General features: G+C 45.7%; 4 protein-coding genes, 1 long non-coding RNA gene and 2 other non-coding genes across 15 annotated transcripts; 3 read left to right on the forward strand and 4 right to left on the reverse strand.

Moving 5' to 3' along the window:
- Window positions 1–2,022: 2,022 nt before the first annotated feature.
- PPIL1 (peptidylprolyl isomerase like 1) lies at window positions 2,023–22,379 on the reverse strand. The gene is made up of 4 exons (XM_002746482.6): window positions 22,296–22,379; window positions 19,162–19,316; window positions 3,758–3,826; window positions 2,023–3,214 (listed from the first exon to the last, which is right to left on the reverse strand). Exons 1-4 carry the CDS (start codon window positions 22,349–22,351, stop codon window positions 2,994–2,996), a joined length of 501 nt encoding a protein of 166 aa, XP_002746528.1. The 5' UTR covers window positions 22,352–22,379; the 3' UTR covers window positions 2,023–2,993.
- Window positions 19,854–19,994, reverse strand: LOC118153192 (U4 spliceosomal RNA). Its single transcript, XR_004742461.3, has one exon. It is a non-coding gene; the product is annotated as a U4 spliceosomal RNA (small nuclear RNA).
- A 6,122-nt stretch (window positions 22,380–28,501) lies between the features above and the next one.
- LOC118153241 (U6 spliceosomal RNA) lies at window positions 28,502–28,608 on the forward strand. Its single transcript, XR_004742498.1, has one exon. It is a non-coding gene; the product is annotated as a U6 spliceosomal RNA (small nuclear RNA).
- Window positions 28,609–31,898: 3,290 nt separating this feature from the next.
- C4H6orf89 (chromosome 4 C6orf89 homolog) lies at window positions 31,899–76,321 on the forward strand. Of its 3 annotated transcripts, XM_054253935.2 has the most exons (10): window positions 31,899–31,976; window positions 47,547–47,670; window positions 48,326–48,455; window positions 48,683–48,890; window positions 50,616–50,829; window positions 61,002–61,153; window positions 61,278–61,417; window positions 63,170–63,299; window positions 66,278–66,401; window positions 70,247–76,321. In XM_054253935.2, exons 4-10 carry the CDS (start codon window positions 48,702–48,704, stop codon window positions 70,339–70,341), a joined length of 1,044 nt encoding a protein of 347 aa, XP_054109910.1. In that variant the 5' UTR covers window positions 31,899–31,976; window positions 47,547–47,670; window positions 48,326–48,455; window positions 48,683–48,701; the 3' UTR covers window positions 70,342–76,321. The 3 variants fall into 3 exon arrangements, with proteins under 3 accessions (XP_054109910.1, XP_035151391.1, XP_035151389.1); XM_035295500.3 differs by lacking the exon at window positions 47,547–47,670; XM_035295498.3 differs by lacking the exons at window positions 47,547–47,670; window positions 48,326–48,455.
- On the reverse strand, window positions 59,627–63,296 carry LOC128931759 (uncharacterized). The gene is made up of 3 exons (XR_008480631.2): window positions 63,104–63,296; window positions 62,505–62,604; window positions 59,627–59,764 (listed from the first exon to the last, which is right to left on the reverse strand). It is a non-coding gene; the product is annotated as an uncharacterized LOC128931759 (long non-coding RNA).
- A 25,806-nt stretch (window positions 76,322–102,127) lies between the features above and the next one.
- On the forward strand, window positions 102,128–112,577 carry PI16 (peptidase inhibitor 16). Of its 5 annotated transcripts, XM_035295505.3 has the most exons (8): window positions 102,128–102,325; window positions 107,226–107,447; window positions 109,472–109,581; window positions 109,900–109,988; window positions 110,643–110,741; window positions 111,006–111,368; window positions 111,578–111,717; window positions 112,141–112,577. In XM_035295505.3, exons 1-7 carry the CDS (start codon window positions 102,152–102,154, stop codon window positions 111,697–111,699), a joined length of 1,179 nt encoding a protein of 392 aa, XP_035151396.3. In that variant the 5' UTR covers window positions 102,128–102,151; the 3' UTR covers window positions 111,700–111,717; window positions 112,141–112,577. The 5 variants fall into 5 exon arrangements, with proteins under 5 accessions (XP_035151396.3, XP_035151393.3, XP_035151394.3 ...); XM_035295502.3 differs by having other exon boundaries at window positions 110,643–111,368; XM_035295503.3 differs by having other exon boundaries at window positions 110,643–111,368; window positions 111,584–111,717.
- A 3,639-nt stretch (window positions 112,578–116,216) lies between these two features.
- On the reverse strand, window positions 116,217–133,686 carry MTCH1 (mitochondrial carrier 1). Of its 3 annotated transcripts, none has more exons than XM_002746493.5 (12): window positions 133,340–133,686; window positions 129,436–129,520; window positions 126,582–126,688; window positions 126,154–126,231; window positions 125,705–125,762; window positions 125,284–125,335; window positions 123,711–123,770; window positions 120,847–120,940; window positions 118,649–118,696; window positions 118,408–118,475; window positions 118,069–118,144; window positions 116,217–117,028 (listed from the first exon to the last, which is right to left on the reverse strand). In XM_002746493.5, exons 1-12 carry the CDS (start codon window positions 133,658–133,660, stop codon window positions 116,957–116,959), a joined length of 1,119 nt encoding a protein of 372 aa, XP_002746539.1. In that variant the 5' UTR covers window positions 133,661–133,686; the 3' UTR covers window positions 116,217–116,956. The 3 variants fall into 3 exon arrangements, 2 of the variants coding, with proteins under 2 accessions (XP_002746539.1, XP_002746538.1); XM_002746492.5 differs by having other exon boundaries at window positions 120,796–120,940; XR_013534197.1 differs by lacking the exons at window positions 116,217–117,028; window positions 118,069–118,144; window positions 118,408–118,475; window positions 118,649–118,696 and adding an exon at window positions 119,326–119,978 and having other exon boundaries at window positions 120,035–120,940.
- Between the last annotated feature and the right edge of the window lie 8,308 nt (window positions 133,687–141,994).

Genomic DNA, 141,994 nt, shown 5'->3' on the forward strand with positions numbered 1-141,994 from the left:
AGACCACCAGGAAGAGGTGGAGAGCACTGCTCCAGGAGGCAGATTAGCTGATGGTCCTGACTGCCCTTGCTCTTAGGAAAACCCCCTCCCCAGTTTCATGTTGGACAAATGTGACCTCTAGGACCTCACTACTCAAAGGGTGGTGTCTGGACCGGCAGTCACCGTCTCCTGGGAGCTGCTGAGAAATGCAGACGCTCTGGCTGAGTGCTGAGTCAGAAGCTGCTTCCTAACAGGCTCCCTCAGTGATTCCTGCGTGTTGTCAAGTGTGAGAAGCCCTGGGCTAGGGCCCTTGGGGCCATATACTTTATAGTCTGGGTGCCAAGCTTCTCTTACCCGTCATCCCAGGAGACCTGTTTGAAAGCCTTTTCTACTGGCTTATCTACTCCCAACTTTAAGCCTTCTCCAAACGTCTAGAATCTCTTTCCATGTGGGAAGCAGCAGAGCCTTATCTCTCCTGTGCCTTGATGAGCACCTCCATAGTCCCCCATGCCTACCCTCAATAATCCCCATCCAAGTTTTAAACTTACCCTTGCCTTCTGATAAGCCACCCTCACCTTGATCTAAGATATACATCCCACTTTTATGAGACTTGTCTCAATGGTACTAATCCTGACAGGATGTGGACACTCATATGACCAGAGTTAAGCAGGATTCCTTTTAGACAAGCTCTCCTTACAAGGAAACAGGCACTTCTACAACTCTAATTGGTAGGACGACAAATTGTGAAACAATTCAAGCTTCGCTCTTTGAGGTTATATCCTCTGTGAAAACTGACATATGCCCATGTGACTGCCTTGGCATGTATTTGGTGTCCCTTTCCAAAAACAAGGAACTGTGCCTGTGCGGCTCTCTTCCCAAGGCATGCAGAACCATCCTTGCTTCAGAGTAGCAGTGATATGTTTCCACCACCCCTATGCCCTGGATGAAAGTGGAGATTTTTCAGGATTATGATTCTGGGAGTTTAGTGGACAGGTGCTATTCCTTGCTCTCAGAGGCAGATCCCAAGTATCTCCACCCAGTTCAGGCTGAAATAAATGTATTTCTATTTTTCCAGAGTGTAGAACATTACTTTGCATATAAAAACCGTCTATGGGAATTTACAGAGTCATTTATATAGTTTGTCCTTGGGTTTTGCTTTTTGCTATTGAAAGAAAAGAGAAAGGTAGAGAAAGAGGTTGAACGTAGGGAAGTCTTGGGGAACAGAACCTTGTTTGACCATTCCATAAAGTAAATCACCATGTCCAAAATTTACTGAGTATTAAGAAATATTAAAGTTACAATCCCCTCTTCAAGGAGCTACCAGCTTAAGGAAGCAAACACCACAAGACATACTGCCGCTGGTCCCATGACAATGTGCAGGTGGGCCCTGTGCAAATTCCAGGGAAGGTGCAGGTCTCTCAGCACATCCACCTGGTTCACTTACAGGTGATCCCCCGACATGGTTTGGCTGTGTCCCCACCCAAATCTCATCTTGAATTGTAATTCTCTGTGTCAAGGGAGGGATCTGGTGGGATGTGACTGGATCATGGGGCAATTTCCCCCTGCATGCTGTTCTCATGATAGTGAGGGAGATCTCATGAGATCTGATGGTTTAAATATGGCGGTTTCCCCTGTGCTTGCTTTCTCTCCTGCAGCCCTGTGAAGAAGGTGGCTGCTTCTCTTTTGCCTTCCACCATTATTGTAAGTTTCCTGAGGTCTCCCTAGCCATGTGGAACTGTAAGTCAATTAAACCTCTCTTGTTTATAAAATACCCAGTCTAGGTAGTGTCTTGGCAGCAATGTGAAAATGGACTAATACACCCCTTATTCAGAAATGCCAATTCATATCACTTAACTTCTTTCTATGGTTCTGCCCTTTTTGAGTTAGAATTGCTCTTAAATAGGGGGAAGTCCACTGGAGATTCACAAGCCTTCAATGATGTGAAATCTTGAACATATGATCTCTGCACTACTACTTAAATGACTGGGATTAAAATGGTCACTGGAACCTCATACAATATTTAGAATCAGACCACAGCAGCAATTTCAACCATCAACGGCATTTTATTTTGGAAGTGTCTACACAGGTGTTAACTTCCTTCCTCTCCTACTCCTCCCCACAAAATCCAGGAAGTTATTTTTATACATAAAAAACTGAACATATAAAAATGTTGGACCTAATGTCACTAAAATCTTAGGTTAAAAGAACTTGAGTGGCACTTCTCCTTTCTGCGATGACTATTTCTTAAGAAAGATTCATAGTCTGTCCTTGTGCTCACCACAGATTTCTCCTCTTCTCTGAGAAAAAGATGGTCAATGCTTCTGCTTCCTTTTAATAAATTAATGTCTTGATTATTACACATTATTATTCCCCACTTGACACCTTCTTAGAAACTTGATAGTTGGAAGCATTTTTCATTTGGCAAAAATTCAATGTGGCTTTGCGTGGGATGTCTAAGTATCAGAAACAGCAGTGTGGATGTTCCTGTTTTGAGGGAAAATATATATAGAGATGCATACATTCCCTAGAACAAATGTAAGGCTGAAATAGGGTGTGCACAGAGTTAAGAGGGCTAATCGACACTACTTGGTTTGGAATTCTATGGCTGTCAGCCATCAAGGACTGCAGTGTAGGCCAGAATATAAATCTCCTTAGGGAAAAGTTTGGTTAGGCAAAACCACTGAGAAATGACAGTGTCTGCTACATTTTGTTTGAAGTGTATCAGAGCAGACATGCACAAGATGCAGAATTATGGGTCATCTGCAGTAAGTAGTAACCTATCGATACACAGGGGCATTTGTGCAAATGCTCTGTCAACCTAGGCACTGGGGGAAGAGAAAAGAAGCATCCTATTAAAATGTACTTCCATCTCTAACTCACCCAAGACCCCAGGCTTCCTGAGCTTCATGATTTGCAAAGTCGAAATGAAATTTGGCATTACACGTCATTCTGTGTCATCAGGAAGCTTGTCCACTGGGGCCATCTCAGAAGATCTGCTCAAGAGGGTAGCAAGTCTACCCAGAAGGGTATGCCTTAATGATCTTCACGTCATCCACAGGGCGGTCCTGGGAGTTTGTTTCTACCATTCCCACGCGATTCACCATTCCTATGCCCTGGCACACTCGGCCAAAAATGGTGTGTTTGCCATCAAGCCACTGGGTGGGGGCGAGGGTCACAAAGAATTGGCTGCCATTGGTGTCTGGCCCCGCATTGGCCATTGCGAGAATTCCAGCCCCTGGTGGGAAAAAGGAAGAAATGAAAGAGTATGAATAACCCTACAGGTCCAGTGTAGAGCTGCTGCCCTATTCTAGGGATGAAAAAGCAGGCAGGACTTTGTTCTGGCCTCTGTCCAGACCCAGGGCAGGCTTTCTGCCTGGTACAAAGGCCATCACTGCACTACTATGACGACTTCGTCTTTCTTGTCCTCACCTGTTCCCCAGCCTTGAGCCCTGATGTTCCTCGCTAACTGTGGACCATGTTCCGGACTGCCCTCAAAAACCTACCAAGGTTTCCTCTTTGAGGACACTTTTGATATCCTATGACGTTTAACAAGTAGTCAGAGTCTAGAACACCCCGACCAGCGCTCAGAATTGCTCAGAATTCTGTGAGAGGTGCCACTTTCTCTAATCCACCAGGGCACTTCGTGGTGCCATGGCTGAGCAGCTTCCTGGCACCATGCCACGGTGTCAGGCATTCACCTTAAATCATGGCCAAAAGAGTAAGCACTGGGCTTTTAAAATCTCCCTTCCCACCCAGTCCAGACAAATTATACACTTACCTGTGAATTTCAAGTCTGGATGAAGTTCGTCTTCAAACTGTTTGCCATAGATAGATGCACCACCTCGACCTGCTCGATTAGAAGATGATAAACGAATCAGCCAGTTACACAGTCTATCTCACGGCAAGAATGATGGCCCAGGGTCAGAGGACTTCTCAGAGTAGAGGAAAGGAAAAGGCAGTGAAACCACCCCGCTGCTAGGTACACTGCAACTACAGAAGCTAGCACTAATATCATATTCAAATCATTGGTTTCATTCCGATAACACTTTCCTTTTCAAAAGGATGCTATTTTTTCTACACATTAAAATAATACATGTTCACTATCAAAAAGGTAGAAAACATAGAACATTATCAAAAGAACATTAAAATCCCCTGTAACCTAACCATCTAGAGATAACCAACATTCATAATCTGATGTGTTAAGAGGTTTCTTGATTTTTAACATTTTTATGAGCATTTTTGAGTGCCCTAAGGCCTAACCCTGTGCCCATCACAGACATTGCTAATCAATCAGTATTCTTCCCTGCTGAGCTAGATTTGCCTCTGAATGTTACCAACCCAGAACTCAGGCAGCCATTATTAATTAATCGGAAATAGCCCAAGAGTTGAAACCTGGCCACCCTTAACCTAGGTGATGGAAAATAAAATTCATTTAATGTCAAAGCTATCCAGCTGAAGGAGAAATAGGGACAGTGGTATGTGGCAATGCTGAAGAAAGGGACATTACAGTAGGTAAAGTTGAGAAGTGAGGCAGTATGTCATAAAGAGAAAACAGGGCCAGTTGTGGTGGCTTGTATTTAAAATCTCAGCATTTTGGGAGGCTAAGGTGGGAGGACTGCTTGAGGCCAAGAGTTCGAGCTGGGCAACAGAGCAAGACCCTGACTCCACAACATTTTTTTTTTTTTTTTTTTTTTTGAGACAAGGTCTTTGAGACAATAATTGCATACTAGAGCCTCAACCTCCTGGGCTCTAGCAATCTTCCCACCTCAGCCTCCTGAGTAGCTGGGACCACAGGCATGCATCACTATGCCTGTTTCTTTGTTTTTTGTTTCTGTAAAGATGGGGTCTCACTATGTTGCCCAGTCTGATCTCAAACTCCTAGCATCAAGCAGTCCTCCTGCCTTGACCTCTCAAGTGCTGGGATTATAGGCATGAACCACTGCACCTGGCTCATGAAAAATTTTAAAATTCAGCCAGGTTTGGTGGCACGTGACTGTAGTCCCAGGTCCTCGGGAGGCTGAGGCAGGAGGATTGCTTGAGCCCAGGAGTTTGAGGTTACAGTGGGCTATGATCACGTCACTGTACTCCAGCCTAGGCCACAAGACCTTGAGCAAAACTTTGACTCTAAATAAATGAATACATACAGAGAAAATTAAGAAACATGGGATTGGGAATTATTTGCTAGCAGCATCACCACCAAATTTTATTTATATCATGTCTACAAGAGCATGGTGTTGTGCTGAATACCCTAAGCTCAGGCAGGTTTTGTTCCAAGAGCAAAAGGATATAAGTTAGGCCAGGTGTGGTGGCATATCCCAGCGCTTTGGGAGGCCAAGGCGGGTGGATCACGAGGTCAGGAGTTTAAGACCAGCCTGGCCAGCGTGGTGAAACCCCATTTCTACTAAAAATTAAAAAAAAAAAAAATTAGTCAGGTATGGTGGTGTGCGCCTATAGTCCCAGCTATTTGGGAGGCAGAGGCAGAAATGCTTGAACATGGCAGGCAGAGGTTGCAGTGAGCCATGATCGCGCCATTGCACTCCAGCCTGGGCAACAGAGCAAGACTCTGTCTCAAAAAAAAAGAAAAAAAATATATAAGTTAAAGATGGTTTTCTCACAGGAAAACATGTCCTAACAGGAGGCAACTTTCCTGACCAATTCTAATCAATTATGTAGTCGATCTATGCCTTACTGAACTACATTGGTTTCTCCAAGTTGATCAGTCATGACAAAGCAGTCTAGAACAAAGTAAACACTGGATTTATCAACGGGTACTTTGCTTGCCGGGAAGCCCAGTGCAGGGAGCTCACTTCCTTCTACCACCTGCTATAAAAGTAGCATTTTTTATTTTTTTGAAACAGAGTTTTGCTCTTGTTACACAGGCTGGAGTGCAATGGCGCGATCTCGATCTCGGCTCAGCTCACCGCAACCTCCACCTCCTGGGCTCAGGCAATTCTTCTGCCTCAGCCTCCTGAGTAGCTGGGACTACAGGCATGAGCCACCATGCCCAGCTAATTTTTTGTATTTTTAGTAGAGATGGGGTTTCACCATGTTGACCAGGATGGTCTCGATCTCTTGACCCCGTGATCCACCGGCCTCGGCCTCCCAAAGTGCTGGGATTACAGGCTTGAGCCACCGCTTCCGGCCAAAAGTAGCATGTTAAAGCACCAAGTCCACCCCCAGGGCCCCTGGGCATGGCTAAGGTGTTTCCATGGTAAAAATCCTTTGCTTTACCTTTTAGTCGGCTTCACCACAGGGAGCCTGTCACAGCCCCCGTTTTCCTTTTCGGAAGAAAACACTGTTCTCATGCAAAGAGGAATGGGGGTGAATCCTAACAGACTAGGGGAACCTCCCACTTGGCCCAGGCTACCTATGCTTCTGGAAAAATACTGAGCCATACCAAACTGTGTAAAACTCATTCCAAAAATTCCAACCTGTCAGGATACTTCCAAACAGCAATTATGTAACTAATACGTTCCCTCTGACTTGATCCTCCCTTTGCGTGGTCCCTTGGCAACCAATAGTCAAGGTTCCTGCCTGGGGTTACCAGACACTAGAGAGAGGGAGAGGGCTGTGGGGACAAACAGATGCCACACTGAAGCCAGGCCCTGCGTGTAAGACTTCAGTGAGCAAGCTAACGGTTCAGTTCAGCAGTGCACTGTCCATCTGTGGCCTGAGCTTTCAAAGTGTGATCCCTGCCACCTGAAGGCTGCCAGAAAAAAAACCCCAGGGCTCTGCCCTCTAGGAATGGAAAACCATCACAAAAACATCACCACAAACAAGAAGTGCATTAAGGAATAGGTGAGTCAAGAGTCACAGATGAAGTGGGGATTTTAAACAATCAGAGAAGACAAGAGTCAAGAGCATGGAGACCTCCTTTACTCAATAGGCATAGTTTTCGTACTATCTTACTCATAATATGTTATCTTTTTAACCCAATTCAACTCAGTAGGGTTTGCAGCAAAATGTCAGAAAGACAAATAATTCCAATTCAAACATTCCTCTAGGCATGTGGAATAGGCGAGAGGTGGCAGAGGGACAGAGGATGATTAAAGAGTTCTCCAGTGCAGAGCATGCTACACAGATGTCGATTATCAGTTAGAAAGCCAACGATTTGGAAGCTTTGCAGATTCTGTTCCTGGTCTAGTAAAGACACACTGAAGATAGACAAAGACCTGTTTTCTAATCTCTGGTTAGAGGTTAGAAAAGAACCTTCAAGATTCTTTTCTGGCCAGGTACAAGTGGCTCACACCTAAAATACCAACGCTTTCGGAGGCTGAGAGGGGTGGATCGCTTGAGCCCAGGAGTTGAGACCAGTCTGGGCAACATGGTGAAACCCATCTCTACAAAAACTAGGTGCATGCCTGTAGTCCCAGCCACCCAGAAGGCTAAGGTGGAAGGATCACCCAAGCCTAGGAGGTTGAAGCTACAGTGAGCTATGATTGTGCCGTTGGGCTCCCATCTGTCTCCAAAAACAATAACAACAAAGAGAGTCTTTTCGTCTTCTGTCTTCTTTTTGGATCATTTATTCAATGTATTTATTTCAGACACGCAAACATACGAAGAATAATATGACCAATGTCTAGGACCACCCCTGCCCCCAAGAAATAAAGTATTGGAAGTCCAGCTAAGACCCCACCACACACTCCACTGCATCTCTCCCCACCACTCATCTCCTAGGAGCTAACCGCTGATTCAAAGAATCACATTTTCCTCTCAGGTAACCACTATTCTAACAAGAATTTGGCATTTCCATGCATTTTCTTTTTTATTACACATATAAGTATCCCTATTAAAAAATATTGCTGTTCTGCATGTTTTTAAACTTACATAAGCAGTATTATACTTCATGCATTCTTCTGCAATTAGCTTTTTGCTCACCATTGTTTGAGAGACTTATCCACTTTGGTCCAGGCAGTTCTCTGTAGTGTTCGCCTCACTGTATGACCATAACGCTCTGTCTTATCTTTTCTGGTGTGGATATTAAGGATCTTTTCAATATTTTGGCTAATCAACCATGTTGTAAAAACTCTTCTTATACTGTCTCCAAAAACCAAGTGCAAGAGCTCGCAGGGGGCCAATACTTCACAGGGGATACTTAGGGTCATAGTTTGAGTATTTCATCATTGCTAGATTTTTCTAAATGGATGAACCAGCATGCACCCCTTCCCACAGCACTCTCTCTCTCACTGCTCTAGGTCTTTTTATCAGTCTGAGAAGTATGAGACCTCTTGTGGTGTTTTAAACTGCATTTCTCTGAAGTTTGGCATAATTTCGTGTTTACTGGCTTACTTAGCTTTTAACGGCCCTCTGTGAAAAGCCACACTTCTACTCAGTGGTATGACATTTTGGAATTGATACAGTTGTCCCTTGACGCAGGATCCTTTGCCACCAAAATCCCTGCATGCTCAAGTCCAGCTGTGGGCCCTGCAAAACCTGTATGAGCCCCATGGTTGAAATCCATGTTGGCCAAGGCTCAACTGTATATTACGGATACTAATCCTTTGTTGGTGAATGCTTTGCAAGTCACTTCTCCCATTTAACTTTTTTCACTCTTTTAATGGGATCTTCCAATGCACAGAACCTTTGTAGTTAAAATTCTTTAACTTTCTTCTTTATGATCTGTGTTGTTTCTTTTTACTTTTCTTTTTTAAGACAGAGTTTCGCTCTTGCTGCCCAGGCTGGAATGCAATGGCGTGATCTTGGCTCACCACAACCTCCGCCTCCCCGGTCCAAGCGATTCTCCTGCCTCAGCCTCCCAAGTAGCTGGGATTACAGGCATACACCACTATGCCCGGCTAATTTTGTATTTTTGGTAGTGACAGGGTTTCTCCATGTTGGTCAGGCTGGTCTTGAACTCCCAACCTCAGGTGATCCATCTGCCTTAGCCTCCCAAAGTGCTGCGATTATAGGCGTGGACCATCACGCCTGGCCTATGTGTGTGTGTGTTTTTTCTTGTTGTTTTTTGAGATGGAGTCTTGCTCTATCGCCAAGCTGGGTGCAGTGGCGCAATCTCAGCTCACTTCAACCTCCACTGCCCAGGTTCAAGCGATTCCCCTGCTTCAGCCTCCCGAGTAGGTGGGACTACAGGCACGTGCCACCATGCCTGGCTAATGTTTTGTATTTTAATAGAGACAGGGTTTCACCATGTTGGCCAGGATGGTCTCAAACTCCTGACCTCATGATCCGCCCGCCTTGGCCTCCCAAAGTGCTAAGATTACAGGTGTGAGCCACCGCGGCCCGGCCCCTGTGTTGTTTCTTAAAAACAAAACACAAAAAAACCCTTTTCTCATCCCTGTGACTCCTGTGATGTCCCTTTCTCCTCCTCCTTAGTCACTGTGGAAACCTGTCAAGATGATGTTCAAGGCATGGGACATGCAGTGTTTTACATGAGGCTGACCATACTTGCTGCTACTTGTTCCCGCCCCTCCAATGTCACAGTTGATGGGGATAATGGATTAATATCCAGCCCCACAGATGTGCAGTGGCCTAAAAGGAGATCCAGCGGGGCACTCGACACCAGAGGGCAACTGACCAATCAAAGCCTCTCTTCTTGCAAGACAGCCTCTAACATACACTGTCCATCAGTAGTCTCCTGAGCATCCCCAACCTCCTCCTCCACAGCCTGCCTCAACCTCAGAGACAAAAAAAGGCAGGTGCTGACAAATCCATTTTGCAGACAGGCATGGCCAGATGACCCAGTTCTGACTTACAGATATAAACAGAAGTCACTGAGTCAAACTTCTGAGAAAGCTACAGCTTTCTTGATAAAAAGGGACAAACACACTCTTCTGTCTTTCGTCTACAGCTCTTTCCTTATCTTCCTTCTTTGAAAGTAGGGTGATGCCAGAGCAGCAGCCATCTTGCAACCATAAGACTAACAAGTTCAAGACCAAAGGCGACACATGACAAATGGTGAAGTGGAAAGATACAGCAAGCCTAGATCACTGACAACTCTCCTAGGCAGGTGAAGAGATGACAATAATTGCTCACTTCCAGATGTTCTACTGTTTAAGAAAAAACAGCACCTGGAATTAGGTTTTCTGTTACTTATAGCCAAAAGCACTGCTACCTGACACAAATCACTGTTAATATACCAGATGGGAACAACGCCACAGTTCTCCAAGGGGCTTTGTGGTTCTAAAGACACAGTCTTCTCTTTCTCACTTGCCTTTGGAGTCAGAGATCTGCATTCCAGTTCTGACTCCACCACTTACTGTTTAACCTTAACTAAGACACTTTCTCTCCAAGCCTCAGTTCCCATCTGCAAAATGGGAGTAGCAGTAATATGTATGTCTCACAGGCTTGTTACAAGAATTAAATGAGATAGCATATGGAAGCCATCTAATGTATAACATGACTAATCTGCTACCACATACTCAATCCTGTTCACCTTTAAAGAACTCAGCAACTATAACCTCCCCCTCTAGTGGATCAATTTTTCTCTTTGTAATGGATCATTCCTGTAGGCATTTAAACCCGTTATTGATATTTCCTATTTTAAAAAACAAAACTCTATTTCCAAGTATCCTATTTCTCTATATCCCTTCACAGAAAAACTCCTGAAAAAGGCTGTCAACACTCAGTGTCTCTGCTTCTCCCCATTCTCGCCTGAACATGCTCCGTTCAGACTTTTGCCGCGCGCTGCTCCACTGAAACTGCTCGTCAAGGTTGCCAGTGACCTCCATGTGGCTACACCCAGTGGTCAATCCTCAGCACTCACTTTACTCAATCCACACTTGATGTCACTCTTCTGCTTGACCTACTGTCTTCCTTTGGTTTCCACGATTCCACAGTCTCCAGGTGTTCCTCACTGCTCACCGGCAGCTGCTCCTCCTCCGTCCCTTTGCTTTCACAGGTGTCACTCAGGCCTGCACTGCTGTGTGAAGACCTTCCCTTCCAACCCTGGCTCCCTGCCCCTTTATCCTTCACAGGTGTTGGCCCGATAAATCACTGTCTTGGTGTCTGCTTCCCAGAGGACCAGAACTAACACGACTGCTATCACCCTAGTTCAAACAACAACCATCTCCAGCTTGAATAGGAATAAAAGTTTCCCACTGGTCTCCTTGCTTCCAGCCTTGCCTCCCTGTTTCCCAACCCTCCATTCTTCTCATGGTGGCCAGAGGGATCCTTTTCAAACAATCGCAGCACTCCCCTGCTTGAAACCCTTTATCAACACCGCTTCACTCTTAGAACAAAATCCACAATCCTCACCAGGGCTTACAAGACTCCCCACGAGCAGAGCCATCTCCTGCCACTCTCTCAGGTGTTCCCGCTACGCTGGCCTTTGTGCCGTTTCCTGCCAGGCACACTCCGGTCTGAGGCCTCGGACTGCTGTTCTCTTTGGAGTGCCCTTGCTCCTGACAGTCTCGTGGCTCACTACTTCATTTTATTCAGAGCTCTGTGCAAATGCCACCTTGTCAGAGAGGTTTCCCTAATCACACTCTCCAAACCAGCACCTCCTTCACCTTCTAGCCTAGTGGTTCTCCATGGGAAGTGATTTTCACCCCTGGTGACAGTGGGCAATGCCTGGAAACAATTTTGGTTGTCACACTGAGTGGTTCTATTAGTACCAAGTGGGTAGAAGCCAGCATGCAGCTAACCATCCTTCAATGCACAGGACAGCCCCCACAACAAAGAATCATCCAGCCCTAAATGTCACCAGTGCCTAGTTGAGAAACCCTGCTCCATCCCAGCAGTACATTCCTTTTCCCATATCATCTGCCATCCCTGACAGCATATTATGTACTTTTTCATTCTCCGTCTCTCACCAGACCGAGAGGGCCACAAGGACTTTCTTATTCACTCTTGTATCCCCAGCTTTTACAACAGTGCCTGGACTACAGAAGGAGTCTAACAGATATTTGTTAAATGAATTAACAATCAAAATAAATAACAGTCACATTTGTTTGCACTCCCATTCTGTGTCAAACCCATGCTAACCACTTTACCAACATCAGCTCATTTACTACCCACTACCAGCCTAGGAGGTGCATGTAGCCACACTCCTGACAGGTAAGCCGGCTCAGCAAGGTAATGTAACTTACTTTAGTAAGTGTTCATGGGAAGCACGAGGCAAGCCCAAGCTCAGCCCTGCGCCACACTGTCTTGCCACAGTCCACAGCTGCACGAAATCTCCTCACATCTGTGAACCCCTCTGTCTGGAAGTCTCCATTAACTGGTCCCAAACTGCTCCTTATTGTCCCCTAAACACGCAGTTCAGAGGTCTGTAAATTTTATAGTGGCCATAGAATCACATTTGATGCATTTGTTCTGGGCATGGAGAGGTGGCTGGGTGATGTCACAAGAGCCAGTCCGGTGTGGAAGATGTGACACCCGGGGTAGTGGGGGTCCCTCCATGCCTCTGTCACTCCTGCCCTGTACTCACTCTTCTTTCTAAATCCAAAATGCCCTTCCCTCTACTTCCCAAGGGTTAACAGTCTACATTTCTCTCAAGACCCACCTCACATATGCCTCCTTCCCATCCTAATCTCATTCCATTGTTCTTTTTCCCTTATTATAAATTACTCCAACCTATATTATATAGATAATCCACACCATACTAACACACATTTGCATATTTATATTATACTGTTCTAGTTGTTTCTTACAATGAATCGATTCTTTCCTGGCAGGGCAGGCACCTGCGAGGAAAAAGAAAATGCCTTGGTTTTTAATGCGTAAGTGCTTCTCACAGGCCTTAGAATAGCACAGGATACCCAGCAGACTCTTGGCAAATACTCATCAAATGAATAAAATTAACAGAGCTTGCTGTTCTACACGTTAAATTTCAGGTGTTCCTGGGGCTACCAAGAGGAAAGATGAAATCAAAGTGAGAGTGACTCACAGGATAATCAGCATATAATTAATCACAGCAATCACAGCAGCTGGTGAGCACTGTGAGGCCGAGTGAGAGCAAGAAGAGCTAAACGAAGAACTTGACAGGATGTTATGTCTTACAGACAGGAGAGAAAGAGATTAGTAGAAACAGATAAGAGACACTCAGAGGGTGAAGGAAAGAGCCTCTATGGTTATTATAATATGGGAAAGCTGAAGGTAGGAAAATGGTTTAAAATGAAATGAAGCAGGAAGTCAAAGGGTATATGAACTGAAAAAGCATCTGGCAAATATGTATTATGAGAAAGCATGTGGAAAGAATGGTTCCACAGTAGTCAGACTGAGGCACAGCTGCGAATGGAAGTGGTGCATCAACTTGCTGAAGAGCCCAGGATGTCACTTGCTGCCCATCTGAGATGTTTAGCAAAAAACATATCACCCAATCAGCTAGAAAATATGAAGTAGTGACCCAGGAGGGCCTAACTCCTGTTTGCCTTCCACCACAGACCTACCAGCGGGCTGCTCAATCATCATTATACTTGAGGCTGGATGCAGTCATTTGACAATCTTTTGAGCGATTAAATTTCATTAAAATTACACCATGGAAATGTGACATTATGAAGGATCGTGAACCAACTACAGAAAAACAGAAAAGCTCTGGCATGAGCAACTCACACCTGAGTCACTTCCAATTCTTGTACCCTAATCATGGACTCTCAGTTCACTGGCATTAAGAATTAAAATTTATTTCATAACAACATAAGGGGGAGAGAGGAACAACACAGGAAAGAGGAACAACACAGGAAAGAGGTACATCGAAGTATCGACGGAACCCTTTCAGACAAAGCAGAATGAAGCAGGACTAGATGCTGCCTCCCTGTTGCGCCGAACCCCTATCGACCCCAATGGGGATGGCACCAGATTCAAGAGGCTGAAGAGACCTAGAGCCAGCAAACGAGACATGGGGTTTTATTGGGGGTTTACATACAGGGAAGAGATTCCAGTGATGGTGCACTGTACAGGAGAACCACCATCACTTGCAAAAAGATGCAGTTTACATAGCATTTCCACTTAGCACCTTGTCCCTAACAATCTTCACCTGGTGATCTTCATTCAACCCAAAACCCAGGACCTTAACCTGTGTGCAGCCCATGTGTCACAGGATGAGCCAGGGACTCAGATATCCCCTTACAGACAGGGAAGGAACCTCCTGGTTGGCTACTTCTGGATTCCCTAGCTCAGAACACACATTCAGATGCACCTGCCATACAGTGTCATTCTAAGGGCATGCTTCAGTTATTGCTCTCAGGTGCATTTACCACATGCTCCCAACACCCAATAAAGTGAACACACAAAAATTAAAAATTAAAAAGCCAAAAGTTCACCAGCATCAACCAAATAGGAAAAGGGAAACAAACATGCTAAACTTGTAAAAAGAGCCAAGGGGAAAAAATAGAAAATTCTTCTGCCTGTATTTCCTTAAAGTAGTAACCAGGAAAGACATGTCATACTGAGAATTCTCACAAATACCCTCCAATTCTGAGAAGCCAATAGGGGAGTGGGTGAGCAGCTCTGAAAAAGTCAAGTAAAGCCCTTGAGTGCAGAAGCCTACACATATCACAGGGGCTCGGGAATGGCAGGACAGGCAAGCAGGGCTGGCCACCTTCCAGGGTGCTGGGCCATAATTGGGGACTATCCAGAGCCTGGAGTGGTGACACACAGATACCACTGGCTGGTGGAGGAGCTCTGGGACAGGGCTTTAATGGAGTCTGGGAAGACAGAACAGAGGCTAGCCCTCCCACAGGGGGCTCGCTCAGCACAAGCTGAGACCCAGTTCTCTCCCACCCCTCTTCAGGCTAGAATAGAATAGAGAGAAAGCAACCTAACATTTGAAGTGGGGAAGACAACTAGTTCCACATAAATGGGGATAATGACAAGGAGACTCTACTTACACCATATCTGAGCAAGTAAAAGGTGAGGATAATGTAGGTGCTGACATCAAGCATGGATAAGATGAAAACAAATGGCATGGAAACTAGGCAAACATACCATAACCAACAGAAGGACAGAACGAAAGAGGGGAGGAAGGAAAAGGAAACCCAGGAACTCAGCCTGGGAGAAAGTGGCTTCTCCATGGCTATTTCAAGCTATGGATGATACAAGAGAAGTAAGAATCTAATATAACAAAAGCTCAAAGACAAGATAATACATTATAGAATAAGATGAAAAGATTGCAAAGCTAAGGAAACAAATTTAGATTCAAACAGCAACAGTAATGAACTAGTAAATAAACTAGAGCAGAACAGAACAGACATGACTGAAAATGGAGTAATGCATAGAGTATAGGTCTGAGATTATTTTAGTAAATGCAGGGAAAAAAGAAAAAAATACTATCACACAATCAAAAGAAATGTTAGATATGAAAGGCAAAGGTGATGAAACAAATAACTAATTTCCTGAAATAGAAAATCCAGTAAGTATAACAGAGATAATATTCAGAAATAGAAATAAAATTATTATCCCTGAATTGAAGAAAGGAGTAAATTCGGCCTCAGTATTCTCCAAAAGCATATTCAAAAACAGAAGGCAGCCAGGCATGATGGCTCATGCCTATAATCTCAACACTTTGGGAGGCCCAGGCAGGAGGATTGCTTGAGCCCAGGAGTTTGAGACCAGCCTCAGCAACACAGTGAGACCTTGACTCTACGAAAAATTTAAAAATTAGCCAGGCGTGGCGGTGAATGCCTGCAGTCCTAGCTACTCAGGAGGCTGAGGTGGGAGAAGTGCTTAAGCCCAGGGAGTCTGGATTGCAGTGAGCCATGATCGTACCACTGTACTTGAGCCTGGGCCTGGGTGGCAGAGCAAGACTCTGTCTCCAAAAAAACAAACAACAACAACAAACAACAACGAAAAACCAAACCAGAAGGCAATGGTCCAAATCGTCTAAAAACATCTCAGAACACTATAACCAGTTTTGATCTCTTTTTTCTTCCTTCTGAAAATTTTTATTTTAATTAATTAATTTATTTAGAGATAGGGTCTCACGTTTTTGCTCAGGCTGGAGTGCAGTGGGCATAATCACGGCTCACTGCAGTCTCAACCTCCCAGGTTCAAGTGATCTTCCCACCTCAGACTCCCAAGTAGCTGCAATTTTTAATTTTTAATTTTTTTGTAGAAATGGGGTCTCAGTATGTTGCCCAGGCTGGTCTTGAACTCCTGAACTCAAGTGACTCTCCTGCCTCAGCCTCCAAAGTGCTAGGATTACAGGTATGAGCCACTATGCCTGGCCTAAAAAAATTATTTTAAAAAAAGAATTTACCTCTTACATTTGTGGAGGCAGAGAAGTCCAAGTCAAGGGACCATATCTGGTGAGAGCCTTCTTGCTGGTGGGGACTCTGTGAAGTCCCAAGGTGGCACAGTGCATCACATAGTGAGGGGGCCGAGCATGACAACATGCTATCGCTTTTCAAGTATAAAGGTAACAGGCAGAAATTCTCAAATATGAATGAGCTTAAAAATATAACAATGTTCCAGCTCTTGTAATAAAAAAACCACTGGAAAACTGTGACCTTGAGCATTCTGGGAAAAAAAGCACAAAACCCACTAGACAAGAAACCCTGCCCTCTAACACTTGTGAGGGTAAGAGCCAAGCAAGCTGTGAGCACTAATCTGGCAAAACGTAGGACCCACACTGTAGCTGAACGAACGATGAGTGCAGAACAGATAATAATAAAAATAGCAACAAAAATTAAGGTCAGGGAAAGATAAGAATACGTAGAAATTTAAGTAATAACTGCCTCATCTTTCACTGCAGGAAGTCAAATATTCTGTTCTATGTATATAAAATTAAATGTAGTACTTTCTATTTTAAAAACAATAGCATACATAATATATCCTATTCTTTTGACATTGTTTCCATTTATCTTGTTATCCTTTAAATCAGACATCTGAAAGACATCTAGAATGATGGGCACCAAAAGTTAACACTGTTCATTTCTGAAAGGTGGGATATTGAGGGATTGGTTAATGATAGTTAGAAATCCTTAGGAGCTATGCTTGTGAATGATTTTTCCACTTTTCTCTGCTTTCTATATATTCTGTATTTTGAAATGCATCAAAAGCCAAAAAAAACCTGAATACTTCTGGCCATGGAGGATAAAACATGAGACAATTAACAATGACAAAAAGGCCAGATGTGGTGACTCACACCTGTAATCCCAGCACTTTGGGAGGCCAAGGCGGGAGGATTACCTGAGTTTGGGAGTTCAAGACCAGTCTGGCCAACATGTGAAACTCCATCTCTACTAAAAATACAAAAACTAGCCCGGTGTGGTAGTGCCTGCCTGTAATCCCAGCTACTACAGAGGCTGAGGCAGGAGAATTCCCTGCACCTGGGAGGTGGAGGTTGCAGTGAGCTGAGATCATACCACTGCATTCCAGCCTGGGCAACAAAGTGAGACTCCATCTTAAAAAAACAAACAAACAAAAATGACGAAAAAGAACAAGACTGAGAAAAGACTCCTCCACAGAGAGAACCAAACTTGTTTAAAGGCAAACGAGGCCGGTCACGGTGGCTCAAGCCTGTAATCCCAGCACTTTGGGAGGCCGAGGCGGGTGGATCACGAGAGATCGAGACCATCCTGGTCAACATGGTGAAACTCTGTCTCTACTAAAAATACAAAAAATTAGCTGGGCATGGTGGCGCGTGCCTGTAATCCCAGCTACTCAGGAGGCTGAGGCAGGAGAATTGCCTGAACCCAGGAGGCGGAGGTTGCGGTGAGCCGAGATCGCGCCATTGCATTCCAGCCTGGGTAACAAGAGCGAAACTCCGTCTCAAAAAAAATAAAAAATAAATAGATAAAATAAAGGCAAACGAGCAGAGATTAGCAGATATTAGCAGAGAAAAAGCAGACTGAGAAACAAGGGCCCTTGAAATGAGTAAATGTTCCACCAGTTCACTAATAAATCCCATCTAAATGCCAATAACTCCCAAATTAATAACTCCATACCAGGTCTTTCCCTGAACCCCATATTCCTATCCAACTACTTACTCATGAGCACAGTTGGCCCTCCCTACGTGTGGGTTCTAGATTCATGGATTCAGCTAACTGCAATTGAAAATGCCTGGGAAGAAAGCATCTGTACTGAATGTGTACAGAACTATTTTTCTTGTCATTACTCCCCAAACAATACAGTATAACAACTATTTACAGAGTGTTTACATCTTGTCCCTCTATTCTCTAAACAGCAGTTAAGAGTGATCCTTTTATTTATTTATATATTTTAGAGAGTGTCTCGATCTGTTGCCTAGGCTGGAGTGCAGTGGCGCGATCTTGGCTCACTGCAACCTCCATCTCCGGGGTTCAAGCAATTCTCCTGCCTCAGCCTCTCAAGTACCTGAGATTACAGGTGCCAGCCACCACACCTGGCTAATCTTTGTATTTTAGTAGAGACAATGTTTCACCATGTTGGTGAAGCTTGTCTTGAACTCCTGACCTCAAATGATCTGACTGCCTCAGCCTCCCAAAGTGCTGGGATTACAGGCGTGAGCCACCATGCCTGGCCAAAGAGTGATCCTTTCGAAGCATAGATCAGATCACATCATTCCTTTGTTTGAAACTCTCCAATGGCTCACATCTTACTCAAAATAAAACCCAGTCTCTACCTTGCCCTACAAGGTACCACGTACCTTATGATTTCCAGCACAGGCTCCTGCCTCAGGGCCTGTGTTTGCTCTTCCTCCATCCAGAATATTCTTCCCCCAGTTACAAGGTTCACTTTCTTACTTCATTCAGGTATCTGCTTCAATAATGTGAGAGGAGTTCCCTGACTTTTCTACTAAAATTGCATCCCCACACACTTTTCCTGCTTTATTGAGAGCAAGAATTCTGTCTTTCTTTATAGGTATCTCCCCAGAGCTTGGAAAAGTATCTGACACAAAGCAGATACTCAGTATTTGTTAAATGAAAGAATCTATAAAAGAACCCAGGATTTTATTATTCTTAAGATATTATGAAATCTTTTCTTCTTATTGATCAGACTGCTTGCATCACTATAATTCAGACAAATATTATTTTTTAGTGAGCAACACATGCAGTTATGAAAAACTCTACCAAGCCTAGGAGTAAAGGTTGGTTTCTGGCCCATTTCACATATGTGTGTTTGATGGAGGCAGGAGTTGTCACCAGAATCAACCAACACAGTCCTTAGTAAGTGGAAAAGAGATCTCTGGCTGCCTTATCACCTATTTATGATAGAGACTTCAGAAACTAATGTTGGCTTAGAAAAAAAGACAAAAAGAAAAAAAAAGGAAAAAGAAAACATAAACTAATGTTGGCTTAACTGTACCTGTCCCTGTTGGGTCACCCCCTTGAATCATGAAGTCCTTGATAATTCTGTGGAATTTTGTGCCATTGTAGTAACCTCGACGAGCCAACTCAGCAAAGTTCTTACAGGTCTTTGGAGCATGCTTCCAGTACAGCTCCAGCACAATGATTCCCATGCTGCAGAGAGAGAGGACAATACAGCTTCAGTAAAGAACAAGGTCAGGGCAGACAGGAATATTATGGGACTGCTCCAAGACTCTTGATTTTCAAGCTTGTAAGTCATGAAATTGTGATAACCACTGGATTTCATGCTTAGCAAAGGAAAACACCACAACTGCAAGTAACATAAACACTGATTATCTTTTTTGAGTAAAACATGCAGGTGTTCTGGGTACTTCTTTTCTGCAAAATAAAAAGCATGGATAACTCAAAATTCTAATGCCACATACATATATATCACTGATGATCTGAAACCAATATAACCAACCCCTAAATTAGGAAAAAAATTCTTATACTTAATTTTTAATTTTTTTTTAAAAAGGGACATTAAAACATCAGGAGTTCATATTTATTTATAAGTTTCTGGATGGGAGTAGGGACTGGGTAGATGGGGAATAGAAGATGTTTAATGAATACCTTTTAAAAATGTTTATGTTTTTGATCCATGTAAATATATATATATATATACACACACACATATATTTTTAAATTCAGTCTCCATAGAGACTGTCAAAAATTGCCAGTGCTGATTATATTTCAAGTCATCACAGCGGGGTATTGGGAAAAGTTTTCAATTAGCAATAATCACGCCTCGGATAAACCTCATTGGCTACAATACCACCACTGCACAAAGCTGATACATTATCTTTTCAACAAATTTTAATAGAATAAAAGGTACAGTTTATGTTTGTTTGGGAGGGAGTATAACAAAGGCAAAACCTGATAACTTTGAATATTTGTACCTACCCAACAGGATGAGTGCTTTTTCCTCCCCAGTACTACTAAAGGAAAAGGAAGGGGCAAGAGAAAGGATAGGTGCCTTCCCCTCTACTCCAGCACATGCCTAGACTTTAAGCTCCAAGCATGTGACTTTTTTTTTTTTTTTGAGAAAGGGTCTCCTCTGTCACCCAGGTTACAGTGCAGTAGCACAATCTCAGCTTATCATAACCTCTGCCTCCCAGGCTCAAGCCATCCTCCCATCTCAGCCTCCTGAGTAGTTGGGACCACAGACACATACCACCAACCTCAGCTAATTTTTTGTATTTTTTGTAGACGTGGGGTTTCGCCACGTTGCCCAGGCTTATCTTGAACTCCTGGACTCAAGCAATCCACCTGCTTAGGCCTCCCAAAGTGCTGGATTACAGGTGTGAGCCACAGCACCTGGCCAGTGAGAAATGAGTCAACTCTGTATAGTCTGGATATCCAGTGCCTTGCACAATGTGATACTGTATAAGTATATGTGGAATGTGCTAGAAAATAGCTTTCTAACAGCCTTTCTGCCTGCAATTCATCTTTGCAATTTATCACTGCTTACATTCAAAACAGATTAACAGTTACTCTGTGTATGCCACTATTTCAGGCACTGTTTCCCTCATGAAGCTTACATCCTGGTGGGTATTTTTTAAATACAGGAAGTAGGCTTTTGGAAAGACAATCAGGAAATACGTACACAATTCTGAAATGTGAGTATCTCAGCAATTTCAATTTCCAAGTATCCACTAGAAAAATTTGCAAAAGTGCCTAAGGATACAATATGTGCAAAGATGTTCATCCCAGTATTTGTCACTTAATGTCCTTGAAATAGGAAATGCCTAAAATATCAACTATCCATACTATGGGCAGCTATCTGAATTACTGAGTGAAAGAAAACCAAATTACAGAAAAAACACACATAGAGTGTGATCATATGATCCCATTGTTTTGTTAAAAAATAAAAACATAAAAGAGAGGTTTATATGTACATAGAAAAAGTCCTGGACAGTCATTCAACAAACTGTTGATAGTGCTTTAAGGGAGGAGGTGGCTTTCACTTCTTACTCTGTATGTCTACATTGCTTGAATTGTAACTTGAAAAAATACCAACAGGGGACTACAGAAATTACAGGATGAAGCCTGAAGATGCAGAATTTTGCCATATAAGAAGGTTGGAAAGATGGCCAGCAAGCATGAACAGCATGAACAAATATAGAGAGAACTGACAGAACTCTGCTTTGCTTGAAAGCAGCAGTGGGCAAGAACAGAAAGACAGTCCCAGAGGCCTTGGCTGGTCTCTGGCTGTTGAGCCGGGAATGGCAGGTGGACAAGGGCCTGATGAAAAAAATCACCTTGAATGTCAGATTAATAAGTTTTTACTTTATACTGTTTTAGAAACAAGACGTTATTAAAAGTTTTGGGGCAGGATCCTTTCCTTGTCCTACTTTGTAAAGATCACTTTGAGTTTTTTCCAAAGAGGCAATGGAGTGAATAGAGCTAAAGAACCTAGCAAAGTGAGACGGGTACACCAGGCTCCAAACGAGGTTCTTCCACTTGTCAAGGCTTTAATCTGTAAATTCTGGCGTTTCCTCCTGCTAATATTAAAAGAGAGAAAGTGAAATAATATCTTCATGATTTAAGTTGCTAGGATTAAACTAAATGAGATGACATACAACAGGGGCACGGCACTAGCAGGTTGGTTACCACATTACTCTTTGATAGTGGGGAAAATGTGCTGCTTCCTGTTTTTTCCTGTAATTTGTTTCTACAACTGTACTACTTATCACGCAATGTTTACATATCTGTCTCTTTCATTATACCATAAGCTCCTAAAGGCAGGGCTGTGTGTGTTTTATCTACCTCTGTATCCTCAGAACTCGTATCTTATGTGCCTGGCTTGTGGACTCATTACACGCTTGTTGAATGAATGAATGAATGAGCGGTCTGGAGGAAGGAGGACAATTAGGCAGCTGTCGCTGAGGCCTCAGTACCGGACAGAGCAGAGCTTGGACGCGGGCGATGGCGGTCCCCTCTCAGTCCTCAGGGGGCCGTCTCGGCCGCTGCTCCACGCCCCTTTCCACGTGGAGGCCGGCCACCCGGAGGAACGCCCCAGGAACGGAGACCCACGGCGAGGCCCGGGCTCCGCGTCTCCTCTTCCAGCCCCAGAGGCCCGAACCCCCTCACCTGGTCTCCAAGTAAACGTTGGGTGGCTGCCAGGAGTCAGGGGGAATTGCCGCCATAGCGAAGCCGGCGGAATGCTTCTCTAGCAATTGCTACTTCCGGCGTCAATTAGCTGGGGACGCGCAGCTGCTGCACACTTCCGGTCCCCGCCGTTCAACCCTTTCGATACCAGGATTTGGGTGGCCAGGACAAGGAAGAGGACGGCCCTGTCTTCAAATGCCGGGAAGCTGGGGTGTGAGACGTGAAGAAGCTGGACGCAAGAACAGAGGAAAAATGCAAACTTCATTTGCGGTGGTCTCCAAGTGGCGATACTGCGCCACTCTCTGGGCGATATAATTGGTTCGTTTAGGCATGGAAGGCGGGAACAACTAGAAAAGCTGCACTCGGGTTGGAGTTCTGTCCTAACATTGAATTCAAAGAATTTCTTAGTCTCACAATTGGGCGGGGACGGGGGACGGGAAGGGGAGGAAGAGAATAAAAGGGCATCGTTTAGAGATGCCAGTAAAGAATTTTTGTAAGGCGCTGTACGATGTACATAGTGCTTGCACTTTCTTATCTCCACAAAACGATTCTGTAAGTACATAGTACTATTCCCATTTTAAAGATATGAAAACTGAGACTCGGCAGTTAAATACTGGCTTTTCCACAGTCACAAAGCAAATCTGAGCCTGTAGAATCCGAAGACAAGGAGTCTGAGGAGAAAAGAAAGGGAAGGAGCAGGAAGAAAATGGGAGATAAGGAAAAGGGGAGACAAGAGAAAGCAGGTCAAAGAGATCAGAGCAAGAACAGGGCTTAACATGATTCCTGGGATAGATGGTTTGCACACCACTTAATAATGATGGTTGAATGTTTACCATGTGCCAGGCAGAGAGCTAAGCACTTTGTTGTGTATTTTCACGCTTAATCTTAAAAACAACAAGCTAGATATTACCATTCCCATTTTACTTTGAGGAAGCTGAGCCTTACAGATTAAGTGACTTGCTTCAAGTACCACAGCTGGTGAACTTGTGCTCTTAAGGACAGTTTAACTGTCCCCAATTGTCAACAAGGAATAATGAGGTATGAGGTTGTAAAGATAAACTAGACGGCTCCTTGAGAGAGGAGCTGGGCCTCCTTCATCTTTGTGCTGAGCTGGTGCTCAGCTTTTGTTGAATGAATAATGAACGGAACACTACATTTTAAACTGACAAATGCTAACGTAAAGTATACTTTTTATACCGTCTGCAGTCTCAAGTTCATGTTCACCTTGTGGCCCTTGAGCTAGATGGAAAAGTCTTAATCCCTGGTCTGTTTAGTCTTTTGTTATTTGAGTTGCCTTTCTCTGGACTCTGTGCAGTTCCTTACTGTATATCTTGGAAGGCATGTGCCACTCCCCAACTCCAATGTCTGAATATTCAAAAGCCACCCTCAAGGTCGCTTTCTTCCTAAATCTTTTACTGCAGCTCCTATCAGTCACTTGGCACTGAGGAGACAGAAATGAATCTCACACACACAGTGCCCTGCCCTAAAGAAACTCACATTCTAGGACAGGTGGACAACTAAATATGTAGCTATAGGATGGTAGAATGAGGACTGTAATAAGAAGCACACAATAGGTTGGGCACAGTGGCTCACGCCTGTAATATCAGCACTTTGGGAGCTGAGGCAGGCGGATTACCTGAGGTCAGGACAAACTAAATACGGCCTGAGAAGGGTTCCGTACTTCTGTATTTGAGTCCTTGTGGATGAACGGTAACTAGCTTAATAGAAAAATTTGAAAATCTAACTTACTAGTATATACGTGTAACAATAGCTGAATGTTGGCCAATCCCAGCAGCCATGCTTCAACAACTCATAGACTGCTGAATGTTCAATCAAATAAGGTAAACACTGAGATGTAACCAATCTCGCTGATTGCTGTACATCACTTTACTTTTTTTTGTCTATAAATGTTTTCTGACCACAAGTCACCCCTGGAGTCTCTGTGAATCTACTGTAAGGAACTTTACAAATAAGAAAACATAGCCAAATAGAAAAAATAGGTAGAAGATTTGAACACAAAAATATATCAAAAAGAGAATATCTAAATGACACACATATGGAAAAAGCATTGAACTTCATTAATCATTAGCTGTTAGTGAAATTACTACTGAGATATTGTTATAAAGGCTTCAGAATTCCTTAAATGGTGTCAGGATTGGGATCTGAAGTGGAGCTTCTAGCGACTCCCAGGAGCACTGAGTGAACACGCAAGGTACCTGCAGGACCCACTCGTGTCCATTAATCTCTCAGAGTAGCTGGGGAGCATGGGTAAGTGTCCTCTTGGATTTCGGAGCTCCATGGATTTGTGTTTTGAGCTCTCTGGGTTTCTTTAGGCAAATTTCTGATCCAAACTGGGTTTGGAGTCGTGACAGAAACTTGATGGGTCCAGGAAAGGATTTGATCTGGGAACTAACTAGTTTAGATCTAGTTAAAGGCTTCTTACATCTGACTGGGTCAGAAAGGAACTGGTGGTAAGCAGTAATATTGCAGGGGTTATAAAATTTGTCTTTTGAAATTTCACAGGGATATTTGTGTTCTACTTTTTTGTTTCACTTTTCTTGTGTGCTTAAGTAGGAGAGAAATCATTGACTAAGTTAATCAAGAGAACCCAAGAGTAAAGCCAATATTTTAGGTAAAAATGGGATCCTTAATGTATGGAAAACTGAGTTCCTTTTGGCTTATACATTAGGCCTGGGAGGCAGTGAAGTCTTACAGAAATGGCAAAATCTTACTAAAGATAACTTACAGTGGAATGTTCCAGATGAACAACAGTGCATTGAAGTACAGGGTGTCAACTGTTACTCTCTTTGGAATAATCTGACTTGCAGCCTTGCTGATGACTATGGGTGACAGGATTAGGCATATACAGGACTGTGGGACATGGGGAGCTTTTCCCTCGCCCAAAAGGGGACACTTGAGAGCCGATGGGACTGCTGAAAAAATCCCATTCATGACAGCAGCGTCAGGCACCTGAACTTTTCGGTGTGTCTGCAATGGGTGGGTCTTTCTCTGGCCTCCCTGAGCACTTCCCCTTCCTCACCCTGTCACAGGCAATGCTTTTCTCTCTCTCCTTTCCCTTTTTTGTCTTTTCTGTTACTTAGGGCAACTATCTTGCCCAGAAACCACATGTTGAAACTCCTAATCAGAAGTTGGATTAAAGATGATGGGGCCCATCTGAGGACACATTTAAGCCTTGCCAATTTGATATTGGGTGCTAAACAGAGTGACTAATGTCTATGTTTTATCTCATATATTTTGCTCTGGCCAGGACAAAAAAAAAATTTCCTTTATGATGAAGCTTTGCCCCCAGTGCAATGGTGCGGCAAGGTGGGTCACTGGAGCCGCTCAGGAAAAGGGAACCCGGAAGCCTGGCATGCTGACAAAAGGATAAGAATTTCTTACCAGTCAGATTTTTGGCTTCTCTCTCTGTGCAAATGGTTGAATGAATGGTAAAAATCAGTGTTTATTTATCTCTTCTGTAAAGTTTTGATTAATACAAAAAAAATCTGAGGCTAGTTTTAAACTGATGTATTTGTGCTATGAATTTGTTTTTCTGAGTTGAGGGGTATCTTAGGATAAAACATGGGCTTAGGACCCCATAAAGTTGCTGCTCAAGACGGCCCAGCAAGCTGGTCAATAGCAAACCTTCCTGCAGGTCACTGAAACAAACAAAAAAACTGAATGGGGTATCCATCTTGTTTTATGTCCTTGGGAGCTTGACCTTGTAATCATGTGGCAGTACTTTCTCTTGGTCTCTGCCTTCCAGTGAACAGGAATTTTAGGGTTTATGTCATAGTTAGCTCTAAAAATTATCTATCTTGAGTAGTTAAAAGCCTCTGCAAGCTCAAAGTTAACTACTATAGACTCCTTCTGGGAAGGGTAGTAGAGACTGCCCTGTGCTGTGGCTCACTGACCTTTCACATTGGCAGTCCCAGTTCCATTCCCTGATTAGGAAGTAAGTCCTTTCTGGTTTAATATTGCAAAACCTTATGTAGTCTCTTCTCCTCCACAGACTATCTTAAATTTTCCTTCCTTGAGCACTTGGGAGGTTACTTTTGATAAAGTTCAAAAGCCAGAAACACCAGCCATTTGGCCCAGGCAAAATCAGTAATAAGAAATTTTAAAAGGACTTTATTAAAGAGTGCTGTGGTTAAAAGTCAGGTTAATTAAAGGTGGATATTCACACTCTAACAGCCTGGAATCCAAGGGAAAAAGAGGAGGCACCAGAAACCCTTTTCCTGGCCCTGTTCATCCAAGGACTTCATCATAAACCAGTACCAATTAAGAAACTTAAAAACCAGCAAATGAAAACTCTTACAACTACTGTAGTAATCTTCTTATGTTTGTCTGTGTAATTATATAAGTGTTGTGTGTAATGTTTATATAAAAGAACTCTAATTAATTGGCTTAAACAAAAATAAGTGCCTAAATCAAATATTTTGAAAGCAAAATGAAAACTGTAATACCTTTTAGTTCATGTAACTTTAGTAATCTTTGGGAAATAAAAACAGCTTTAAAGATTATTGATAAAATAAAGACATTTTATCTAAATTATATAGGTCAGATATTAGGTTTGCTATATGCTTTAAGGTCATAAACTGCATTGACTTTTGAAAATTGTTCAATTTATTTTGGAGACATTACATTCTCAATAAGGCCTGGGGATATATGGAATTAGCCATGTCCCCTAGCTATGCAAAGGTTATAAAGAAAATAGATTTTATATCAGAAAGGATGTTGTATGGTAAATTCTTGTCCTAAAGTAAAATGACTGGTTGTTTAAAAAGAGGGATGTTTAGGGAAAGTTAGAAAGTCTAAACATGTCATACATAGTCTGTGTAAGTCGTGAAATAATTTATGAAAAGGAATTTATGTCAGAAATGTTGTACAATTTAAAGGTGATTAGGCCTCCTAAATGCTTCATAAAATGCCACTATACTCTTAAATGTACAGCCTGCCTGCTAATTTACAGCTAGGTAAGGCCTGGGATACCTAGAGTTAGATGTTGGAAAGAATCACACCTTATCTGCATTTCTGTCTGGGTCCTGGGCTCCACACATATTACATAATTAAAATCCCTTACTTACAAAGCTTTTCACCAAAAGTAAAAAGTTGCTAAGAGTTAACTTCATAATATGTAATCAAGACTACTGAAAAAAAAAGTTTACAGGCAAGGTGTGTAAGGAGAATGAAATGTGTTTTTTTTGTAAGAGATTATAAGAAAATACAGGAATGTAAATTTTTGCCTAAGTTAGAGGGTTAAAGGATTGTTTGAAATTAAATAAAAGTAAAGGTTTGAACAAGTTGTGGAAGGTTTATAAAAATTAGTTATAAGAGATTCTGTGTGTGAACATATTGGCTAAAGTTAAAATGACATTATTCACTTTTTTCTTATAAATTAGACGTTGGAATAAAAGCACAACAGAGTTTTCTTAGAAGATTGCTCTGCTCTGAGAAAAATAATAGTGAAGGGTTATAAAATGTTTATAAAACTCTTACCTTATGGTCAAACTAATTAAAAATAGGTTTATAAAATGTTATTAAAAACTAGCTTTAACATTAAAAATACACTAATGGAAACATAAAATTTGGTTTTCTCTTTTAAAAAGGATTTTTATTTAATATTAAAAGATAACAAAAGGTTTTTGTTTACCTTTTAAGTAAACTACAAAAAAAATGGTGGGGGAGGAAAGAAAGGAGACAGTCAGTTGGCCTCATGCCATCTTCAATATGTCTTGTTTAGAAAGCTGAATCTCCTCTCTATCCTTTTTCCTTTAAAAATTGTTAAGTTATCAGTTCGGCTACATGAATGACTTATGGTAACCTAAGATTCTATGTTGTAATATCCAATGTTAAACCTTTGGTAGTTGACAAACCTTTCAAAATTAAGCTCTAGATTATCATGCTAAATCAGCCAATATTAAAATTGTTTAAATATACAATTTGAATGGTCTAAGTCAAATTACATATGATAACCCATTAGTTATCAGTGTTATACACCTAAATTGGAGAAACAATTGGTATTCAAGAGGACATAAGTCCAACATTAAGCATGGACAGCCAGCTTGTCCTTCTTGAGTTCTTAAAACTTTTGTTATTAAAGGTTTTGGAAAAAATAAAATAATCCAAATTGAATATATTGATGTGGTAACTTATAAATTGTAGAAATAGTTTAAATCCAACGTTTGGTGCTCACTTCTGCAGCACATATACTACAATTGGAACAATACAGAGAAGATTAGCATGGCCCCTGCACAAGGATGACACGCAAATTCGTGAAGCCTTCATATTTAACACTGGCTTGGAGAGCAATAGTGCAACAGTGGAAGAGCCACCAACAGATCCCATACCAGAAGATGAGAAAAAAGGATAAATTTTGCCTTGTTTTATGTGTTCTAAATACTTTTTTTAAGTGAAAAAATGTTTTTTGGTTTAAAAAAAAAATCCAATGTTTGTTTTCATATTCCTGGAAAGAGAGTCGAAGCTTCAGATACATTTGGCTACCTGATGGGCCATTTATCTTTTTTTTTTTTTTTTTTTTTTAAGATGAGGTTTCACCATGATGGCCAGGCTGGTCTTGAACTCCTGACCTCAGGTGATCCACCCACCTGGGCCTCCCAAAGTGCTAGGATTACAGGCGTGAGCCACCGTGCCCAGCCCTGATGGGCCATTTAAACATTTATAAAGGGATTTCATTTTATTGTCATTTTCAATGCATGTTTTCTGGTTGTATAAAAGGTTTACTGTGAAACAGGGCTGATGTTATAATAGTAGATTATAGTATATTTTCACCAGGCAGAGAAAGCTTTTTAGATTCACGGAGGACAATCCCTTCACAATCTAGAAGCTGAAGACTGGATTTTCTGAGAACATTAGAGAAAAGAAATACTGTCCTTGCTATTCACACTACAGCAAACCTTTGGAGCCTTAAATCTTGGGTCCCTATCTCACAACTGAGAAGGGTCCCTCCTACACTCCTGGAACTGTACACCCACTGGAACCCTTAAGGTAAAACTAACCAAAAGGTTTCTCCCCAGAACAAGATGGCATCCTTGATGTGAACAGCTTTTCCCAAGATCACAAATCAAAACTGCTAATATCACAAGACTCTTTGAATATTTTTTCCTTGTTTATGCCTCTATTAACAATAGAAATTAAAAGGGGGTCTATTACGTGCACTTATAGGGTATACTTTTATTTGTGAAGGATTTTGCAGCTAGCCCTTTACATGAATAACCTTATCCTTCAATAGATAAAAGATGAAGGCCTAATGTAGGTGACAAAGTTTAGTGGTACCATATGTTGCCTCATAATCAGTCAAACCTCCTGTTAACCCACATCATGGATTAAAGAGAACATTGACAAGAGGTCTTCACTTTTCTAGAAAGACATCATTTGTTAGGTCCTTTTTCCATGGTTTAGAATAAAAGAGGCAATAATTTGAAATGTCTCCTTCATAATAGGCCCTACAGCAAATTCCACTTTAAAGGCTATTGTTCCGCAACAGGCTTTAAATTCTCTTATGAACATAATGCTAAATAATAGAATTGGCTAAACAGAAAAGTACCTGCGCAGCTGCTGCCACTGTGGCCCATGGAGAAATACATCAAATGTAAGTTATAAAAAATTCTGGCCAGGCACAATGGCTCACATGTGTAACTCCAGCGCTTTGGGAGGCAGAGGCAGGTGAATCCCCTGAGGTCAGGAGGTTGAGATTAACCTGGCCAATATGGCAAAATCCCATCTCTACTAAAAATACAAAAATTAGCCTGGAATGGTGGCAGGTTCCTATAATCTCAGCTACTCAGGAGCTGAGGCCAGAGAATCACTTGAACCCAGGAGATGGAGGTTGCAGTGAGATGAGATCCTGCCACTGTACTCTAGTCTGGGTGACAGAGCGAGACTGTGTTTCAAAAATAAGCAAATAAAATAAAAATAAAAATTCAGTTGTAAGGAATTAATGAAAAGACCACTTACGCAAGTAGACTCTTCAGCTAGCTCATTCTTTAATTAATTTTAGGTGGTTTGGCTTATTGGGACTCTGGTAAGGAACATACTTCAAACTCTTGCTGTTATCCTCCTGATAATCATAATAATACTCTCCCTGGTGTACTGTATTTTCTCAAAGATTTTAAATGCTTTCAAGCAGCCATCTCTAGAATGTCAAATGGTCTTGCTTCAACTGGAATTACAAAAACTGAAAGAAATGTGTGACCATGAGGGCACTATAACCTAACAATGACATGCTGAGACTGGAAACCCAAAATCATGGTAACTGAGACTGGTGCTAAGGCCCTAAGTTCTGGTCACACTGTCATCTAAGTAAGAACCTGGCCAAAAGGAGGTAATTCTTTTTTTAAACAAAATTATGGGAGGCCATTATTTTGGACTGAGCTCATGCACTGGGCCCCAACAAATCAAACTAAAATGGAGTCACTCATGCTAAATGTGACATAAGCTGAGGCTTAAAAAAAACACATACATGCTAGAACAGAACAGGTTTTGTTTTTCTCCCATAAACAGGATGTTCCAGCATAAAGAGGTACCCTCTACTCGGTCCTTATTATCTCCTTGCAAAACCCACTATTCTACTGTTTCCCAGTGGGTTTTAAAACCATAAAGATACATTTACAACAGTGATAGTGACATCAATGACTTAAGGTTTTCGTCAATCTCTCAAAATGGAGAAAATGACCAAAAGCGGGAAATTGTTAAGGCAAACTAAATATGGCCTGAGAAGGACTCTGTACTTCTATATTCGATTCATTGTAGATGGACTGTAACCTAGCTTAAAAGACAAAATTGAAAACCTAACTTAATAGTATACACCAGTAACAATAACTGAATGGTGGCCAATCCCAGTGGCTCTACTTCAACCACTCATAACCTGCTGAATGCTCAGACTGCTTCAAATAAGGCAAACACCGAGCTATGACCAATATCGCTGTTTCTGAACCTCACTTCCGATTCCTGTACCTCACTTTTCCTTTTTTGTGTGTAAATTTGTTCTGACCACCAGGTACACCTAGAGTCTGTGAATCTGCTGCGATTCTGGGAGTTGCCGGATTCGCGAATCATTCATTGCTCAGTTAAACTCCTTTAAACTTAATTCGGCTGCAGTTTTTCTTTTATCAACAGAGTAAGCTCTCAGTAATCAGTGGGCTGAGTGTAAACTGGAAGGATTTGTTTGTCTTTTACTCTAAGAGTAGAAGCTTCTGAGGCTGTTCTTCATTTACGTATCCCTTCTACTCCCATCCTTCATGCCTAACACACTGCCTGGCATGTATTAGGGACTCAGTAAATGCTTGTTTAATGAATCAGTTCAGCTATGTAATCTGTGTCAGTCAGTCCAGGTAAATAAGGGAGACAAGGATTTAGGACTGAGGCGAAAGAGCCGGAGCGGCAGAAGGACGCCAGGGGGAGCAAGAATATGCAGTCTTCAGATATCGCGATAGCTCCCGCGCTCTCCACAACACTGCTTGTTCTGTTTGGGGCGGAAGCGCTAGTCCAGAGGAGGAACTACTCTAGAGAGGCAAGGCCTTGCCCATGGCGTCCGAGTTGCTTCCGGGTCGCGCTCCCGGAAGCAGGAAGTTGCCCATCCTCCTCGCCCGGCGGCGGCTGTCCCCGAGGCGGGAGGAGCCCGAGGGGGCGCGGGCCCTGCATGTGAGTGACTGGGGCCCGAGGCTGGGTGGGGGGAGGCCGCCCTGTGACAGCCTCGCCGCCGCGCCCCTCTCTAACATCCTCGTACAGCTACCCCTTGCGGCTGCTACCACTCTCTGTCCCAACGCTGATCCATTTTCTGAGCCTCTCCAGTTTCGTAGGTTGACAGCATCCTCGGCAGCTCCCCCGGGGTCGACTCCCGTAAGATATCTGTCACTTTCCTTGACTCCGCCGGGGAGAGCAAAACGAGGTCGACCTTGCTTGAACTTGTTTCTCAGGCATCACAGCAGTGTCCAGAACTTGAGCGTTGCTAACGAAGTCCAGATTTCTGCCCTTTTGATGGAATTTTTGAGAAATTGAGACTAGGTTCCCCACCCCCTTCTGAAACATCTTTTTCTAATAATTGTTAGGGGGCAACAATATTTTTAAGCGTGTACTTGGTATGTGATAAACCTGGCATCCTGGATTTAAGAAAGAAATATTACTTGGTTTATTGACACATAAAATAATTGTTTGTAATCACTTCGTAGAAGGAAATTTACCTGCGTCTTGTTTTGTAGTACTTTAAGACTGTTAACCGTGCAGGCCACACTTTTTCTAGTCTCAGAGCCCTCATAGCCTTAGTATTTGCAAATACGTTTCTTTTGAAGTATTTAGTCATCAGTCACCTTATAATAGAAACTACTTCCAGATGCTTAGTATTCTGACTTTTCTGATTGCTCATTTGGTAGTTAGTGGAATCTTCTATAGACGTCTCTCCCTTAATAAATTCGTTTATTTGAATTTGAGTTGTCAAAATTTCCCTCTAGGGAACGATGTGCCTTTAAAATAATAACTAAATTCAATTCTGCTGCATTGAAGCTTTGACTAAAGGTTCACATAGCCCAACTGGCCTACCAGAAAGAGGTCATGATTCCCTGTCAGACCTTTTCTGCCTTGGACTGAAACATTTTTCAAGACCTGCTTTGAATACCCGTTCCTCCACAGCTACTCCACACACCAAAAACAATGTCCAAGTGCTAGATTCCTAACCTGCTCACATTAAACACTCATCACATTGATGCTTCCTCTGCATTTTAAAAAAAAGAATAAAAGAATAAAGCATAAAATGAATAAACCATGAGTTACATTCAATTAATTTGGAATGATAACTCTAAGTCCTTTCTATAAATTTGTTCAACATTAATCTGATTCCATGTCTGAGATGAATTCTCACGGCTGTTTTAGTTTTTCGTGTTTTCTCCATTTATCTCTGTTTTCAAGAAGCACTATTTAGGGTGGGAGATAGGAAAATTGATGTAATACAAAGCCATAGAGGTTCATAGGACAAAAACTGAGGTCAGAGTCTTAAAGAGTTCACTTATTGGACAAAGCACTAGGCTTTTTAGGCAAAGGTAATTATTTGTGTATTCAAAAGCAAAAATATGTGAAACAGTATGACTCTGTAGAATGTGAGGAAGGATTAATGGGAAATGAAACTGAACAGGTAGGCAGTGACCAGATCATAAAGGACCATGGTAAGTAATTTGGACTTTATCTTTAAAAAAAAAAAAAAAAGACAGGGTCTCACTCTATCACCCAGGTTGGAGTGCAATGGCACGATTATGGTTCACTGCAGCCTTGAACTCCTGAGCTCAAGCTACCCTCCCACCTCTGCCTTCCGAGTAGCTGGGACTACAGGGGTGCACTACATACTTGGCCAATTTTTATTTTTTATTTTTTTGTAGAGACAAAGTCTCACTATGTTGCCCAGGCTGGTCTTGACCTGGGCTCCAGCAGTCCTCCCACCTCAGCCTCCCACTGTTGGGATTACAGGCATGAACCACCATGCTTGACTTAGGACTTTATCTTAAAATGATTGTTATTAGGTATTTAATTTGTGTGGTTATTGGAATAAATGTGTTACATCATTTTATAATTCTCTTAAAAACATTGTGGGGTAGGCATAAATCATCCCCATTTTATACATGAAAACTCTAAGTCTTAGAGAGGCTAAGTAGTGTCATGGCCACACAGTAAGTGGGAAAAATCTAGAATTTGCATCCAGCTTTTTCCAACTCTAGTACCTGTGTTCTTAGTCACCATGCTAAAGTACTCCAGCAGAGGATGGGGAGTCTTGGAAGGTGCTTAACATGAACCAATTTGTGTTTAAAAAAAAAAAAATAGCTGGCCGAGTGTGGTGGCTCATGCCTGTAATACCAGCACTTTGGGAGGCTAAGGTGGACAGATCACCTCAGGTCAGGAGTTTGAAATCAGCCTGGCCAACATGGTGAAACCCAGTGTCTACCAAAAAATACAAAAATTAGCTGGGTGTGGTGGTGTGCACCTGTAGTCCCAGCTACTTGGGAAGCTGAGGCAGGAGTATCACTTGAAGTCGGGAGTATCACTTGAAGCAGTCAGCTGAGATCATGTCACTGCATTCCAGCCTGGGTGAAGAGTAAGACCCTGTCTCAAAAAATAACAAAAATAAGAAACTGGGCAAGGCAGAAGATGGACTGGGGAAGAAGAGAACTGGAAATATAGAGATTAACTACATCTTTGTGATGGTCCATAGGAGAGATGTTGAGAGCCTTAACTGTGCGTTACTGTAGAGGTAGAGAGGAGGGGATGAATGTGAGAATTACATAGGAGGCAGAATCAAGAGGACTTACTGGTAGTTTCATTGGTGAGAATGAGGTGGGAGGGGAATAGTTTTTAAATTTGGAGGATTAGTGTTTCCATTAAGAAAAGGAGTGCAGTAGGAGGAATGGATTGAAGGGGAAAAACAGTAAATTCGGTAATAGACACATTACAAACAGGGAGCTATGGGTGACTTGGATCGCCATGTCTGGTAGGCAGCTGGATAAATGAGTCTGGAACCCTGGAGAGAGTTCTGAACTGGAGAAGAGATTTAGGAATCACTAATAGCTGGTGGTCAAAGCGTTGGAGGGAATAAGAAGGTCAAGGACAACTGTGGTGGTTACCAGCACTTGGGAAGAGAACTAGAGAATTATGTTAAGGTTTGAGAATACTTCAGGGAGATAGATAATGGGGTGACAACAGCTGCTACAGAGAGGTCAGATAAGGTAATAACTGAAAAAAAAAATCCTTCAAACTTGGTGTTTAGAAAGCCATCTGTGGCCTCAGTGAAAGCAGTATCAGCGGAATGAGGGGGCAGAAATATGATTTCAACAGGCTAATAAATGAATGGAGACCTGAGAAACAAGAAAGTGAGTAACTTTCTCTCCTTTCTCTCCCCAACCCCCAAAGGAGCCTACCTCTGTAGGGAGGGAGGGAGAGAGTACCAGAAACTTAGAAAGGAAGGATTATGGCATTTTTCTAATAGTGAAAATGGAAGCAGAGGTCAGCTTAAAAATGTGGAGGTATCTGCTTCATATACGTCAATATCCTAAAAGGCAAAAAAAAAAAAAAAAAAAAAAAAAAAAAAGAAAAATGTTCTGGATTTAAGTAGATTAAAGAGAGTGACAGCCAAATTCAATGTGTGGTCATTGGTTGGATCCTGGATTTTTAAGTAGCTATATATACGGTCTTTTTTTTCTAATTTGATAGTTAAGGAAATTTGGCTATAGACTGAATATTAGGTAATACTGAGATAATTACTCATTTTAATGGATATGGTAACAATGGAAGTGGTTATATAGAATAAGTCGTTATGCTTAGGAGATGCATGTTGAAATATTTAGAAATGATTTCATAATGTGTTGGAAGTAACTTTCAAGTTGTTCTGTAAAAACAGAGAGAAAGAAAATATAGCCAAATGTAAACAACTGGTGAATCTAAGTGAAGGATACACTGATGTTCATTGTACTGTTTTTGTACAAAAAGCTGTATGTATTTAATGTATACAACTTGATGAATTTGGAGATAAGTATACCCCTGTGAAACCATCACCACAATCTGTGCTGTTAACCTACCCATCGCGTCAAAGTTTCCTCCTGCCTTCTTTTTATTATTATTAGCAGTAAGAACACTTAACATAAGACCTACCTTCTTAGCATATTGTTAATATACAATACAGTATTGTTAACTCTAGGCACTGTGTACAGTGGGTCTCTAGGAATTACTCATCTTGTATAATTGAAACTTTGTATTCTTTGCCCTGTTTCTTTCTGCCTGAAGCCTCCAGCAACCACCATTCTGTTCTTTGTTTCTATGCCTTTAGCTATTTTAGATTAATGGTACCAGAGGTATCACGTAGAAATGTCAGGTTGACTGAAAGGATGGAGAGGCAGATCCAGGGTCAGGTTTAGCAAGTTTATTTCAACCTGCCAGGCTGGCTGCCTCGCCACAGGCAGTGAAGGCAGCAGCCTGGCTTACAGACTATGGGGGTTATATAGGGGGTTTGCAGGTAGCCTGGTGCTAGTCTAAGAAAAAACACATTTTGGTTCTTAGGTGCTAACATTCTGCTTAATTGGGTCACCATCCTACATCCTAGAACCCAGGTGCCCTGTTTGCAAGGCTTGAGGCTGTTTTTGTTGTGAGCTTAGCTTAGCAGGGGAGAACGGGGATTCTATGGGTTTGCCTTGCTGTGACCCTAAGATTCCAGTATTTTGAGATATATGTGTGTGTGTGTGTGTGTGTGTGTGTGTGTGTGTGTGTGTGTGTATATATACATATAAAGAAAGGGAGAAGGGGCACACTTTTTCGTTTCTAACTGCTTCATGTTGACTAGGGACACTGGTTAGGGTGAGGCTGGCTTGCAACTTCGTAGTCCTAGAACACCATTATATTTTGTATTATGTCATGGGTAAAAGCTTGTAATTGATTCTGCAAAAACTGGGTGAAAAGATGTAAGAGGCAAGGGCCAAAGACCAAAAAGAGGAGGAGGATTATAGCAGGGCCGAGCAGGGGAAGCAGCCTAGGGGCCCAGGAGCTGAGAGACCAGCTGGGCCAGGAGGGCCAGGCAGGAGAATTGTTTCTTTTTTTTTTTAATGGGGGGTTTGGTCTTTGAGCCTTTTGATAGTATTTTGTACTAACCTAGATTTGCTGAGGTAGAAATAGCATTGTTTATTTAAAAAGAGGTACAGGCTTCCTTTTGTCAGCAGTGAGGAGGTCTAGGCCTCTGCAGTTTGTGTAGTGACTACTGCTAAAGAGTCTAGTTGGTTTTGGAGGTGAGTGAGTTTGCTATTTGTGTGTGTGTGTGTGACCATTGGAAGTTTTGGAAGAGTGACTGGAAATATGATGATGGAATGGAAATTAACCTGACACTAGTCATGACTCCAAGGGTTACTACTAAGAGAATGAACTGTATTGTTTTTGGGCGTGTAGTATAGCAGGGACAGGGAGTTTTTGGTTTGGAGGGACAAGGTTAATGTTGGGGGTAAGGTGGACTAGGGTGCAAGTACCTGTCCAGTCAGTAGGGAGACAAGTATGTTGTGGATCAGCAGAGGAAGAGGATGCCTGCGGTGTTCATGTAAACACCCTGCTATCCAAAGTCCTATGACCCTCCACACCACAAAACTTGGCCAAGCCCCCTTACGTGACAAGTGGATTGACAATAGGTGTTGGAGTGTGTAGGTTCCTTGTTTGGAGGGACTTGATCCAGCTTTAGTCACCTAGAGTGAGGAGGGGAGAGAGACCCCTTTGAGAGCTCCTGTCTGGGGAAGGGGTTTCCATGTTTGAGAAGCAGAAGAGGAGGTAATGCAGAAGGGCTGGGTGAAGAGGCGGTTAGCTTCAGGGGAAACTGAATAGTTTACTTGGAGTGAGATATGGGAAGAGGAATGGGAGATGGTTTGAGTTGAGCCACAGGTGGAGGGAGGGATGGTGCCTACGTGTGTGTGTGCATTGGAAGAGGTGACACGTAAGGGGGCTTGGCCAAGTTTTTTGGTGTGGAGGGTCATAGGACTTTGGATAGCAGGGTGAGGGAGTTTTGTGTGGTCGTAATTGGCAGTATATGCAGAGAGAAGTTTGGTAGCTCTGGTAGTGAAGGCAGTGGGATAGTTTCTAGTGAGGGCGAGGGATTTGTCTACAAAGGCAGAGCCCTTTTGGACGGTGTGTGAGAAGCGAATGGGAATGTGGTCACAGGGCTGAGAAATTGGGAAGCTGAGTAGGCAGTAGAGGAAAGGGAAAAACATGTTTAGCAACAGGACGCAAGTATAGAGCTGGGGCACAATAACAAGGAGTGAGAGAGACTGGGAGATTGTTCGAGTCTTGTGGAAGTGAGAAGGGACTGTGAGTGAGCAGAGGCAGTGGGGCTAAGAGAGTTAGGAACTTGAGGAAGAACTGGAGTCTGTATCTGGGGGAAGGAGATGGTAGGGGCTGTATGGAGAGGTGGCGTTTTTTAGAGGGTTCATGGGGTGGCCAATAGAGTCCTGTGGATCATTAAACTCTCTTGCAGATGAGCAAGGAAAAGGTGAGTTAAGATCTTCTGTCATGTGGCAACAAGGAGAGAGGAGAGAACTTTTAATATTTTGTGTGCTGTGGGGAGAGGCTGTTTTTTTTAGCTGATGTGTAGGGATAGGAGGAGAGCAGAGGGCCCCTTGAGAGGAAGTGACAGAGCATACACGACAACTTGAGGTTATGTTTTTTAGTGAGGTGAATAGGTGGAGGGAATAGAAGTAAGGGCAAAGGAGAAGCTACAGGGGCGTGCAGATACGGAAGGATTGCTGAAGAGTTGTTAGACTTCTTTTGGTTTGTTCTTGAGGGAAGCTTTTTTGGTGGGGGAATACTGGGGTTGAATTGTGGGGGTGACGAGGAGGAGAGGGGCAGGGGCAGAGGAAAAGGAGGCTTTTTTGTGCCTTCTTGGCCCTTCTGTTTACTTTTCAGATTTTATTTGCTCCTGTTTGGTGCTTTTGGTGGTGTATAACTCCTGCCTTAGCTGGGAGGTGTGCAGCTTGGAGGAGTTGGTAAATAAGCGGGCCATTGGTGATTCAGGTTCCTGCCTAGAACTGGGGGAGGATGGGAGGCACGATAAGGAAAGAGTGTGAGAAAATGGTAGTAAATAAGGAACAAGTAAGGGGTCTGGTGGCCTGTGGACGTGAGATGAGTCCGTCAGCCTCCACAGCTGAGACCTGTGAGGGACGAGTTGGTCCTGGTAATTGAGTAGGTGGCCTTGGTATTGATTAAAAAGAGATTGGCTTACCTGCTACTAACAGAGTTACCCTGGGCTCCGATACAGTGATGGTGGATGGGGCCGGGGGCCCTGGGCCCTGTCAGTTTTCAGCGGTTAAGCCAAGGAGCTGTGGGAGTGCAAGCAAATCTTCACCTTTTGTTTTGGTGATGGGGTTGCAGGTTGGAGGTACAGACTTTTCTTCTGCCCGTTGAGAGGACAGTCAGATTTCCAGTGGCCTGTCTGCTGGCAGATGGGGCAAGGGGTCTTTGGTGCCCATGGATTGGGACATGCCTGCACCTAATGGCTTTCCTTGTTGCACTTGAAACATGCCCTTGGAGGTATACTGCTATGGGGTCTTTTGTGCCCCTGGGTACCATAGCCAGGCTGTTTAGGTTGGTGAATGGCTGCTAGAAGCCAATACTTAGCACAATCTCTCTGGGCCTTGTCTCTTTTACTTTGTTCATCCCTTTTGTTGAAGACCTTGAAGGCCAGGTTAAGGAGGCCTTGTTGTGGGATTTGAGGGCCATCTTTAGCCTTTTTAAGTTTGTGCCGGATGTCTGGAGCAGACTGGGAGATAAAACGAGAGTTAAGAACTATGGTGCCTTTTCGGCTGGGCACAGTGGCTCATGCCTGTAATCCCAGCACTTTGGGAGGCCGAGGTGGACGGATCACGAGGTCAGGAGTTCGAGACCAGGCTGACCAACATGGTGAAACCCCATCTCTAAATAAATAAAAAAAGAACTATGGTGCCTTTTTGAGGGCAGGATTAGCACAGGTGTATTTTTTGGAAGGCCTCTGTAAGCAGAAAATAACTGGGCAGGATTTTTGTCTGCCTTTTGGGAAATTTTGAGTTTTAAACAAAGTTTACAGCTTTGTTAAGGCCTGCAATAAAGCAAGTAATTATATGGTAACAAGATGCCCGGCCAGGATCTGTAGGCTAATATTCCCAGGCCAGTTCCTCTCAGGGGCAGCAGCCACCCCTACGGGTTTAGTAGGGTCCTGTCGATGAAAGGCATCAGCATGTGCCTATGCTGCAAGCCACACTCTTTCCTTCTCTTTGGGGAGGAGAGTAGAGGAGAGGATAATATAGAGATTATGCCAGGAAGTTTATAAGACTGAGTAAGATATTTAAATCCTTTGATGTAAGTGTCTGGATTGGAGAAGAAGGACCCAAGGTGCTTTTTAATTTGGGAGAGATCAGATAGAGAGAAGGGGACATGAACATGGACTCTGCCTTCCATCCCCACCATTTCACGAAGGAGGAGTAAGGGAGCTGGCTGTGGGGGATGCTGGGAGTGGGTGTGGGGTGGAGATGGAGAGGAGTCGGAGTTGGAAGCTGAGGGTGGGGGATTGGGTTGAAGAGGGGAGGAGGGGACAAGGGAATAGCTGGAGCTGGGGTATAAGGTGGAGGTTCAGGGTGTCCTGATGGAGGCTTGGGCATTGGTGGAGAGAAGGGAAGTCAGCTGGGTTGAAAGAGAATGCATCATCCATCAGGGCCGTGGGAGGGGTTGAGGTGGGTTTTGAGCGGGTGAGGAGGATTTGGAAAGTGGAGCAGGACTGACAGAGGGAAGAGGGGTTGCAGAGGGTAAAGAAAGCCTGAACACAGGGAACCTCAGACCATTTACCATTGCAGTGGCAGAAATGGTCAAGGTCCCTCCCAGAGAATGTTGAAATTGAAAATACCATTATCTCTAATGACCAGTGATGATGAGCATTTTTTCATATGTTTGTTGGATGAACCTGGAAACCATCATTCTCAGTAAACTCACATAAGAACAGAAAATCAAACACCGAGTGTTCTCACTCGTAGGAAGGTGATGAACAATGAGAACACGTGGACACAGGGAGGGGAGCATCACACACTGGGGTCTGTAGGGGGGAACTAGGGGAGGGACGGCAGGGGGTGGGGAGTTGGGGAGGGATAACGTGGGGAGAAATGCAAGATGTAGGTGATGGGGAGGAAGGCAGCAAACCACATTGCCATGTATGTACCTATGCAACAATCTTGCATGTTCTTCACATGTACCCCAAAACCTAAAATGCAATAAAAAATATATTTTTTTTAAAAAAGGGAAAGAAAATACCATTATCAGCCTACCGAAAACCGTTGTGTAATTTATATTGGGGCCAGGCTGTATTGCAATAGAAAATTAGTTTTTTTGGCCTGACTTCAGACCAGAGGCCAAGGGTGTCTAGATTTTGGAGGAGGCATCCTAATTCAGCAGGGGGATAGTTTTAGATGGAACGGACTGTCTGGACCCCGTGTCGAAAGGCCGGAGGAGGAGGAGGCTGCCGAGGAGAAGGAAGACAGGAGAGAGTGTCCTTTGCCCTGTTTCCTTCACCTAAGACAGTGAATTTGGAATAGTAACTGTCGAATTAAGCATCCCAAGATTACAGGACACTGGCCCTTGGGGCCAGAAGGGTGTCTTCAGCTCAGCCCAGTACTGGGACTTTTGGACAGAAAACAACAGTTGAGGAACCCGGATGGGGGCAAATCTCTATTCAACTTACCGGCCGGGAGGTGATGATTTAGATGATAACTGCAGTTGGCAATGGAGGTCTGGAGTTTCCCTCCTGGGCCTGGAAAGGGGTTTGTGATGGGGGGCTAGCTGCGGGAACAGGAAAAGAGAGAGAGAAAGAGCAGCTAGCACCTACTCCTGTCCCAGGTTTTGGCACCAAAATGTGAGGTTGACCAAAAGGATGGAGAGGCAGACCCAGGATCAAGTTTATTTTATTTCAACCTGCCAAGCTGACTACCTTACCACAGTCAGTGAAGGCAGCAGCCTGGCTTACAGACTATTGGGGTTACATAGGGGGTTTGCAGGTAGCCTGGTGCTAGTCTAAGAAAAACCACATTTTGGTTCTTAGGTGCTAACATTCTGCTTAATCCTACATCCTGGAACCCAGGTGCCCTGTTTGCAAGGCTCGAGGCTGTTTTTGTTGTGAGCTTAGCTTAGCAGGGGAGAACGGGGAGGGGGGTCTATGGGCTTGCCTTGCTGTGACCCTAACAGTATCACGTAGTATTTATCCTTCTATGTCTGGCTTATTTCACCTAACATAATGTCTTCCAGTCCATCCTGTTGTTACAAATGACAGGATTTCTTTCTTTTTTAAGGCTGAATAATATTCCATTGTGTGTATATACTACATTTTTTTTCATTATTTTTTATTTTTTGAGACAGAGTCTCACTCTGTTGCCCAGACTGGAGTGCCATGGTGTGATCTCTGCTCATTGCAACCTCCACCTTCCAGGTTCAAGCGATTCTTGTGCCTCAGCCTCCCGAGTAGTTGGGATTACAGGTGTGTACCACCATGCCTGGCTAATTTTTGTGTTTTAATAGAGACGAGGTTTTGCCCTGTTGTCCAGGCTGATCTCAAACTCCTGGCCTCAAGTGATCCATGATCCACCCATCTCTGCCTCGAAAAGCACTGGGATTACAAGAGTTAGCCACTGTGCCCTCTCTGTACCTTGATTGTAAAGTTTCAGCATTCATTGTAGTTTTATATTACTCTTTTAAATCATATTTATTATTTTAATGTTTTATCAGTTATTTTTCCTTTTAATTGATGTTTGTTTCTTCATAATGGTTTTTATTATAATCTAAGGAACGCTTCTTTACTAGAACATATCTTCCATTAGTGGGAATCACTGGATAAAATAGAATGGAATATATTCATAACACTAAAGAATGGGTACTATACTACATAGGTAGTGTAACATTAAAGAAGCAAGTAAGGGAAAAAGAAACTGTAACTTGCTCTGGACATAGTTCCTAGTGTTGAAGATTGGGACATATCTAGATGGACTTTGGAGACTTACTTTTGAACTGTACTGTTTCCCCTTTTGTGCTTTAACTAGATGAATCAGTTTTCTATCTTAGAGTTGCCTCGCTGGCATAGCTCTTAGAAAACAGAACCTCCAGGGTAATGGCATATCAGTGTTCAGGACTTACTTATATCTATGAGGAGTTAGTTCTCTGTTAAACAGGGCAAAAGAGAAGTTTACATTTCTCTCACCCTGTTTTCGGCTTTAAACACATATTTGTATTGGTAAGTTCTATCAAAGTTTTTCTGTCAGATATGCCTCTACCCTGTTTCTTCATAGATTGAGGCCCGGAAGGAATCGTGGAGAACATCTCATGAGATCTCTCAGTTGTCTCCTCCTGTTTCTGAAGTACTCCAGAAGTGAAACAACTCCCTGGCTTACCTCCCAGAGGCCTCTCTTGGAAGCAAGCTTTCTTGACCTGGTTTTGAGGAGGGATGGGAGGAGGCTCTCCTGTGCATTGCAGGATATTTAGTCTTTGTCCACTAAATGCTAGTAATACTCCTCCAGTTTGTTGATTTTTAATTGTTTTTTAGAGAGATAGAGCCTCCTTATGTTGCCCAGGCTGGAATACAGTTGCTATTCGCAGGCGTGATCATAACTCACTGCAGCCTCTAACTGCTGGCCTCAAGTGATCCTCCTGCCTCAGCCTCCCAAGTAGCTGGGACTATAGGCATGTACCGCTATGCCCAACTCCTTTCCACATTCAGACATTGCCAGATGTCCCCTTTGGGGCAGGATTACCCTAATTGAGAACTATTGTTCTAAAGTAGTATCTCTTAATTGGGGAGTATGCCTTTAATCAGCAGAGAAGAGGCTTGAAAACTTCTGCACCTGGCCTCCACTCCTAACAATTCTGGCAACATAGTATATCTGAGGTGGTGCATGAAACTTTTATCTTTATTTATTTATTTATTTATTGGGAGATTGAGTCTTGCTCTGTCACTCAGGCTGGAGTGCAGTGGTGTGATTCCCCTGCTTTAGCCTCCCAAGTAGCTAGGACTATAGGCACACACTGCCATGCCCAGCTAATCTTTTGTGTTTTAGTAGAGATGGGGTTTCACTGTGTTGCCCAGGCTGGTCTTGAATTTCTGAGCTCAGGCAATCTACCCACTTTGGCCTCCCAAAGTGGTAGGATTACAGGTGTGAGCCACTGCACCCAGCAGTATTTGGATCTTTTTAACTTCACTAGTTATCTATCTGGCCTGTGCCCTTGCAGGTCTGTGCCACCATTAGAACCAAGCTCACTCTTCAGAACTTCCCTCTGTGGCAAAGCTTACTTCTGCCAGAGTTGGAACTACTTTCTGCAGGAAGATGGATTGCCATCAAGCCTCAGCTGGTTTCATCAATCCTCTCATGCTTGATGCATAGCAATGACCTTGTGTTTGATTTTTTTTTTAAGAGATGAGATATTTTGTTATTTAATTACCATCCCATCCAGCCAAATGCCAATAGTGTCCCTCTAGTGAGACAATATAAAATGTCTCCAGGCATCCCTGGGGGCAGAATCTTTTCCAGTTTAGGACTACTGATATAACCAAAGCCAAAAGGAGGGCTTATCCTCAAAATCCACAGGTGTTCTTAGAAACATCACCAAGTTGCTATTAATTGGGTTTCTGATAACTTGAGAAATGTGTCACAATCTCTGGGAAGAAGGATACATGGGTTGCAAAAATATATTCAGTGTTGTAATATCATTCTAATTGAATTACCCAACAAGAAAAGAAACCTATTTATTTTTTTGTGATACAAACTGAGAGTTTAATAAGATTTTTATGTGTATCGAAAGGGCTTACAGGCCAGGCCCAGTAGCTCATGCCTGTAATCTCAGCACTTTGGGAGGCCAAGGTGAGTGGATCGCTTGAGGACAGGTACAGAAGAGTAATGTATTTAAATAAATATTATTCCTACTAGCTTCCATAAATTTCCTGTTAATTTAAACAGGAAAATGCCATCTCAGAATCACTGGTCACAAAACCAAGATGTGAAAAATACTGTAATAAATTTCCACTTTATTCGCAGGAATCATTGTAGTCAGTCATTTTCCAGTTCTCAGCCGCTCAGCTGTGATCAAGGGACATGTGGTTTCCAAACTGCCAGCTCAGAATAGGAAAATACGTGGTAAGGGAGGCAGCATGAACCAACCCAACCCTGGCAAGTTACGAAGCCTTTCCAAGCCTTGAATGTCTATAAAATGGGATTGATCACAGCTACCTCATGGAATCACAGTGGTGATTACTGAGATAATGTTTTTAAGTGTTTAGCAAGGCACCTGGCATGTAGGGTGGGAACAGGAATAGGAATGCAATTGAACATGAGTCTTTAATTTCTGATGAATTGAATTTTTCTCTTTCCTGAAGTGTTCCTACATTCTTAGAATTTTAGAGCGAGATTCTAAAGACTTTGTGATCCATTCCTTTTATTTTTAGGATGCAGAAATAGACCAAGTAATTTAAGCAAAATTATGTCACTAGCAATTGGCAAAGCTTGTCTTCAAGTCCAATGCTGTTCCATTTTTCCAGTTGTAGTATTTGAATACAACTCTACGGAGAACCAAAACATCATGGCGTGGGAAATCATACTGTGCTTCTTCCCTGTGATGCCACAGTCATGCATTGCTGCCCATTTCTGTCTCATTTTGTGCCCGATGATGTTCCTTAGAAGTGACTGTAAGAATTTTGAGATTATGAAATTGATACAGGAAATCTTTGGGAAATACAAAAATCACAAAGAAAATAAAAATCAGCTGTGATCTCATCTTCCAGAGATCATCTACTTCTGACTTATTTTTAATTGGAAATGCTGCATCTTAATTTCTGAGGTTTTTTGGTGTTACTGTTAGTATGGCTCTTAATACTTTGTAATCCATCCTCCTGGCTGCTAATCAAAAATGGCTTAGTGAAACGAATGTGAGGTCCAGATGAGGCTCAGGTGACAACTGACTGGGTGGTCTCAGATAAGTCACTTCCCATCTGAAAACTTACTTTATATGTCTATAGACTTACCTATTCCTTGCAGGTTTATTAAAAAGGTATTAAAAAAAAGATTTGCCTATTTCTGACTTCTCACCTAAATGCAGTTATATCATCTGTAGTCTTTTGTGACTTCTTTCACTTAGCATACTGTTTTCAAGGGCTCATCCATGTTGTATCACATATCAGTACTGCATTCCTTTTTATCGTCCAGTAATTTTGCATTATTTGGATCTACCACATTGTGATTATCCTTTCATCAGTTCATGGACATTGGATTGCTTCCATTTTGGGACTGTTAATTAATAACATTTGTGCACAAGTTTTTGTGTGGACATAAGTTTTCAGTTCTCTTAGGTACGTACATAGGGGTGGAACTACTGGGTCATATGATAACTATGTTTAACTTTTTGAGGAACTGCCAAATTGTTTTCCACAGTGACTATACCATTTTATATTCCTACCAGCAGTCTACAAGAGTTTCAGTTCTTCCATGTCCTTGCCAACACTTTTTATTTGACTTCTTGATTGTAGCTATCCCAGTGGATGTGAAATGGTATCTTATTGTGATGTTGATCTGCATTTCTCTGATAGTTAATGATGTTGCATATCTTTTTTGTGTTTTTTGGTCATTTGTATCTTTTTTTTGAGATGGAGTCTCACTCTGTCACCCAGGAGTGTAATCTCGGCTCATTGCAACCTCTGCCTCCAAGGTTTAAGTGACTCCATCTCAAAAAAAAGAAAGGTCTAGCTTCATTCTTTCATGTGTGGATATCGAGTTGTCCTAGCCTCATGTATTGAAAATAATACATTTAAAAATATATAGTTGTCCTTTGGTATATGTGGGGTATTGGTTCCAGGATCTTCACATACACCCAAATCCTTGCAGATTCAAATTTCACAGTTGGTTCTGCAGAATATGTTTATACAAAAAGTCATACTTCTGTATATGTATATGAAGTTTTTGCATCCTGAAAATATTGTATTTTCGATCCTGGGTTGGTTGAAAAAAATCAGCTTTTAAGTGGACCCACACAGTTCAAACCCATGTTGTTCAAGTCTCAAATGTAGTTTGTACCATCCTTTTATCTGAATGTGGGGGGCATAGCGTGGTGGGTTCTTCTCTCCTTCCCCCAGTTCCTCCAAGTCTAGATTACATGCCGTTTAACCATTTGAAGTCTTCTGATTCTGATTTAATTGGTCTGAGTTGAGGCCCAGGTATGAGCATTTATTAAAGGCTCTTTAGGTGATTCTAATGGGCAAGCCACGTTAAGCCCTAATGAATTAAACACTTAATAGTCATAAAGAGGGCAAACAGGAGTGATTGGAAGGCACACTGCTGGAAGAGGAGATGTGCTGGTGTGTGCTGGGTTGTGTTGGAACAACATGACTGTGTCCTCCATCCTGCAGGTGGCAGCATCTCCTTACTGAGAGGATACACATGTACTATGTCAGTGCTTTTTTTTTTTTTTTTTTTTTTTTTTTTTTTTTTTTTTTCTGCCGCACTCTCTATGTCAGTGCTTTTTGAGGCTAGAAGCATTGTAGGAATGAAGTATGTGATATAAAAGGACCCTATGTATTTAAAAAAAAAAAAAAAGCCCAGTGGAAGAAAGCATAAACCCGAAGAAACACTTCTTCTTCCTGTAAGTGAAGAAAAATATTGTTTTATAACATAAACACTTTTTAAAATAACTATTTAATTATTTTATCTGATTTTATTTCTCTAGAAATGGGATCTCATTCTGTCTCCCAGGCTGGAGTGCAGTAGTGTGATCATAGCTCACTGCAGCTTTAAACTCCTGGGCTCAAGCAGTCCTCCTACCTCAGCCTCCCAAGTAGCTGGGACTACAGGTGTGTGCCACCAGACCAAGCTGATTTTTAAAATTTTTCTTTTCTTTTTTTTTGTAGATGCGAGGTCTCATTATATTGCCCAGCCTGGTCTTAAACTCCAGGTCTCAAGCAATCCTCCTGCCCTGGCCTTCTGAAGTGCTGGGATTACAGGCTACGCCCCGCCTTGGAACTTTTAAATTTTATTTTACAAATGGTGCAAAGAGAACTCTACTTTGCCCCATTACTTTTTACCTTTTATTCTATGGACACGATGAAACAATCTCGCTTTAAAATAACTATATAAGAACACAAATTGAATTTTAAAATTAGTTAAAAATCTTAGGTCTTTTGAATATATAAAATAAATATAATGTGCCCTTTATTTTCTAAAATTGTATTTGTAGAAAAGCATAAGGACTCTGGTTGCTCTAGAAGAATTTTTTTTTAAAAAGGGGAAAGAAAAGTATGAGGACTGCAAGCTGCATGCCATAGTTTTTGTGTTGTCTAAAATCTTTGCTCTGCCAAGAACAAAACTTATCAGCCCTTTGCTCTCAGTAAATCTCACCTTCAGTGATCAGCTCTTCCTCTCGTGTTGCTAAAAGCAAATGGTATAATTGAAAAGAAATAATTGATCAACAATACTGTTCATAATCCATTTTTTTTTTTTTAATTTTAGGAAATTACCAGTAGCAGCTCTCCTGGCATTGGTGTCAGAAATCTTTTTGGATGTCGTTAGTGCTTCAGGGTCCCATTAGGATATATTGTGCTCTAGACCAGTGCTCCTCAGTGCTTGGGAACTAGTGCAGGTCTGTACACTGTTCCTAGCCCACAGTTAACTAATCTTTTAAAACTTGTATGGCAGTTTGACGTTGTCTCAGTGTATTCATTGTGTTTTATAAAAGTATTGGTCTGCAGAGGATTGAGGAAAACACAAAACCGGTCCTTCTCTGTAGATGGTCATGTAGCTTTGAGAAGGAGGTCCCTAAAGAAACCACCTTTCTTTTTACATTTATTTTCTCTCCGTCTCTCTCAGGGATTTTCTGTTGGAAGACATGGATCTTGCTGCCAACGAGCTCAGCATTTATGACAAACTTGCAGAGACTGTTGATTTGGTGAGACAGACAGGCCATCAGTGTGGCATGTCAGAGAAGGCAATTGAAAAATTTATCAGACAGCTGCTGGAAAAGAATGAACCTCAGAGGGCACCCCCCCAGCATCCTCTCCTTATAGCCTTGTATAAGGTAAAAATGTGTCCTGAGTTGGTAATCGCTTCGACAGAGCACAAACTCTTCAACATTCTTCACAGATACTTCACAGTATCTTCACAGATACTATATTGTTATCTGATCCTATGGATCAGATAACAATAGTCAGTTAACTGATTATTTTTCCGTGAATAAATTGGCCTTCGCTCTTGTTACCGTGTGTTACTAGGAAATTTGACTGTGTTGTTAAAGGTCCTAGATGAAAGCTGCATATTTATAGTTATATTTGTGTATTCTTATTTACTTATTTAATTTTTATTATTTGTTTGGGGTGTGTGTGTGCATGTGTTTGTTTGTTTTTGAGACGGAGTCTTGCTCTTATTGCCAAGGCTGGAGTGTAATACTGCAATCTCAGCTCACCGCAACCTCCACCTCCTGGGTTCAAGGGATTCTCCTGCCCCAGTTCTCCTGAGTAGCTAGGATTACAGGGATGCACCACCACGCCCAGCCAATTTTGTATTTTTAGTATTTCCACATTGGTCAGGCTGGTCTTGAACTCCCAACCTCAGATGATCTGCCCGCCTCAGCCTCCCAAAGTGCTGGGATTGTGGGTGTGAGCCACCACGCTCAGCCTTGGGGTGTGTGTGTGTGTGTGTGTGTGTGTGTTTGAGATAGTCTCGCTCTGGTCCACAGGCTGGAGTGCAGTGGCATGATCTCAGCTCACTGCAACCTCTGCCACCCAGGTTCAAATGATTCTCCTGCTTCAGCATCCCAAGTAGCTGGGATTACAGACATGCGGCACCATACCTGGCTAATTTTTATATTTTTTTCAGACCTCAAGGGATCTGCCCGCCTCAGCTTCCCAAAGTATTAGGATTACAGGCATGAACCACCAGAACTGGCCAAATTTTTTATTTTTCAAGACAAGGTCACACTGTTGCCCAGGCTGGAGTGCAGTGGTACCATCATGGCTCACTGCAGCCTTGAACTCCCAGACTCAGTTGATGTTCCCATCTCAGCCTCCCAAGTACCTGGGACCACAGACACACGCCATCACACCTGGCTAATTTTTCTATTTTTTTCTATTTTTTGTAGAGATGGGTTTTTTTCCATGTTGCCCAGGCTGGTCTCAAGTGATCTGCCCGCCTCAGTCTCCCAAAGTGCTGAGGTTACAGGTGTGAGCCACTGCACCCAGCCTTTGTGTATTTATTTTATTTTATTTTTTTGAGACAGAATTTAGCTCTTGTTGCCTAGGCTGGAGTGCAGTGGTGCTATCTCGGCTCACTGTAACTTCGGCCTTCCAGGTTCAAGTAATTCTCCTGCCTCAGCCTCCCAAGTAGCTGGGGTTACAGGCATGCACCACCATGCCTGGCTAATTTTGTATTCTTAGTAGAGATGGGAATTTCACCATGTTGGTCAGGCTGGTCTCGAACTGCTGACCTCAGGTGATCCACCTGCCTTGACCTCCCAAAGTGCTGGGATTCCAGATGTGAGCCACTGTACCCAGCTCCTTTGTGTATTTTTAAATGGTGGACATAGCTTCTGATTATGTGGTAGCAGCTTGGTGAGCCTTGCAGTCCTCGTAGTTCTCAATTTCTAAATTCTTCTAGAAGTAACATTAAGTTGCTTGTTTGTGAAAATGGATTAGTTCTTAAGGGACATTGGAAATAGCAGAAGTGGCCTATTTTTTTTTTGGTCTTGGTTTTAAGGTATTTTGTTTGCTGGGATGATTACTAATGCCTTTTCTATCTTTCCTTGCAGGTTCTCGCAACCTTGGGATTAATCATGCTCACTGCCTACTTTGTGATTCAACCTTTCAGCCCATTAACACCCGAGCCAGTGCTTTCTGGAGCTCACACCTGGCGCTCACTCATTCATCACATTAGGCTGATGTCCTTGCCCATTGCCAAGAAGTACATGTCAGAAAATAAGGCAGTTCCTCTGCATGGGCGTGATGAAGACAGACCTTTTCCAGGTAAAATGCTACATTTACTACTTACTAGATATGGTTTTCTTGACAGTATATGATAGGAAAGGAAGTAACTTTTATTGATACCGGAAGAGAGGCCCCCTCCCTATATTGTCTCCTTTAGTTCAGTCCCCACTAAAATTCTATGAGATAGGGTTTATTATCCCCATTTTACAGATTAAGAAACCAAAGCTCAGAGGGATTAAGAAACTTGCTAGAGGAACATCTGGTAGAGCCAAATTCAAACCCCCAAGTTGCAGAATACACATGGAAGGGACGAGTGTGTTTGCCCATAAGGATTTGACTGCATCTCATCCTTTTCTCTCCTGTGATTCCTGTCTGTAATACATATTTAATGCATAGCTATTGGTTTGTTGAAAGCAACTGAGTTCAGCTTGCTTCTAAAGGTCCTCTAACTGTCCTTGGCCTTTTGGGCTAGGGTTTTGTCTAGGTATATCCCACTCTTTCAGTTTAGTCCTTCTCTCTGTCACAGCTCACTTAATTTAGTGCTCAAAAGTACGTCAATTTGCCAGTAAATAGAATTTTAAAAACCCTTAAATTTAGTAACAGTGCATCAGTGGTATAAGAGTTCATAGTCTGACACACTATATGAGGGGTTTCCTTTTGAGAATAGTATAACACGTAATAAGAGTTGAAATGTACGTGTGCTGGTTTAAAACTATAATCCCAACACTTTGGGAAGCTGAGGCAAAAGGATTGCTTGAGCCCAGGAGTTCAAGACCAGCCTGGGCAATGTAGTGAGACCCTGCCTCCAATTTTATGTGTGTGTGTGTATAAACAAATTTACTTTTTGAGAAAGGGGGTATTATTTTGGGGTTTTTTTGGCGATGTTTATCTTATTTGGCCATGTAGAATATATATATTAATATCACAACTGAGTTATAGAATTTATTGTGTAGCCATGTTCCAGAACCTTTAGAATGTATCATAACTTTAGGAAAAAATGCTTTCAAAAAATGTATTTAAGCTTTATAATCGTAACGTCATTCTTTAAGACCTAATCAGTCATAAAAACCATCTGAAGTAGTCTTGCATTGGGTCTCCACTGAAAGCTATTTTTGTACACTTAGGAAGTCATGGAAAGGTTTCCAAAATTGTATCAAAATCAGAGGAAGGGAGCATTGTAAGATAAGAACTTTACCTAATGAGTTTTTGTTTTTTTAAATGTCAACAGCTCATATATTTCATTTTAATATTCCACATATAACTTCCTTGTATTTACTGGGAAGGTTGCTTTTGAAATGTTATCAACAGAGCTTAAAAAAAAAACATGCAGGCTGAAACTCCTACGAAGACCTCTCAGGAGGAAGCAGCAGGAGAAACTTGTCAGTTAGGCCAGTCTGTGCCCCTTCTTCAGACACACCAGTCTCCTTTCCTGACTGTCCTCCCCCACAGCCTCACTAACAGCAACTTCTGATGAGTCTTCCTGACCTGGTTGATGGCATTAGCTTCTTCCCCAGTCCTGTAAAGTAAATCTCCATCCACGATTGAATAGAGAAATGGGGCATTGTCAATGAACAGTGATTGTTCCTTCTCTGAATCATAGTTTAAACATTCCAGAAATATTAGTGTCTCATCAAGTAGCCAGATTATTTGGACCACTTCAGATTAATATTTTGCCTTGCAGATGGAAATAAAGTGAGTCCTTAGAGCTCAGTTGTAGAGAACGAGAGGGAGCATTGGAAGGGTGTGGCTTTAGCTCTTAAACGTTGTGGAGTCTATTAAAGTTTTGCTTTTACTTGTAAATGTGGATGTGGAAGCACCATATTTTCCTATGTATGATAATTCTGGGAATGTAGACATGTGAAACAACATCATTTTGCATAGCATTTGGAAGAAAAGTTAAAATTGCATAATTAATGAAGGGTAAACAGAAACACATGAGGGAGAATTAAGTGCAACTTAATCTGGGCCTGTAAAAGGGCAGGAAAAGTAAAAATATATCATTTTTAATGTTCTGGTATCAAAAAACAACTACCTTCAAGTTAAGATTACTTAGCAGTACATTTAAAGTAACTGCAAGGGGAGAATGGTGTGGCAGATTCCCCAAAGGAAACCCCATATGGTTTGCTGCAGTGCTGGCCTGCCTGACACTCCTGGGGTCATCTGGTGCTCCTTGCAGTGGCACCTCAGAAATGAGGAAGGGCAGCTGCAGCCTTGGTGATATACTAGAGGCACCACTGCCAGTGGCTAGAAGTTTCCCCCGACCCCACCCAAGGAACAAAAAGGTGACAGATTTCAACCTTGTATAAGAAATCCTGCCCCTAAATCCTCTCAATCAGGAGAATGAAGTGACTTTGCAGCAAGTCATGGAAACATCCCACTCTGCAGCAAAAATTAAGTAAATAAACTGACATTTGTTTATTACGTACCAGATGCCAGACCCTGTTCAAGAGGCTTTCCATATATCGGCTCATTTAATCTTGACAACATTCCTATAAGGTAGCTATAGGTTTTATGCCCATTTTATAGATGAGGACACTGAGGCACAGCATCAGTGTTAGATCACTTGCCCAAGGTCCCAAGGCTAGTCATGGAGCCATGATCTGAACCCAGGCAGCCAGTCTTCAGATTCTGAGCCCTTCACCTCTGATGTGAGTAGTCTGTAGCCATGCAGTAGACCTGAAGAGTCTTTAAGTCTGATGTTGGAGTTCTGCACTCTCTCAGATCATTGGTTACTTTCTCTTAACACCTAGTCTCTGAAGAGGCAATGTTCTTCCTGGCTGTTCCAAAGATAAGTGGTCTTCCAAGCTACTGATCCTTTAGAATTTTCCTGACCCAGTCTTGTCCTAGGCAGTCAGCCCAGCTCATCCTCCTGGTCTGCACCCTTATGGATAATATTTGACTTACTTAATCCTTCCTCTTACGAACCCAGAGTTTTCTCTTTTCATTCTCATTCTTAGTTTTTTTCTTCCCTCCTGGCCTCATGTCTTTATAGTTACTTTACTTCTGCCAACCATCCTCTTGGTTTTTACCATTTCCATGGAATCACTGAGTCTTAGAGCTGAAAGGGAATTTTAGAGTTAATCTAATACATACCCCATTTTATAAAAGAGGTAGCTGAGGCCAGGAGAGGTAAAGGAGCTTGCTTACCCAGCTAAAAGTGGCAAAATTACACTTGAACTCTAGTTTCTTAACTCCCTCTAGTATTTGGTCCAAGATACCACACTTACTGCCTGCTATCTCTGCCCTCAGTCAAGCCAGGTGCCAGCATGTTTGGCCAATTATTTTGTTTAGTCTGGTCATTTTCTGGCCAATTTAAAAATAGCACATTCATTTCCACTGAGGAAGCCTGAGATAGCTCTCACATACTGTGAGAAGGTGCACATTTGGAACTTCGTGCATCCAGTAACCTTCAAAGGAAGGATGAAGTACGTCTAGCAACAGCAAGGACTTTTGTAAATCACAGATCATTTATTGGCTTTGAACTAAGACCGTGGTAAGACTTAGAGACTCCAGACCTGTGCCTTAAGATGAAATGCTTAGACCTCAAGGAAAGCCTTACTCTTTTATTTGCAAAATAAGCTTACCTTCTGTGATAATAACGGCTCTGTCAAGCACTTACTGTATACCAGGTACTGTGCCCTGTACTTTATATTCATTCTCAGTCTTCACAGCAGTCACATGAGGTAGATACTATATTTATGTCCATTTCAAAGATGAGGAAACTAATGTGCAAGGGGATTGGCTGACTTATCTAAAGTCTCACATTTATTTATTTTTAATTTTTTCTTCGGTGTTTTTGATAATAAATTTTCATATTTAGAGACAAATTTTTGTACAAGTGAGAACCTACGAAAATAGACGGTTTGGAGTGGTTCAAATGCATTGCTTCCTGGAGGCAAGGCTATTGGTGAAATGATTTCTTTCCATCTCTACGGTGTGTGAAAAGGCTCTGGGCATGCTGCCACACATGCAGGGGACCTAGCAGAAGCCTCCTTCACTGTCACGTCTTCACCGCTGCCTCATGCCCAGGGTACTAGAAGAGGTGCTCTGCAGAAACAAGCTTCAGAGGACAGCCTGATTAAATACTGAGTACACACCTGTGAAAGTCGTGGAACCTTTGTCGTGAGCTTTTCGGGTTTTTCTTGGGTACATTTATAATGTAAGAAATCTTGAGGTTATATTTATTTAATCTTTATTTTGAGGTTTCTGTGAATCCATATTGCTTATTTGATTTTTTTCTCCCCATAGACTTAATTCTATTGTTAAAGCTTCTGAAAAATCAGCCTTCCTGCCTTCCTCCCTCCTTCTCTTCCTTCTTCCTTCCCTTCCTCCCGCCCCCCAACTTCACTCACTCATTCAGTGAATGTTTACTGAGACCACGCTATATATGCCAGGCACTGTTCTCAACAAAGCAGTGAACAAAACAGACAGAACCCCTGCTCTTGTAGAGCTAGTGTTGGCTTTGTGCCTTCCTTTCTTCACTATCCTTTTTATCCAGAGTAGTTTTTATCCTGGAAATAAATCCTTTTTTTTTTCTTTGCCAGATGAATATCTGTGTAACAGAAATCTCCCCACTCAGAATTCCAGAGTATGTTACTGTTGTCCACAGTGAACTGCCTATTATTCTTGTAAATAACTCTCAGGTACCAGGAAGCTCCCTGATGGGTCAGACGTTGGCCTGTCCATTTTTCTGCCCAGTGCCCAGCTTGTAAAGAAGGGCGGGTAGTTGTGGTCTCTGCACTTTGACTTCAATAATGTGTTTTGTCTGAGACACTGTTTTTGACATCTCCAACAGTGAAATGATTCCAAATCATGGTGACAACTTGAAATACAAATCATAAGCTTTATTGAACTTTTATATGTAGGATTTCTCTGTCATACCTTTTAAAAAATTATTTAAAATATCTGGTATGAGGGATATATGAGGGAGTAAAGAAACTGGAGAAATTAAAAGAAAGGTAGGAAGTTGCTATATAATTTCCACTGCCTTTTCTGTCTGGTGCTTCAGGAAGAGTTAGAAACAGGAGGGCTGGAAAGAAGTGCGATGCAGCATATTAGGTAGTCAGAGAAAAGCTGTGAATTAGGGTGGCATGGGTGGGGCTGGCTGTGTGCTGTTAGCTGTTTCCCAGGATGGAATTGTGTTAACTCTGTGGCATGGTGGCTCCAGCCAGTTGTAGAGAGAACACATCAGACAAAACCTTTTCAGATGGAAGGAGGCCACACTGGAGTCTGGCCACATCTCTTTCTGTTGTCAGGGACTCTGTGGGATAGGGAAGAGGAGCCTGCACCCTACCCCCACCTCCAGTTCACTGCCTGCTCGTTCCTCTGTCTAAGCGAAATTTTTATCCACCTTGGTGATCTCAGGGCTACAGAGAAATCAAAAGTAGTTCTTTCTTTTAAAGTTTGGGCTCCCTTAATGCAGATGGATGGCATAGGCTACCCCATTCCAGTGATCCTTTTTCCTCATCACTTCCCTTCAATTTCTTTTCTTTCTTTTTTTAAAAAGACGGGGTTTCACCATGTTGGTCAGGCTGGTCTTGAACTCCCAACCTCAGGTGATCCATCCACCTTGGCCTCCAAAGGGCTTGGATTACAGGTGTGAACCACCATGCCCGGCACTTCCCTTCCTTCTTTGTGGGCCACCAGGTGGGAGGATCACCTGAGCCCAGGGAGGTCAAGGCAGCAGTGAGCCATGATTGTTCCATTGCACTTCAGCCTGGGTGACGAAGTGACAGCCTGTCTCAAAAAAATTTTTTGTAATCAGATAGAAGCTTATATATTAGAGATGCTGCTTCTTTGTCTCTTATATGCAAATATTGGTCAAATCTGCCCATTTTTTCTTTATAGCCTCTAGGAAGCCTTCCTTGCCCCAAATATTATAAAAATACTCATTTCTCAGTCTTCACAACAATCTCGTAGGGTAGATACTGTTTTTATGTCCATTTTAAAGACAAGAAAACTGATGTCCAAAGGGATTGACCAATTAATCTAAAGTCTCACATTATAGACAAATTTTTATACCAGTGAGAACTCATGAAAATACATGAATTCTCTATGGTTTGGAGTAGTTCCTGTAGTGATTTTTGTTTGTTTCTTGTGTTTTTTTTGGTTGTTGTTTTTTTGTTTTTGTTTTTTTGAGACAGGATCTCACTGTCTTCCCAGGCTAGCCTTGAACTCCTGGGTTCAAGAGATTATCCTGCCTCAGCCTCCTGAATAGCTGGGACTAAAGTACCACTATGCCCAGCTCCTCTAGTTATTTAAAAAATTTTTTGTTATCTATTTGTATCTTTAATTAATGTGGAATCTAATTCAGTATAAGGTGAAAAGGATCTAACTTTATTTTCTTCCGTAGAGATGGTCACTTGTCCCAATTTGATTTATTGAATCTACCCTTTTCTCACTGAATTAAAATCTATGTTTATACTTTATCGGCCAGGCACAGGTGGCTCATGCCTGTAATCCCAAAACTTTGGGAGGCCAAGGCGAGTGGACTGCTTGAGCTCAGGAGTTCAAGACCAGCCTGGGTAACATGGGGAAACCCTGTCTCTACAAAAAAAATAGAAAAATTAGCTGGGTATGGTGGCATACACTGGTAGTCCCAGCTACTTGGGAGGCTGAGGTGGGAGGATGGCTTGAGCCTGGGAGGTTGAGGCTGCAGTGAGCCTAGATTGTGCCACTGTACTCCAGCCTGGGTGACAGAATGAGATCCCGTCTCAAAAAAATATATGTATGTTTTTTGTAGTGATGGGGCCTTCCTTTGTTGCTCAGGCTGATCTCAAACTCCTGGGCTCAAGCGATCCCACCTGGGCCTCCCAAAGTGTTGGGATTACAGGCATCAGTCACCACCCCTGACTGTTTTATCTTTCTTGTTAAATTTATTGCTAGTTATTATGAATGAGATCATTTTCCATTTCAGTTTTTAACCGATTGTGGTCAGTAGAGTAAGAAAGCTATTGATTTTTACATATCTGAAAATAAGTATTTTGTATTCTGTCGCCTTATTAAATTCTCTTTTTAGTACTAACATTTTTTTTTTACTTGTGTTCTTAGACCTTCAGGGAACACCACCTCCAAGTTTCCCTTTTAGTTTGCTATTCCTACTTTCTTTTTCTTTCTTGATTTCCATTTACTGGGTTTTCTTCTTCTATTTGCTTTTTAAAGGCATCTTCACCTGGAAATCCCAAGGATATCTAAAGCTCATAATAAAATTAATATTAAATAAGTTAGGCTGGGCTGGGCACAGTGACTCATGTCTGTAATCCCAGCACTTTAGGAGGCTGAGGAGGACAGATCACCTGAGGTCAGAAGTGTGAGACCAGCCTGGCCAACATGGTGAAACCCCATCTCCACAAAAAACATAAAAATTAGCCAGGCCTGGTGGCAGGCACCTGTAATCCCAAGCTACTCAGGAGGCTGAGGCACTCCAGCCTGGGTGATAGGAAGACTCTGTCTCAAAAAATAAATAAGTTATAGTTAAAATAATTCTCCTACCTCTTAGGTCAGAGCTGCTCACTGCTAGCTCATGCAGCACCTTCGTACAAATTTGAGGAAGGTGCCCCTTTCTCCTGGTGCATTACTCTCATCTCCTGAGAATATTGTCATAATTAACTGATTCTGTTGGAATATGACACACTACTACAATAAAGTGTCATAATAAATCTGCAGATGATGTTCCCTAGATGAGCACTAATGATATGGGTGATAGCAGAGATCTGCAGGTTTATTATGACACTGACCCAGAGGACAGTGTGGTGCAAACACTCACAGTAGTGCTCCTTGGGGCTGTCAGTTTCATCACCACTGCTTCTAGAATCCATCCCTTTTTCCATTCCCACTGCCTCAATCATTATATTTTACTTCTCATCACAGTGCAACCCCGTTTTCCCTAAAAAAGGGCAAAACCAAAATATAAACAGGTCTTCCTTTTCCCAGCCTCTCTCTTCTAGGGCACGCTAAATCACAACCCAGAATAATCTTCCTAGAACATCAAGAAACCCCTGCTCAGAAGTCTCCAACAGTTCCTGTGTTTGTTCTGAGTAGAATCAGACATGCTTCAAGCCCTGGAAGCCCTCACCACATTTTCCTCTGCAGCCTCTGTTTCCTTACCCAGCCCTACTGCACGCCCAGCATCTCCTGTGTTCTTCCTGCCACACTCTGGCACCTCGGGAACTTCCAATCACCTGTAACTTTCAGTTTGTTCATCCATAGAATGAGAATAGTGGTTCCTCCTCAGTAACTACACGGTGAAAATTAAATGCTATAACATAGGAAAGTGACTAGCACAGGGCAAACACTCAGTGCATTAGCTTTCTTTCCCCTTCCCCTTCCATCACAAGTACTTTGGAAACTGAAATGCTATATAACTGTAACATGTTGTTATGATTATGCTTCATGGTGTGTCCATTACCCAGAGTTTTTGCATATTGCCAAGAATTTATCATGTTTGACCCTGAATAAGAAACATTTGAAACTATTGGAGAAGAAAAAAATGCCACTTTGCAACCTCAGTGTGCCACTGAAACAGGTGGTACTAAAGGGTTTCAGCTGCCCCCTGGAGCACTGTGGGAGGAGAGGTGCCCTTCCAGGGGTGGGGTATAGCAGTAATCCTCTGGCTGATAACCTTCCTGCAGGCTGAGACTGGCTGAGATAGGTAGGTGGCAGTTGCCTCCAGGAAGCAGATACTGTCTGCAAGAGATCGAGGATGCTCAGGAGATGGGCCAAGAACAAACATGGTCCTTCCCTGGCGAGGATTTCCTATGCCCCACTACTACTACCTCGAGGAAAACAAGGATAAAGTGCTTACTGACAACCACAGAAAATGTTTTGTGGTTAAGAGTCAGTTTCCAAGTATGTTTATTGGTTTAAAGAATTGACTTCATTTCAGCCACATTTGGTTGTCTGTTATCATTTGTTCTAGGCTCTCTCCTGATTTGATTTCCACTGGGTTTTAATCAGGACCATATTCTGAAACATTCTGGATTCAAAGCAGAGTTTAAAACAAACATATCTCTCAGAGAACACAGATGAAATTCAAAGTGGAACAGAAAGTAAACAAGAAATAATGGAATAACGTTATAAACAGGATGGCAACAGAGGAAACTGGGGAAAGGCTGTGCAGAGAGAAGAGTCCCTCAAAGAAGGAGCCAAACCAGACAGGCGTGTCAGGGAGCCACTGTCATTCCCATCAGGGTCTGGGTTGGGGGTCTTCCATTTCTGACCAGCATGTGGAGGTGAAAACTATGGCTGGCAGTCTCACCCCTTCCTGAGTTGGGATAGAGGGTCATCTTATAGACAGATGCAATTCACTTTATTCCAAAGATGGCTCCAGAAAAGCCTTGTCTACCCTCTCTATCCCTTCCCTCTTCTGTGCCCTTTTCTCACTCTTCCTTCCCAGAGTTCTGGCTCCTATGTGTACTTGTGAACCAAGGGTCTAGGCACACATCTAGCACATGTGAGAAGTGCATTAGGGCACAGCAGTGATGGTGGGGTCACCTTTCTATTACACCAGCCCCACTGTGCTATAGACATTTTGGCCATATGGGTCATGAGTTAGAAAATGTTGGGAGAACTACATGTTTAGCTCCATATAGCTGAATGTTTTTCCCAGCTGTTATACTTTATTTGTTGATTTGATTTAGGAAATGCATGTACATGTTGAAAGATATTTTCCACAAAGTATAAAACGGTATACAGAGAAGAGTACCCTTCCTTCCTGCCCCTGTCTTCTCTCCCTCCTCAGAGGCTACTTATTTTATATGTACGTTTTCAGCGGTCTCCAGTGCTTACCATTGTTTGTTTTTAAAAATTATTATGGGCTGGATGCAATGGCTTGCGCCTGTAATCCCAGCACTTTGGGAGGCTAAGGTGGGCAGATCACTTGAGCCCAGGAATTCCAGACCAGCCTGGGCAACATGGCGAGACCCCATCTCAACTAAAAATACAAAAATGAGCTAGATGTGGTGGCATGCACCTGTAGTTCCAGCTACTCAGAAGGCTTGTTCAAGAATTCCTTGAACCCAGGAGGCAAGGGTTATAGTGAGCTGGACAGTGCCACTGCACTCCAGCCTGGGTGACAGAGTGAGACTCTGTCTCAAATAAATAAATAAAAATTATGATGATGTCTTTCTTTTCTTGTTTCATTGCTGGAGCTACTTAAGGTATCCGCTGTACTCTTTCAATATCTGCTTTCTCCATGTCTCTTCCTCTCTCAGACGTTGACCCCTGGTGGACAAAGGACTGTGAGCAGAATGAGTCAGAGCCCATTCCTGCCAACTGTACTGGCTGTGCCCAGGAACCTCTGAAGGTGATGCTCCTGGAAGACGCCCCAAGGAAATTTGAGAGGCTCCATCCACTGGTGATCAAGGTGAGCAAGAAGCCTGAGTCTCCCACTGACTGACTGCTCGCTTAAAGGCTAGGTCAAGCGCTAGGAAATTTCTGATAAGTAACTCTGTGTTGTTTTGTTTTGCTTTGTTTCCTGCCTTGCCAAGACGGGACAGCCCTTGTCATCTGAGGAGATTCAGCATTTTTTGTGCCAGTACCCCGAGGTGACAGAAGGCTTCACTGAAGGGTTTTTCACCAAGTGGTGGCGCTGCTTCCCTGAACGGTGGTTCCCATTTCCTTATCCATGGTGAGTATGAAAAGGCCTAAGTGCGGTGGCTCATGCCTGTAATCCCAGTACTTCGGGAGGCCCAGGCAGGCAGATCACTTGAGCCTAGGAGTTGGAGACCAGCCTGGCCAACATGGCAAAACACCGTCTCTACTAAAAATACAAAAAATAGCCAGGTGTGGTGGCACATGCCTGTAATCCCAGCTACTTGGGAGGCTGAGGCATGAGAATCACTTGAACCTGGGAGGCAGAGGTTGCTGTGAGCCGAGATCATGCCATTGCACTCCAGTTTGGGTGACAGAGTAAGACTCTGTCTCAAAAAAAGTGGGGAGGCACTTAGCTTGGGAGTAGAAAAGGGGCAGACCAGTAATACTCACAAAGCAGTAATAGCTATCACTGAGTCGCTACCACGGGCCCAGCACACTACAGGTCCAATGCTGGGATCCCACTGATAAACCAATGATGAGACATAAAGGGGATGGATGAAGAGGTGTGTCAGAAGGAGGGGCGCCACTGGGGTGGGGCCAGCAAGTTTGTCTAATAGAGTCATAATGTATTTCTAAAGTATGTGTTTGGCATTTTATGTAGAATGGGACCTCAGGTGGGGGGCCGACGAGAGAGTACAAATAATAGAAGGAGAACTGCATTTTTTGGCACTTCTTTGTGCCAGGCAGTGTGCCTTGCTACTTAGTGTCTGTGGCTCATTGGAGACACTCATAATAACTCTGGAAAGTGGGAATGATTGTTGTCATTTTTCAGATCAGACAAGTGGGAATTAGTAGCCAGGCATCACTCGTGCCTATAATCCCAACACTTTAGGAGTCTGAGGCGGGTGGATCACTTGGGCCCAGGAGTTCAAGACGAGCCAGGGCAACATAGGGAGACTCTGTCTCTACAAAAAATATCCAGGCTACTTGGGAGGCTGAGGTGGGAGGATGGCTTGAGCCTGGGAGGTTGAAGCTGCAGTGAGCCATGATCATACCACTGCACTCCAGTCTGGGTAACAAAGTGAGATCCTGTCTCAAAACAAAAAAAAAAAAAAAAAAGAAAAGAAAAGAAAAGGAAAAAGAGAAAGAAAAGTGGGAAACAGAGAGGTTAAGTAACTTGCCTAAGGTTACCCAGTGAGGATTAAAACCCAGGTTTGTCCTACTGTTCCTTCTTGTGTCCTGCAGAAGCCATGGTTCATTCCTTGTGGTTAAGGTTGCTGTCTAGTAAGAAAAGAAAGCCAGTTTCCATCTTAGAACCGTTCCAAAGGAATTAAAATGGCTTTTTCAGGCCTTTTGTTAATTTCTTAATGCTTCTATATTTCTTTAAATGTGCCATTTATTTGCGTGCTAGAGTGCCCAGTTGAACAAGCTGAGCAGGCTTTCCCCTGCATCTCCCTCTGCCTCGGAAGAAGGGTCATGTTTTTTGTCCCTTCCTCCTCCTCTCTTCTTTCCTTCCCCTGCCTGGCCTGCTTTTACTTCAATCTCTTCTCCAAGATAGAATGAATAGATTGTTTCTTTCCTTCCTCTATATGTTGTTTTAGCTGCAATTTAGCAACACTCCACCCACATGTTCAAATCATGGCTGTAGAGTTTATGCCTCTGTGTATACATGTTATAGTTCATCGACTCCGTGCAATGATTCTTCAGGGACCTGCTACTTAACATACTGTACTCATATTTTTCCCACTTTACCCACCGCCCACAGTTTCCCCACCCTTACTTGGCGCTCTCTTAGTCATGTGCTGGCTTGACCAGTTTCCGTTTTTTCTGTTTCAAACTGCTACAGGAGGAGACCTCTGAACAGATCACAAATGTTACGTGAGCTTTTTCCTGTTTTCACTCAGCTGCCATTTCCTAAAGATGCCTCTTTAAACAAGTGCTTCCTTCTTCACCCGGAACCTGTTGTGGGGAGTAAGGTAGGAAACTTTGAGAGGACTTGGATCTAGAATTTTCCTTATTTGGGAGCTGGACTGATGTCATAATCAAGGCCTTCCCTGCATATTGGCTTGGAGGGTGAATTGAGGGGACACCCACACTGTCTAGTTCTTCCCTCCTGCTGCTGGCTAGGAGACTTGGAGAGGCCCACCGTGTCATGAAGGTGGGTTTCCAGAAAGTCTAGTTACCTTGCAAATCCACCTTCTGCCCTTAACACCTGAGGCAAGCTACTTTTCTATATTAAAGGAAGAGAAATCTTAAAATTTGAAGGACTTGAGTGTGCAAGTAGCCTGACTTTCCTACCTTAAGTTAGAAAGTAGGCAAGCAGCCATGAATGGTGGTCACTCACATCTGTAATCCAGCACTTTGGGAGGCTGTGGCCAGAGGATTGCTTGAGCCTAGGAGTTTACCAGCCTGGGCAATATAGCAAGACCCTATCTCCATTTTTTTTAAAAAAAAGAAAAGAAGGCTATGAAGGAATAGCATGTAGATGAATAGAATAAGTTCTTCATTTTGTGGATAGGGAAACAGCCCCAGAGACATTAAGTGAGTTGCCCAAGGAAACAACCTTTACCCTCTCACCCCCAGGGTGGTTTTCACCAGAAATAAACAATTAAGAGATTTCTGATAGAGAACTTGAAAGGCAAAAAGTGTGGGAGCCTGGGAATGATTTGATAGGCAGGCAATGCAGCTGGGATAGAAAGCCTGCTCTGCCCCTATCATTTCCCACCTCAGTCTGGGGCCAAGTGCTCAGTGTCAAATTTATGTCTCTGGGGCCAGTGGACTGGGAGAAGCTGTTCTGCATTTGTGTCTGTTTACTTTTCTCTGAATTGCTCCTTTTGTTGAGTCTCATTCCCAAGGAAGGTTTTTGAGCCTGGATTGGTTTGGGAGAATTAAAAGCATGCATTTTCCTTTGTAAAAAAAATTTCCCAAACCGTGGCCCCCTACCAGCTCTGGACTGTGGCTTCCACCTCCTGATACTATTACTTGGCTCCAAATTTGCTGAATTGTGTTAAAGGAATTTAAAAGCCTATGAAAACAATCATTTTGTCTAGAAGAAGTTCTGCCAACCAGCACTGGGGTGGAGATGCTGGGCTCTCGCCTCAGATTTTGAAGAAGTTTATCCTGCTGTCGCCGGCTAGAGTTCCAGGCCCTTGTATGACTTCATCTTCGTAAATATATTTCTGGGCGAGGGCTTTTATCTTTCTCTTGGTTTTACCGCTTGAATACCAAAGTTAATTTCTCCAGCCTGCGCAGTACCAAGGAGCTCAGCCAAAGGAGTAAATACAGAGTTATTCAGATGCTTATCAAAGTCATCCTGTGGTTCTCCAGGATGTTTTGGAAAGGGCAGTGGCCAAACAGGCAAAACTCCTGAGAGCCCAGTTTCTTAGAGAATCTGTTTCCCCACCCTGGCCCAAGCTCTCCTTTATCCCCAGCCTTGTTACTCCACCCTGTTGTCCACATCCCTGGGCCCTGGGCCCTGGGCCCTGGTAAAGTCACGTCTCTGGGGGCCCAGTGTTCAAAGGCAGCCTTGGGACATAAGTGAGGACCTGACTGTTAGGCGGCACTGGGGGAGGAGGTGAGGGGCTCCAAGGCCCACTTCACCCACTCTACGGTGTGGCCTAGGGCTGACCTGTGCCACCGTGTTGTCTGTTTTTTCCATCCTGGGAATGGAGGAACGTGACCCTGCCCACTTCAGGCCTGTGTGAAGAAGGGATCCAGCCACTTGTTTTGGTCTTCTGACATTGTTTTCAAGACTGTAGATGTTAAGGCTTCTGCCAGTATTAGTACCAGTCAACTGCGGGCCAGCCAAAGACACCACGCTTGTCCCTGTCACCACATTAGCAGGTCAAATGGCTCTGGTGTTGCCATGGAAACATCATGGGCAGGACCTGTGGCAGCAGCAGAGAGACCAGGGTTGGTAACAGAGGAAGATGGGGCCAAAGCTCAAGACTCTGGAGGCCCTGAGTGGTGAAGAGAAAACCAAGACGTGGCCCAGGGAGTCAGACTTCTGGCTCCCACTTTATATGGGCATATAAAGGGTTTCTCTGAAGGGCAGGAGATAGGAGGAGCAGACGGGAGAGGAGGGCCCCAGGGTTTCTGTCATCATTAAGGTAAGGAGAAATGTCCTAGCAAGACCCACCTCTCCTGTTATCCCTATTCCCTGCCCTGGTCCCACCCCCATCCCCAGAGTTCACAGCTCCTTCCCTGGCACATAGCAGGTTACACTTAATTCCTGTTGCCAATAGTAGCACGCCCTCAGAAGTGCAGTAGTTACCTGTGCAGGTGCATATGCTGGTTGTCTCCTTAGTTTCCACAGGCAGAGGCCAGTCCTAGTGTCATTAGTTTTTAATGGGTAGTGTGGCATATCTGCTCACCTGTGTCTTGCCAGACAGTGTAAACTTTAACTTGCTGCTGTGCACCTCTTATCAGAGCCCTGGTAGTAAGAAATAATATTCCATGGAAGAGTGCCCAAAGAATATGCCAATTGTCTATCTAAAAAGTTTTCATCAAACCAGAATCTCAGAACGTTGTATGCTTCAACCACCATGTGTTGGTTTCTACTAGAACTACGTTTGTTAAATTGCAATTCGGTATCTTCCTTTGGCTTACTTTGAAGCTATGGCCAAAGATAGTTGCAAATTATGAAGCGCATGCAGGGTCTACTCTGGGGCTCCTGTTGAGGGTGTTGCCCACTCAATCACACAGTGCCTCTTTAGGAGAACCCATAGAAAAGATTTTACTCTGGTTTTAGTGCCAAGAGATGCCATTCTTAGGAAAAAGTAGGTTGTTTTGTCTTTTGGACATAATTGCAAATGTTGTTATTGGTTCCATTTCCTCTTTGCTTAGGGTAGGAAACTCAGAGCCATATGTGAAAGCATTTTTATTTACCAAACCTGCTGCTTTTATTTTGTTTTCTTTGCCTTCCTTTTCCTTTCCTCCTTGTTCTTTCCTCCAGATGCATAAGATGCATGACCTGTTTACCATTGGCAGTGGTGAGGCCATGTTGCAGCTCATCCCTCCCTTCCAGTGCCGAAGACATTGTCAGTCTGTGGCTATGCCGATAGAGCCGGGGGATATCGGTATGTAGGGCCTCAGGAGGGCAGGGTCAGCCATGGATCTTTTCCGTTTTTATATTCAAAAGCTTTTTTAAGAATCATATACTGTCTTCACAAAAGTTCTATTTAGTAGAATCAAAAATAACATTCTCCTATTTACAGGCTCAACATTTATGCTTAGAAATAAAACAACTTAATGAGAAAACATAGCAGAAAGCAATGTCTTGTACATACAACATGCAGAACACATGTGTCTGTTGATCATAGAAACTTCAAATTAGGAAGGACTCTGGAAAATATTTGGACCAATCCCTTGTTTTATAGATGAAAAGGTTGAGACTCAGAGAGGAGAGATGACCACCCCAGGGCTGCACCATCAGTCGAGCAGAGCATCAGGTCTTAAGTGTCTGCTTGAACACAGTCAAGCCAGGAGAGGGGCAATCCAGGAATGTATACCCATTTTGCAAATAAAGCAATACCAAGCAGTATATAAGGGCAGTGGTCGCACAAAGAAATGTTACCTTTTTGGCCACAGCCAAGTCACAGCCTTAAATGGATGACTCACCCTTGACTCTGGCTCAGTGTTTTCCCAAATGTGACTTGTCCCGTGCCTTATATCCCAAAAATCTGTTCCAAAGAAATAGGTTTGAATCAACTGCTGTCAGTAGCAATCAATTTGACAGCAGAGTTTTCTTGGAAGAAGCAAATAAATCTGCGAGTTTCACTATTGACCTCATTTTTCCTGCCTCTCAAAGCTTAGGCAAGACCTGGAATCTCTGGCAGAGCCCAGACTGGTTTTCCAATTGAATTCTTTTAATTGTACCCACTTAGAAGACCCCCAAATCCCTGGAAACCTCACACATCATATGAGGGTAGGAACTGGACTGCAAGTTATGCCAAGTTTTAAATTGTGTAACTTTTATTCAATTTAGAAATGAAAAATAAAAATAATGTACAAATCAGGCATTAACTAATGGAGCACAGCTGGCCTGGCTCTTGGGAAACTTCCTACAAAAAGGAGGATTCTTGTGTGGAAATTGTTCGAAATCTTTTTTCTATAACGGAGTGGCTCTTAGCATAAGGGATGACTATTGCAAAAATCTCTGTGGCATATTTAGGTTTGGAGTGTGTGGCTGTGCTTGAAGAAGTTCCTGTCTTATATTTTACAAATGCCTAACAGTTTAGACAACTACAGAAACACCTTAGTTATCTGAATTCCAGATTTCCGGCTCCCACAAGCAACCAGAATACCAATTACAGAATTAGGGAAAAAGGAAAAAATGTCTGGCAGTGATCAAGGAAGGTTTGAGCATCAAATGCTGGTGCAGAAAGTCCAATTAGTGTGACATCCAGAGCATGCTACCTGCTGTGCTGTGCCTGGCTGGTTTGTTGACTAGAAAGAAAGAACCCCTGTAGTTGACAGTCACATGACAGAACACAGAGAGGGATGGGGACTGAAGGTAAGAAGAAGAGAGCAAGTCTGGGAAAACAAAGGGGGCATGGGGGGAGTGGGGAAGCCACCTAGTGCCTGAAGCAGTGTCAGAAATCAATGTGATGGCTGTGGCTGCCACAGTTAACAATGAGGTCAGGAAAGCAGACCCTGATCAAGAAGAAGAATCATTCAGTATTGTAGGACAGATAGCAGCTCCACTACCTTAAGGACCCTTAAGAATGGCACCACGGCCGGGCGCAGTGGCTCACATCTATAATCCCAGAACTTTGGGAGGCCGAGGCGGGTGGATCACGAGGTCAAGAGATCATGACCATCCTGGTCAACATGGTGAAACCCCGTCTCTACTAAACATACAAAAATTAGCTGGGCATGGTGGCACATGCCTGTAGTCCTAGCTACTCAGGAGGCTGAGGCAGGAGAATTGGTTGAACCCAGGAGGCAGAGGTTGTAGTGAGCTGAGATCGTGCCATTGCACTCCAGCCTGGGTAACAAGAGCAAAACTCCATCTCAAAAACAAAACCAAAAAGAATGGCACCATGACATGCAAGTTCTATGATTTTTGACAAAATGTACATTGTCCTGTGGAGATGAAGGGGAGAGGGGTTCCAGATCAACAGAAAACCTTCGGGGGTCAGATACAACATCTGCAGTCACTATATAGGACATTCGTTGCCCATCATGACCCTTCTGGAGTCACCAAGTAAAAGTTGAATTCTACTCAGTACTCTTCCTTAAAAGATTAGCAGGGCCCAGAGTACTCTAGAATAAATTTCCCATCAAGACATTTTTTTTGTTTGTTTAAAAATTGTATTTTATTATGGTAAAAACACTTTAACGTGAGATCTATCCTCTCAACAAATTTTTAAGTGTACAAGACAGTATTGTTAGGGACCGAGCAGGGTAGCTCATACCTATAATCCAGCATTTTGGAAGGCCAAGGCAGGAGGATTGCTCGAGACCAGTCTGGGCAAGATAGTGAGACCTTGCATCTACCAAATTATAAAATTAGCTGGGCATGGTGGCATGCGCCTGTTGTCCCAGCTGTTCAGGAGGCTGAGTTGGGAGGATCTCTTGAGCCCAGGAATTTGAGGCTGAAGTGAGCTGAAGTGATGACACCACTGTACTCCAGCCTGGGCAATGAAGCGAGACCCTGTCTCTAAAAACAATGAATTAAAATAAATTTTTAAAGTATTGTAAACTAGGCTGGGTGTGGTGGATCACGAGGTCAGGAGATCAAGACTATCTTGGTCAACATGGTGAAACCCCGTCTCTACTAAAATATAAGAAATTACCCAGGCACAGTTGTGTTCGCCTGCAGTCCTAGCTACTTGGGAGGCTGAGGCAAGGGAATCATTTGAATCTGGCAGGTGGAGGTTGCAGTGAGCCAAGATCCTGACATTGCACTCCAGCCTGGTGACAGAGCAAGACTCCGTCTCAAAAAAAAATAAAAGTATTGTAAACTCTAGGCTCAATGATGTTCAGCATCATTGGGGATTATTGAAGGGTTAAAGTTTTTAGGTTTACCTTCATAGCCCACTCAAACAATACGTCAGCGCTTCCTAAACGATTCTTCAGATTACTCATGACCCCACAGGTAGGACCAGAAGTCCCTTGAAAAGACCCTTGGCAAATAGGGCTCTTGAGTCAGTCGACTTTGGGAAATGCCTGTCTTGTTGATGCCTAGTATATTATTAGTGTATCAGAGATGTTGAAAAGCCCTGGAGAAACCTAGTGTTTCTCAGACTTACTTGGCCATGGAACCTGTTTTCTTTGGAATATCTCACAGGACACTACTGTTTGCAGAACCCAATTTGGGCAGTGCTGGTTTAGGTTTAGGTTAATCTGGATGTTCTGTAATGAAACTGTATTATAGGTAAACACCAGAAAATTGGCTAGTAAGTCTTGTGCCCCCTCAGAATCTATTCTGTCTTCTTGCTGTAAAAGCTAAGATTTGATGCTCAACACCAGCCTCATCTAGAGCAGCCTGCCTTTGTAAGCCTGCTAAATTTGATTCACAATTCCCTGGGTGAGGGGTGGTGATAAAGCATCTGAAGAGGACTGATAATAACTAGGAACATTTATGCTAGGAAGTACCAGAAGATTTTCAGAGCACGATTTGTCTTTAATCGAGGCGTGGTGGCCCACGTCTATAATCCCAGTGCTCTGGGAGGATGAGGCAGGAGGATCACTTGAGCCCAGGAGTTTAAGACCAGCCTGGGCAATATAGTGAGACCTCCATTTCTCAAACAACAACAACAACAGCGAAAACCAGAAACTAAATTGAATAGAAAAAGATTTGTCTTTGACTCTGCGGTGTACCCCGAGGGCCGGCTCTGGCAGACCCTCCTTGCTGGTGCCCACAGGTGTGCCTACCCACTGACATTTACATGCTTTCCTGTTGCTATTTCCCTTCAAGGGTATGCCGGTGCCACCCACTGGAAGGTCTACATTATAGCCAGAGGGGTCCAGCCTTTGGTCATCTGCGATGGAACCACTTTGTCAGAATTGTAAGAAACAGAACTGTGCACAGGAACAGCTTCCAGAGCTGAAAACAAGGTTGAAGGGGAAAAATAAAAACAAAAACAATGAAACTGCTTTCCAGGGGCTGGTTACTTAGTTACCTGCCCTTTGCATGCATGTGTGAGCCAGCTGTGATCTGCCAGGCAGGGGCCAGGGCCTAGCCCTCCTGACTCTTCCCACAGATGGCTCAGCAAAGATTGAGCCTGGCCACTTGGCTAGGACACTGCCAGCACCCATCTGAGACTGATCTCTTCCTTGCCTTTGGGCACTACAACCTTGATGCTGCCCCTCAGGCAGGAAACAGGGCTGGTGCCTTCCTTCACCTGCATGGCCAGCTTCCTTCCCTGGCAGCAGAGAGGGCAGCCAGCAGGTTCTGACGTCAGAACATCCTTTACCAGTGGGCCTGCTTGTTCCCATCTTCCTTGCCACATCACCCTGTACTTTTTGGAAAGCCATGGCTGATGGCTGTAGTTTCCCAAGCAAAATGGAATCTAGAACCAGTGGGAAAAGGTCAGATAACTTTGAATTACATCCAGGAAGTGCACTTCTTTCCCATTGTCCATGGCCCTTGGAGTCTCTATGATACCAGGCTGGAGTCTGATTATATAATAATTAGAAATGGTAACTCCCAAAGTAATGCTTTCTTCCATTTCATCGGGTTCTGATACCCGTATCATACTCCCTCCCCTTCTCCCTTGCCTATCTGGATGGTTTCTCGGAAGCTCAGCTCTAGTCCCTCCTGCCTTGGCGGGACCAGAGTCCACTACTGCTGAGGCAGCACTGCTCTTGTCAACTGTGTTGCCTTTACCACATGTCTTCAGAGGGGTATGAGTTAGAGTAGCTGGCCTGGGGAGAGGGTGCCTCCCTTAATTTGATCTTTAGGGTCTGAGTATCTGCAGAAAAGATGTTTTACAGATGTGTCAAGGCTGATGTTGTAATGTGGTTGAGGGAGGAAATCTAGACCCAAAATGTTTGTCAGCTGGGCGTGCAGCTGACTATGTGATCTCTGTCTTAGAATGATTTCTCTCTTTGTGCTGGGAAACAAGGTGAGGTGTTTTTCTTCTTTGTAATAATATAAAGCTGTGTGTTTCTGATTGGATGGTTCACTCTGTGCATTGTTTTCTCCCCAGTGCTTTTGGTGTGTACAATCAGAAGGTGTAAATAATGATGTTCTCCTCTTCCTTTTTTTCCCCTCTCTTTATTATTCCTTTATTGACACCACTGGATACCTGGCCTCATGCCATTGCCAAGATGAAGAAAAGACAAACTCCACTTTGGCCTCTAGTTCTCAACTGCAGAAATCAAAGGGATACAGTAGGTGTCTGGTTAGAATTATAGATCAGAGGCAGACAGTGATGAGTGAAGATGGTTGTGAGGCCCTCCTCATTCCTGGAGGAGCCTGCACCTCTTCCCTCAGGCCCTCTTTCTCTGTGCATCTCATGAACAGCAGTGGGGATCATTATCATAGAGCACTTGAATGGCCTGTTTGTCTGTGGGCTTGCAAAGGACAAGCAGAGTTCACAGAGCTCAGGGTGGAAACATAAGAGCCTCCTCCGCGGGCTTCAGTGAAACTAGAATGAGCTGTACCTGAGGGAATTTTTTCTTAATCAGCCCCTTGTGTGGATGAATACAGGAAAAACAAAACTTTTGTACATATAAAAGTCATGCTGCTATGCAGTTATGATTTAGGAGGTTTTAAGTCAGAGGGATCATCTAGAGGCTGGCTTTGTGCAAGCATTTACAGCCTTCTGCTGCATCCTTACCCTGGCCACACGTGGGGAAGGGCTGTATATAAACAAGTGCTTTAGAGCCCCCTGAGAGTTTTTAAAAATTATACCCGTTAACATAAGAGTTTCTTAGGAACAAAGCAACTATTTTGATGATTGAGATCTCTGCTTTGTTTCTGTGAGTTACTCTGTGTTCCTTTTCCCATTTCACTCCTGCCCTTTTAAACGTCCATAAAATACCCACTTCAGATCAAAACTTTAGAAACTAAGAAACCTTTGCATGTGTTGGTATTCTGAGGCTTTCCCTTGGAAAGTCCCCTAAATCCCATTTTTTTTTTTAGTTCAACAAAAATGATTGTAGCAGAAGATAAGTAGAGACTTTTGTGCATATACTACTCATTTTACTGAAAATCTATTCAGTTCAGACTTGAATGTAAATTTGTATTAGGGGAGACTTCTCCAAAGAGGGTTTTCTAGATACACAGAAGTAGTTCAACTTCTTCTCAAGTTAATTTTGGTAAGCAGAATCTACTACTGGCCAGAGCGATGGGAGTGGCTAGGGGTTGTCAGCCAGTCCCTATCTAATGGCCAAGGCCCTGTGCATCGTGCCACAGGATTCCCCTGCCCTCTAGCTGGAAGCAGCAAAAGTCCCTCTGCATGACCCAGTGTGGGAAAGAGAGTTGTCAGGATGAGAAAGCGGGGTTGCTGGGTGATGATAGGACCACCTGACCAATTCCCCACCTCCACCACCACAGTAAGAGCAAAACCACAGGGCTCCAAAGAGGGGGTGGTTTTATAAGATTTTTGAGCATTTACTAGGAGGTAATGTGGCAGTAACCTCTGCACGTGAGTTCGGTTCACTTTCTTGTAGCCTCCCACCATAGAGATATGTATGCCTAGAAGTCAGCTCTCTGAGGAGACAGGCTACTTTGGCCCTAGTTTGAAGCATTTCTATCCAAATGTCCTGAGCTCTCCAGCAGTCAAGTAGTGAATGGGTACCATACCTATTATTGTTGATGAAAAGTGGCAGAGATTATTATTCTCAATTTTTTTGGGCAGGGGAGAGGGAGTAAAATAATAGTGGTTCAAGCAGGACACGGCGGCTCACACCTGTAATCCCAGCACTTTGGGAGGCTAAGTCAGGCAGATCACTTGAGGTCAGGAGTTCAAGACCTGCCTGGCCAACAGGGGGAAACCCCATGTCTACTAAAATTACAGAAATTAGCCAGTTGTGGTGGAGTCTGTAATCCTAGCTACTCTGGAAGCTGAGGCAGGAAAATTGCTTGAACCTGGGAGGCAGAGATTGCAGCGAGCCGAGATTGTGCCACTGTACTCTAGCCTGGGCAGCAGAGCAAACTCTTTTGTCTCAAAAAAAAAGAGTAGTGGTGCCACATATGGTGGCTCACACCTGAATCCCAATACTTTGGGAGGCTGAGGCAGGCAGATTGCTTGAGCCCAGGAGTTCAAGACCAGCCTGGGTAACATATAGCAAAACCCCATCACTACAAAAAATTTTAAAAATTAGCTAGAACCACACAGGGTTCTAAGTGCTCAGGAGGCTGAGGTGGGAGGATCGCTTGAATCTGAGAGGTGGAAACTGTAGTGAGCCCTGATTGCACCAGTGTACTCCAGCCTGGGTGACAGAATGAGACCCTGTTTCAAAAAATATGTATAATAATAGCGGTTTATGAAAACAGAAATTCACTATTCAATGAAATACAAAACAGTCTATGAAATGCACAGAGGTGAGGGTGGGGCTTATTTTCTGAGAGAAAGGAATAATATTTGTCTGGTGCATTCCAGTTTACAAAGTGCCTGATATACGTGATCTCCTTTAATCTTCACTCAATCCTGTAAAGTAGGTGTTAGATTCCCATTTTACAAGTAAGTAAGTGGAGGCTTAGAGCGGTGAACCGCTGGCAGGTAGGTAGCTGGTTCCATAACATCATTTTCCTGATGCATCACAGCATCGTGCCCAAGGAGAGAGCGGTGGATGTTGTTGACTCAGATGTGCCCCCGTTGGGGTGGGAGAAGTTAGGGATGGGGATCCGTGAGCCAGGAACTCTGCAGGCTTTGTTTTTAAAATCTGTTAGACAGAAGTGGAGGAGGAAAGAATCTAACCATATGACTTTTATAAAAATCCTTTCACGTCTCCCCTCCCCATTTGAAAACTCTTTTTAAGAGTGAATGTAGCTGGACACAACTGTGTCCAGCCATTTTCCTGCCTCCACATTCTTCCAGATGTGTGACAGAGGAGGGACTCTGCCCAATTCCAGTTGTGGGTCCCCTTGGAGTTTACGTCACTTGTTTTTCAGTTCTTGATTTTTCTGTTCCCTTCTACCAAAACCCAGCGTAGGCCTCAGTGTACACTTATTTTAAAACAAAACCTCACATTCCTTAGCTGCAGGTGATGGCCTCAGTCATTTTAATACCATCTGGAATGAGTTTGCTTGTTACCTAGTCACTTGCATAGTAAATGTTCAAACCCCAAAGCAAATGTTTGCATCTCCTTGTCCATAAAGGAGAAAAAGCCAGGTTATAGGAGAAAGAAAGGGAAAGGTGCATGTCTGTTTGCACAGAGAGAGGCAATTTTGTTTACCTTTTGAGAATCGGTTATTAAACAGAAGGGCCTTTTAGGATTTTGAGCTCTCCTAACAATGAAAGAAAAGCTCTTGAGTATACAAGTTCCACACTCATTACCTTTCATTGGTGACCCATCACCCGCTAGAATTTGTTGAAGGAAGGAATGTCAGAGATGTGCTTTAAAATTGTACTTTAGGCTGAAAGTCTCCATATTTGTCTTTTTTTTTTTTTTTTAGAGACAGGGTTTCACCATATTGGCCAGGCTGGTCTAGAACTCCTGACCTTAAGCAGTCCACCCGCCTCGGCCTCCCAAAGTGCTAGGATTACAGGCATGAGCCACCATGCCCGGCCTGTCTCTCCATATTTGGACCTGCAGATGTGTACAGAGCCGATGCATGTCAGAGTCAGGAAGCTGGGAAGCTGGTGAAGGCACTTATGGAGACAGCCCTGTAGCAAATGAAAATTGGGAGCCTCCGGGAATGTGCTGTGTCACCAGAAGCAGACATTTCCCGGTCCTCCCCACCCTCGTCTCCATGTTCCCAGCAGCCTCTTCCAGAAGCATGTCAGGGAGACAGACAGGTGCTCTCCCTCTCGTGCACCACATCCAAGTCCACCCACCATGGACGCAGCGTGACTAAATGCTGGCCTTGAACAGAAGCCCTCCAGCCAGCTTGTCTATTGTCCAGGTCCCTCAGTGTCTCTGGTTTCCCTGCCCTGCATAATTTAAGCATTAGTGCTAAATACATCTGTCATTTTTCACTCCCTGGAGACCGTGAAATGTCCAGACTTTTTTCACACTAGTGGAGGGAAGGAATGTTACACAACTAAGTGGAGGCTGGGAACTATCAGGACTTGATAGGGCAGAGAGCCTTCGGCCTCTGCCTAGTGTGTCTGTCTGGCAGGAAGCAGCTATCAGTCCAAGAATGAGCCACGGCGGCAAGCAGTGTGTGGAAAAGGGAACCCAGCTAAGTTCTGAGTTTCAGACAGAAACTGGAGAGTTGGGATATCTGCTCTGTGCCAGGTTTCATTGACACCATCGCTCCCCATAGCAGCTCTTTGGGGGTAGCGGGGTCACCTGTGTAGCCGCCCTTACTCACAGTAGCATCCTATTCATACCGCAGCCGCTCGGCACTGTAGACCCTTCCAGGAAGGTGCCAGGAGCCAGTAGACACAGGGCATTCCCAGAGAACCCCATCTTATCACAGACAGCCTTCCCTCCATACTTCTTTCCACAGTTTTACCCTCAGAAAAATGCTGTCTGCAGTCTTCCCTTCCTTCCCTTCCTTCACATGCTACCCCGCACCCCCACCACCATGGAAGGGTCAGTAACCAATGCCGAGGGTGGGGGATGGAGGAGGCGCAGGCAAGCCAGGTACTCAATGCAGTGCTCCCCGCTATCATCAGGGACAGGATGTAGGGTCAGCTGCAGCTCCTCTTCAGGGAGCAGGGTGTGGTGGGCCTGGATGGTCCCAGGGAGCAGAAGGAGTCAGGCAGCTGTCCCAGCCACAGGGGCTCCAAATGGCTTAGCTGTTATCATGCATTCAAGTGCAGGATACTGCAAACTGGTAAAGACTTCCACCATGTACAGAATGTATGTAAATTAAAGTTCTATGTAATGAAAGTTTTTCCTTCTTGCAATTAAAAGTGTCGGTTGATAAGAACTTTCCTCTTGTTGGTGTCATTCTTTAATTTCCAGTTTTCTCTAGGTTCCTTTTCTCCCATGACATGAGGAACTTCTGGCCACACCCTGCTGGTGAGGCAGGCCTGTGGGGCTCCCCCGTGCCCGCCTGGCCTTGGTCTTTAACATTCACACCTAGCGTGCGGTCCTTGCATTCACAGCCTCCTCTTTCTCCCCACCCCAGACCTTGCCCACAGCAGCTCATCTGCTGTTCCCATTAATTCTCAAATCTCAGTTCTCCTGTGAATACCCTCTCCTGTCCATGCACTTCACCCAGAATGCAAGTGAGCCCTTGGACGCCTGTTTCCTTCTCACCAGCTTGCTGCACACAGCCCAGATGCCCTCCCAGTGATGCCGCACCCATGGCGTCCTTGGTTCTCTCAGGACAGCCAGGCACATCTGCGGGACTCCAGGCCCCTTGCTGGCTCACCCCAGCTGCCACCAGATGACAGGCTGCTCTCAGCGTGCTGTTAACTCAGGGTGGATTTGAGTCAAGACATTTTTTGTGTTCATTTTTTGTCCATTATATATACACGCACACACGTATACACATAATTTCATATAAATGCATATCTAGAACCATTTCTTTTTTTTTTTTTTTTTTTTTTTTTTGAGACAGAGTCTTGCTCTGTCACCCAGGCTGGAGTGCAATGGCACGATCTCAGCTCACTGAAACCTCCACCTCCCAGGTTCAAGCAATTCTCCTGCCTCAGCCCCCTAAGTAGCTGGGACTATAGGTATGTGCCACCATGCCAGGCTAATTTTTGTATTTTTAGTAGAGAGGGGGTTTCACCATGTTGGCCAGGATAGTCTTGATCTCCTGACCTCGTGATCCACCCACCTTGGCCTACCAAAGTTCTGGGATTACAGGCGTGAGCCACCGCACCCGGCCAGGACTATTTCTTATGTGCTGTTTAGTGTCCTCCTGTTTTATTTTCCACTAGTACTTGCTGCCCCTCCTCTTCCCCATGTTACCCCACCCCTTCTCCTAGTCAGATAACTGATATATATACAGACATACCCTGCGTGTATCTCTCCATAATTTCCTCCATGCACTCTAATCATAAACAAGGTTTTTCTTACTGCTTTACCGAAAATGGGATCATATTACAGGCCCTTTCTGTGTGCTGCTTTCCTTACTCAACTCCTCACAGAGTTCTCTTCAGGTCAGCTGGTAGAGCTCCAGTCCCTTCTTCTTAATGGTTAATACTCCATGGTGTGGGTGTGCTGTCATTTATTCTACTGTTCTCTTACTGATGGTAAGTCACATCCTGTTAAATGATTATTCGGGTTATAAGTCAAGAAGTCTGGAGCCCACTTTAAAATACTTGTTTTTATAAAATGTCCTTTCTTGTTTGTTCCAGCCCTAATATATCTTCTTCAAGAATCATCCCTTTCCCCTTTTTACTGGCTTAAAAACAGAATTCAGCCCTCCCAAAGAAAGGGGTAAGGGGAAAGGGCTTGATCCCTTGTGGTGAGGTAGCCTGTTTTCAATCCTCATCTTTCTCCACCCCTCTATAGCATTTGACACTGACTTGTGGAGAACCCCTCCCTCCCTTGGCCTCTGTGGTACTCACTACCCCTTCCTGGACCTCTTCTTCCCACTCTCTCTCCTCTGTAGGTTTGTCCTCTTCTGCCTGTCTCTGAAACTTTGGTCTCTGCCCGAAGGTTCTCCCTGGGATATCTCAACTCCATGCCTCACCGTCCAGCCACGGGCAAATCACCTCCAGTCTGCTCAGCCCACACCTCTCACCTGAGCAGTAGCCCTGTGCATCACGTGGTGGGAGGGCATCTCTGCCAACCCCAAAGCACCTTTAGATTACCATGTCCAAAAAGACTAGGGCAACCTCAAGGGGTTCCTCTCTTTTTTCTCAGCCTCTACTTCCTACCAGGACCAAGCTCTGGATAATCCTGCCTCCTTATCGAATATGGAGCTCCCTTGCTGCTGTCGCCGTCTAGGAGCTCACTTCACTCTTTGACTCTGCCAGTAATTACCTCATTGGTTTCTTGTCGCACATCCCCCATCCCAATTCACTGTCCATGTAGCTGCCCCAGTGTCTGGTTACCTCCCTTCCTTGCTCTTCAGTGGCTCTCCAATGCCCACAGAAGTCCTGGCCACCACTCCAGCCGTATCTCGCTCCTTCACTTCCCCTTCTCATCTCTTATGCCCTTCCTCTACTGGACCATCTTAATTCCCAGAAAGGTCCAGGCTGGAATTTTTTAATTTTATTTTTTAGAGCAATTTTGAGTTCACAGCAAAATTGAATGGCAAGTACAGCTAGTTCCCATATATCCCCTGTTCCTACAGCTGCGCAGCCTCCCCCACTAAGAGCATCCCCACCAGAGTGGTGCATTTGTTACAGTCAATGAACCTGCGTTGACAGGTCGTTATCGCCCAAAGTCCACAGTTTCTGTTAGGTTCACTTCACTCTTGGTGTTTTACATCCTACATGGGTTTGGACAAATGTGCAATCATATGTCTGTCATTATAGTATCATACAGAGTAGTTTCACTGCCCTGAAAATCCTCTATGCTCTATCTGATCATCCCTCTCTCCCTGCTAACCCCTAGCAACCACAGATCTTTTACTGTTTCCATAGTCTTGCCTTTTCCAGAATGTCAAATAGTTAGAATCATAAAGTCTGTAGCCTTTTTAGAATGGCTTCTTCCACTTAGTATTAGGCACATAAGTTTCCTCAGCATCTTTTCATGGATCAATAGTTCATTTATTTTTAGTGCTGAATAATAGTCTATGGTCTGGATATACCAGAATTTATGTAACCATCTACTGAAGGACATCTTGTTTGCTTCCAAGTTTCGGCAATTATAAATAAAGCTACTAAAAGCATTCATGTGCAGGTTTTTGTGTGGACATAAGTTTTCAGTTCATATAGGTAAATACAAAGGAGTACAATAATCGGATCATATGATGAGAGTATATTTAGTTTTTTATGGAACCATTGGATTGTCTTCCAAAATGACTGTACCATTTTGCAATCCTACCAGCAATGAGAGTTCCCATCGCTCCACAGCCTCACCAGCATTTGTCAGTGTTTTCGATTTTGGCCATTCTAATAGGTTTGTGATACCTTATTGCTTTAATTTGCAGTTTCCTAATGACATATGATGCAGAACATGTTTTCTTGTTTACCATCTATCTTTTTTGGTGAGGATTCCAGATCTTTCGCTCATCTTTTATTATAATCTGGTTGGTTGTTTTCTCACTGTTGAGTTTTGAGAGTTCTGTGGCTTGTCTTCTCACTTCTTGACATTGTCTTTTGCAGAGCAGAAGTTTTTAATTTCAACAAAGTCCAGCCCATCATTACTTTCTTCATGGATGATGTATTTGGTGTTGTATCTAAAATGTCATCTCTGTAACCAAGGTCATCTATGGCTTTCTCCTGTGTTAACTATAAGAGTTTTATAGTTTTACATTTTATATTTTACATTTATATTTAGATTCATTCTGAGTTAATTTTTGTGGAGGGCATAAGGTCTATGTTTAGATTGATTTTTTGCATGTTGATGTCCAGTTGTTCTAGCATCATTGTTGAAAAGACCATCTTTGCTCCATCGTATTGCCTTTGCTCCTCTGTCAAAAATCAGTATCTTTTTGTGGATCTGTTTCCAGGCTCTCTCTCTATTGTGGTCTTTTGACATCTTTGTCTATTGCCAATAGTACGCTGTTTTGATTACTATAACTTTATAGTAAGTCTTGAAGTCAGAGTAGTGTCAGTCTTCTACCTTGTTCTTTTCCTTCAATATTGACTTGGATATTCTGAGTCTTTTGCTTCTTCGTTTAAACTTTAGAATTAGTTTGTTGATATCCGCAAAATAACTTGTGTTTGGTTTTGACTGGGATTGCATTGAAGCTATAGATCAAGTTGCACCCAGGCTGTTTTAATTAGAAGTTCTAATTCCTAGCCCATGATGCTTCTGAAATTCAGTACATCTTTTTTGCTTAGTTTGAATTCCATTTTATTACTGCACATTCCTGTGACATGACACACGTCCTTTAGGCTTTCTTACTAAATCAGACTGACAAGTCTCTAGATACCACGCTGAAGACAGACATTTCACCAATCTTACTTTTTCAGAATAATGACTCTATTATTTTTGTAAGAATGATACATTCTTATTATAGAGAACTGAAGACAGTTTGGGTGATCTTAGGGAAACCTCCACTCAGTGCCAGGTGCAGCAGCTTACATCTATAATCCCAGTGCTTTTGGAGGCCAAGGCGAGAGACCAAGAGTTCAAGAACCACCTGGGCAACATAGTAAAACCCTGTCTGTACAAAAAAATTAATTAATTAGCCAGGTGTGGTGGTGCACACCTGCAGTCCCAGCCACATCGCTTGAACCCAGGAGGTCGAGACTGCAGTGAGCCATGATTGCAACATTGCACTCCAGCCCAGGCGACAGAACGAGACCTTGTCTCTCAAAAACAAAATAAAACAAAAACCACACAGAGATAACTACTAACACTAGGTGAACAGCATTCTAGGTGTGTCTCTAAGATATTTCTAGGTAGAAGGCTAAATAGAAGTGCTTATACTAAAATGCTATTTTTAAAAGTTCTGAATCTAATTTTATGTGAATATAACAGGAGAAAAAGAAACTGAAGTAAGTGTTTCTTCCCCACAAAAATTAGTAGTTTCTAAAAGAGCTCCCTGAAGTTAATATTATGAGCAACATTAAGAAACTATAATTGTTCTTCATAAGGTTTCTTAGATGGCATAATTCAAGGCTCTGAAGATGAGGAAATAGCATGCTTTTTCTCCTCCATTTGTATTATTCCTATATTGATGTTGTTTTTAAAGTCTGTGCATTTCCTTCTGCTCTGAAACCTTAATTCTCACTACAGTTAGTCTTTTTTTTTTTTCCTTTTTTTTTTGAAACAAGGTCTCGCTGTGTTGTTCAGGCCACCTCAAGCAATCCTCCAGTCTTAGTTTCTCAGGTAGCTGGGACTTTATTTTATTTTATTTTTATTTATTTTTGAGGTAGAATCTCACTTTGTTGCCTAGGCTGGAGTGCAGTAGTGTGATCTTGACTCACTGCAACTTCTGCCTCCCAGGTTTGAGCAATTCTCATGCCACAGTCTCCTGAGTAGCTGGGATTACAGGTAAACACCATCACACTTGGCTAATTTTTGTCTTTTTAGTAGAGATGGGGTTTTGCCCTATTGGCCAGGCTGATCTCGAACCCCTGAGCTCAGGTGATCTGCCTGCCTCAGCCTCCCAAAGTGCTGGAATTACAGGCATGAGCTGCCACGCCCGGCCTTCATTTTCTATTTAAATTGATTCTGTGGCTCACCACCAGTATTTTTGCCATTACTTCTTCATTTCTGAGTTGTTATTTTTAAACTCTTGATTGAGGGCCAGCCTTGGTGGCTCATGCCTGTAATCCCAGCACTTTGGGAGGCCTAGGTGGGAAGATCATTTGAGTTCAAGAGTTTGAGACCAACGTGGCCAACATGGTGAAACCCCATCTCTACAAAAAATACAAAACTTAACTGGGCGTGGTGGCAGGCACCTGTAATCCCAGCTACTCAGGAGGCTGAGGCAGGAGAATCACTTAAACCCAGGAGGTGGATGTTGCAGAGAGCTGAGATCGAGCCACTGCACTTTAGCCTGGGCAACAGAGCAAGACTCTGCCTCAATAAATAAATAAAAATAAACTCTTGATTGGCTGAATTGAAACATTAACAATGACTCAAGGATGGTTCATGAATTCTGTATTTTCTGCATTTGGGAATGTTTCTGTGGTCTTATCGCATACACCTTGGCTGAGTAAAACATTCTTTCATCACATTTTCTTTTGGATACATTTCTCCATTGTCATCTGACGTTGACTGTTCATAGGGACAACACTGAGGCCAGCCGAAGAGTCCCCTCTAAAGAGGATATCTTCTAAACAGATATCCCCTTGTCTTTTTCTTTATTTTCCTCCTTTCTCTTTCTCTTTTTAAATCTATACGTCTGAATAATTCTTTCTTGTTCTTTATCGGTTTTTCTGGAACGAAGTGTACTTTTTAGAGTTGCAATTCTTTTTTTTTTTTTGAGGCTGTATTTCTCTCTTGTTGCCCAGGCTGGAGTGCAATGATGCCATCTTGGCTCACTGCAACCTCTACCTCCTGGATTCAAGCTATTCTCCTGCATCAGCTTCCCAAGTAGCTGGGTTTATAGGCATGCACCACCATACTCAGCTAATATTGTATTTTTGCTAGAGACGGGGTTACCGTGTTGGCCAGGCTGGTCTTGAACTTCTGACCTCAGGTGATCCACCTGCCTCAGCCTCCCAAAGTGCTGGGATTATAGGTGTGAGCCACCACGCCTGGCCTAGAGTTGCAGTTCTCTTCTTCATTTTAGGGAAGATGTGTTGTATTTTCTTTATGAATGCTTTTTCTTTTCTGTGTGTCAGGTTTTCTGTTTTAAAGTATATTTCTGTTCTTTTGTTTCATTGTCTTGATCTTTTATATCTTTCATAGCTATCTCTCTTTTTAATGCATGTCTTTTTTCTTTTCATTCACTGTGATTATCTCAGGCCTTTCCTCGATATCAGTTTGATTCTTAGCCATATCTGTTCATTTTCTTGCTATTTCTCATGTATGAGTTTTGTAGAAGTGCCCTTGGTTTCTTTCCTTGTTATTTCATGTGTTTCAGCTTTGAGTGCTTCCTTTCTTGAATTCATGTTGTTATTACATTTTTCTGTAGCTCTGACTACTACTGGGAATATTTTTTTCCTGTTTCCTTGGATTACATTTTCTTCTGGACTTGGCTCTCATCAATCACGTGCATGTTCCTTTCGGTGTTTTCCTTACATATGTTTGTGTATCTGCCGTGTTAATTTCTTATATGTCTCATGCTTCATGCAGCAGCTCTGGCCAGACATTGTGTTTGCTTCTGTAAAATATGGGTACATTCTCAATTCCAAAAGTGTCTTCACTGCTTAGATTTAACAAACTTTAACATTCCCTTTACTGTATTTTTGAAGTATTGCTTTATGCAACCCATTTCGTTCTTGTCACGAAACACCCCCATCTTCACTCTTTTGTAACTGAGGTGTCTCCTCACCAGGTAACAACTGGAACTCTACTTCCCTTCCTGACCTCCAGTTGACTCTCCCCTTCTTCACTCTGTCCTAATCAGGAGCTAAGATTTTCTTAACTGCCTACCATTTTCTATCTTCACTTGTTTTAAAAAAAAAAAAAAAATCCTTATTTTTCACCCCCACTAAGGAAATTACTGAAAACCAAGTTAGCAAAAACCTAGCAAAGGGGCTGGGTTCAGTGGCTCACTCCTGTAATCCCAGCATTTTGGGAGGCTGAGACGGGCAGATCACCTGAGGGCAGGAGTTCAAGACCACCCTGATCAGCATGGAGAAACCCCATCTCTACTAAAAATACAAAATTAGCTTGGCATGGTGGCGCAGGTCTGTAATACCAGCTACTCGGGAGGGTGAGGCAGGAAAATTGCTTGAACCCAGGAGGCAGAGGTTGCGGTAAGCTGAGATCGCACCATTGCACTCCAGCCTGGACAAGAGTGAAACTCCATCTGAAAAAACAAATAAACAAAACCCTAGCAAATGTAAGAAACACAGCACTAATCTAAAAACCAGCTCAATAACCCCTTCCTTTTTCAGCCACTTAGGCACATACCCAGACACAAGGCCACTTGCCCATCAGGAGCCCACCCACCAAAGTAGAGGGCTGGGGACTTGGGGACCAGAGGCCTCAGTACAAATCCCAGCTCTGGCTTACCAGGAGAGTGACTTTGGAGGCTTCTGCCGGTCCTTCTGCTCCTTGGTTTCCTTATCCCTAAACCAATGCAGCAAATAAATGCCATCTTCAAGGGGTCAGCACAAAGATACCAAGACGGTGTGTGTGAAGTGCCCAGCTGTGTCCCAGCACAGAGCAGGTACTTGGCACAAGGCTGCTGTCTCCTTTCCCACTTGTCATCAGCCTGCCTCCCCTCCTCTGATGACAGCCCTCCTCCAAGCCACCGATGGCAGAGCTAGACTAGACTCAGAGATTCTCTGATCACCCCCTCCTTCCTTATGAATAGGGAGGAAGCTGAGGCCCATAACCGGTAGCTGAATGAGAAGTAGAACTCACCCAGTTCTCTTTGGTATGTGGAAACATCATCTGTGTCTGCTGCCTGCCCCTGTCATAATTCTCTCCTTGCCCTATTCCATCCTGAACCCTCTGTAAAAATCACCCAGAGGATATCCAGTCTCCCCACAGCCCCAAGCTTGACCCTTATCCTCTTTGCTGACGACTCCCAGCAGTAAATGCTTTTCTTCACCTGTCTGGCCTAGGCTTGAGGGATGAGGACAAAGCTCATTCGTTCAGTTTAATCCACGCCTAGTTCCTTCTAGGGGCTGGGCCTGAGGTGCTCTTTGGAGCTGCTCTGCTTCCCTTCTGCCCTCTGGTTCCCTTAGGCAGCTCACAGGAGTGGTGGCAGCCACATTCTCCCTTCATCGACACAGATCCCTTCCTGGCTGAGGACAAAACTGAGGCTGTGCAGCCCTGACTGCATGCTCAGGAGGCCTCGGAGAGAACTGTCCTTGTCCAGAAGATACTGCTCAGCTCCCAGCCACCCCGCCTCCTCTGTGCCTACCAGTCTCCGAGCATCCCAAGTCCAGAGCAGGGCGAAGCATCATGGGCTGCATGTGTTGGGCTTTTGTCCAGATGCCCAACTTTGGCCAGAAAGGAAGATGGTCCTGGCCCCCAAAGGCTTTTATAATCTTGTTGAAACACAGCAGCAAGTGTAAGGTGCATTGTAAGAGCTACATGTTGGGAAGTAAGATGCTCTCTAAGAATGAAACCATAAAACAATACAAAATGAATCAGAATAGTGATATAGAAAGTCACCTTAAGATATGCTTTCCGCATTCGAGTCATCAGAATGGGGCTGCAGCACAGAGGAATGTTAAAGACTGTGCCCATCAGAAGAGGGGGACAGTGGCCACTAGTGGAAGCCCAGAAAGGGGAAACCTCATGGAAAGAGACTGGCAGTGACCATCTGATTGGGAGACAGTGTCCTGGCCCTGGCCAGGCCTCCTTTTTTTTTTTTTTTTTTTTTTAAGACAGAATTTTGCTCTGTCGCCCAGGCTGGAGTGCAGTGGCATGATCTCGACTCGCTGCAACCTCCGCCTCCCAGGTTCAAGCTGTGATTATAGGTATGCACCACCATGCCCAGCTAATTTTGTATTTTTAGTAGAGATGGGGTTTCTCTGTGTTGGTCAGGCTGGTCTCAAACTCCTAATCTCAGGTGATTCGCTCACCTTGGCCTCCCAAAGTGCTGGGATTATAGGCCTGAGCCACGGTGCCCAGCTGGCCAGGCCTACTCTTATTGCGTGGATGGTGCCACAGGTGGTGATGCCTGATTGCAGTCAACAAGCCTCAGATTCTGTAGCAAGCGAACTTTCCTCTTCCTTCCCGCTCACTAGGCAACCTTCTAATAAGTTGGTATCTTGTCTGTTTGAGCTGTTATAACAAAGTACCATCAACTGGGTAGCTTAGAAACAACAGAAATTTATTTCTCACAGTTCTGGAGGCCAGAGATCCAGTCACGAATACCAGCAGATGGTGAGGACCCGTGTTCTGGTTCATAGACAGCAGTCTCCTCACATGGCAGAAGGGGAGGGGCAGCTCTCTGGGGTCTCTTTTTATAAGGTCACAAATCCCATTTATGGGGGTTCTGCCCTCATGACCTAATCACTTCCCAGGGGCCCCTCCTCTTAGTATCATCTCCTTGGAGCTGGGGTTTCAACATGTGAATTCTGGAGGGACATAAACATTCAGAATAGAGCAGTTGGCTTCCCACATAGCGTGCCTCTGGGAGAGAAGCGTAACTGCACCCCAGCATTCCTGCGGATGGAGTCAGTCTCTTGTATGGTGGTGACAGCATCACGCACCTCCAGGCTCTCAGCAGTGATCCTGTGATGCAAGGGTTGGTCCTGCACTGGGGTTGATCTTCCCACTTCCAGGCCCCCTTTTCAGGCCTCTTGGAAACCAGCCACTCCCAGCCCCTCGCTCCTGTTGAGCCCCAGCCATAATCCCAATCCTAATCTTCCTCTGGATTCCAAAGCTTCATCCATATTGAGCTGCAGGAGGAATGCAGAGGGCTGGAAATGGGCAGACTGGAGTTGCCAGCCAAGGCTGGGCTATGAGCTCCATGGAGCAGAGGCTGTGGCCATCCTGCTCCCACTCTAGGCCCAGCTCCAGGCTAGGGCCAGCACTTGGTAGGCTCTTCATGAGTGCTTCCTGAATGAATGTTGCAGAATGAAAATCTACCCCAGAGCGGGCCAGGCCTGAGCTGGGCTGTATTGAAGTATGTGGAGGAGGGACAGGAAGTGAAAACATTCCAGAATGAGGGCATGGGGACTTCCCGTCAAAAATGAGGGCACAGAGGTAGGAAGAGTGGGATGTATGCAGAGGACCAGAAGGAGGTTGGCTCAGTGGAGGCTGAGGGGGGATGCTGGGAAACACAGGGAATCATAAGGTAGGGCCCAATGATGGAGGCCCGAGGCCGAGCAAGGGGCTGAGGTCCGATGCTCCGGGCAGTGGGAGCTGGATTTCTGAGTGGGAAAGACACAGGATGAAAGTGGTATTCCAGAGTCATCAACCCAGCTGGCTGGGCTGACAAGTGCCAGAGGAGGAATGGGGGGGAGGTGTGGGGGGGAGGGTGGTGGCACAGACACCCAGGAGACTACTGAGTTACCTGGGCATGGGTTCATGGGACTGTCCGCCATGGGGGGAAATGAAGACGTTGGGAGAGGCACGTGGAGATATATACAAAAGGATTGCTACAGCATCATTTATATCAGCAAAAAAAGGAAAAAAAAAAAACTAAAAAGGAAGAGCCCTATGTCCATCAGTAGGAAAATGGATACATAGGTGGCTGTATATTGATACGATGGACTGCACAGTGGGGAGAGTGAGTGGCGTACATCTGCATGCCTCGACATCAACTCTCAAAAACAAAGAGAGAGAAAACCAAGGTTTAGAAGGATCTAGGCTGTGCTGTTCAATGTGGTAGCCACTAGCTACATGTGGCGATTTAAACTTTAACTACCATTCAAATGCAGTTCTTCAGTCACACTAGCTACATTTCAAGTCCTCAAAAGCCAGGTGCCATCTGTGGCTGCTGTATTGGACGGCACAGACAGAGAACATTTCCAGCATCACAGAGTTCTGTTGGACAGCACTGATGTTTTGAAACATGCAAAACAATATTACATGTTGTGTATGGATACAGAAGAGGTTCACAGGGTTTCCATGAACAGGTATTGCCTCCGTTGGCGGTTGAGGGGTGGTCAGGGTGATGGAAACAGGGGAGGCAAGGACGTAGCTCCGAATACAGAAAGGCAGAGGCAGGGGGTCGCTCCACAATCCAGGAAGTGCCAGGCACTGCAGGGGGGACGTGAGATGCTTCTAGGCTCTCTGAGGATCCCAGACATAAGCCCTGTAATGACAGCAAAGACTAGCCTTCAGGTGGGGCCATTCCCAAATTGTCCCCCTCGTGATTACTTCCCAATAAGACTGGGCAGAAGGAGTCTTGGAGAGGGTCAAACCTGCCCAGGTGGTCCGTACATGACAAGCTGCAGACCTCACGCTTAGGGCTAGGGCTTGCCTCAAAGAAAGTGAGGGCTGAGGAGAAGGGCAGAGAAGCAGAAGCAGAGAAGTCAGAGGAGGGGCAATACCATGATTCAGGAGAGAGAGAAAAGGAAAGGAGGCGGGGTGGGCGCAGCTGTTTCATATATGCAGGTGTGAGGCCGGGCATGGTGGCTCATGCCTGTAATCCCAGCACTTCAGGAACCCGAGGCGGGAGGATCACTTGAGCCCAGGAGTTCCAGACCAGCCTGCAAAACCCTGTCTCTTCAAAAAATACAAAAATTAGTTGGGCGTGGCATGCACCTGTAGTCCCAGTCATTTGGGAGGCTGAGGCAGGAGAATGGCTTGAGCCAGGGAGGACAAGGCTGCAGTGAGCTGAGACTGCACCAAAGCACTCCAGCCCAGGTGACAGAGAAAACCCTGTCAAAAGAACAAAAGCATGAGAGAGAGAGAAAATAGAGAAAGAGAAAAAGAGAGTGAGAGAGAGAAAGGAGAAAAAGAAGGAAAGAGAAAGGGAGGAAGGAAGGAAAGAGAAAAAAAGAAGGAAGGAGGGAGGGAAGGAAGGAAAGGAAGGGAGGAAGGAAGGGAGGAAGGAAGGAAGGGAGGGAGGGAGGGAGGGAGGGAGGGAGGGAGGGAGGGAGGGAAGAGTCTGAGAGACAAGGCAGGTGGGAAAACCCCAGAGGGGTCAGTTTCCAGGTGAGGGGTCAGCCCAGGTGCAGGGGAAGAGGCACCTGCCCAGTGGGTGTGAGGGATGGAGGTCTGGCATTTTCTTCTCTTTCTAACCCCCTTGTTCAGAACGACCTATTTCCAGCATTTTCTGTAGACTGGCTTCCTTTCATGCACCTTAGGCATGTTCTCTGATGCTATCTGAGGCAGTTACCTGTCCTTTAAAATAGTCTCTGCAGTCTTCCAATGACTGCTAGCCCTTGTTTGGAGTTTGCTGTGATAGAACTAAAGTAAATTTTCTTTTTTTGAGAGAGAGAGAGAGAGTCTCGCACTGTTGCCCAGGCTATAGTGCAGTGGTGCAATCTCGGCTCACTGCAGTCTACACCTCCTAAGTTCAAGCAGTTCTCCTGCCTCAGCCTCCTGAGTAACTGGGACTACAGGCATGCACCATCACACCCAGCTAATTTTTTGTATTTTTAGTAGAGACAGGATTTCACCATGTTGGCCAGGATGGTCTCAATCTCCTTACTTCCTGATCCGCCCACCTCAGCCTCCCAAAGTGCTGGGATTGCAGGCATGAGGCACCGCTCCCGGCTGAGCTAAAGTAAAATTTCTTAGTGACTCCACTGTTGCCGTGCTATCAAGCATCAGGGACCGGGAAAGCCAGGTTGCTTGGGTGGTTTGGATTCAGTGCCAGTGACCTTTTGTTTCCATGAGAACACAGAATGTGGCCAACCAGCAGTCTGGTCTGACCTTGATGCCTAAATTCTAATGAAAGAGCAAGTTGAACTACAATGGTGAGAATGGAAACTAAGAACATTCTATCCAAAATGTTTGAAAAAGTCTTGTGACCAAAGGTGAATGACTCAGAGTTTCGGTATGTAAGACCCTGAAATGGGTGATAACCTCATGTCTAACCTTGGGAACTGGCTGAGTAAATCTCAGCACAGCTGCTCTATGGAAGGTTTGCAAACATTGTAAGTGGTGGTTATAAAGATACGGCGCAAGTTGGAGAAATTATTTATAATAAATTATCTGGGAAAAAAATTAAGACCCAACGTGGTGCAGATGCAGTTGTTTCATTAAGGTAAGAAGATGCTAAGACTGCTTCTCAAACTATCAGTGGTGACTGGCCAGTTTGATTTTGTACAATTTCCAGTTCATCCCAAATGGAAAATTTTGTAAAATATCATAAAATAAATGATTAGGCTGGGCGCAATGGCTCACGCCTGTAATCCCAGCACTTTGGGAGGCCGAGGTGGGCAGATCACTTGAGGTCAGGAGATCTCATGATCTCCAGAGATTATCCTGGCTAACAGAGTGAAACCCTATTTCTACAAAAAATACAAAAAATTAGCTTGGCATGATGGCATATACCTGTAATCCCAGCTACTCAGGAGGCTGAGGCAGGAGAATCGTTTGAGCCCAGAAGGCAGAGGTTGCAGTGAGCCAAGATTGTGCCACTGCACTCCAGCCTGGGCAACAGAATGAGACTCCATCTCAGAATAAAAATAACTAACTAACTAAATAAATAAATGATTTAACACATATCCATCAAAGGACTTGTATCTAAAATACATAAGAACTCTCAAAACTCAACAGAAAAAAAAATCCAAATAGAAGTAGAATACATGAACAATCACTCCACCAAAAATAAAATGAAAAGCAGATACACAAAATACAAGCCCCAACTTTCAAATCATAGATTCAACAGACAGAGAACAATCATGTCCAATTGATGTAAGAGTGTCTAAACATTACTCTTGTTTTCTGGGCCTGTTGTGCTGTAGAACACTGATGAATCTCTGGCAGACCAGCGCCGGGCCGTGGACCACACTTTGAGTGGCCGTGGACCACCGGCTCAAAGGCTAGAAGCAAATGCCAGAGGTGGAATTCTTTTTTTCCTCTTTGGCTTATTTTTTTGTTATGGAGTTACACTGCTGTTCAAAATAAAATTTGACTTAAAATATACAGAAATAATAATACAGAAGAAAATCTATTTCCCCAAGTCTGGGTTTATGGATAAAACGCACCATCTGCCCTGATGCTGTCATCTCTTGCTCCCTCTCACCCTCTCCTAACTTCACCTCCTCCATTCCTCCCTCTCCTCCACCTGCTTGCCTTAACCTTCCTCTTTTCCTGGTGGCAGGTCCTTGGCTCTGGTCCCACCACTTTGTCACTGTTCCTGACCCTCCCCGACCTACACTGGAAAAATCACTTTACCTTTCTGAGCATCAGTTTCCTTATGTGGGGTGATGGTGAGACCCCACCTCGGAGAGCTGTCCCATGAGGAGAGAGTGAGGTCTCTGAAGTGGGATAAGCTCTGTGAGCCATGTATAAACGTGCACATGCAGAGTGGACTCTGGCTGCATGCCCTGGGTCCCCAAATGTGCTGGCTGTCTCTGGTCGGCCTCCCAGTCTTCATTCCCATCTCACCCTCCCCTCTCGGGCAAGCCAGGTGTCTCTGCCTCCAACCAAATGCCCCTCCCAGGAGGCCTCCCCAGCCCACATCCTAGCACCACCCACACCAGTGCCCCTGTCCCTCAGAGGTGGGTGTGTCCTCCCTTTCTAACTACGAGCTCCCCAAGGTCAAGGCAGCTCTTCCCCAGGGGAAAAGCCAGGTCAGGTGGCTGTATTTTTCTTCTTTGCTATAGCCTCAAGCTATGCAAATTTTCCCACCTGTTATATATAACAGGTGAAAGATATATAATAGTTCTCAGCCCAAAATATCCTGAAACTGATAAGCAACTTCAGCAAAATCTCAGGATACAAAATCAATGTGCAAAAATCACAAGCATTCCTATACACCAGTAACAGACTTCAAGAGAGCCAAATCAAGAATGAACTGCCATTCACAACTGCTACAAAGAGAATAAGATACCTGGGAATACAACTAACAAAGAACCTAAAGGACCTCTTCAATAAGAACTACAAACCACTGCTCAATGAAATAAGAGAGAATACAAACAGATGGAGAAACATTCCATGCTCATGGTTAGGAAAAATCACTATCTTGAAAATGGCCATACTGCCCAAAGTAATTTACGGATTCGATGCTATCCCCATCAAGCTACCAATGACCTTCGTCACAGAACTGGAAAAAAACACCTTAAACTTCATATGGAACCAAAAGAGAGCCTGCATAGCCAAGTCAATTCTAAGCAAAAAGAACAAAGCTGGAGGCATCATGCTACCTGACTTCAAACTATACTACAAGGCTACAGTAATCAAAACAGCATGGTACTGGTACCAAAACAGAGATATAGACCAATGGAACAGAACAGAGGCCTCGGAGGCAATTCCACACATCTACAACCTTCTGATCTTTGACAAACCTGACCAAAGCAATGGGGAAAGGATTTCCTGTTTAATAAATAGTGTTGGGAAAACTGGCTAGCCATGTGCAGAAAGCAGAAACTGGAGTCTTAACTAAAATTAACTCCAAATGAATTAAAGACTTAAACATAAGACCTAACACCATAAAAACCCTAGAAGAAAACCTAGGCAAAACCATTCAGGACATAGGCATAAGCAAGGACTTCATGACTAAAACACCAAAAGCATTGACAACAAAAGGCAGAATAGACAAATGGGACCTAATCAGGTTCCACAGCTTCTGCACAGCAAAAGAAATAGTCATTAGAGTGAATCGGCAACCCACACAATGGGCAAAAATTTTTGCAATCAACCCATCTGACAAAGGGCTAATATCCAGAATCTACAAAGAACTAAAACAGATTTACAAGAATAAAATAAGCCCATTCAAAAGTGGGCAAAGGACATGAACAGACACTTTTCAAAAGAAGACATTTATGAGGCTAACAAACATATGAAAAAATGCTCATCACTGGTCATTAGAGAAATGCAAAACAAAACCACATTGAGATACTATCTCACACCAGTTAGAATGGCAATCATGCTAACTGAGAGAGGATATGGAGAAATAGGAACACTTTTACACTGTTGGTGGGAGTGTAAATTAGTTCAACCATTGTGGAAGACAGTGTGGTGATTCCTCAAGGACCTAGACATAGAAATTCCATTTGACCCAGCAATCCCATTACTGGGTATATATCCAAAGGATTATAAATCGTTCTATTATAAATAACACGAATGTTCGTTGCAGCACTGTTTACAATAGCAAAGACTTGGAACCAACCCAAATGCCCATCGATGATAGACTGGACTGGAAAAAATGTGGCACATCATGGAATATTATGCAGCCATAAAAAACGATGAGCTCATGTCCTTTGTAGGGACACGGATGAACCTGGAAACCATCATTCTCAGCAAACTGACACAAGAACAGAAAATCAAACACCCCATGTTCTCACTCATAGGTAGGTGTTGAAGAATGAGAACACATTGACACAGAGAGGGGAACATCAGATACTGGGGTCTGTTGGGGGGAAATAGGGGAGGGACAGGGGGGTGGGGAGTTGGGGAGAGATAGCATGGGGAGAAATGCCAGATATAGGTGATGGGGAGGAAGACAGCAAACCACGCTGCCATGTGTGTACCTATGCAACAATCTTACACGTTCTTCACATGTACCCCAAAACCTAAAATGCAATTTAAAAAATTGTTTTAAAAAAAGATGTATAATAGTTATACATAATAGGTGGAAGATATATAATAACAAATACAGTAAGTTCTCACTTAAATTGCTGATAGATTCTTGGAAATTGCAACTTTAAGGGAAACAAAACCAATTTTACCATAGGCTAATTGATACAAATGAATAAAATTCCTGTGATATATTTCTGGTGACAAAAACATCACCAAACTTCTAAAGATCAAACAACTTCTAATATTAAACACGGAAATGAACGTGAGCTATACACACATTTAAGAAAAATTAAGAAAAACAAGTAAGATAATTAGGGCAGGTGCAGTGGCTCACCCCTGTAATCTCAGCACTTTGGGAGGCCAAAGTGGGCGGATCACCCGAGGCCAGGAGTTCGAGATCAGCCTGGCCATCTTAGTGAAACTTCATCTCTACTAAAAATACAAACATTAGCTTGGCGTGGTAGCGGGCACCTGTAATCCCAGCTACCCAGGAGGCTGAGGCACAGGAATCACTTGAACCTGGGACGTGGAGGTTGCAGTGAACTGAGATCGTGCCACTGCACTCCAGCCTGGGCGACAAAGCAGGACGCTGTCTCGAAAAAAGAAAGAAAAAGAAAAACAAGTAAGATAATTATTTACCCAGTTATTCCAGTTCAGGGTCGTGGGTGGTTAGAGCCCATCCTGGCAGCTCAGGACGCCAGGTGGGAACCTACCCTGGACAGGTCACGGTGCTCACACACCCACACTTGCTCTCACTGGGGCCATGCAGACTTGCCAGTGAACCGAGCATGCACAGCTTCAGGATGTGGGAGAAAGCCGGTGCAGACATGGGGAGAATGCAAACGCCAGGCAGACAGAGTGGCCCCTGCAGGAATCGAATTTTCCTCTTACAATGTAATGATGAAAAGATGTTATTGAAGGATCTGCTGTATGTGAATACTGGCTAACTCAATGAGCACTTACTAGGTTCCACACACGCTCACAGGCCCCACCCATGTACTAACTCATTTAAAGCTCACAATCATCCGAGAAGGTAGGTTCTGTTCTAAGCTCCAATGTACAGATGTGGAAACAGGCCAGTGAGCAGAGAAATCACCTGCCTGGGCCACCCAGCCAGCCGGTAAGCCCCGCATTCTCATCCACAAACTGCCCATGATTGCTGGTGGGCTTCCTGCTCTTGTCACCCAGCTCAGCACCTGGCACAGTGAGAAGCTCTGTAAGCCTTTGTTGAATGGATGAATGCTGCCCATTGTCCTGCACCTGCAAAGCTGTTTATCCCTGCTATTGAAGGGGCATGACTGGAGCCAGAGGCCACAGAGGTGACCACACCAAGACAACCTGTAGTGCCAGTGCCCGGTTCCACCCGGGGGCCTCTGAGAACTGTGTCCTTCCACTCCTGAGTCCAGCACTTCCTAGGCCACGCCAGCACTTGAACTCCTTGGGAAGTCTGTGTTTCTTTATTTTATTTTATTCATTTTAATTTTTTTTAAAGTTTTTAGAAATAGAGAAGGGGGGGGTTTCTCACTTTGTTGCCCAGGCTGGTCTCAAGTTCTGGGCTCAAGCAATCAGAGTCGCTCTGTTGCCCTGGCTGGAGTGCAGTGGTGTGATCTGTGCAACCTCCGCCTCCTGGGTTCAAGTGATTCTCTTGCCTCAGCCTCCCAAGTAACTGGGACTACAGGTACATGCCTGGCTAATTGTTGCATTTTTTTGTGGAGACAGGGTTTCGTCACATTGGACAGGCTGGTCTCCAGCTCCTGACCTCAGGTTATCTGCCCACCTTGGCCTCCCAAAGTGCTGGGATTACAGGCATGGGCCACTGCACCCAGCCACTAAGTCCCCTTATTTCTGTGTCAAGTCCAAATTGTCAGGAACACGGTGAGTTCTCCCACCTATGGAAGAAAGAGATCCATCTCACAGCTTCACCAGCTGAACGCCCTGGGACAGCTGCCCAGGGGTCTGGGCTGTAGTCTAATCTGATCAGTCTTTCCTCCACTCTGATTTTTCTCAAATAGCGTTCTTTCCCCCAGACTAACCCATTTTCCTGAGTTCTGATTCTCTTCACATCTTGTTCCCCTCTACCCCCTAAGTCTTTCTTCTCCCCTTTTCAGCTACCCATTTATTTCCGTAATCATTGTAAATACAGTTATTTGCAAGTCTTTTCCAGATTGTTCTATCATCTCAAGTTACAGGGACAGAAATTCTCCGGTTTGTGTTGTATGTCTGTCTTGCTCACCACGACTCAGTTCCTTATGTATTTGATACTTTCTGATAGTGAGCTAAAGTCGGATTTTTTTTTTCTCATGGTGGCTCAAGTGGCCTGGATTGTGAAGGCTCCCTCCAGACACGATTTTTCCTTTGTCACCATACTCCTGGCCAATTTAAGAATTCCTGTTTTTGTGGTGGTGGTTGTTGTTATGTGGTAAAATATATAACATAAAATTTACCATTTTAATCATTTTTAAGTGTCCAGTTCAGATCCGGAACAAGTAAACTTAATAAACATTTATAGAACTCTCCACTTTAAATACACAAAATATACACTCTTATCAGTACCACATCTCACCTACTCACAGGTTTAAATGAAATATTGGTTGGCTACTTATTTGTTATTTTCTTCCCTCGTTTTTTCCTGTCTCCATTATTAACCATGATTATTGGCATAAAAGAGGTTTTCAATACCCATTTTTAGACTGCATTCTAGCCAGGGCAATTAAAAAAAAAAACAAGAGAAAAAAAAAGAAGCATCTACTTGGCTTCTGGGAAGGACCCAGGAAACTTACAATCATGGCAGAAGACAAAGCAGGAGCAGGCATCTTCTATGGCAGGGACACGAGCAAGAGAAGAGAGTGGGGGGAGGCACCATACACTTTAGACAACCAGATCTCACTAGAACTCACTATCCTGAGTACAGCATCAAGAGGATGGTGCTAAACCATTCGTGTGAAAACACCCCCGTGATCCAGTCACCTCCTCCTAGTTCCCACTTCCAATACAGTGATTACAATTTGAAATGAGATTTGAACGAGGACACAGATCAAAAAAAAAAAAAAAGTGTCCAGTTCAGTAGCATTAAGTACAAGCATTCACAGTGTGGTCACCCTCACCACCTTCCATCTCCAGAACTTGCTCCTCTTCCCAAACCAAAACTCTACACCCACTGGATACTAACTCCCCATTCTCTCCTTCCTCCAGACCCTGGCAACCCCCATTCTATTTTCTGTCTCTATAAATCTGCATACTCCAGGTACTGCATATAAGTGGGATCATGTGAGATTTGCTCTTTCGTGTCTGGCTTAGTTCACTTAGCCTAATGTCTTCAAGGTTCATCCATGTTGTAGTATGTGTCAGAATTTCCTTCCTTTTTTTTTTTTTTTTTTTTTTTTTGAGACAGAGTCTTACTCTGTTGCCCAGGCTGGAGGACAATGGCGTGATCTCGGCTCACTGCAACCTCTGCCTCCTGGAGTAGTTGGGACTACAAGCATGCACCACCAGGCCCAGCTAATTTTTTGTATTTTTAGTAGAGACAGGGTTTCTCCATGTTGGCCAGGATGGTCTTGATCTCTTGATCCTGTGATCCACCCCGCTCAGTCTCCCAAACTGCTGGGATTACAGGTGTGAGCCACTGTGCCCAGCCCAGAATTTTCTTCCTTTTGAACATAAAATAATAGTCTATTGTATATGTGATCCTACATTTTGCATATACTACTCCATTCATTCATTGATGAACATTTGGGTTATTTCCACCTTTTGGCTATTGTGACTAAAGCTGCTATCAACACTGGTGTACAAATATATTTGTTTGTGTCCCTGCTTTTATTTCTTTTGGGTATATATGCAGAAGTGGAATTTCTGCATCATATAGTAATTCTGTGTTCAATTTTTCGAGGCACTGTCACACTGTCTTCCATAGTGGCTGCACCATTTTGCATTCCCAGAAGCAGTGTACAAGGGTTTCAGTTTCTCCATATCCTTGTCAACATTTGCTGTTTTCTGTTTTGCTTTTTCATAATAGCCATCCTAATGAGCGTGAAGTGGTATTTCATTGTGGCTTGATTTGCATTTCCCTTATGGTTAGTGATGTTTATCATCTTTCCATGTGCTAATTGGCCACTTGCATATCTTCTTTGGAGAAATGTCTTTTCAACAATGAATAATTGAATAAATGAACAATGAATTTTCAAGTCTTTCACCAATTTAATCAATTTTTTTGAGACAGGCTCTCCCTCTGTTGCCCAGGCTGGAGTGCAGTTGTATGATCTTGGCTCTCTGCAGCCTTAACCTCCTGGGCTCAAGCAATTTTCCCACCTCAGCTTCTCTAGTAGCTGTGACTACAGGTGCACACCACCATGCCCAGCTGATTTTTGTATTTTTTGTAGAGATGAGGTTTCATCATGTTGCCCAGGCTGATCTTGAACTTCTGGCCTCAAGCGATCAGTCCACCTCAGACTCCCAAAGTACTGGGATTACAAAGAGCTGAGCCACTAAATTGGCCTGAAATTGTTTTTTTTTGTTGTTGTTGTTCTTGTTGTTGAGTTGTAGGAGTTTGAAAAACATATCCCAGATATTGGCCAGGCATGGCGGCTCATGCCTGTAATCCCAGCACTTTGGGAGGCCAATGCAGGCAGATCACTTGAGGTCAGGAGTTCAAGACCAGCCTGGCCAACATGACAAAACCCAGTCTCTACTAAAAATACAAAAATTAGCTGGGCATGGTGGCTCATGTCTGCAGTCCCAGCTACTGCAGAGGCTAAGGTAGGAAAACCATTTGAACCCGGGAGGCAGAGGTTGCAGTAGCCAAGACTGTGCCACTGCACTCCAGCCTGGGCAACAGAGTGAGACCCTGTTTCAAAAACAACAAATATAAATATAAATATCCTAGATATTAATCCCTTATTAGACATATGATTTGCAAATGTGTTTTCACATCCCATGGATGACCTCTTCACTCTGTTAATTGTGTACTTTTTTTTTTGACTCTGGAGTGCTGCACTCCAGGCTGGAGTACAGTGGGGTGATCTCGGCTCACTGCAACCTCCACCTCCCAGGTTCAAGCAATTCTCCTGCCTGAGCCTCCTGAATAGCTGGACTTACAGGCACCCACCACCACGCCTGGCCAATTTTTGTATTTTTAGTGGAGACAGGGTTTCACCATGTTGGCCAGGCTGGTCTTAAACTCTTGACTTCAAGTGATCCACTCACCTTGGCCTCTTGAAGTGCTGGGATTACAGGCATGAGCCCTTGCACCTGGCCCCTGAAAGTTCTTGATTTTAATGAAGTTCAATTTATTTTCTGTTTTGTTGCCTATGCTTTTGGTGTCATATCCCAGAAATCCTTGCCACATCAAATGCCAAGAAGTGTCCCTTCTATTTTCTTCTAAGAGTTTTGTAGTTTTAAAGCCCATTCAAAAGTGGGTGAAGAATATGAACAGACACTTTACAAAAGAAGACATACATGAGGCCAACAAACATATGAAAAAATGCTCATCATCACTGGTCATTAGAGAAATGCAAATCAAAACTACATTGAGATACCACCTCACGCCAGTTAGAATGGTGATCATTAAAAAATCTGGAGACAACAGATGCTGGAGAGGATGTGCAGAAATAGGAACACTTTTACACTGTTGGTGGGAGTGTAAATTAGTTCAACCATTGTGGAAGACAGTGTGGCAATTCCTCAAGGACCTAGAAATAGAAATTCCATTTGACCCAGCAATACCATTACTGGGTATATATCCATAGGATTATAAATCGTTCTATAATAAATAACATGAATGTTCATTGTGGCACTGTTTATAATAGCAAAGACCTGGAACCAACCCAAATGCCCATTGATGATAGGCTGGACAGGGAAAATGTGGCACATATACACCATGGAATATTATGCAGCCATAAAAAACGATGAGTTTGTGTCCTTTGTAGGGACATGGATGAACCTGGAAACCATCATTCTCAGCAAACTGACACAAGACCAGAAAATCAAACACCACATGTTCTCACTTATAGGCAGGTATTGAACAATGAGAACACATGGACACAGGGAGGGGAGCACTACACACTGGGGTCTGTTGGGGGGAAATAGGGGAGGGACAGTGGGGGTGGGGAGTTGGGGAGAGATAGCATGGGGAGAAATGCCAGATATAGGTGAAGGGGAGGAAGGCAGCAAATCACACTGCCACGTGTGCACCTGTGCAACAATCTTGTATGTTCTTCACATGTACCCCAAAATGTAAAATGCAATAAAAATAAATAAATAAAAATAAAATAAAGAGTTTTGTAGGTTTAGCTTTTATGTTTAGGTCTTTAATCCATTTTGGAGTTAATTTTTTAATATACTTAAGGTAAAGATTCAACTTCATTCTTGTGCATGCGGACATCCAGTTTCCTAAGTCTTCTTGAAAAGACTGCCTTTTCCCTCACTGAATGGTCTTGGTATCCTTGTCTAAAATCATTTGACCATATATGTAAGAGTTTATTTCTGGGATATCCTATTCCATTAGCCCAAATGTCTGTCTTTATACTAGTACCACACCATTTGAGTTATTGCAGATTTTTGGTTACATTTTAAAATTGGAAACTCTTAAGACTTCCAATTTTGTTCTTTTTCAAGATTGTTTTGACTATTTGGGGTCCTCTGAGGTTCCATATAAATTTTAGGACGGATTTTTCTGTTTCTATAAAAATACTATGATTTGTATTTCCATAGGGATTGCATTGGATCTGTAGATTGCTTCAGGCAATATTGACATCTTAGCAATATAAAGTCTTCTTATCCATGAATAAAGGATGTCTTTCCATTTATTTGTGTATTCTTTCATTTAGTTTGGCAATATTTTGTCATTTTCTTTCTTTCTCTCTCTCTCTCTCTTTCTTTTATTTTCTTTCTTTTATTTTTCTTTTGAGATGGAGTCTTGCTCTGTCGCCCAGGCTGGAATGCAGTGGCGCCATCTCACCTCACTGCAACCTCTGCCTCCCAGGTTCAAGCAATTCTCTTGCCTCAGCCTCTTGAGTAGCTGGGATTTCAGGCCCACACCACCATGCCTGGCTAAGTTTTTATGTTTTTAGTAGAGATGGGGTTTCTCCATGTTGGTCAGGCTGGTCTCAAACCCCTGACCTTGTGATCCGCCCACCTCAGTCTCCCAAACTTCTGGGATCACAGGCTTGAGCCACCGTGCCTGGCCTTGTGATTGTCAGTGTACAAGTCTTTCGCCTCTTTGGTTAGGTTTATTGCTAAGAATTTTATTCTTTTTTGTTTCTTTTATAAATGCAATTGTTTTCTTAATTTCCTTTTTGGATTTTTCATTATTAGTGTATTCAAACAACAAATTTCTATGTGTTAATTTTGTATCCTGCAACTTTGCTGACTTTATTAATTCTAATAAGTGTGTGTGTGTGTGCGCGCGCGTGTGTGTGGGTGTGTAAAAGCCATCTTGTTTTTTTTTTTTGTTTTTTTTTGAGACGGAGTTTCGCTCTTCTTACCCAGGCTTGAATGCAATGGCGCGACCTCGGCTCACCACAACCTCCACCTCCTGGGTTCAGGCAATTCTCCTGCCTCAGCCTCCTGAGTAGCTGGGACTACAGGCGTGCGCCACCATGCCCAGCTAATTTTTGTATTTTTAGTAGAGATAAGGTTTCACCTTGTTGACCAGGATGGTCTCGATCTCTTGACCTCGTGATCCACCCACCTCAGCCTCCCAAAGTGCTTGGATGTCTTTCCATTTATTTGTGTATTACAAATTTATTTGTGGATTACAGGCGTGAGCCACCGTGCCTGGCTTTTGTTTTTGTTTTTATTTTTACCTGGAGACTCAGGCAAGGACAGGTTTTCTTGTCATCTTCCAAAGCCAGTGAGTAGGCTTCTTCTAGGTCCCTAGTCATTAGGGAGGCAGGCTTCAAGGATCCCAGCTGTCCTCAAGAGTACTGTTTCCAGCTTCCTGCTTCACAAAGGCCAAGGCCTAGGTCATGGCTAATGCCAGCACCTGGCTGCTGAGCCTATTTCCCTTCCAGTACCCTCCTGTCAGAGCTCCTGGTTCAACCTTCTGCTTTTCTGCTCTGTCTTGATTTAAGAAACAGATACATTATATTTCTACATATTCAGAGCACAGGGGTCCCAGCATCCCACTTCCAAATGAGGATGTCCAGCACATGCATTCAGAGAGGATACATGGAAACCAAAATTTTGTCCATAGTGAAAGGCCCTATTCCCAAATGCAGCTACAGTGGGGAAGACGTTGGTCCCTCCCCCAGGCAAGAGTCTTGCCTCCCCATGGGGCTGGTAGCCTACCAAGGCCCAGGCCACATAGGTGGGTTGTCTACTGTTACTGAGGGCCTACTATGTGCCAGATACCATACTAGGTGCTTTATGTACATTATATGTCATTTAATCTTCTCTCCAGGCCTATGAGGTGGGTACTATCATTGTCACTGATTCACCTGAGAGAGCTGCCAAAACACAGATAGCAAGGGGCAGAACCAGGATTCTGATTTGGGTTGGCTCAGCCTTTTATCAATATATCTGGTCTTCCTCTGTCCTTTCAAAAGCCTATGGCTTTCTCATCTTGCCCACACCTCTGGGGGTAGGGTCTGTATGGTTTCCTTTCTTTTATCTGTCTTCAACACCCAGTGGGTATGACCTGGGGACAACCAGTCACAGCTCTGCAGAGGTTACTGTGACTTGGCTCCTGAAGCATCTGTCCACAACTTAGGAACTCACACAGCTTTTGGCCTGAGCCCCCGTTACCAAGAGAAAGGAGGTTTTTGCCAAGGACTCCAAGGGGAGTGCACTCGATGTTGGTCGGGACCCAAGGCACCCAGCCCTCCCTAAGACATTGTGTGAGTTGGGCTGGGCCTCAGACACGGCCCCCACTGCCCCACCCCAGCCAGGGTGGTGCTTCAGTGGGAAAGACTTTAAATCCAGCTGCCAGACCCCTGGACGGGAGAAGGAGAGAGGGCTGGCCACCATGCACAGCTCCTGCAGTTTCCTGATGCTTCTGCTGCCGCCGCTGCTGCTACTGCTGGTGGCCACTGCGGGCCCCGCTGGAGCCCTCACAGATGAGGAGAAGCATTTGATGGTGGAGCTGCACAACCTCTACCGGGCCCAGGCATCCCCACCCGCCTCGGACATGCTGCACATGGTAAGCGTGGCCAGGGCCCTGGCCGGCTGGGATGGAAGGGGTGCTGGGCAGGGTCTGTCTCCAGGCCCTCTTACCCTGCTCCTCATGCCGAAGCTATTCCAGAATTCCTCTCCTTCCTCTGGTCAGTGACAGAGTCTCTGAGTCCCTGACATTACATTACATGTCTTTTAATGGCAAAAACCACAATGACTTTTGCACCCGCCTAATAAAATTCACAGCCCCTATAAGCAGCCTCATAATACGGATGAGGAAAGTGAGGCTCAGAGGGATTTGTTGGGGTCACACAGCTAGTAGAGCCAGATCTGAATCCCTGGATTCCCACTCCAGTGACCTCTCCCCAGCACGTCCTCAAGTGCATGTGTCCTCGGTGAGGGAACCCGGGAACTTCTTAACACCTTTGTGAAAATGGTCTTTCACATGCCTGCTTCCTGACAAGAGGAAGCAGGGCAGCAGGATGGATGTGGGCACCTGGGGTAGGAGGCGGGTGCTAAGGAGGTGGGTAACAGCAGCATCCACAAGCAAAGAGGGCTCCGGATCACTCAGCTCAGATTCTCTCGGTCACCTACAAGACGTGATTTGAGGCAAGTCCTGTGACCTTGCTGATCCTGTGTCTCCTATAAGAGGAGGTCAGAATGAGAGCTACTATACACCAGCGTGGACTGAATCTCACATATTGAATGGGTGAGGAAGGGTCTCTTTACATGAAGTTTGAAAACATGTAAAAATACTGTTTATGTCCTGGTGAAATGTGCAGATGTAGTAAACATACATGTACATGCACACAGGAGACAGAAGCTAGATTTAGGGCTGGTTACTTCTGTCAGGAAGAGCTATTTATGGCAGGGTGGAGGCAGGGTGTCTATACGCATTATTAGAGGAGATAAAGCCAGAAATTCACCCATCTCCTGCCCTCCCTGAGGGCTGAACTAGCCTGTCCCCTCTAAACACCTTCGGGTGGCCGGGGAGGTTGCTGAGCAGTGTTCAGGGTGCCCCGGAGCACAGATGCACCTTGGGGAACACGATAGTGAGCCTGGGGCCCCAAACCTAAGTTCTAACCTCAGCTTCATGTGATCTGGCTGAAGTAACTCTGGGTGGACCTCTTCCCTTCAAAGGCCTGTTTCCAGATGGAAACATGGGGCTGGCGATCCCTGTCCCGAGTGTCACAGGATGACCTGTGAGAAAGATCTAGAAAGAGCTCTGCACACACACCCAGCACTGCCGCTCACAGCTGTGCCAGCCTGGGCATCGAGGAAAGGTGAACAACAAACCAGGAGTTGCAGCTGCAGCTCTGCCAGCAGCTCCCTGATTGAGGCCTGCGACGCATCATTGGGCCTCAGTTTCCCCACCTGTAGATCCCTGAGGCCCTACAGTTCTTGGTGGCTGAGACTGGGGGCCACATAGGCTGGGAGCTGCTTCTCAGACAGAGGTGCACCTTGGAGTGGGGCAGCATTCTGGGAGGCAGCTGGGATATTGAGGGGATATGCTGCTGCCTAATGGGGAGTGATATGAGGAGATGAGGCTGGGGCTGGGATTGCAGGAAATACTCAGGACAAGACTCAGATTCAGCCTCAGTAGCAGTGAATGCAGGGACTCTGGAGCCAGATGGCCTGGGTTCAAATCTTAGCTTTGTTACTCATTAGCTTTGTGACCTTGGCCAGGTTAAACTCTGCCTCACTCTCCTCATCTGTAAAATGGAGATAACAGTGGAATAATTCCCTTGTAGCTATGGTGGTTGTAGGGATAAATGAGTGAATATGTGTAAAGCACTCAGAAGAATGCCTGGCACACAGTAAGTGCTCAATAGGTATCTGATTAACACTAAAGAGGGAATGGATCCAGGGTGAGGCAGATGAGGGTTATCATGAACTCTTCTCTCTCTCAGCCTCCAGATCTAATCAGCACCAGTTTTGCCCCCTAGAAGCTTCAATTTTCGTTGAAATCTAACCCTTCCCTCTAGCCCCTTCTCTCTTTGGCACAACTCTGGTTCAGGGTTCTTTCATTCTGCACCCAAGGCCTCCTAGGATAGCCCCTACCTGTTCCCCAGTCTCTGGCCTCTGCTGTCAGAATGAATAATCCAACACATGAGCCTGACACTGCTCAAAATCCTTCAGTGGCTCCCATGGCTCCCTACTGCCTCAGGATAAAGCTCCAGCTCCTAACTGAGAAGGCTGTGTGTTCTGGCTGCTGCCTACCTCTCCATTCTCCATTCCTACTCGCCCTTTATTCTTCTGTAACCTGAACAGCTGGTCTTTTTCCAGCCAGAATGTTTCCCAGCTTCATGCTTTTGCTGATGTGTACCTTCTGATTAGGACGCCTCTCCCTTCCATCTGGCTAATGCCTCATCTTTTAACACAGAGCTTAGTGTCTCCCTCTCCACCCTTGGCTGGGCTAGATGGCCCTCTTTGGTGCCCCTCTAGTACTTGTTGCACGTATGTCATTTACCATGTGGTGGCTTAATTGACTGTTTTTTGTTTGTTTGTTTTTTGAGATAGAGTTTTGCTCTTATCGGCGAGGCTGGAGTGCAATGGCAGCAATTTCGGCTCACTGCAACCTCTGCCACCCAGGTTCAAGCATTTCTCCTGCTTCAGCCTCCCAAATGGCTGGGATTACAGGCGCCTGCCACCATGCCCAGCTAATTGTTATATTTTTAGTAGAGACAGGGTTTTACCATGTTAGCTGGGCTGGTCTTGAACTCCTGACGTCAGGTGATTCACCTGCTTTGGCCTCCCAAAGTGCTGGGATTCCGGGCGTGAGCCACCGTGCCTGGCCCCATTGACTTTTATGTCAGTGGAAACTTGGGCTTCTTGGTTCCTGCTGTTGTCCCAGAGCTGACACAGTGCCCAGGACTGTTGAATGAATGAATGGATGGACTTGCTTCTGGATGGTGACCATGTGGCCAGTGTGGGTGGGTGCTGAGAGTCTTACAACTCCACAGGCGGCAGAGGTTGCAGTGAGCCGAGATCGCTGCCATTGCACTCCAGCCTCACCGATAAGAGCAAAACTCTATTTCAAAAAAAAAAAAAAAAAAACAGGGCCGGGTGCGGTGGCTCAAGCCTGTAATCCCAGCACTTTGGGAGTCCGAGACGGGTGGATCACGAGGTCGAGAGATCGAGACCATCCTGGTCAACATGGTGAAACCCCGTCTCTACTAAAAATAAAAAAATTAGCTGGGCATGGTGGTGTGTGCCTGTAATCGCAGCTACTAGGGAGGCTGAGGCCGGAGAATTGCCTGAACCCAGGAGGTGGAGGTTGCGGTGAGCCGAGATTGTGCCATTGCACTCCAGCCTGGGTAACAAGAGCGAAACTCCGTCTCAAAAAAAAAAAACAGTCAATTAAGCCACCACATGGTAAATGACATATGTGCAACAAGTACTAGAGGGGCACCAAAGAGGGCCATCTAGCCCGGCCAAGGGTGGAGAGGACCGAGAATCCTTAAGACCAAAGCGATGATGCTAATGGTGGGGCTCCAGGTATCTAGTCAGAATGGAAATGACAGCCAGGCTCTGTATGGGGAGACTGCTTTAAGCAGGGCCTTGTCTCAGTCATCAAGTTGACAAGTATCTGTTGAGTACCTACCATGTGCCAGCACTGCGCTGGACACTGTGGAGCCATCACTGCCCTATCCTGACAGCACTTACAGTCCAGCCTGGTGCCTCGAAGGTCATCTCAGACACTGTGACCCTGGTCCCCAGCGCCCTGCCCCTTTCCCACTCCCAATCTCCCACTGTTGCTAGAGTTGAGAGAATTTCAGGGACCAGTGATTCGGGACAAAAGTGTCCAGAGAGGGAAAGAGACTCACCCAAGGTCACAGCTGTGGAGCTACCCCAGCCAGCCGCACCCATCCCCACACCAGGCAGTGGCTCTTGAAAGCCTTGAGTGGGTGCAGAGTGGGTGTGGCTACACGGCCACCTCCCCTCAGGGTCACCCAAGCTCTTGGCGCTTTATGGGATGTCTGGCTCCTACAGCTGTCTGGAACCCCCGAGGGTGGAGCAAGAGCGGCGGCCAGGCCATGGATTTCCAGGAGAAGCCAAGGACAGCATTTAATGGGATCCAGGCTTCCCTCCTCAGTCCTTTGGGTTGGATGCCTTGTTAATCCCTCTTCCCACCCACACTCGGTCTGTCCTCCTAGCCAGGGACACAATCTCGAAGGCCCCAAACCTAAAATGCCCCCTCCCACCATCTCACCTGAGGTCCCCACTGGAGAACACTGCCACTGGGGTCTGAGAGTGGGTTACCAAGGCTCTGAAAATAGGCCCCTTGGTGAGAGGCTTGTGACATTCAGTGTCACATAGAGACCCTTAATTTTCTTGGAGAAAGGGTGTTGCTGTTGACAAGGGTTGGGAGCAATCAGGAATAGCACTGGGGAGGGAGTCTGCAGAGGGAAAGGCATGGGGACTGGGTTGTCCCAAGGGGAGAGTGGGGGCTTAGGGGGAGAGAATGCTGGCCCTCAAGTCAGGTTCATGGTTGAGGGGGAGGGAAATGGGCTGAATAAACAACCCAGCCCCTCAACACCAATCTCACCTGTGCTCTTCAGAGAAGTTCAAGGAGGCCTGGGAGGTAGGAAGGAGCAGGGATGGCCACCTTTTTCACATGAGGCTTTTAATAATAACACTGTCACCAACGCCACCTCATTCACTCTTCCCAGCCTCTGAGGGTGCAGGAAGGTTAGGCAGTCCCTGTAGTCACACACTGGTGAATGGTCCAGCTCTGCGGCCTGGGGTGGCATCCTCCACCTCCCCACAGAAGCCCACTCAGAGCAGAGAGCTGTTCCAGACCATGCCCAAGAGTCACCCCCCTAAGGATGTGCCAGAAGGATTTCCCCACGACCCCCTCGACCTTTCGTTTGGTTCCCACAGCACCTGTGGGCATCCTCACCTCCCTTCTCCCGCCTGCCCTGCAGAGATGGGACGAGGAGCTGGCCGCCTTTGCCAAGGCCTACGCACGGCAGTGTGTATGGGGCCACAACAAGGAGCGCGGGCGGCGCGGCGAGAACCTGTTCGCCATCACCGACGAGGGCATGGACGTGCCACTGGCCATGGAGGAGTGGTTCCACGAGCGCGAGCACTACAACCTCAGCGCCGCCACCTGCAGCCCGGGCCAGATGTGCGGCCACTACACTCAGGTGCGGGCCCAGCGGGCGGAGCGGGGGCTCGCGGCGTGGGGTGGGGCCACGTGCTCCCTGGGCGGGGGCCCCCTCTGCCTTCCATGCTCTGCTCCGGAGTGTCCTCGCTGCGGGAGGCGGGCCTCACTCCAACCCCCTTGGACACAGCAAATCCTGTCTTTTCACTGCAACTGATACGCTGTCTAGGCCCCTGAGGGCGTCGGCTTCTCCACAGTCTTTTGAAAACCTAGGCCGCCAGACCCAGGCGCAGTAGCTCATGCTTGTAATCCCAGCAATTTTGGAGGCTGAGCTGGGAGGATCGCTTGAGGTCGGGAGTTGGAGACCAACCTGGGCAACAAACACGGCGAGATCCCCGTCCCTACAAAAAGTACAAAAATCCTAGCCGGGTGCAGTGGCGCGCGCCAGCTACTCTGAAGGCTGAGGTGGGAGGATCGCTTCAGCCCGGGAGGTTGAGGCTGCAGTGAGCCCTGATTGCGCCACTGCACTCCAGCCTGGGCTACAGAGGGAGACGCTGTCTCAATAAAAAGGGGGTGGGGTGGGGGCGGTGGGGCATGTTAGGCGTCACAGAGCCAGTTTCATGGACTGTGCTTATTGTCCTAGGCAACACTGTCCCGGGCTCCAAGCTGTCCTATTCCCCTTTCCCCAGATTGTGCAGGGCTATTTACCCCAGAAGTAGATGGTCCCTAAATTTTACTCTATGGCTCTTTTGTCATTTATCATGGTGTCTAATTTGCTACTTCTCATCTAATCAAGGGACTAATCAAGCAAAAATAGACAATTTTGTTTAGTTTTTCTTTTGCATTTAACCATTATGCCTAACAATGAAGAGCAAATGTGGCGGAATGAAGGCTTTGGGAGATTTCTAATAGAATTTCCTGCTTCCCAGTCACACTTTGCTTCCCGTCTGGGTTCTCCCTGCATTTTGAAAGTTTGGGCTTGCAGGTAAGGGGTGTGTGTGTGTGTGTGTGTGTGTGTATTAACATTAGTGTTACTGAATTCTTTTTTCTCCTCCCAGAGATTATGTGTCATATAAACAATAACATGACAGACAATTAAAAGATAAGAAACCAACCGTCTTCCCACCCACATCCACCAATTCCATTTCTCAGTGCCTCTTTTTCATGGTATTTTTAGTCTTTATCTTTAGGAAGGAGATCCCAGCAGCACCCACCCAGGTCAGGAAGTTGTGAGGGCCCAGCACCCTCCCTGCCCCTTTCCCTCTGGACCCTGCCACCCCTCCCTCTTCCTCCACCACCACATACTTGCTCCTGCAGGGATTGCTGTCCGGGCCCAGCAGGGAGTGAGTCAGGCCAGCTCCACCCTAGCTTTCTCTGGCGCTAAGGGTGCATGCACTCTGGGGTCATTTCTGCCCAGAAGGTGCTCAACACCAGGAGACCTTCAGCTGATTTCAGCAGAGATTCCTGGGCAGATTGGACCTGGAACCAGTAAGGGAAGGTTGCTGGTCTCACCTTACGGCAGCACACAAATGTTGGACTTTTTGTTTGATAAAGACAGAAGTCCTTCTAGCAGCCAAGACTCCCACGCTGAGAAACAGCCAGAACAGGTCCTGCTCAACTGTGATTTGGGGGAAGTTCCACTTCCAAAATGGCTCCTCCTCCTCCCCACCTTGGACTTTTTTTGTTGCTAAAGTCTAAAATTCTACCATTTGAGATTCTTTCCTTTGGATATAACTTTCATTTAAAATGCAAGAGCCTCTAGGAAGATCCCACAGGACAATTCATGAGGGTATATTACAGCCCTGGAGCTGAGGGAAGGTTTTGAGCGGAAAAGAGGCCTGGTGGTGTGTGGGGGTTGGCAGAGGAGAGTAGACTGTTAGGGACAAACTCCCCCATCCCTACCCCGGTCAGAGTTTTGTCCTGAAGCTGCATGGCCTTGGGGACGTGGATGTCACAGGCTGTAGGGTGGCTCTTCTCCCCATTCCTATTAGGCAGGTGTAGTGGGATGCCAGGAAGGCACCATGCCACCTTGCATGGGGCTGAACTGCTACGTTTGCCCTCCTTCAGGTGGTTTGGGCCAAGACAGAGAGGATCGGCTGCGGTTCCCACTTTTGTGAGAAGCTCCAAGGTGTCGAGGAAACTAACATCCAATTACTGGTGTGCAACTATGAGCCCCCGTGAGTGCTGGGGGAGCCCTGGAGATGGAGAGCGGGGAAGGCAGGGGCAGAGCCAAGGGGAGGGCAGAGTTGGCCACAGCCTGAAGGAGCGGGAGGAGAGGGTTCAGTCTGGAGCTATACGTCCAAGGGGCTGTGAAGGCTCCGATGGGCGTCTGCTCTTATTGGCCAAAGGGCCACGAGGAGCCCAAGGTCGCCCAGAAAGTCAGTGGCTGGCAGTCGGAGACCCAAGGGCACTTCCAGACTAGGTGTGTGTATAGGAGCTGGAGAGAGGGTTGGGAGGGGATCGACCCATCCCCGCAGCATCCTCCCGACCTGTAGGGGGAACGTGAAGGGGAAACGGCCCTACCAGGAGGGAACTCCGTGCTCCCAATGCCCCTCTGGCTACCGCTGCAAGAACTCCCTCTGTGGTGAGTCCACGGGTGGATAGATAGGGGCAGGGGGTGTGGAAGGGATGCGATGCCGCCTGGATGGTCTAAGAGCCTCCCTGGACTGAGCGGTGCGTGGGCAGGGGAGGGGCTGGGCGGGATGCAAACAGCAGGGGCCTCCGGCGGCTCCCTTAGCCCTCCCGGCGCAGCCACTTCGGCGCCCTGTCGTTCCAAGTGACCGGATTCCAACCCTTCAAACGGAGGATGTTAGAAAGTCTGGCGGCTTCCGGGGGCCCGGGAGAGGTGGGAGTGGTCACACGTTAGGGTCCCGAGGAGCGGGCGGGGCCAGGGCGGTGGGCGTGGTCAGAGAGCTTCAAACGGGTGGGGCCGGCCTTGAGGTGGGAGGGGCGGGGGGGTGTCTGTGAGGGGCCAGGATCCCCTTGGAGAAGTCCCCTGAAAAAGGGCAAGTGCGAGTGCAGGGAGACTTGGACCAGGAGGTGGATGGAGGAGCAACTGTGTCAATCACCAGAAGTAACGTTTATTTTCAGTAAGGGACGTATCTGCTGGAGAGGTGTGTGTGTGGGTTCTGTGTTGTGTGTCCTGGTAGGACTTGGTCGCCTCACTTGGGTTGCGGTGGGGTGAGAGATGTGGGGTCCCGCTTGCAGCACTCACGCCAATTCTCGTCTGTCTTATCAGAACCCATCGGAAGCCCGGAAGATGATCAGGATTTGCCTTCCCTGGTAACTGAGGCCCCATCCTCACTGGCAACTGAAGCCTCAGACTCTGGGAAAATGGGTACTCCTTCTTCCCTAGCAACGGGGATTCCGGCTTTCTTGGTAACAGAGGTCTCGGGCTCCCTGGCAACCAAGGCTCTGCCTGCTGTGGAAACCCAGGCCCCAACTTCCTTAGCAACGAAAGACCCTCCCTCCATGGCAACAGGGGCTCCACTTTCTGTAACAACTGAGGTCCCTTCCATTTTGGCAGCTCACAGCCTGCCCTCTTTGGATGAGGAGCCAGTTACCTTCCCCAAATCGACCCATGTTCCTATCCCAATATCAGCAGACAAAGTGACAGACAAAACAAAAGTGCCCTCCAGAAGCCCAGAGAACTCTCTGGACCCCAAGATGTCCCTGACAGGAACAAGGGCTCTCGTGCCCCATGCCCAGGAGGAGGCTGAGGCTGAGGCTGAGGCTGAGGCTGAGGCTGAGGCTGAGGCTGAAGGTGAGGCTGAGGCTGAGTTGCCTCCTTCCAGTGAGGTCTTGGCCTCAGTTTTTCCAGCTCAGGACAAGCCAGGTGAGCTGCAGGCCACACTGGACCACATGGGGCACATCTCCTCCAAGTCCCTGCCCAATTTCCCCAATACCTCTGCCACCACTAATGCCACCGGTGGGCGTACCCTGGCCCTGCAGTCATTCTTGCCAGGTAAGGCCCGTAGTATGTCCTACTTCCTCCCTGGCTCTGGAATGTCAGCATCCTGCCCCAGCTTAGGTGGTTTAAGCATGGTGGGGCATGCACCCTCTAAGTAGGAGCCTCCTCCCTGGCTGCTGCCTGCCCCCGACTTGCATGGTGGGATGGGCGGGACGTCAGGCGCAGCCATCTCCAGGCTGAGGCAAAGCCTCTCTCTTCCCGAGGTGCAGAGGGTCCTGACAAGCCTGGCGTCGTGTCAGGGCTGCACTCGCACCCTGGTCACGTGTGGGGCCCTCTCCTGGGACTACTGCTCCTCCTTCCCCTGGTGTTGGCTGGAATCTTCTGAAGGGGATACCACTGAAAGGCAAGGCCTGGTGCGGGGGTCCCTGGTCTCATGCCCACCTGGATTGTCTTTCTCCAAGTGAGAGGTCACAGCTTACTGGGCAGGTCCTGCTCTGTGGCCCAGCAGTCCCCCTTCACCCCAACTTCTGGCCAGATTCCAAGCCAGCACTCTTGTCCTACTGGGAGGCATCTACAGGGCCAGCCTCTGGCACTGCTCCAGGAGTGCCTCAGCTCTGGGTAGGCCCATCCCTCAGCCAGCTGCAGACTGTTCTGGGCGGTATTAACATGTGCTCACTCTCAGGTTGTCCTGTGGCCATCAGCTTCCCTCCCAGACAGAGAATCTTGGGCTTCCCAGGAACTCCTGGGACCCTCCCAGTCCCCTGGCCTCTTCCTTGAACCATCTGAGTCCAGGACTGTTCCCCAGAAGTGCCTCTTGCCTTCCTAGGGTGAAGAGGTCAGCTGTCCTCCTGTCATCTTCCCCACCAGTCCCCAGCCCCTAAACAAGATGCATCTTGGTTAAGGTCTGCTGGAAGGGAAAGGCTACGGGGCACATGCCTCATCACACCATCCTGGAGGCCCAAGTCCTGGCTGGCTGCAAGCTCGGGGTCGCTGGATGACTGCACCCAGGCCCAGACCTCTCCTGTCCCTCCCACCTGAGTTCTGGGGGTGGGAGTATTTGGGGGAGCTCACTGCCTGCCTGGCTTAGAGCTGTCTGCCCACACAATATGCTCTCCCTGAGTGCCTGCATAGCTGGGGATGGGGATTGCAAGGGGCAGACGAAGGACAAGTCCCACTGGAGTGGGGTTCTTTGGGGGAGGGAAGCAGGGACAAGGGAAGGAAAGCAACCCCTGCCTCCCCAATAAAAGCCTGTCCAACCTGTGACAACTGTTCCTTCTCTTTCACATACCCCGTCTCTAAAACACTCCATTTAGTGTCTCCTTTTTGAGATGCACCCTTCTTTCCCTTCCCATAACTCTCCATTCCCCCTAATCACAGGTGGCCAGCAGGAAGGGGAAGAGAAAAAGGAAGGCCAAGGGCACTGGGCTGCCTCTCCCAGCTTCAGGAGTCACCAGCCAGGCCTAGGCAAGTTTGGAGCCCAGGACCAAAGCATGGCATGCGGCCTCTTCACGGGGGCGCTGCTGCCCAGGCCTGTCGGGGGCACAAGGTCAGAAATGTATGTCAGGCAAGGCTTTGCCAGCCCCAGGTGCTTGAAAGAGTCCTAAGAAAGGGATCTGGAGTCCCAGACCCTCCCCAGGGGAGCACAGCAGGACTGTCCAGAGGTGCTGGGGACCAGAAAAGAACATGTATATTGGTGTAGCAGTGGTGGGTGACTGAGGGTGGCTTGGGTGGTAGGGAGGGGCAGAGCAACAGTCTCCAGGCCAATGCTGGAGGGCGCACAGTTAAACAGGACACCACCCAAGTCAGGCCAGGGCTGGGAGCCGACCTGTAACCAAGGAGGGCCCTCCCCTCTTTTACTCTTTTTTTGAGACCGAGTTTCACTCTTTTGCCCAGGCTAGAGTGAAGTGGTGTGATCACTGCAACCACCACCCCCAGGGTTCAAGCAATTGTCCTGCCTCAGCCTCCCGAGTAGCTGGGATTGTAGGTCCCCGTCATCATGCCCGAGTAATTTTTATATTTGTAGTAGAGACAAGGTTTCTACTAAAAAAACCTGTCCCACCCACTCCACCATGCAAGTTGGGGGCAGGCAGCTGTTGGCAAACAGCTGGCCAACAGCTGGTTTGAACTCCTGACCTCAGGTGATCCACCTGCCTCAGACTCCCAAAGTGCTAGGATCACAGGCATGTGCTACAGTGCCCGGCCTACTTTCTTTATATGTGTCTTTTTTCTTTTTCTTTTTTTTTGAGACGGAGTTTCGCTCTTGTTACCCAGGCTGGAGTGCAACAGCGCGATCTCGGCTCACCGCAACCTCCGCCTCCTGGGTTCAGGCAATTCTCCTGCCTCAGCCTGCTGAGTAGCTGGGATTACAGGCACACGCCACCATGCCCAGCTAATTTTTGTATTTTTAGTAGAGATGGGTTTTCACCATGTTGACCAGGATGGTCTCGATCTCTTGACCTTGTGATCCACCTGCCTCGGCCTCCCAAAGTGCTGGGATTACAGGCATGAGCCACTGTGTCCTTATGTGTCTTTTTTCTAGCTCTATTCATATATAACATAAAACTCACCCATTTGAAGTATGCAACTCAGTGATTTTTACTATATTCACAAGGTTGTGTAACCATCACAATTTTAGAACATTTTCATCATCCCAACAAGAAATCCCATACCCATTACCAGTCACTCCCTATTTGGCCCCAACCTCTCCAGCCCCAGTCAACCACTAATCTATTTTCTATCTATATGGATTTGTCTCTTCTAACGTCCCCCATAAGTTTTTGACATATATGTTGTGGTCTTTTGTGACTGCTTCTTCCACTTAGCATATAAATATATATAATTTGTTTTAGACAGGGTCTTGCTCTGACACCCAGCGTTATAGCTCATTGTAGCCTCCAACTCCTGGGCTCAAGCGATTCTCCCACCTCAGCCTCTTGAGCAGCTGGGACTAAAGGTACATGCCACCATGTCCAGCTAATTTTTACATTTTTTGTAGAGACAGGATCTCACTATGTTGCCCAGCCTGGTCTTGAACTCCTGGCTTCAAGTAATCCTCCCAAAGGACTGAGATTATGGATGTGAGTCACTGTTCTTGGCCAACATATTTTCAAGGTTCATCCATGTCATAGCATGAATCAGAACTTCATTCATTTTTATTGCCAATATTCCATTCTATGGAATATTTGTTACATTCTATAGAACATTTCCATTTTATTTGTCATTGGACATTCAGGCTGTTTCCACTCCTGAGCTACTATGCATAATGCTACTATAAGCATTCATGTACCAGTTTTTGTGTGAACCTAAGTTTCCAATTATCTTGGGTAAATACCTAGGGGTATATATAAGGAGGTCCCCAAAGGCCTGTCAGAGGCCCTTTCAGCTTTGCCAATCAGATGGTTTCCCAGGAGGGGAGGCGATTGGCTCTCTACAGGTCACTCCTCCTGTCACCCCTCCTTTGCCCACAGCTCAGCTCTCCTGCCCAATCCCACCCAAACTCCTTTCTCAGATGAGGACCCAGCATCCTACTTTCCAGGACTAGTCAGCAGGAAACATGTCAAGTGCTAGAAGGGCAGATGGACAGGGTCTCAGCTCCCAAAGATCAAAGGGTCCAGGAAACAGCATTTCACACACACAATAGAAGAATTTGAATGAACTCAAACTTCCTGTTTTATTGCTTTACTCAACCAATAACTGGGATGCAGTACCAAAGGAGATTTTCATGCCATTTCTGGATGTGGAAGATGGCTTGGGAAATGAAGTTGAAACCCCCAAATTATTGGGGGACAGCAGCAGCCCTCCCCAAGGTGACTGGGCAAGGCCACCAAAGCCTTGCTCTGTACTCCAGGCAGGCTCTCTGAACTTCTGCAAGCAGCTCTTCAGGTCCAGCTTGGCTCAGCCTCCAGAGATACAGTGCCCCTGTCTCGGGGAGATGGGAGAGACTTAGGAACTAATCCATGCAAAAACAGGATCTGAGCGTGGGGCAACAGGAAGAAAAGATAGCCCAGAACAATGGTCAGTGCTGTGGGAAAACACATCGGGCTGGAGAAAGGCCACAGGGTAGACTCCCCTCTGAAGGGCCTGGGAACCTAAGGCCCCTATCTCTACAGGCCTGCCCTGCTCACCCCAGCATGTGTTCTTCCCACCACCCTAGCCCTCTGGGGTGTTTCCCTCGGAAAGTTAATATGGGTGACAAAGTTAGACCTTAGTGGCCTCAACCAGTGTACATTTACATAACACCCACACAGGCACACTTCTGCGTTCCTGGGAAACCAGTGAAGTGAAACTGCCTGAGTCCACTGTTACTAGGCCACTGGGAACACCCAGTTGTGCATGAACAGCCTAGGGGCCTTCCCTTTGGCGGTGGGGACTCAGCCCCTACCTGAGGGAAATATGACCAAAGCCACCAGACCTCAACTCTCATAAGCCAGGTCACCTCAAGCAAGGGCAGGGGAACCCAGCTGGGCCTCAAAACATTTTTAAGCTTTGTCTGCTTATAGGCCCCAGTGCTGGGCAAAAACAATTCATTGGAAGGGAGGTCTGCCCGTTCTGATATAACCATGGCCACCAGACCAAGCAACTCTTTGTGAAACTTGAAGATATGTCATCCTGACATGTGACAGTCAGGAGTGTGCGTGGAACACTTTCTGGAAGGCCTGTCTCTGGCAACAGACCTGAGCACTATTTGCTGCTGTGGAAACTGGCACCCCAGCCTCATCACCCAGTGTCTCCCCAGGGACTGAGCTACAACAAGCTCTAGCACTTACATCTCTAACCTGGCAGCCCCCTGCCCTGCCTCTTTACAGCCCCTTCTCCCACCTTCTCCCACCAACCGGAAGGACTCAAGACAGACTCTACAGGCAGATTTTTAAGCTTACAAAAATAAGAGACTACCCACAAAACTCCAAATCACCACCAATACATTTATTTGTGGGAGATGGGTCAGATCTTACTATGAACTTTAAAACTGGATAAGACTAGAGACACTGATCTGCCCAACCTCTGGGAATTCACAACTGCACAGGTAACCAGATCCTGTGCGCGAGGCATCACCATTCAATAGATGAGCATTAGATGAGGACACATTGAGTAGTCACATGATTTCCCATTCAGAGGCAGGTGCTGCCCTCATATCATTAGTGTTGAGAAAAACGCAGGCAGAGCCTTAGCATAGGCCTAGACATGATGGTGGCCATGTGCCAGGAGATCCGCCCTATTTACAAAGCAGCAGAATGATGCTCCCAGCTGAGCTGCAGGATGGGTGCTGGGCTGACTGGAGGGGTAGACGGGGTGGGGTCTGACCCCATTAGCCTTTCCCCATCCAACCTGGGTCCCCACAAGCCATTCTCCGGCCCTCTACATAAGACAGACTCAGCAAATCTGGGAGGTATGGGGAGTCTGCCAACTCCCCACCTCGCCCCACCTTCCCCAGGTCTGGCAGGTGACCCAATCCACTGGGTGCAGCCCCACCCCCACCCAACCCCACATCTGGACAGACACATGGCAAATATGGAAACTGAAGCCCGGCTGGGCTGGAGCACATCTGGTTGTTGCTGGGTTGGAGTCGTCTTGCAGGTGTCCTAAGATGGTCAGGCCTCACCCACCATGGCCAGGTTGAGACCGTGTTTTTTAGATGATTCAGGTTACTCCAGGGCAAAGCATGATCCTGATGACACTCGGCGGAAAAGCAGGCTGGAGCCTCGGAAAAGCTGGCCCTGGACCAGAGGGAAAAGCAAGGTGAGTGAGGAGGCCACAGTTCCTCAGCCCTCCTAGAGGAAGGCCAGTGTCAGGCAAAGAACGGTCCAGGAACTCAAAGACCCAGGCTTGGGAGTGGAGGGCCTGGGCCTGTATCCCTGGAGGGCAGAATCTACCTGTGCTGAAGCAGGAGGGAGTGACTCATTTCCTGCCCAGGGGTGTCTTTGGGGCTACTAAGTAGGAGAGCCCTAGGGAGGAGGCTCATTGCCCCTCTTGCTTCAGAGCCCAAGTGGTCTCTTTCAATGCCCATGGGAAGGATGCGACACACTTACACTGACCAGGGTCACTGGGAAGAACTGTGGCTCTCCTCCCTGCTTCCCTCCCATCTTCCTCTTCTCGGCCTTGAGGCCAGTCAGCACTCGGCTCCCTACAGGCTATTGCCCCGTTTCACTGTGGGACAAACCAAGGCCAGGAAAAGGAAAGGTTCTGCCCTTGGCCAGAGCCTGGACCCCTGACTGCTGGACCCAAGAGCTCCAGCACAGAACACAAGAACCCAAGGCGGGTACTGCTGCCAGGTCCCCACGTGGCCCAGCTCCACCCACAGGCTCTCCTGAGCCCAGGAATGTCCTGTAGGAGGGAGGAGTCGGTCTCCAATGCCAGCCACCCTTACAACCCAGGAACTCAGCTGAACTGGTCACAGATCTCGAATTTTCAACCCACGGTACTTGACGTATAAGCAGTTCCTGGGCTTTCCCACCTGCAACCTGGGCCAGAGTTCCCATATTCTTATCCTAAGAGTCTTGAAGACTCAAAGCATAAAAGGTCTTGTCTGATGTATAATCTTAAAATAAATCCGCACTTAGCCAACCTCAAATCCTTTCTGAAATTGGGTAAGATGAAAATTTAATTTAAATGCCTTATATATACTAAGTGTCTCCTCACAGCATTGGGTTCCATGAAACCACATATCTTTCCATGCCATGAAGCATCCACAAAACCATTTCAGCTGAAGGATGTGGCAAACAACAGGAAAGGCCTCCTCCGTCCAGTACTTGCTCACCTGCACGCTCAGGTACTTCCAGCAGTGAATCCAGGATTTGAACACCGGGGAGTAAGGTGGGAGCCCAGCCTGCAGCCTGCCCAGGAAGGAGAGTGTAGATGCAGAGAACAGTGGGAAGACAGCCAGCCAAGGGAAAGGTGCTTCAAGAAGGAATGACTTCAAGCTGCCACCCGTCCGCACCCTGACACCACAGTTCACCCCACAGGGTGCTGGGAAGTCCCAGCGGAAGCCAGGGTGCCTGGCGGGCCGAGCCTACACACAGGTGGGAGGGGGCAGTGCTAGAAGGTCTCCCCTACCCCACAGCCTTGTTGAGTGGCAAGTAGGGAGGCGCACACCTACCCGCAGTTGTTCACAGCCATGAGGTCGCCGACTAGCAGGAAGGGGTAGGTCAGCATGCTCACTGCGATCTGAAACCCAGAGAGGCCTGAGTGCCAGTGGCCCACCCTGGCCCGGGAAGCAGGGACACGCCACCTTAACACCCTGTACCAAGACCTGCCTCTAGCCATTACCAGGGTTGGCCTCCTAGGCCCTAGTTGGGTCCACAAGGCAGTGGGAAGGAAGGGCAGCTGGCTCGACTTACCCCCATCACGAACTTGGTATAGCTCCGGATAGCCAGGGCCTGGCTGAACTGAGGAGACAGAAAGGAAGAGCGGTTTGTCACAGGCACCTCAGGACACAGACTGCAGCTCACATGCCTTCAACCCCACCCTCTGCGCTCAGCTCCTCACGAGCACGCTGCACACGCCACTGTTCCTGTCCAGCCTCGGGGGCAGAAGCAGGGTAAGTGGACTGAAGGGAGTCCCGAGAAGGAGACCAGGTAAGTGGATCAGCTGCCACTGCCTGTGCAACCCCACTGGACTGTGAGCCTCAAGGGCTAGGCCTGGGCCTGCCTGATCAATATCCAGGGCTTGGCACACAGTTGGTGCTAAGACAGACATGCACCCTGACACCCAGAGATGAATCCTGGCCCATGGGGTGAGGCGAGGGCAACTCCAGGCTTACTGCCACCTCAACCTCAGCAAGCTTTTCCCGCTTCAGACCCCAACGCCTCCAATTCTGCTTTGCTGAAGCAAACAGCTCCTAGTGAGGAAAGGAGACGTCCTCACCCTCAGCTTCCTGTGGAGCGGCCATCCCACCAGACCCATGTCCTGGGGCCTTGGCAGAGATTTGCTCAGATGTTTGCCTGAGTGGCTTTGACAAGCCAGGCAGCCTCATCTTGGCCTTTAAGCCACACACAGAAAAACACTCAAAAAATGCTTTCTTTTTTTTTTTTTAAAGTCGGGGTTTCACCATGTTGGTCAGGCTGGTCTTGAACTCCCGACCTCAGGTGATCTGCCCGCCTTGGCCTCCAAAGTGCTTGGATTACAAGCATGCGCCACCACGCCCGGCCTCAAAAAACACTTTCGACAATCTGTTGACTGCTGTTGTTGATAATGTAAGCGCAGCAGCCCACCTGCTGTGGTCACAGCTGCCCACCTAGACCAGGAACCACTGAGTTGTGTAATCCCTGTTTCCCGACACCCTGGCTCTGTATGTGACAGCAGCAGCTCATCCACCCACAAGGCCCCGAGAAGGGGCAGAACTGCAGGAATGTGCCACTTCAATTGCAGATGGGGTGGGTCTCTATGGAGCCACTTTAAATTTGCTGACATTGAAAGGCCAGTTAAGACTCACCTGCCCAGGTCAAGTAACCAGACTCCCTGCAAGCAGAGGCTCCCATCTGGGATGGGGACTCCTCACCACACAGAACAACATGTGCCAGACACACACACATGGAACATGACCCACTTCCCACCCAGGTGATTCTGGCAGACAGGTCCCCACACCCTCCCCTAGCCTCCTGGGCATGGCAATCCCCACTGTGAGAAGGTCTGGATACCACAATCCCCAGCCACTGCTGCTCCCCCTACCTCTTATCTTGGTTCAGGCAGAACCAGTCAACCCCAGCCACTGCTGCTCCCTCTACCTCTTATCTTGGTTCAGGCAGAACCAGTCAACCCCTCAGGCACCTGGACAGCCTTCTTCAACAAGTGCCGTGTAGAAGGACCAGGCCTTCCTATGCTTGACCTGACCTGCTGAGAGGTCTATGTGTACTAGGCTGTGTAGACCATAGCTAACAAAATAGGATGGTGAGCCTGGACTGCATACTTCCTAGGAGGAACGCACCCTACCCTTGGCCTGGCCAGGGACCTAATTTCAGCCCTGTCAGTTCCAGCTGAGTGACTGTGGAGAGCCCAGAGTCTCTCCAGAAATTGTGATCTCTGGGTCTCAATTTCTGCATTGGTAAACGGAACATTATACCTGCCCTGTTCTCTTCACAACTAGGACGCCGTCAGATCAAAGGCTATAGTGTTCACAAAAGGGTTTTGAAAAGCAAGACATGACGCAAAGGTCAAAGGGTGATCACTACTGGCTGGTCTATCTCCTGACTTCCTGAGCTCTAGTTGGGTCACGACCTCAGAGCAGCCTTAGATAATAAGCTGGGGTCTGCTTTTAAGGCTTCCCAGGGACAAGCATTCCGTTAATTCCTCCCAGGTCTGGATAATAATCTGGAATCTTGCCTCTCCAGGCCATTCTCCCCTTAGAATAAGCTGACTCCAGGGGCAATGAGAGGTCCTCTCTCGCCCTACGGGCCTGATGCTCAGAATCCCAGAATCCTCAAGTTTGCCCCAGACCCTGGGCATCAGCAGTACACGGAAAGAAGGACAAGTCCTTGTTCCAACCAACCTGGGAACCTGGATTCTGGTCGTTTCCCAGCCCCCCTGGGGTGTCACTCACGCTGTCATCCACCAGGTAGGCATTGATGAAGTGGGCCAGCAGGTTACAGCCCCACAAGAAAACCACATCGCCCAGGAGGTGAGGGATTAATCCACTAAAAAACAAGGTAAGCAGAGATGAGCAGGAGAGGGAGAGGAACAGTTCCTGGGGGCTCCACACCCAGGAAACAGGCAGGGATGTTCCAAGTTCAAAATCTCAGCATATCCAATGGCATAGCCTCAGAAAGCAAGCCTGCAGGGGCCAGCAGTTATGCACACTGGGAAGGTAGTGCTCCTTTTCCCATGGGGAGGTGTTATGTGCCGCTTTGGATGCCAAAAATTAGTTAAGGGTCTCAAGCAGTTTCAGATGTGAATACTGCCAAATCTGGAATTTTCAAATGCAGGTTATAAGAGTGCCTACGTGTTGTAATTTTCTCCTGGCCTCTTTACCTAACCAACTCTCAGAAAACACACTGCTCAATGAATCTGTTCTCTTCACCCCTGAAAATATTCTATCAAAAAGATTATATGCAAGCATTTACAAGGAGGGCTAACTTTTTAAATGATGGCCTTTATAGGATTAACAGCTCTACAAACTGCTAAGGAAGGTTCCCAAGACGCAGCGCTGAGGGCAAAGGGCCAGTTTGAGGTCAGTGGATCCCACGTGCCTCTTGTGTTTCTAAATGTGTTTGCTTGTTTAGGTACGGAATGCCCGGGAGGATCCCCAGGAGATGGATGGCTGTCTCCTGGGAGGAGAAGTAGAATTATTGTTTTTGAATTTAAAATAAAAAATCTTACTATAAAATATAAACTCAAAAGAATATATGTAATACATCTATGGGAATATTAATAAAATGAACCTCTGTGAATGCAATTTCTAATCTTGTCATCCCTGCCTGTGCTCAGATTGACTACATGCTATATATAGCCTTTGGTGCTTTCTATGCACTGTAACAGGTATGCGTATCACCTGTCCCAAAATCACATGGGGAAAAAGGACCCTAAGAGTAGGCATCTGTTATGTGGGAATTCTATTCACACACCAGAAGAGAACTACACAGTGTGAGAAGTGCCAGAGGTGGTGAGGTGCAGTGTTTTAAGATGGGTGGCTGTTTCTGCAGGGCAGCCATCAGCTGGGGCCCAGTGGCTGCTCCTTCAACAGGTTACATGGTCTCTGAGGGCTCCAGACGCCCTGCACTTCGTCACCTCACATCCAACTTACTTCACCTATAAAGAAAGTGCATACTGAAAAGACTATGTTCAGAACGAATAAAGCACAGACAGAACCCAGAAGCCACGCTGAGTTGATTTTTGATTTGCCTTAAGGTCTAGGCAGTGACATCCATGCTGATAGGTATGTGACAGGTACATGTGCAAATATATGTGTGTATAAATACTTATACATACATATGTGTGTGTGTATGAATATAAATCAGAGTTTAGCAACCTTGACACTATTGACATTTCAGGCTGAAGAATTTTTTTTTTCTTCCCCTAAGAGACAGGGTGTCAGTCTGTCACCCAGGCTGGAGTGCTGTGGTGCAATCATCACTCACTGCAGTCTCCTGGGCTCAAGCCATCCTCCCACCTCAGGCTCCTGGGGAGCTAGGACAACAGGTGCGTGCCACCACACCCAGCTAATTTTTTAAAACATTTTTGTAGAGACAGAAGTCTCACTATGTTGCTCAGGCTGGTCTTGAACTCCTGGCCTCAACTAATCCTCCCGCCTTGGCCACCTGACAGCTGCAGAAACCACTGACTAATCCTGAGTAAGTGGGATAACAGATGCAAGCCACGACGCGTGGCTGAATGAATAAGCCTTTGCTGTGGGGCTGTCCTGTGTACTGCAGGATGTTTGGTGGCATCTCTGGCCTCTACCCACTAGATGCCAGTTGTGACAAACAAGATGCCTACAGATACTGCCAGTGTTCCCTCGGGAGCAAATTCACCTCCTGCTGAGAACCGTATATTTACATATTATATACGCATACATGCAGACATACCTACAGTCATTTCTTGGTTAAACCAGGGGCCATAAATAAAAAACATCTGGCAAACTGGAAAACCATGATATAAAAGACTTTTTAAAAATAATATGGAGCCTAGTATCTAGTATTTGTCAGGTACCTATCACCATGTATATCACTGCCTAGGCCTTAAAAAGGCAAATCAAAAAACAACTCATCAAGCCTGGCTTCTGGGTCCTGTCTGTGCTTTATTCTTTCTGATCAGTCTTTTCAGTATGTGCTTTCCTTAGAGGTGAAGAAAGCTGGAAGTGAAGTGCAGGGTGTCTGTGGCCCACAGAGACCAGGTGCCCTGCCAAAGGAGCAGGTCCTGGGCCCCACCCGATGGCTGCTCTACAGAGAGAACCACCCAGCAGGACAAGATTTTCTACTTTTCAAGAGACGCCAGAAGTGTGGATTTTTGTGCAAAGTATCTGAAATGTTAACATTAACAACTAATTTGTCAGAAAAGCAATGTCAAACAGAATCCATTGGCTGTAGTCAGCCTGTGAGCTTCCAGAGCTCCACCCTCAGTCCAATCAAGGTTTTCAGTCATGTTTTAGCAGTGGGGCCAAGGACTATGCAGTGACCTAGCTCATGAAGACCAGCCCCACACCCACTGCAGGAGGAGGCCCAGCAGGGCTGGTCGGTTCATCTCCCCCATGTGCTAGACACACAGTTCCACTTTTATGTGAGCCACGGCCTGAACAGGGCTATGCAGCTTGGACACGCTATGGAGCTCTAGAGAGCCAGTGCAGCCGGCAGGCTAGTGCAGGGCTATGTGGTTCATCCCAGGCCAGCAGCTGTGGTCTGAGAGGTTGAGGACACACCTGTTAGTAGAGCCATGCCCATGGCCAGTTATGGGGTGTATAAACTCACGTACACAAAGAATCCCAGCAGCCCTTCCTCCTTGAAAATCTTCCCAATGGAGCTCAGCACACCACTGTGAACAAGGCAAGATAGAGACACTGGGTCATGCAGCCACCTACCAGAAGCCCAGCCCTTGGTGTGGGGCTGAGCCCACCAACTCTGCTCAGATCCAGCCGGTCCTGGCGGGGATGAGGAGGACTATTACCAGGAGGAACCAAGTAGAAAGGCACAGAGAGAAAGGCACAGAGAGTGCTTGTTCGGGGTGAGGAGGCGTTGACACAGTTCACGGAGACTGAGGAAGCCCAACCTCCCCTGGGGGCAGCCCACTAGCAGCGCTCTACTGTGTTTTCTGTGAGATGGGAGTTTAGGAATGCGTCTCCTGACGTGGGCCACTGCTGCAGAGGTGGCAGGCCCCTCTTACCTGGCCCTCACACTTATCTGGTTAAACAACCCTCCAGCAGAGGAGCCGGTAGGCCCGCCCAAGACAGTAAGAGTAGGAGGGGGTGATGAGCAGAGAGAATCACTTTCCCAGTGGGCAGGGAAGGATTACAGGGCCCTCCAGGAGGAGGCACTGGAACCAGCCTAGGAGACATCTGGCACTCCCCAGCAGGAAGCAGGGACTCATGCCTGGCCGCTGCACCTGTTAGAGATGAGAGGACAGGCTGTGGGGTCTTAGGTATGAAGTGCCAAGAAAGCTCGATAACAACCTTGGTGACCTGTGGCTGGACACGTCAACTGGCTTGTCCTGAATGGAGGCTGTGCAGAGCCCAGGGGGAAGGGGCAACCTAACAGAGGAAGCCAGTGGAAGGCAAAGCCCTGGGGAGCCCTGGTCCCAGGTCATCCCAGCCCAGCCAAGCCCAGCCCCAGCACTCACAACAGCCAGATTATACCCTCCTGGTCCCAACTACCAACCTCATACTTCAGTCTAAGGGAATAGGCCAATTTCCCATTAATGACCCCAGTGAGGCACCATGGCAGCTGAGCTTGCTGGGGTGGTGGCCTCACAGGACAGCTGCCAAAAACACTGACCCCAGGAAATAAGAATCTTAGAAAGAGAGGGCAACCCAGGTGTGTCCTTCTGCCACATGCCTCTGTGTCAACACATGCCCCTGGCACCTGCCCAGGGCTGCATGCAGATCTAGGTGAGGGTCTGGTATACAGCTGAAGGGATGAGCCCTAAGCCCATGGGGTAGACGGCTTCTTCATAGAGGATAAAAAGAGTTATCAGCTGGAAAAATCATTAGAGCATTACCTTGGGGGTCCAGGAGGAGACCTCAGCTCAGCCCTAAGTGGCAGAATCAGCTCTGGTGCCAGAAATCCTAATCCAAGCTGACTCCGATCCCACTCACCCCTCTGCAAAGGCATCTAGGCTCATCTAGGGCTGCCCTTGATAAGAGATGGGGAAGAGAAAATACCCCTGGACAGACTATGGAAGCTACTGCTGCATTCCTCAGAAGGCAGGCAGCAGGCCGAGCTCACATGGGACTAGGGCAGAAAGGGTGCAGCAACCAATCCCAGCACGGCCTGCCCTGGCGGACTCTGAGAGGGTAACAGGGGCCACTCTGCCAGTCCCAAGAGTTACCCACCTGTACTTGGCCTCCCGTCCCACAAACTGGACCATGCAGCGCATTGAGATGACTGAGGAAAAAGAAAACACACGGGTGACATAGTGGGCCAAACCTCATGACACCCCAGCCACCGGTGCCGGGTGCAGAGTGGCCACTGAACAACGTGCCTATTGAGAGAGGAGAAGAGGAAGAGGGTTTCTGGGATTCCCTGTCACACGCCATGACCGCAGGGTCCCATTTCTTCTGCCTGGGAAGAGCTCCACCTCTCTTCAGAAAGAATTCCAACCTCTCCTCAGTGGGGTGGGTTCCAGTAGAATACCCCTACCCACTACCACTTCCCAACTGGTCTACGACTATTTCCAGTCCACAAGGAGGTACCCCTTACCCCATGCCCCCACCCCGGCTTAGATACGGTCTCATGGGAAGGTGGGCAGCTTACCATGCAGGGGGTGGGCCAACATGCGGGACACGCACTGCATCATCATCTCATAGGAGGTCTGGAAGAGAGCATGGGGTGGAGACTCGCCACCCTTGGCCTGTCTCTGGAACTGGCCCTCGAGGGGAGCTACAAGTGCTTACGAGGGAGAAGCCTGTCCCATGGACTGCACAGGGGGTCAGTCTGCCAAGGATGGCTCCACCTGTTGCCCACTTGCCAGTTCCCCACCCAGGAGTGCTGCCTGGTCCCAGGCTAGGCCCAACAATGGCTGAGAAGGCTTTCTGGGGCTCCCCGTGCATCCAGGCCAGGGCTCCTTCCCACATCACCTCACCCATGCATGCATGAGAACACAACTCAACTCAGTGACTCATCAATGACCCGCCCAACTCGGGGGTGAGAAACCATCAGGCTCCCCTCCATGCGCCTCTCCCTCTCCGACGCTCCATACCCACCTCCTTCACAACTTTCTTCAGAGAAGTCTTCATGTCATCCTTGTTGGAAACCTGCTCGATCTCATCTGGAGGGAAAACCTGAAACAAACAGAGAGGGGCCAAGAAGCAAGTTCAGCGACGCCTCTTCCACGGAACTCTTCAGGGACTCGGGCGGCAGGAATCAGCTCCGAGTATTTCCTCTGCAGTGTCTACTGGCTGGGCCTGCCTCGGGGAACCTCCAGGTCTGGAGCCTCGGGGAAAAAGAAAGCTACTATCTGGTGTCACAACTGTGGGAAAGTAGAACTATGGTGTGGGAGCTCTCCCACGGGGCTGGAGGGAAGCCCCCAACAGTCTGGGAAAGAGGCAGGACCTGGGTAACTGGCTGCTGCGGGGTGGCTGGGAGCATGAGGAAACCTTGGGCCACTGTTCCTGGCTTTCCGCCGGCTCACCTTCTTCATGCTACCCCGGGTCACAGTGGAGAGAGCGTTGGACATCAGCCGGGGGCTCAGGCCTCGGAACAGCCCTATCTTACCATCCACTTGCACAATGTACTTGGCTATAAGAAAACAGAGGAGGTAAAGGAGTCACACCCAGGTCAGGGCCACCCACTCCTGGGTCACACACACCCAGACCAGGCTCAGCTTGTCCTTCAGGTAACTGCTGACTATAGGTTCATATCTTTTCTTGCTTGTTTTTTTTTTTTTTTTTTTTTTTTTTTTTGCTTTAAAAACTCTACTTGACAAACTCAGCTGTGATTTCTCAGCTTAAATGCTGCAACACAGAAAATAATTCTGTTTGTTAAAAATTAAGTTTTCCTTGAGGAAAAGAAAATAGGAAAGACAGAGAAAGTAGGCACAGGGAATGATGAAGTTTGCAGCCTAAAGGAGGGAAGAAGGCAAAGGCGGGGCTCCCGGGAGACAGTCTCCACCCTGCTACTGTGCCACACCCAGGATTCCACCTGGCACCTTTGGTATTTATCAGTCAAGGGAAAAACAAGTCTATAGAGAAGTAACTAAAACAGAAGCACCAATGAACAATTCCATAGAATAAACTTACACGTGAGGGACGCTGGGCCCTACCCGGGTGAGTTGGTGTTTTCTTCACTAGGGTCTCTCTTTCTACCGATACCTTTCATGACGTTTCATTGTTTTCTATCAACATTTTGAACATGTTTTAAATGGAAGGGTGGGTGTTTTTATAAACCTGTGCATCTGGAAGTGAGCAGAACATTCTCTCAGACAGCATGCTCTCTCTTTTAGACCCATGACTTTAGCTCTCTGGCACCGCACAGAGGCAGGAAGAAGCAAATATGCCTTCTGCTCCTCCGAGATGTCTGCCAGCCCAGCAAGTCAGTGTCACAGCTGGCATGGACTTTTCACGAGGCTGAGAACACCTGTTACCTGTTCATGTGATCTCCTGAGATGGGCGTGGGCTGGAAAGGGAGGCAGAGGAGGGAAGGGGATGCTGGGGGACTTGGCAAGGAGCCCTCCTTCAGAGTGAACAGGCAGAAGGAAAACTTGCCTTGGGGGAGGGTGGACCTAGTGAGGAGAGGGCGCCTCAGGACCCCTGCGTGTGATCTACCCTCTTCCATCGGATCTGCCCACCAGTGAAAACAAAAGAATAAGGACCTTCATTTCTCCCCACTTCTGAGAGGACTGAGGAAGAAGTGAGAGGAGGAAGGCGTGCTGAAATGCCTGCAGGGGCCTCTGTGCCCAAGGCCTCGGGCTGGCCAGGGTCTCCCTCATTCCGGGTCTTTCGGCAGTTCGGGAAACCCTCTGGGAAGTTCCTTCTTCTCCACCAGAGAATGTCACGACAGCTGCGGTACTTTCAGCCAAGACATGTAGAGGGGCAGAGGCTGTTCACGCTGTACCAGAGAGGCAGATGGCGGCCCCTCCCTGACTCCAGAGCAGGTCTGGTGTCTGGATGCCCAGTGAACACCTGCTCACACCTAGACTGAAGCTCCATTTATATAAACAAGGCTGGGGCATGCCTCAGAACTCTGCTCATCCTCACAAGAGGCAGTAAGATGGGGGTCAAGTCCCCTCCGCTCTGAGTCCTTTTGGGATGGCTGTGTCACATGAATAGAGATGACTGGGCTCTAACCTTGCCTCTCAGGGCACAGCATGTGCAACCAGATCCAGAGGAAGCGCCACGCAGGGCCGCAGCCCTCCGCCCCGGCTGCCTTACCTCTGTGTACCGCTTCACTGCGCAGTGATCGGGGGCCTTCCTACTTCTGTCATTCCTCCTCTACTACGCTTACAATTTTTAAGTAAAAACAACACAAACACATTTCCTCACAAGATGACACATTCCGCCTGGCCCTAGGCTTTGCACTCAACAACACAGGGACAAAACTGGAAGAGAAATATGACACCCGATTCTGCTAACAGCATGTGAAGTGGAAAATGTAACACAGAGGCCAAGCCCTGAGTTACTCAGCAGAAAGAAAGATTCTGGAGAACATTCTAGAGAACCAAACAGGTAAGAGCAGAGGTGCAGGGAACTCGAGAGGATTCGCCTGGAATGGAACTCCGGCTGTGAACATGGAGAGAAAAGGCACATCTAAAGAAGGCACTCATCACGATCGTCTGGCGAGGGTGGGGACTGGGAAAGGGACAGTGAGGGTGAACATGAGAAGGCCCTGGCCAGCTGGCACCTGTGGGCCGGGCAGCAGAGGCAGCAAGGTGGGCTTCTTGGTGACTGACAGGAAGCTTCTTGGGAGTGTAAAGGAAGGCCTGGGCAGGAAAAGTTGACCTTGCTTTGCAGACAAGGGGTGCAGCCAGGCCAGAGTAGGTAAGTGGCCCTCCCAAGCTCATACAGCTCACAGAAGTGAAGCTGCAATTCACTGCACACCATTCTGTAACCAACAGATGGAGACACCAGAGTGAGTGAGCACTACGCTGTGTGCGGAACACAGGGGAAACAAGACACCCAGGTGGGATGAAAGAAAAGAACTCAGAGGAGCCCCACAGGCCTCCTCCTGGAGTAGCAGGGCCAGCCTACTCACAAGGCAAAAGGAAATCACCCCATGCCTGTTCAGGGCAGCAGAGATAACAGGGACCGGTGTCCTAGACTGGCCCCTCTGTCAGGCACCCGTGTCTGTCCCCTCCTGCTGTCTGGGCTGGCAGCTGGCAGCTACAGGCAGAGGAGCTGGACCAAAGCTGTGTGGTTCACCTGCTCCCACCCCGACACCATGCCCTCTCTGTCCAAGCTTAGATCCCCTCCCTGTGCCAGCTCAACTCCGTGTGCCATGAGGCCTCTTTTCTGTTGGTGTGGGTTGTCCTGCTCGGGAGGCACACTCACCGTAGGTGAAGAAGCTTGGCAGATAGAGGACCTTCCTCCCCAGCACATTGGTCCCAAGGGTGGGGGGCATCGGCTCATGACCCACCTTCAGAATTAACAAAGACAAAGGGACTATCAGAGTCTACTGGTGATTCAGCCTCACTACCTCTCCTCAGCCTCCTGTCCACTTTGCCTAACTCTTCTCCCACAAATTCTAATGTGGTTCCTGTTCCTGTTTTCCCCATCAAAACATACCAGAAAGCTCATCAGTGTCTCTAACCATCAGCAGTACGTAATCTCCCAATGAACAGAAATGCCTGGTCCCAGATACTACCCCAACCACAATCCAAGTCACACCCACACCCCAACATTCTTACATTCAAATCCCAGCTATTCCCAGCAGAGAAACGCCATCTGTATGTCCTTCAAACCCCACTGTTATCTCAGAATAAATCTCAGTTATTCTCGTCTCCAGATGAAAAACTTCATTCCAACCTCAATTCCAAATGTGGCAATAAGAAAACATCATACGCAAGCTTCAGACAGGTCAACCATTAAGTCATCTATTCCAAAGCGTACCCCAAACTCAAATTTCTTAACAAATCTACTGCAGACACCTCCATGTCTATTCCTCCCATTCCCAGGCTTAGCAAACTGTTTCCTCAAGTTCCAGCTGCTTCTCAGATATACCCTCTGCTGCATTCTCATCTCAATCACCCTACATCCCTGTGACAAAATGACCTGCTTGTTTCTGTATGGCTTTGATAGTTCTTGCTGTACAGATGCTCTGCATTATCTGAAATATTTATTAAACTCTTAGGTGGGTAAAGGACCATCCATATCCACGTGAGGAGCAGGAAGTCTCTGTCAAGGAGTGAGAGCCCCTGCTGCCAGGCAGGAGGCAAGGTGTCAAGGAGACCAGCACCTAGGTAGGGAGAGAGAAGGCCCCTTCCTCCCTTGGCAGGGATCAGGATACCAGCCCTGTGCCCTCTAAGCAGACCAGCCAGTCCCATGGACCAGAGAGATTCCTCTGAGATGCAGAAGAGGATTTGGCCTGCAGCTGTGGGAGGTGGTGGCAGGTTAGAAAGCTCTACTTCGGAAACTGGATAAGGTATGCTTCCAGCGCATTTTGGGATCAACTTCCTGTCCCCTTTTGCCTTTATCAAGCAAGTGCTTTTGAAAGCTCAGGCCATCTCCTGTGGATGTGATTCTGAGAGGCCTAACAAATTAATTACTGTAACCTGAAAATCTCCATGATGGGGACTGTCTTTAGAAGAAAAACATTTTGATCCAGTGGAGCCAAAGGAGGAAAGGGATGGGTCAGCTGACCCAGGCAGCAAGTCCTTCCCTTCTAGACCTTTCTCTTCTGGGTTAAAAGCTCCAAGGTTCTGAGCTAAGCTTGTCTTGATCTTTGTTCTCTTAAATACAGGTGGCATTCCTTTAAACCTCCACTCCAAGTCACCACCACTGCTCTCTTCCTGGCCTTACCCAGTTTAGTCACTACAATTTGGGAATCCCACTGATCCCCATTTCACCCTTAAATCTGTGTGGTTATCTCATATCCCCGTGGCTCCTAAACCTGTTGAATCTATTTTCTTAACTTCCATTGGGTTATCACAGGCACACTGGCTGTATCTCATCCCCATTCCTCTCACCTTCAAGTTTTGATGACTTGTTCCCAAATCACTAAACCCAATTTCATCATCCAATCTGTTAATCCAGTCCTAACTACAGCAAATGCAGTGGCCCTATGTCAGATACCAGCAGGGACTGTCTGTCATCTTAAAATCTCCAACTCCCAAGCCTGCCACCCACATGCCCTGATCTAAGGCCCTGCATTCTTATGTACTCAATCTAGACAACCCCGAATCGGTCACTCCACTCCTGCCAGCCCCACTCCCAGTCATCTGCCTTTTTCAAGATATTACTCTGATTCCCAAGCAACACCCATTGAAGTTCTTATCCTGATATATGTTACACTCAACAGTGGCTGGGTTCAAATCAGACAGGCACCTCTGGGGCTTCAAAGGGGTTCATCCATCCTTACCTGCCCACCATCTAGTTCTTCTCACGCTTTGGTGTCCTTCATACCCCCATTCCCTTCCCCAACCACCCTTATTTCAAAGTTCTTTCAAACCAGATCTGCCATGGTCCAAATGATGAAGCCACCTCTTCGTTTCCTTCACATTGAGCCCTTGTGCTCCAGCATCCTTCACTCCACAGACGCTCCCACCTGTACCTTAAAATCCTAGCCCTCATTCAGTCTCATTCCATCAGCTTCCAGAACCCTCACTTCTCAGGTCCCACCAGTTCAACTGCTATAAATACAATCTTAACCCTATAAGTAAGACAGCCCTCACCCCCAAATCACAACCAAATGCCAGTCTTGGTCTCTGCCCTCCCCCATCAGCAATTTTCAAATCTGTCACAATTAGGGTCTAATTAGGCACCTTGATGGCCCGGACTGAATCTCCTCATTCTTTGTCATATTCCTGGTCACACCCACAAATCTATTCCCATTCCTCGGATCCCAGATTTCAATTACTCTCATTCTCAAGGCCTTCTCATTCCAATTGTATTTTGCATTCTCTCAGTTCAATTATAAAGATGGTAAAATAGGACACCCACCTGCCTCAACTCAAATCTTGGATGGGTCTCCACTTCCATTTTTACCTTCCTCCCCCCACCCTTCTTAACTGGAAAATTCTGGCCCAATGACCCCCAACAAAACTGTACCCATCCCAGCCACACCCACCTAATTCTCACACCTCCATACCCCCTTAATTCCAGCTCACTCTCTCTTCCTCCCAAGCAGCACACTTCATCTGTACCGCATTGCCGGCCACCACCATATCTGCCAAGTGCCCGTGCATTCCTCCGTTCCAGAGACTTCCCTACCTCGATCTCAATTCCTGGAAGTCCTTACCTATCCTGCCACCTATGTCTCCACTGTCTCTTCTGCCCAATTTCAATACTCGCATGCCCCTTCTCCTCATCCGCCCAGATACAAGCACTGATTCCTATCTCTGATCCCAACTGTGATTTCCATTTTCTCCTCCAAATGCGTCATCCCCTTCCCCCTAAAAGCCTCCTCCGAGCTCCCCTCTCTAGACAAATTGAGCCTCCCCTCCCCCAATGCCGGCCCTATCTGTTCCCCTCCCCCCATACGCGTCACCCTGTCCCCTCCTCCTACCAAATCTGTCGTAGCCATCAAATCCAGAGCCCCCATCTCCGGTAAACTGATAGCATTCCCCTGCTAAATGCTTTGCCTTTGCACTCTCCCACCAAATTAAATCACCATGAAACCCAAGACCTCCGTCCCCTCTGCCCACTCCCAGTCTGATGTCCTGCTTTACCTCCTAAATTTCTGGCCCTGGCACCCACTTTGTCCCCACCCCAAGACGCTTTAAATCCGTCTCTACCAAATGCAGATCCCCCGTTCCTCTCTGCCCCAAATATGTGCTCCTCACTCTGTAAACACCTTGCCTGGGCCTCCAACCTTCCTCCCTATCTCTTCACCCAAACTTCTCGCCCCTCCCCCAATTCTGTTGCTTCTTCCCTCATCCCAAATTCGTTCCCTTCCCTATCCCAAGTCCATCATCCCCACTCCTTTATCTCCCAAATACATCTTTCCAGCCCATCTCCCTCTCCTTGGCATCCCCCAACTCGCGAGTTCCTTGCACCCTCTCCCAAATCTGTTGCTCTAACCCCTTCCTCTCCTTTCTGCATCCTGAAACCCGGGACCCCTGCGTTCCCAACTCCCTCACGGCTTCCCTCCCCTCCCACCCACTTCGGCCCCCAACCTGCCGTCCCCGCCCCTCTCCCCAAATCTGTCGCCATTGACTCCCCGCCCCAATCCTTCAAATCCTGGCCTGTCACCTTCACGTCGGCCTCCCATTTCCCTACGGCGCCTCTGATCCCCCACCTGGATGAGCAGCTTCACGTAGAGCAGCGGATGGCTAAGCGCAGTCACGCCCGCGCCCAGTGCCACGAAAAGCGCCTCAGTGGTCGGGGCGTTGTCCCCAGACCCCAGGCCCCCCGATCCGCCGTCCATCCTGCGGGCCGAGGGCTGAGCCGCAGGCCGAGGGTGGCGCGGATGTGCGCGGTGCGCGGGCGGTGGATCGCGAGCTCGGGCCTCGACCCCCGCCGCCGCTCCGCCGCGAGCTCCGGCTCCAGCTCCAGCTCCCGCCATCCCCGCGGCACCGCCGCGAGCCCAGGGCGCCACTTCCGGGTCCGAGGCCCCCATGGCGCCCGGAGGCGAGGTCACTCCCCGTCACGTGATAGAGGCCACGCCCCTAATTGGCGTCAGGGGGCGGGGCCGGGGCGCACCACTCCAGACCGAGGGGGAGCTCGGGAGCTTGGCGCGGCTGGTGGGACGTGCTGGATGTGGCCCCCGGGACTTTTGGGGGCCTGGCAGGACTCTGGGCTGCCGGCCGGGGGTCATTGGTGACGGGCAGCCGGGGCCCCGGGCTCAGGAGTTGTGGCAGCTGCCACAAGCCGAGGCGCTCCCCCGGGAACCCCAGAGCGCGCGGGGGCGGGGTTCGGCGCCTCTGGCTGCCAGACGTCCCCAATATGGTCTGAGGCGCTTCCAAGCCCTCTCCCCGGCTTCGGGAGTTTTCTCCGCAGTTCTCGGCCCGCCCCTTTGCGGCCCAGATCCGAGTAGCCGCGGCCTGCGTGGAACTTTGCGCAAGCTGAACCTCCCGCTGCGGGACGAGCCGGGTGACCCGAGCCGAAGCCCCTCTGCGGTCCCAGCCTCTTTGTCCGACCCCTTTCATATCCCCTCTGCCAGGAATGCCCTACCCACCAGAGCAAATCCAGATGTCCCCTCAGCGACTGTGGGCACCTTCCCCAGCACGCCTTCCTTAGAGCCTGTGGTCGTAAAATTTATTTTGCTCTAAAGTATTTGAGTGTCTTCCTCTCTAGATCCTGAGGGTTTTAGTGAGTCCCTCAGTGTGAGCACTCACAGGCACTGCTAGGTGCTTGTAGTTGATTCTTAGTTAATAAAAGTGAATAATCACAACTAGACCTTAAATTGCAGGAACTATGTAACGGGCACTGTTTGAAGTGCTTTACAGGTGTTGATTCAAGTGTAATCCTCACAAGAACCCCGCGAGGAAGATAGGACAGCAAGTGCTCTGCTTCTATTTGTAAACGTGCCCTACCTGCAATAACACCTACAACAGAATCCCATCGCGAAAGTTTCTGTTTGAATGGATCCTAGAGTGTGCAGGGACACAGCAGTGGAAGACCTGGTCCCTTTGCCTGTACTTACCCTGAAGCCAGTTCATTGTGAGAAATTTCTTTAGACAAACACCTGCCTTCTGGTCACTTTTACTGCTAGTCTCGGTTTCCCAGTCTGTCCTTTCTGACTTCCTTCCTGCCCTACCCCTTAAAATGCTACTTCCCCTCTTGCCACTCCTGATAACGAACACTCTATGCACTTTCCACGTTCAAAGCCCTCACCTTGGCCTCCCTAACCCAGGCTTGTCCAAGTGAAATCATTTGCAAAGCCTCTTAACCCTTTCAACTTGCTATTTTTTCTCCCTCAAACATAACTTTCATCAGACCTCCCACCATCCTTCAGGAACACCTTAAATGACTTCCTTTTGCCTAGATTCTGATTTAGCTTTCTCAATAAGGACCTCAAAGTCAAGTGCCACACTAACTACCCAGAAGAGGCCAGAGGTTTTAGTTTGGAGTGGGGGTAGGGGAGGATGATTTACTCACACCTTCCTTCTGAAAGTTCCTCATAGGAACCTTTTCCTTCTCTAGACTTTTTGTCCCTATTTTTCTCCAGTTGTCTGTTTTTCCTTCTGAACTTGGCTGTTCACCGTTGAGCCTTTACTCTGCCTTACATGGTCACCTAACTTTGGGCCTATACTTATTTGGCGCTTTCAGACTGTAGTTCCATGTGAGGCACCAACTTTGTGTTGTCTTGCATTGTTTTGAATCTTCCACAGCCAAATGTAGGACTATGCATATAGCACATGCTAGGTAAAGTGTTTCTAAATGATCCAACAATTTCTCCAAGCAAAGAAAGTAAAGGAAAAACAGATCAGCTAAACCAGTTAGACTCCTAGGGTACCAAGCAGAAGCAAATGTAAAACTGCACGATAGCTGTATTTGTACAACCCAGGGCTCACAGAGACTCCAAGAGGATGAAAACGAGGATCCTCACAATAAAAAATGTACGAGCTACTCAAAGAAACATGCCATCAAGAGAGAGAATAGGCAAAACAGGAGGAACTTGAGATAATAGAACCATCTCAAAGAAAATTAAAAGGAAAAAAGTAGGTTTCAAATGAAGGCAAAGATAACAGGAAGCACTAGTAAAAAGAATAGAAAATTGTAAAGAAAAAAAAGGTGTATTTGAAAAGGAACCAAACAGAACATCTAGAAATGAAAAGTATACTCTCTGAAATGATTGAATTAAAGAAAATCTTCCTCAGTAGTCAAGCTACTGAGCAATCTGGCAATAAATCTTTAGAGCTATAAAGGAGTTAGCTCTGGCCAAGTGTGGTGGCTCATAACCATAATCCCAGCATTTTGGGAGGCCGAAGCAGGCAGATCACCTGAGGTCAGGCGTTCGAGACCAGCCTGGCCAATGTGGCAAAACCTCTGTCTTAATTAAAATACAAAAATTAGCTGGGCATGGTGGTGCACACCTGTAATGCCAGCTACTCCTGCCACGGGATGCTGAGGCAGGAGAATCAGTTGAACCCAGGAGGCAGAGGTTGCAGTGAACCGAGTTTGTGCCACTGCACTCCATCCTGGACCACAAGAGTGGAACTCCATCTCAAAAAAAAGTGGTTAGCTCTGGGCTGGGGTAGTGCCCCCCAACTTTGGTGCCACCACCCTCTGCACATGCCATCTCACAGTGCTGACCACACTGCACTATGACTGCCTGTTTTCTTGTCAGTCTCCCATGTTAGACTGTAAACTCTGACAGCCAGGACTATTCTATTCATGGTTGAACCCCAAGCCTGGCTCAATGCCTGGCACATGATAGGAATAAAGAAGGAAATTAAATAATAGCAATCATAGTAAAACAAAACCTTATAATTTGTAGTTGCTGTATAATGAAGTAAATCTTGCTGTGTTGTGTGCCGTTTAATATAATATCTCCCCAGCTCTGTTTAGGGCAAAATAACTGCCTTCCTGCAAATCATTAAACTTTATCTGTCCTCCCCACATTCTTAGCAAAATTCCCAGGCATCTAAAAATTCCCATTTTTCTTATTAACCAGCTGCAAGGTCACAAAGCAAATAAACTCAAAACTGTGAAATGTGTTTCTCAAATGTTACTTTTCAAACCTGAAGTACATCACAAAATATGTCACAAGTAATTAACTGCTCTTTGTTCTGGTTTCTATAAACTTGCATCCTGCCTCATCATCCTGTACCACCCAGGTGCATGAAAGGCACGCCATTTTCTTTGTCCTTTGCTCAACATTAAAAAGCAATTCCAGGGGGAATGGATCCAAGATGGCCGAACAGGAACAGCTCTGGAGTGCAGTTCCCAGCAAGAACAACGCAGAGGGTGAGTGAACACCACATTTCCAAAAGAGTTATTACTGCCCACAGACCAGGAGGTTCCCAGGCTGAAAAGCACCACGAGTTTCCAGCACGGCTGTTTCAGCTGGCCCAGTGGGTTTCCTCACAAAAACTCACAGAAATCTGGGCGGCCATTTCAACTGGCACCTGGAACTCCTGGGAGACAGAACCACCCATTCAACTGAGAAAAAAGGGGATTGAAACAGGGAGCCAGGTGGTCTGGCTCGGTGGGTCCCACCCCCACAAAGAACAGCAATCTGAAACGCTTTGGATTGAGAGTTTTGCAGCAAGTGCAATTGGACCCAGGACAGTCCAGCTTTGTTGGGGGAAGGTCGTCTGCCATTAGCAAGGCAGTTCGCCATTACTGAGGCAATCTGCCATTACAGAGGCAGTCTGCTATTACAGAGGCAGTCTGCCATTACCGCGGCAGACCACTATGCCAAGGCAGTTGTAACTATACTTCTAGAAACAAACCACAAGGAAATTCACACAGCAGCTGGGCAGAGCCCATAACAGCTCAGCAACACATCTGCTGGCAGACTGTGACTAGGCTACCTCCTTGCTGGGCAGGGCAGCTCTGAAAAAAGGCAGCAGCACATCAGGAACTTGTAAATAAAGCCCCACCTTCCCAGAACAGAGCACCTGGGAAAAAAGGTGGTTATGAGTTCTGCTGCAGCAATGTACCTGCCCAGCATCTCTGAACAGAACAACAGAGCTCACAGCTCAGCACTTGAGCTCCTATAAGGAAGAGACTGTCTCCTCAAGCATCTGCCTGAACCCCATGTATCCAAAGAGTCACCTAATAAAGGAGAGCTCAGGCTGATAACTGGTGAGTATCCTTCTGGGATTAGGATGACAGAAGAAGAAACTGGCAGCAACCCTTACTGTTCTGCAGCCACCACAGGTGATCCTCAGGCAAGCAGGATCCAGAGTGGACCTCCAGCATCCCTACAGCAGAGGGGCTTGACGGTTAGAAGGAAAACTTAAAAACAGAAAAAAATAACTTCATCATCAACAAAAAGGACATCCACTCAGAGACCCCATCTGAAAGTCACCAACTACAAAGACCACAGATAGACAAATCCACAAAGATGGGAAGAAACCAGTGCAAAAAGGATGAAAACACCAAAAATCAGAATGCCTCTCCTCCTCCAAGGGATCACAGCTCATCACCAGCAAAGGAACAAAGCTGAATGGAGAATGAGTCTGACGAATTGACAGAAACAGGCTTCAGAAGGTGGATAATAACAAACTTCTCTGAGCTAAAAGAACATGTTCTAACCCAATGCAAAGAAACTAAGAACCTTGAAGAAAAGGTTTGACAAAATGCTAATGAGAATAAACAGCTTAGAGAAGAATATAAGTGACTTAATGGAGCTGAAAAACACAACATGAGAACTTTGCAAAGCACACACAACTTTCTCTTTTTTTTTAAGATGGAGTTTTGCTGTTGTTACCCAGACTGGAGTGCAATGGCACGATCTCGGCTCACCGCAACCTCTGCCTTCTGGGTTCAAGCAATTCTCCTGCCTCAGCCTCCCGAGGAGCTGGGACTACAGGCATGCACCACCATACCAAGCTAAATTTTGTATTTTTAGTAGAGTAGTAGAGATGGGGTTTCACCTTGTTAACCAGGATTTTCTTGATCTCTTGACCTCATGATCCACCCGCCTCGGCCTCCCAAAGTGCTGGGATTATACGCATGAGCCACCACACGCCTGGCCACATACACAACTTTCAATAGCCAAATCAACCAAGCAGAAGAAAGGATATCAGAGATTGAAGATCAACTCAATGAAATAAAGTGAGAAGGCAAGATTAGAGAAAAAAGAGTGAAAAGAAATGAACAAAGCCTCCAAGAAATATGGGATTTTGTGAAAAGGCCTAATCTACGTTTGATAGGTGTACCTGAATGTGATGGAGAGAATGAATCCAAGCTTGAAAACACTCTTTGGGATATTATCCAGGAGAACTTCCCCAACCTAGCAAGGCAGGCCAATATTCAAGTCCAGGAAATACAGAGAACATCACAAAGATATTCCTCAAGAAGAGCAACCCCAAGGCACATAGTAGTCAGATTCACCATGGTTGAAATGAAGGAAAAAATGCTATGGGCAGCCAGAGAGAAAGGTCGGGTTACCCACAAAGGGTAGCCCATCAGACTTATAGCAGATCTCTTGGCAGAACTCTAAAAGCCAGAGGAGAATGGGGGCCAATATTCAACATCCTTAAAGAAAAGAACTTTCAACCTAGAATTTCATATCCAGCTAAAGTAAGCTTCATAAGTGAAAGAGAAATAAAATCCTTTATGAACAAGCAATTGCTGAGAGATTTTGTCACCACCAGGCCTGCCTTACAAGAGCTTCTGAAAGAAGCACTGAACATAGAAAGGAACAACCACTACCAGCCACTCCAAAAACATACCAAATGGTAAAAATCATTGACACAATGAAGAAACTGCATCAACTAATGGGCAAAACAACCAGCTAGCATCAAAATGGCAGGATCAAATTCACACATAACAATGTTAACTTTAAATGTAAATGGCCTAAATGCCCCAATAAAAAGACGCAGACTGGCAAATCGAATAAAAAGTCCAAAACCATCAGTGTGCTGTATCCAGGAAACCCATCTCACATGCAAGGACACACGTAGGCTCAAAATAAAGGGACAGAGGAAGATTTACCAAGCAAATGGAGAGCAAAAAAAAAAAAAAAATGAGTTGCAATCCTAGTCTCTGATAAAATAGACTTTAAACCAACAAAGATCAAAAGAGACAAGGGCACGGCATAATGGTAAAAGAATCAATGCAACAAGAAGAGCTAACAGTCCTAAATATATATGCACCCAATACAGGAGCACCCAGATACATAAAGCAAGTTCTTAATGACCTATAGAGAGACTTAGACTCCCACACAATGATAGTGGGAGACTTTAACACTCCACTGTCAATATTAGAAAGATCGATGAGACAGAAAATTAACAAGGATATATCCAGGACTTGAACTCAGATCTGGACCAAGCAAACCTGATAGACATTTACAGAACTCTCTACCCTAAATCCACAGAATATACATTCTTCTCAGCATCACATCACACCTACTCTAAAATTCACCACATAATTGGAAGTAAATCACTCCTCAGCAAATGCAAAGGAACGGAAATCATAACAAACAGTCTCTCAGAACACAGTGCAATCAAGTTAAAACTCAGGATAAAGAAACTAACTCAGAACCGCAGAACTTCATGGAAACTGAACAACTGGCTCTTGAATGTTGACTGGATAATCAATAAAATGAAGGCAGAAAAAAAGATGTTCTTTGAAACCAACGAGAATGAAGACACAACATATCAGAATCTCTGGGACACATTTAAAGCACTGTCTAGAGGAAAATGTGTAACAATAAATGCCCACATGAGAAGCAAGGAAAGATCTAAAATTGACACCCTGTCATCAAAGTTGAAAGAGCTAGAGGAGGAAGATCAAAAAAACTTAAAAGGTAGCAGAAGACAAGAAATAACTAAGAGCGGAACTGAAGGAAATAAAGACATAAAAAAAATTCAAAAAAATCAATAAATCCAGGAGGTGTTTTTTTTTTTAAAAGATCAACAAAATAGACAGACCACTAGCCAGATTAGTAAAAAAGAAAAGAGAGAGGAATCAAATAGATGCAATAAAAAAATGATAAAGGGGATATCACCACCGATTCCACAGAAGTACAAACTACCATCAGAGTTTCCTACAAACAACTCTATGCACATAAACCAGTAAACCTGGAAGAAATTGATAAATTCCTGGACACTTGCATCCTCCCAAGCCTAAACCAGGAAGAAGTTGAAACCCTGAATAGACCAATAACAAGGGCTGAAGTTGAGGCAGCAATTAATAGCCTCCCAACCAAAAAAAGCCCAGGTCCAGATTGGAACACAGCCAAATTATACCAGTCATACAAAGAGAAACTGGTACCACTTCTTCTGAAACTGTTCCAAACAATCCAAAAAGAGGGAATCCTTCCCAAATCATTTTATGAGACCAACATTATCCTGATGCCAAAACCCAGCAGAGACTCAACAAAAAAAGAAAATTTCAGGCCAATATCCACGATGAACATAGATGCAAAAGTCTTCAATAAAATACTGGCAAACCGATTGCAACAGCACATCAAAAAGCTTATCCATCATGATTGAGTAGGCTTCATCCCAGGGATGCAAAGCTGGTTCAACATATGCAAGTCTGTAAATGTAATCCACCATGTAAACAGAACCAGAGACAAAAACCACGTGATTTTCTCGATAGATGCAGGAAAGACCTTCAACAAAATTCAACAGTCCTTTATGCTAAAAACTCTCAATAAAGTAGGTATTGACTGAACATATCTCAAAATAATAAAAGCTATTTATGACAAACTCACAGAAAATATTATACTGAATGGGCAAAAACTGGAAGTATTCCCTTTGAAATCTGGCACTAGACAAGGGTGCCCTCTCTCACCACTCCTATTCAATATAGTATTGGAATTTCTAGCCAGAGCAATCAGGCAAGAAAAAGAAATAAAGGGCATTCGGTTAGGAAAGGAGGAAGTCAATTGTCTCTATTTGCAGATGGCATGATTGTATACTTAGAAGACCCCATTGTCTCAATCCAAAATCTCCTGAAACTGATAAGCAACTTCAGCAAAGTCTCAGGATACAAAATCAAGGTGCAGAAATTGCAAGCATCCCTATACACCAATAAAAGACTTAAAGAGCCAAATCAAGAATGAACTGCCATTCACAATTGCTACAAAGAAAATAAAATACCAAGGAATACAACTGACAAGGGAGGTAAAGGACCTCTTCAAGGAGAACTACAAACCACTGCTCAAGGAAATAAGAGAGGACATAAACAGATGGAAAAACATTCCATGCTCATGGTTAGGAAGAATTAATATTGTGAAAATGGCAGTACTGCCCAAAGTAATTTATAGATTCAACACTATTGCCATCCAGCTACCTATGACCTGCTTCACAGAACTGGAAAAAAACAC

This window comes from Callithrix jacchus, chromosome 4, assembly GCF_049354715.1.
Source record: "Callithrix jacchus isolate 240 chromosome 4, calJac240_pri, whole genome shotgun sequence".
Lineage (NCBI taxonomy): Eukaryota > Metazoa > Chordata > Mammalia > Primates > Cebidae > Callithrix > Callithrix jacchus.

Bases quoted from the DNA above. Each gene is read 5' to 3' on its own strand.
- PPIL1 (XM_002746482.6), bottom strand. From the start codon at position 22,351: ATGGCGGCAATTCCCCCTGACTCCTGGCAGCCACCCAACGTTTACTTG. The intron at 19,317-22,295 runs GTGAGGGGGTTC...CTCTCTCTGCAG, and splicing joins AACGTTTACTTGGAGACCAG to CATGGGAATCATTGTGCTGG. The intron at 3,827-19,161 runs GTACAGTTAAGC...CTAATCGAGCAG, and splicing joins GGGTGACCCAACAGGGACAG to GTCGAGGTGGTGCATCTATC.
- C4H6orf89 (XM_035295498.3), top strand. The intron at 48,891-50,615 runs GTAAAAATGTGT...CTTTCCTTGCAG, and splicing joins TCCTTATAGCCTTGTATAAG to GTTCTCGCAACCTTGGGATT. The intron at 61,154-61,277 runs GTGAGCAAGAAG...TGCCTTGCCAAG, and splicing joins TCCATCCACTGGTGATCAAG to ACGGGACAGCCCTTGTCATC.
- PI16 (XM_035295502.3), top strand. From the start codon at position 102,152: ATGCACAGCTCCTGCAGTTTCCTGATGCTTCTGCTGCCGCCGCTGCTG. The intron at 109,989-110,642 runs GTGAGTCCACGG...CTGTCTTATCAG, and splicing joins CTGCAAGAACTCCCTCTGTG to AACCCATCGGAAGCCCGGAA. The intron at 111,369-111,577 runs GTAAGGCCCGTA...TCTCTTCCCGAG, and splicing joins CCTGCAGTCATTCTTGCCAG to GTGCAGAGGGTCCTGACAAG.
- MTCH1 (XM_002746492.5), bottom strand. From the start codon at position 133,660: ATGGGGGCCTCGGACCCGGAAGTGGCGCCCTGGGCTCGCGGCGGTGCC. The intron at 123,771-125,283 runs GTGGGTAACTCT...CCTTGTTCACAG, and splicing joins GGACGGGAGGCCAAGTACAG to TGGTGTGCTGAGCTCCATTG. The intron at 118,476-118,648 runs GTAAGTCGAGCC...TCTGGGTTTCAG, and splicing joins ATACCAAGTTCGTGATGGGG to ATCGCAGTGAGCATGCTGAC.